The 144,179-nt window shown below is 37.6% G+C and overlaps 1 protein-coding gene and 1 long non-coding RNA gene across 7 annotated transcripts; both read right to left on the reverse strand.

Annotated features, from left to right (window-relative positions):
- Window positions 1-7,818: 7,818 nt before the first annotated feature.
- LOC119259605 (uncharacterized) lies at window positions 7,819-103,739 on the reverse strand. Of its 6 annotated transcripts, XR_008554340.1 has the most exons (5): window positions 103,689-103,739; window positions 102,445-102,488; window positions 101,665-101,750; window positions 13,518-13,625; window positions 7,819-7,874 (listed from the first exon to the last, which is right to left on the reverse strand). It is a non-coding gene; the product is annotated as an uncharacterized LOC119259605 (long non-coding RNA). The 6 variants fall into 6 exon arrangements; XR_008554343.1 differs by lacking the exon at window positions 13,518-13,625; XR_005128510.2 differs by lacking the exons at window positions 7,819-7,874; window positions 13,518-13,625 and adding an exon at window positions 62,032-63,763.
- Window positions 103,740-126,602: 22,863 nt separating this feature from the next.
- On the reverse strand, window positions 126,603-141,418 carry LOC119258496 (uncharacterized). Its single transcript, XM_037526799.1, has 6 exons — window positions 141,265-141,418; window positions 140,939-141,211; window positions 140,636-140,731; window positions 140,214-140,303; window positions 133,461-133,560; window positions 126,603-126,736 (listed from the first exon to the last, which is right to left on the reverse strand). The coding sequence occupies exons 1-6, from the start codon at window positions 141,416-141,418 to the stop codon at window positions 126,673-126,675; spliced, it is 777 nt and encodes a 258-aa protein (XP_037382696.1). The 3' UTR covers window positions 126,603-126,672.
- Window positions 141,419-144,179: the final 2,761 nt, after the last annotated feature.

Here is a 144,179-nt window from a genome sequence, read left to right on the forward strand (position 1 = left end):
TCCCTCCCTTCTAGTCCTCTTTTATGGCCAGTTTCTTCTTCGGGTAGTTTGCTGGAGTCACCCGTTTATCTTCCGTGTCCCAGTTCTCACTGGGACCTGCCGCTTTTCCTCCCTATTAACTTTTTTTAATGGGAGATCTTACTCGCAGTGTCTCCTCGCCGCCATGTTGCTCCGCCCCTCCCTACCCTGTTTTGACCCCTCTCCCACTCCTCCCCTGCTGTGTGCCTCAGATCTATAGTTTGCTTGCAAGTTGAATGTATTTTTCTGACCCTTTGTTCAGTTTCCCTATATTCCTCCTACAAGTGAAACCATCTGATATTTTTCTTTTTTGTTTTAACTTATTTCACTGTGCATCATCCTTCCAGCACTATGTTGCTGCAAATGGCATGAGATTATCTTTTTTGGTTGCTGAGTAATATTCCTTTTTGTATATATACATATCTTCTTGATCCTGCCATCTGGTTTTGGGCATTTATGGGTTTGGAGAAGAATATGGGTTTTCATATTTCAGCTATTGTAAATAGTGCTACAGTAAACATAGGAGCGCAGGTTAAATCAAATTCTTTAGACTGGCTCTCATATTTCCCCACACTCTGGTTCCTGCTGTAATCCAGGCCATTCCATGGCGTGCTACACTGTCCTGCCACTGTCACACTGGACTACTGTATATTTTTATTTCCTGCATTTGGAGATTTTAGTGCTTCATGTATGCTTTCCTTGTGTCCTTTATGTGCACCTTAAATATGGCTTCACCTCTGTGTGTTGATAACTTGCCCATTCTGGAAGATTTTGAAGATCATTTTCAGACCTAATCTGATTTCTTTCAGATGTCACTCCTTCTCAGCCAACTCCATTGCTCTTTGTTTATGCCACACTCTGATTCTCTCTCTCTGTATATACAGATATGCACACACAAATATACATATATATGCATTATGAAATATTATGGCAAATACTTAATATATCATTATCCATATACCTATATATTAATATATAATCATTTACAAAGAGGTATATTACAGAATGAACATTATAAAAATAATTTACATACTCCATAAATATACGTTAATCATATAAATGATCAAAAATTATATTTATATACTAATATATATACCATTATGCTACATATGTAAATATATATTGATATAAGTAATATATGTAAATATATGATATGATTTACTATATAATCATATATATGTACAGATATATGTATATATGAATATATTTTTTGGCTCTTTTTTTAAAGATTTATGCATATAAGAACTGGGGTACAGGCCAAAGGTGTGGGGGAGTGAGAGAATTCACCAGAGAAAGAGTGGGAACAGAAAAGGCAGGCAGACTGAAGTACACTGCTGAGGGAGCAGTGGGCAAGTCAGGAGAGGTCTGCTGTGCCATGTAGGCAGCTCCCTGGCAGGAGATTGAACTCATGCTGTGGTGGCTGTGGATAGTTTCATAGGCTGCATCTCAACCCCTTGCACCACCAGGTAGACCCTATTTTTGGGTCTTATATAACTTTTTTTTTTTCATTTTTTTTTAAAGATTTATTTATTTTTATACAAGAGCTCGGGTAAAGGCCAGAGGCACAGGAGGGTGAGAGGATTCACCAGAGACAGAGCTTGGAGCAGAACAGGCAGACAACAGAAATACACTGTTGAGGGGAGCAGTGGGCAAGACAGGAGAGGTCTGCGGTGCCATGTGGAATTCTCGCAGTTGGCCAGGATTGAACCCGCACTGCAGAGGCTGTGGACAGCTTCACAGCATGGTGCTCAACCCTCTGTGCCACCAGGGAGGGCTATTATGTAACTTTTTGATTACTAAACTGTAAATCTTTTAGACTAGACATTGTGCTTTATTGATCTTTGTCTCTTATGTTTAAGATAGATTTATTGAACTTAAAATAATTTAAATCTTTATATAAATAAAATTTTTAAATTTAAATTTTGAAATTTTAATAAAACCCTCAGTAACTTTTAGACCACTTTAATGCATTTAATAGGAGAAAACAAAAACCAGATCATTGTGACTGAAAAATACAGTATCATAAAAAGTTTGTTGTGAAATTTGCTAAATTTAAACAAAAAGTAATCTTTATGTATTTTAAATAACATTCATGGGATATGGAGCACTCCCCTACTAACTAGTATTTTGGATCTGTAAGGAGTTTTAGAATATTTTAGGTATTTTCAAAATTTCCTAGGATTCATGTTGCCTCTCCATTGTTGAAAGATGAGATAAAATACTTTTATCTAGAGAGCATATAAATGCCAGGCTGGGCATTTCTCTCCAGTTTTTTTTCTTAAGTTGTTCCCTTTTCTCAAGTTTTAGTAAAAAAGTAATTGTATTTGATCTAAGGAAAATGTTCTATGTAAGCTATATTTGGTACAATGCTGCTTTTTATCAGGAAAATTTCTAAAGAGAATTTACTCAAATAAATAAAATTTTATTACTGCAAGATTCATTTGTTATGGAAGAGTTTTGCAGATCAAGATTAATTAAAGGACAAGAGGAGTCGTTTAAGAACATGTAAATTGGAGAACGACTTTTATATTTTAAGGCTTTTATATTTATTTTATTTTTTTTTATTTATTTATTTATTTTTTAAATAGAGGCACGTTTTATTTATTTATTTGTTTGTTCGTTTGTTTATACATGCACTGGGTAGAGTCAGAAGTGCGGGAGGGTGAGAGAATTCACCAGAGCCAGAGCGGGGAGCAGAGCAGGCAGAAGGACCGAAGTACACTGCTGAGGGGAGCAGCGGGCGGCAGGAGAGGTCTGCGCGCCATGTGGGACCCTCCTCTGGTGGCCGGGGAGCAGCCGGGATCGAACCGGCGCCACAGAGGCTGCGGGCAGCTTCGCAACCCAGCGCTCAACCGCTGCGCCACCGGGAGCCCCAAGGCTTTTTATATTTTAAAATATTTTACATTTTAAGAGTTTTAATTATTGTTCAAATATGGGAACAGAAAATAATTGCAGTGATGATTCAGTTAGATATCTAAAATTCTGGATTTTTAAAAAAATCAGTGTTTATTTCAATTGGTGATAGATTTAAGGACTTTGACTTGAATATCATCCTGGATGTGTTTCTTCAGATTGTGTATTAGGAAATGACTTGAGACTGGGGATAAGGGACCAGGCTTGGCTCTTCCCTTAGTGGCTGTGTCACTAAGTCTAAATAAGTCTATTTCCCTCAACTGCATGTCTGAGTATCTACTTACTAATTCTGTTTTCTTCAGTATATACATGGAAATCATGTATATACATAATTCCTGATGTCCTTCTAACTTTATCAGTGAATAGATCATTCTTTTGTGTGCTCCCTAGAAGAACTTTCCAGGCTCCAAATGGGGGTTAACCCCCAACTATATGAACTCAGAAAGGCCAAGACTTTTACTGAGTCCAGTTTCGTGGCTAGTGATAGAAACCTGCCCCGGGATGGACACAGTTCTGCGTGGAAAGTCTTAACAAGCAGAGGTGTGAATGGTACCACCGCAGAGCGTAGACCCTGGCAGCTTGAAGCTAATCAGTGATCGAAGAGTCTTACTATCTGGAAATTAGGTGCAGAGGGTAGATATTAGTATGAGGCAACATTTCCCAAAGTCCTTGACATTGGGAATGTCTATGGTATGGTTTTTAAATTACTGAGATACATTGTTCTCCCCCACCCACACATAATTACTGATATGGGGTTTTGCTCATTTAAATTTAATTTTTTGCTACATTTTGGCCACCAGACCTGTAAGTGATGGGATTAGTATTTACCTACTACTAACCAGCTAGTTAGTAGCTCAAATTAGTAGAAGCTGATAAAACTGTCTGGGGCTCGTATACTTTTTGCTCTTTAGATACTTAACTTTGGAAATGGGCGTGGTGTGCGGTATACATAGGTGTGAGCTCTGCTGAACTTACATAATTTTGTAAACCAATGGGAAATCCATTAAGAATAATGAAATAAAATCTCTGGGCAATAGAGAAAGTTCAAAACAACTTTTCTTAAATCTAGCATTCTTGCTGCCACTCACAAATAAGCTTGTTTGCCTAATTTATCATCATAAAGATACACTAATATACAAATACTCGTAAATACAAATATCATTTTCTCTGACTAATAAACACAGTCACCTGCTTCTATAAACAGTTCTTCATTTTTCCTTCTGACCTTGGGCTGCCTCTCAGGCCATTTTATTCTTTCCATCCCTGTCTTTCAATTTTAGCTTCTCCTTAGGTGCTAATTAAAATGGCAGGTGTTAAATTGATCATTAGCACGTTTCAGCTCCAGCTCTGAGCACAGAATTCCCGCAAGCTGATTCTTTGTTCCCCCCAATATAATCCGTCTTTCTCTAGACACGCTCCCTGCTTCTTTTCCCTAGTTGTTCTTGCTGCTTGAAGAGAGCAGATAACCTAGCATGGCTGACCCAGCTGTTCCCCATATATTTCTTAGGCTCGTTCTCTCTGAGGAAATGCTACAACTAGATTTTTCTTTTCAGAATGAGCCAGCATCTTATTTAAATATTTCAAAAATAATGAAACAAATCTCTGTTAGACTCTATATACTCTTCTTTCAGATTTCATAGGATCTGAGTAGATAGTATACATATCGACACTTTTTTAAAAAAAGTTATTTTTTCATGGTAAAAACACATCCCTTTTAAGGGCCTAGTACAATATTTGTTAATTATTGGTACTATGCAGTACATCAGATCTCTAAAAACGTACTCATCTTGTATAACTAAAGGTTTATACTCAAGAGCAATCCTAATTTATTCCTCCCACACCACTCCTGGAACCAACATTCTACTTTCTGTTTATATAAATCTGATAGTTTTTGATATGTCATATAAGTGGAATCATGTGGCATTTGTCCAATTATGTCTGGTTTATCTTAGCATCATGCCCTCTGGTTCATCCAGGCTATTGCAAATGGCAAGTTTTCCTTCTCTTTTAAGACTGAATAACACTCCACTCCATGTGTACCATGTTTTAATTATCCATTCTACTGTTAAGGAGCGCTTGAGTTGTTTTCCCATCTTGGCTATTGTGAATCATGGTGCAGTGAACCTGGGAGTACAAATGCCTCTCTGAGATCCCAATTTCAGTTCTTTTGGGAGTTAGACAGTTAAGGTAGAGTCAGAGTTAGGACTTGTCTGGTTCCTGGAAGAGTTAGGTGAGTGAGAGCATGTTAAGTATATTCCACAGGATGGAGTCTTTGAGTGGTATTTCTGGACAAAGTAATTGTGATTATCTGCAGTAAGCGAGAACTTTAGGCAATCCTTTTGGAGAGGGAATCTCTGTATCAAAGCAGTTAGATTTGGGTAGCAAATTTCAGTGTTAATTAACAACTGTTTATTTTGCAAGCATTAATTGAGCATGTCTTCATGATGAGATAAAAGATAGGGGTCTTTTTCTTGAGTATTTTCTGTCTTTGAGCAAATGATGTGGGGAAATACCGCAGATGTGGAAAGAAGATACGGAGGAGACACAAAGAGAGAAATGGCATATTTGCAGTGATGCTGGACATGTGTGGAATGCTTGCTATTACATTGTGAAGTCAGTGTTCTTTTGTTCATACTTAGCAGAAGTGGAAATTGAGGTACAGGGAGTATATGAACCTTAATGAGTGCCGCACAGTTTACTAGAACTGTGATTAAACGAAGACTATTGTTCCCCAGGGCTGGGCTCTAGTGCCTGGTGGTGCCTCTGCAAGTCTTCATGATGAGATAGTCCAGTTTCCTAGATAATGTAGGAGACAGAGCAATCAGAAAGATAAAGCTGCAAAATAAAGACAAAAGAGAATTAGAGAACCTTCTTGGGTTTCAGTCTGTAAGCACTTCTATATGCATTAAATGGAGAGTTCCAGATGGGTGAGAAAGCACAGTAAGAAAACATAACCATGATGGAAAACTACATTTAATGGGACTTACATTGAATTTTAACCTAAAAGAAATGCAGACGCTTTCATGAATCTCAGTAGGAAAGAGCTTAGCTTTATTCATTTTGTGTCTTAGAAATAGACAGGGATGAACTTCAGGGAATAGAAATGACATCAGCTATATCAACTAGCAGATTCCTGAATTAAGATAATTTGGAGAGAGGAGGTTCTGAATTAAGTAGGGATAGTGGAGAGGAAGAAGTGAAGATGAAGAGAATGTGTTAAAGAATTAGACTTTATGGCTCAGACTATTAGTGATAAATGTAATCTGGAGTAGGTGATGATAGTCTAGGATGATTGAGTGGATGGTGGTGATATTGAGCCATTCATGCATTCAGTTATACAACAGATATTTATCAGGTGCACTCATGTGACAGACACTGTGAAAGTGTTGGGATACAACATTGAATAGCCCAGGTCTCATCTCTTTATTTGGGAGCTTACATCCTACAGAAGGGAATCAACAGAGAGTAAAGAAAACAACTCATCACTGATTACAGTGGCAAGTGCAACTGAGGAAATAAACAGGCTAATATGATAATAAAGTGGATACTCTTTTAGTTGGCATGAAGGGCGGGAGTGAAGAAAGCCTATTAGAGAGGGAATATTTGAACCTAAAACTGAGTGATGAGAAGAACGCAGCCGTGTCAAGAGTGAGTGGAAGAGGGATTGAGACAAACCAACAGTTAGAACAAATAACCTGAGATAGCACAGATGTCTTGGTCCAGAGATAGTGTTGAGCTGAAGGTGTTTAAATTGTAGAAGGGTTAGAGAAGTTGGGACGTGATAAAACTAGGGATATATACAGGGTCCAGATTATACTGTCTTGTAGCCAAAAGTAAGGAGTTTGGATTTCATTCCAGTGCCAATAAAAAAAGTCATGGATATTGTAATGATAGAATTTAAGGGGCTAGAGAGAGATGTCAGTTTTGGAGGAGAGATGAGATGCTCCCCCTGATAATGCTAAGTTTGATTAGTCAGATATTCAGAAAGAGATGCTTAACATAGAATGGGAATTGTGGGCCTGGGACCAGAGACAGTGGCCAGGCCCATGGTTTCAGACTTGGGAGTGACTGTAATACATGGCACCAGCACTGTGAATGAGAACCGGCCAGTAATGAGTCTGGAGGGACAAATGAATGGATAAACCAATTATGGTATTTTCATATAATGAAAACTACATAGCAATAAAGTAAATTGAACTATTGATTTCATAACAATATGCATGAATCTCAAAATGATTATGTGTTTGAGAAGTCACACACACAAGAAGAGTATTTATTATGTAATTCCAATAATAGAAATGCCAGCTAATCTATCATTTCAGAAAGAGTTCAGGGGTTAGTTAAGTATGAAGAGGACAAGGGGAAGGAAGGAAAGAGAAAAGGTCAGTACAGGGTATGAGAAAATGTTGGGGGGTATTGGATATGTTTGTTATTTGATTATGGTTCAGATTTCACAAGCCCGTACATATGTCAAAGCTTATCAAATTGTATACGTAAGTGCAGTTTGTATTATAATAATACAAAACTTCAATAACCTCATTTCTAAGGCATTCGAAATACAGAAAAAAACAGATGGCGCCAAAAAAATATGGTATGTAGACATATAACTAATATTTTCATAAAGAAAAAAATAGAGCAGAATGAACATTTATTTTGGAAAAAGAACTTCTGAATTATAAAACATGGAATGGTTTTAATCAAAAATTGTCACTATAAATAAAAATTAAACAGTATTGAGGGAAACATTTGCTGCAATATACAAAAGGGTGAATATAAAAGGATGTATTTATAATTTATTTTGTAAGATCTGGTTAACATGGATTTTTCTTCTTCTAGGTGTACAATTAATAGAATATGGATTTATATAATATATACCTGTGACAAATGTATGTACACATTTATAATCCTCTCATTCTCACAGTATCTTGCTGAGGCTCAAAAATCTAAGGCCAAACAAAAAATAAACGAACATTATACACCTAGTACATGGCTAAGCTGGCACGGAAAATCTTTGCTCTCCAGTGCCCCCCATAGAAAGGCACTGCCAAAGACAGGTCATTGCAATACAAATTCTTCTGGGAAAAAAAGATGATCATTTAGTGTTAGTATCCTCTCTTTGATCAGAGTAAAACTTTTTTTATTATTAAAGGAACACCTATTATATTCCTTTTATTATTAAGGAACACCTATTAATAATTTGAAATGGAAAGCTAGGAATGAATTGAATAGAATGTTCCATAAAAATGATCATTTAGTATTAGTATCCTCTCTTTGATCAGAGTAAAACTTTTTTTTACTGATTAAGGAACCCCTATTAATAATTTGAAATGGAAAGCTAGGAATGACTTGAATAGAATGTTCCATAACATGTTTGAACATGTTCCATGTTCTTTGTTCATGAAGAATCATGAAGAATCATGAACAAATATATAGATTAATAGGAAGACCAGAAAAATTGAAAAACAATTCAAAAATGGTAGTGATAGGACAACAAAATGTTTTTGTACATTTGACTATTCTAGAATTTATGAAAATAAGTGTTTAAATTGTAGATATTCTTCTGGAGGGTATCAGTACAGTTCGAAAGGATGGAAATATCAATTTTCTCCAAGTTAACCTAGTCCTCCAGTCTACTCAGATTTCTTTAGTCTGGCACAATCTTGTCATATCCAGTTCTACTTTATCTTTTGAAAAGAAATCTTGAAGAAAAAAATTTAAAACTGTAAGTTGGATGTATGATTTTTCATCCACTTCTTTCCTCCTTTCTTTCTGATATAAAATGGTTGTAGAATTTATGCCCTTTCTGAAAGTGATATTTTGCTGTGTTAAGCAAGAACTTATTTTATGACTTATTATAATAATAACATTATATATTATGGATAATAATTATAAGCAAGAATTTATTTTATTGGGCTGAGTATCATGGGAAATTTAAAGGCTCTGCCCTTGAAACAGTTACAAATTGTATTGAGGGGAAGTAGAATGTGTGTATGAAACATCCAGGGGAAAATTCATATACAAATAAAGCAATGCATAGCCTAGCTGCTACAATCCCCTGATGGGCCTTTTCCAATTATAAAATCTATTTCCTTATGCTGAATAGCACTTTTTTGTGTGAATCCATTTCTTTTAGGACATAAGAAAATCGAATCTTTCAAAATCTCTAGCTAAGCTTATGATTTTTACTCTTAAATGGTAATCTTGTTGCAGCTATAACAACAATGATGCTATCCAACATTTCAAAATAAATGATCTTTCTAGATCCATCTACCTTTTTAGTCTAGCCTTTCTTCTGCTGGAGATATCAAACCTGGTCTACTTTTTGCAAGTGAAATTGGAAACCTTTTGGGCCATATTACAGATACCCTCCAAACTCATTTATTTCAAAGTCCTACCTTCTGTTGCCCAAATGCCAAAGCCTACATTAGCACTTCTCTGCTCATATGAGATGAAAGTGATCACTTCTCTAAACATCAGTCATTTACTTACTTGTTCAAACAGTGTTTTATTAAATATGTCACACATATTAGAGATTAGCTGACATTATCAAGGCACTCTCCAATTGCTCAGAAAAGTAGAAATAAACAAAATTAGAAAGGGTCTTACATTGTTTGCTAAGGATTTAAGAGTTCTATCCTGTACAATATTTCACTAAGATTTTATTTTTTCATACAAACTATAGTGTCTTATATTGAAATAACTGCTTACTTTAGTCCTTGAATTTAAAACCCTTAAATAAGACAGAGACTATCTATTCATCATTATAGTCTCTAATTTACTTTCAAAGCAGGCCTAGGATTTATATTTTTTGAAATGGATTACTCGAGCATATATTGAAATATATTGAAACCAAACTCTCCTTTGAGAATCCCATTGCAGCTTAGGAGAGCTAGTGGGATCAACTAAGTAATGTAAGCAATTTAAACTTACGTATCCAAATGAATTTGTATGATTCTATGTGAATTTTGCTTTGTCAAACCAAGCAAGTCCAGGTAATATGATTGTTAAAGCTCTTTTAGCAATGGGAACTCACCCATGCCTCACATTTTAGGGTTTTCAACAATGATTAGTATTCTAAAATGAGCCTTTAATGTGATAGCATGCATTCACCTTAAAGTTATTATGAGTTTGCTTTTTATATTTCTTACCGAAGCATTTACAGAAAGGTCACACATTAAGTTTCATAATACTCTTTGCAAATGGGGAGGATATTTATGAATTCTTTTATAAAATACAATGTCAGTCTCACAGTAGCATTTGCTAGGGGAAGAATAGAAGGTTAATAATTTGCTTTGTGTTTGGAAAGGAAGGGGTAAAGAAGAGGCCATTGTAAGAAAGTGAAAATCACTGTCTTGCTATATCCCTGTGATACATGGTTTAAGTCTACAGAGTGAGTATAGAGAGATGATCTCCAGCCCTAATGGAAAGAAGAACACTGGAGAAGAAAATGACTGACAAGCATTTAGTGTTCCTGTCTGCACAGGAGAGATACTTAAGCTGGGTCCACCATTCCCAAATCACTTTGAATATCAGCTTGTTATGCTGGCTCATTGTTACAGAGGAATCCCTTAACTAAATACTTGTGCTTGGGAGCGGATAAAGATGAATTCTTCTGGTGAACCAATGATCCAGTCCAGCTATTAAACATCCTGGTCTGTGATTTTCTTGAGATATAGGAGTTTGGCTTCAGATTACTTCCTCTGGGTGTATCTGCATTATTCAAGATGAACTGTTCTTTAAAGGATGTAAAAATAAAAGCAGTCACAGGGATAATAATTCTACACCTTTTTTCTATAACCAATTACTGTGTTCAACATAAGTAAGTTCAAGTTTTAAATAAATGCTGCACCTGAAGCCAATTAGAAGAGAGACAACATTATTTTTGTGCTGTTTGATTCCAATTTTTAAAAACCACAAAGGGGTTATTTAAATGGCAATAAATACATTGCAAAGTTTTTTTTTTCCCTGAACTACAAAGCAAACTGTTGTTCTAAAAGTTAGACTAGCAAAACAATTGGGATGGTGGCAAAGTAGCTGGGAAAATAAGGGTTGTTAAGAGCAGAATATCTAAAACAATATTATGCCTTTATCTAATTAATATCTGCTTTTCTATTGCCAGTTAGGATTGACTAACACAAGAACATAATAATTCTATCAGTCAGACTTTCAAAATAAAGTTAAATTAATGGCAGGTGATCCATGATATTTATATACATCTGTGCATTTTTCAAATCCTGAACAAGTCAATAGTACGATGACATTAAATATTTTAAAAAGTAACATCAGTGTGGTGAGATATTAAAACAATGCTGTTCTTGAAAACTGAGAGTAAAAGTGGAGTTAATATCCTAGTATCTGTGTGAATTCGGATGAGATGATGAGGACATGCTTTGTGCTGAGCTTGAATAAACCGATCAAACCTTTGAAATGGACTATATTTGCCTGCCAGGAAATTGTGAGAAGTTCCAAACCTGGTAGTGAGTGAGCAGAGCCAGGCTCAGACCCTGGAGATCTATCACTAAGCAGGAGTAGTGCAAGGGTCTCAGATGACAAGGCAACTGAAGAAAAGCCAGTAGGAGTTTATGAGATGTGAAACAACTCACAACTCATGTGATGAGGCAAATATTGGTCTAGAGACCAGATCTTTCTTGCAGGACTGATGGATCATGTCCAATAGTAACTGTGCCCATTTGCTTAAAATATAGTTGCAAATTTGAGCAATGACTACTCTCATTAGTTTTCTGTTGTTGTCTTTTTTTTTTTAAATGTAAATCTCTGCTAACTTCTTTTTTTTAAAAAAAGATTTATCCATTTATACAAGAACTGGGGTATAGGTCAGAGGCATGGGAGGGTGAGAGAGTTCACCAGAGACAGAGCGAGGAACAGAACATGTAGACGGACCTGCTGTAGGGAGCAGCAGGTGAGGCAGGAGAGGCCTGCTACTCCATGTGGATTTCTCCCTGGCCAGCTGGGAATCGAACCCGCACTGCAGAGGCTGCCGACAGCCTCACAGCGCAGCGCTCAACCCACTGCGCCACTGGAGAGACCCCTGTTGTTGTCATCATTTTAAAGACATATTAAACAGTACTATGTCACTTACGGTAGGAGTTGTCCTATTAGATGCCATTTTAAAAAACTTTGCTTACCTAGTTAGGACACCAAGGTAAGGACTATGTCCAGGTCAGACTCAGTCAACAATTGTGACTCTTTCACTATACCTTCAGGGAGTTCTTTTTACCTTAGTTTCTATAAGGTATATATTTAAAAAAAAATTAAAGGAACACAATCTATATTATATAAGATATATTTGCTTATATTTACATATCATAATCCCCAAGAACTCTGAGCTTTTTTCAGATGATTTTATAATACCCAGAGGTGACTACAATGTGACTAGGTACCTCTGGCTGGAAAGCTGGCATAAGAGCCAGACCCTGGGAGGTCAGTGAGAGTCTGGGCATTTTATATTTCAGACTTCTATCTACCCAATGCTGATGGCGCAGTGATGAATAATTCCATCTCCAGGCCACTCCTATTTCTGATCCCTAAGGATACTTAAACAAATCATCATAATACTGCAAACAACTAGAGGTCCCACTATGTGCCTCCTGTGAGAATAGGTCCCCCTGGAAGTAGAGTGTTTCATTTTTTAACTCTGATGGTTGTAAACTTGGTTTTATCAACAAGAGGACCCACCCAAAAAATAAAACCTTCTTTGTGTTCCTATCAATCCCAGATGTGATTATTACAAAAGCTCTTTCCTTTAAGGTCACAGTAGCTGTCTGATTAGAGATACTGATTATATTTTCTACCTTGGGCAAGGTTTCGATGTTTCACAGTTTTATGTCTACTTTGTGCCTTTTCCCCATTCTGCTCCCTAAAAGGGTGCTCTTGCTGTGCTTAGAGCTACTAATGAGATATTGATAATGTAATTAATTAGGAAGCATATAAATTTAATTGCATTTTAACTAGTAATCAATGACAAAGCCCACTTGGTATATGTATCTTACTCTGAATATGTTTATATGTATATATCTATCTATATAAACATATTCAGAGTAAGATATATAGATAGATATATGCAGAGCTTTAGGCTAATAATAGAATTTTTTCTGTCCCTAAAATGTATCAAAATATACTTAAGATTGAAATAAAGTCATTTATTGAGTTTATTACTAGGTAACAGTATCTGCTTATCAAGCAATGTGCTCTGAAATCTTACTAGAGACTCAAGCATACTATCACAGGTTGACAATTGCAGACATGATATGGTTAAATTAGCAGCTCTAGAAAATGGAACATGGTATTTTTTATGCACAGTCTTCTTACATCCTTTCCTTTGCCAGATTCAACTTTTCCATTTTTTTTTTTTTTTTGGCAAAACTTATCTTGTTTTTCAGTGTTTTCTTTACTCAGGAGTGGCCATTGATAGAAATATAAATTGAACTATTTTCTCTGATCCCCCTTTTTTCCCCTTCATTCTTACTTTGAATCAACTCATCTGGCTTTCATGCTGCTTTTACTCTGGGGATTCACCCAAACTTTGTGTCCTCAAGCAGAGATCAATATCCAAGATACTCACTGACCATTTAAAAGTAATTCATGCTAAATCCCACTCATTCTGGGGTCCCAATTCCTGGCAACCTGTGGTTCTGTGGCCTGGAAAACATCTTCAAATAAGTCTCAAGAGCAAGCTGTCAATAAAAAAAGTAAACCAAATAGTGAGAAGTGTAAATGGAGGTAGAAATTCATTTATCTTGTCAATGCACATAACTTGCTACTTTTTTTTAATATCTCCTAGATTCCCTTGCTTCTCATCCTTAAAAAATTTATTTTCCTGTTTAATGAATCTTCATAAAAATAAATATTAGCATTTTAAAATTTAGAAAAAAACATCATTAGTGGCAGTAAAGCTCTTTCTAATTGTGTTTAACAGCCCCCCTTAGACCTTAGCTCCTGCCCTGTGCTGAATGAGGAGTGAAGGAGGTAGTTACAGGAATTATGTGGTCAAGGTGAAACCATTCTGCTCAGTTTCCTATCTTATGAATTTTCAGGCAGAGTTCATCAGACAATACCAGCTCAAGTACCATATATTCATATGTTTTGATGTGATGTGTATCCAAACAATGGAAAACAGAGCTGTGGAATGACATTATGATCTCTAAATCAAGGACTATCAGGCTGTCCTTGGGCATACTTTATATTATTACTTGCTTTCCTGCCAACAGTATTGTCATTTGAATATCTATTTAGTGGTTATAGTTTTCCAAAGAAATGTTCAGTATCAGAGCTACTTGAAATTGATTATGATGATTAACTCATGTTTCATCCAAAACACCATATTAGTTGAAATTTATATAGCAATAAACTATACAGTGGCATTTCCATGGAAATATTATTATAGATTTAAAACAATGATACTTCCTCACACTAAATAAACTAATTGGCGCTGGTAATACTTTAGAACTGTCACTGTTTGTCAGTGGCTGAATAGTTTAATCACAGTTCTGGAAATTTTATTAGTTTTTCTTTTGGCAATAAAATGTAGGTTTTTTTCATCCTATGTACTATATTAATGGCTTATCTCAAGAACATAATTGCTGGTTTAGGAAAACCAAGAAACATTAAGAATGTTGTAATGTCAATCAACAGAATGCTTCTTCCAGAGAGAGCGGTACAAGAGACAATAATCTAAGAAATAATGAGAATCAGGCTGCTGTTTCAGAGTTAGTTGTTAAGCTCCATTCTTAGGAATGTGATCATCCATTTCTAGAATAGACTAAAGCCTCTATAAATACATGACTGAAAATATTGGGTGTCCCAATTTTTAATCAGGATGATAAGGGAGACTATATTAGGGAAACAAATTGGATTGTGATGTCAACTTGTTAGGGGAAATCTAGTTGCTATCATGACAGAATTCAGGGAAAGGCTTTGTGAACAGAAAAGGGGTGAACAATGCAGGTATAAAGTGACCCTGGCTAAAGCGACAGCTGGTCCCTGCACATGATAGGACCTTTTTAAGAAGTTAATCATTCAGGCCTTCTTTAGCATATAGCTGTTAACATTCAAGGCATACCACTAAATCCTCTTCCTCTCATTCTACTTCTACTGTTATTTTTCATATAGTCTGGAAAAACTCTAAACTGCCAAGGCAAAATTTTTTTTTATTCAATTACTCATCCACTTATATATTCACACAGCCAAATCTTTCTGTAGCCTTTTCTGGATTGCAAGGGATGAGACTTTTCTGGATTCTTACATCTCCATTTACCAGAATCTCTCTTCCCAAGTTTTTGCTGTGGAATCTACTGATGAGACAAATTCTCATCAGATTTGAAAAGAGAGCGAAAGAGAAGGTGTTTTTCTTCAACAGAAGTTGCCAAGAGCCTTGAGCACAGAAGTTCATAGAAAGTTCCAAATGGGCTAGTAAGGATTATCCACTTTGATGCTGCAGGGATCGACATTGGTCACAATACTTCATTGACTGTTGCTCCATTACCTCTCCCAATGGTATGAAGGCTTCACATTTTTTTTTAAAGATTTATTTATTTATTTATACAAGCACTGGAAGCACAGGAGGGTGAGAGAATTCACCAGAGCCAGAGCGGGGAGCAGAGCAGGCAGAAGGACCGAGGTACACTGCTGAGGGGAGCAGCGGGCGGCAGGAGAGGTCTGCGCACCATGTGGGACCCTCCTCCTGTGGCTGGGGAGCAGCTGGGGATTGAACCGGTGCTGCAGAGGCTGCGGGCAGTTTCACAACCCAGCGCTCAACCGCTGCGCCACCGGGGAGGCCCAGGCTTCAGATTTTTATAGCATCACTCTTTCTTGCTGGCATTCTTAGAGCATCTTCCGTTTTCTCTCCCAAATTCTGAAATAAGTATGGTTGAAATTTTTTGGTCATGTATCATTTATTTTTATTATGAATGAAGAAATTGTATTAGTCTAGGTAAAAATTGCTTATAAGTAGGATGATATTTTCCCCTGATGTACTCTCACTTTAAGAATTGCTAGAAATACAAAGTTGTATGTCAAAGGGAAGCTGATAAAAGCCCCTTCTTTCCTCCCTCCCTCTCTTTGTGTCTTTCTTCACTCTTTACCTCATTTCTTTGTGACTTTTATAAACACCATTGATTCAAAATTTATCCACGAGACTAGGGCAAGTAAGGAAATATGGAACATAAAATAGTTTTATTTTACCTTGACCCACATGTGCATGCCTATTCCAAAAGTGAGAGAATTCCCTTGAGTATGCTATTTATATAATTCTCTGCAGAGACATTTTTAATATTCTAGGAAATAGCTTAACATACTTTCATAAGAGTTAAGAACTCTCATCAAGTATAAACTTGTTTTTATGATTTCAAGCTGTCAGATTTTTTTTTTCCCACCATGTTCCAGTGTATGTCTGTCCAGTGTGGGAGTTTTATCATTGTTTGTTGTCAAAGTTCAGTTTGTCTTTTTTCAGGGAATAATGGCAATATAATCAGGCATTGTTATTACGCAAGACTCATTTTGAACATTTAGAGATACATGGATAGGATTAATGGTGATCATTTAGGGAAAAAGGTTGAAATAGACACAATCAGAAGAGAATACGATAGAGTGTGCAGATGGGTGGAAATTCTACAGGAGAAAATGTCCCATTAGCAGCTATGAAACTGAAGTAATTTCTTTTTAAAACAGCTGCATGCTATTCTTTCTGGAATATGGTGCATGTTTGAAAGGACCTGTAGAGAAAAGCAGTTGAGGATATCTATCATTTTGTAAGTCTATAGTATGATGAAATGATTATTTGTAAAAAATAGATTTTGGATTTTTCTTTTGTTCAGAGAAGCCCTTAGCCTGCATTCTCTGCTTACGTGGTTCTTGTATTTCTTGATTCTCTCACTAAAATTGAAATAATCTCTGCCATCAAAGCCCTTTTCTCACCTGAGCATAAAAATTACACTATGAGTGTGACCTTGCTAAGGTGGTTGAGTAAATTATAATGAGAATGCAGTTTAGGACAAGTCTTGCTCATAAAAAAAATCCACTTTAACTTTTAAATTCTACACTCTTTGAAAATGCTCACTCAAATGTTAGGCTACTCAAAGTGTGTCCTGGGGTGAAGCAGACATTTCCCAGCTGTCTTTCCTATGTCTCCTCCATACCAATCATTTGCAATGTATGTGAATGGCACCATTCATTACGGGGGTCTCCATTATGGTTTCTCTTCAGATGCCTGAACTCAACACTGTCACTCTTGGGCTTCGTGTCCAGATGGCCTATACTCCAGTTAATGCAACTGTTGCTCTGTGTTTTAAACAACCATGTTTGTAATTTCCAATGTTGATCAGTCTAAGGAGGAAAATTGTAACTGATAGGAGCTTGTGTATCACATTTTGCTTTGCATTATACATTTTAATGATTTGCATCATGGTGCATTTCTTGGCTGAGTGCAGAGAATTTTTGAAAAAGTACATTCCCAGTGCTGTGGGCATCATTTAAAACATGAAGTGATTGTCCTACAATTTGATTTCAGAAGGGCTCATCTCATTTCTGTTAGGTTTGTTGACCGATGTGGGTTTGCATAGCCAGTAGTAAATCTAAAGTAAAAAAAACAATTTTTCCAAGCAAATCCTCAATGATAAAACTAATCTAGAAAAAATAGTGTGTTGAGGGATCTTAGTTGCTTTCATTGATGAAAAATCATTATTATCTGGAGTCCTGGATTGTTCTTTCTCAGGCTGAGAATGGCCAGGTGGAGGTCTAAGGTGTGAAAATGTCCTACTGGGAGTGGGCATGACCAATTAATTCTTCAAAATAACATGTGTGCAAGGTGCAAATAGTCAAGCTTTTTGTTTTGCATTTCTTTGGACTGCTGATCAATTTTTATTTTGGTTAAAATGGGCTAGTTATGGATAATTCTCTGTTACAGAAATACAACAGCTATCTGTATTGTAGCAGTCCCACTGAATCTAGTTAAGGTTCAGAAGAATCAGTCCTATACTTTCATTTTTTTCTGTAGCAGATTTTATATCTCGATGATTTTTTCAGGATTGCCATGGTTTTGAATCATCTAATCTGCTGTAGTTCCCTTTGATTTTTCAGTATCAGTGCAGAAAAGATCAATTTCCCCTCTTTGAGGGCTCATGTTCCCTGGAGGTCACCTTCAAATACCTTCAGCTTTCACTTTAATTGTAGCCTTTTTGCCTTCATTGCTGGATTGTTTTTTACCTTTGTGACTATTTATCATCTCTCAAATTATTGCAGAATTTGTGCCTAGCTTTTCATATTGTCTGTTTTCCAAGAGGAGTATGTCTATATTCTCAGTGGGAAGTACAATGCAGTAGCTTGTTTTCAACAGAATTCAGATTTAAAATAATGAGCAAATACAAGTGTTGCAGCCTTATACTCAAGTTGTAGACACCTTCGGGGAGGTGATTTCATCCCTTTAATGAAACAGGTTTGGATGCATTATGAACTTAGTATTATGTTGGTGCTGAGCAGCTAAGCTGTCTGAAGCACTAACTCTGCTATCAAGAGTAATGGTGAAGGGAGAGGGCCAAGTGAGCAGAACTGCATGGAATTTACTGTTCTGCAGTGTGACCTGAGTGTCCTACTCTTTCCTTTTTCAAGGGGGTGGGCGGTGGTGGTGGAGACAGTAACACTATAACTAAATCATGTTGACAACATGAATGTCTGTAGTCACCTAGATGGATAATCACTTTAATAACTAATTTTTCTCTGTTATGTTTTATAGATTATGCATAATTTTTTTCATTTAATAAATTCATTCTCTCTTTTTAATTAAACTAACATAAATTAAGGAACTTTACCCAATCTAAGGCTCAGTGACCCATATATAATCTATTTGCTTTTAGTGACTGAGGAATGTGGAAACCTCGCTTTTAAAAATGACATTCTGTTTATAAAGTTCATCTGCTCAAACAAGTGTTTTTCAAATCTCTAATGACTAGTGGGAAGCGGCAAGAAATGTTAATTGCAAATGTCATTGAAGAAAAGATGAGATGGGTGAGAAATGTAAAGTATCAAGAAAATGAGAATCAAATGGCATTTATTGCTTATGATGTAAGGATGATTGAAGTCACTTCCTTTTTTAAAAATAGTAGTAACAATGAAGCAATGTCTACATTAGATCCTTTTCTGATAATAGGTTTGATAGGTAGTTAAAAACGAATGAAAAAATAGGTGAAAATCTAAGTAGAACTTTATTTAAAGACAGTTTTGCCAATATCGACTCCTATTTCATACACACACACACACATATGTGTGTGTGTGTGTGTGTATATATATATATATATATATATATAAAATTGAAGACTTAGATGGCATCCATTTTTGAGTGAAAAAAATGGCTTATGTGTCTAATGTGATCCCATTTAAATGAAACTCTGGAAATTACATGTGTGCACAGTTTTTAAAATTATATTCTTACATGTGATGAAAATACACATATCATATTAGTATATAAAGAGATATGTAGAGAGTGACTCTCCAAAATATAAGTGAATATTTTGTGTGTTGGGATTTGAAAACTTTTACTTCCTGTTATGGTTTTGTTTTCCTGGAATTTTAAAAAATTCATCTGAAAAATGCAACACTAGGCACCACACACTGTATTATTCTTTTCATAAATTAAAGCAAATGTCGAGTTACTTTTCCATTCATTAATATATATCATTTTTAATAACTGAAATTTCAACATAGTTATATATAGATGAAAAGATTGAGCAATAAAAAAATTCAACTCAAAGAGATTCAGTATAGTCTAGGGACACTTGGCAAATATTTGAGAGATGTAAATTTGTTGTATTTATTAGTCCAATCCCATATTTTACTGAGCCCCTAAGAAATCAGACTAAGTCCTGTAGCATCATGATAAGCTCCTTCACCAAGAATAATTAACCTATTTGTTTAGGATGGGGATTTCTTCTCTGGCTAAAATATATTTCTATGTGATTGCAGGTACATTGTTGTTTATTTTTAGTTTTGCACATTCATTGGGAATGGGAGGTAGATGTCCTTCATAAATTTTATGAAGCAATTTGTAGGGTTTATTTAAATGATACAAAGACCAGGAGAAAGTTTGATTTGCGTTGTTACAACAGGGCAGATATCAAAATTTAAAAAAAAAAAAACAACAACAACACAAGAAACATATCTGAATGTGAATTGTGCTCTGGAATTATTTCCCCAGGGAAGACATTTAGCCCTTGGTGCTGACTATATGCAAAGCAGATGCTTTCTTTATGAAGCAAACCCTCTGAGAAATCCCTTAAAATAAAATGTTTGGAATTGCATTCTTTGGCAAAGTCTGTCAGTCAGTCTGTCTCTCTATCATCTATCATCAGGTAACTAAGTAATATGACATTTTTAAGGAATTAAAATGTGTATCTAGAAATCACATATAAAATTCAAGTTTTTTTTTTTAAGTTCTGGAATTGCCTTAACTGTTTTGGGCTTATATGTTTCTTTTATTAAATGTTAGTGCATGAATGTGAAAATAAAAACACAGGATGCTAAATTGTGAAAAGAATTTGAGCTCAGAGTCTAGGAATTCAGCTATTTAGTATGTGTTCTACTCTGAATATTTTTCACAAAACTTTTCCTATAGTGAATAGCTTTCAATCCTCTAAAGCCATCAATCATTGAGGCTCATGAGGGAGGACCAAGGTTTTGATTCGAGAAAGTCCTGGTCCTCTAAGGACCTTAATGTTTAATTTGATTATTATTTTAAAATAAATTACATTGTTTATGTATAAAATAAACATACATGCAGATTATATGGATGATAGTAATGCTCTAGGAGCTCATAAATATGCACATACAAACATAGGCGTAGTTTATCTATAGAGACCTAGTGGACTGATAAAACAGTTTCTTGGAAGTGAAATAATTTAAGCTCATTTCCAGGTTCTAGTACTATATAGAAATGCACCCTTTTCTCCTACTGAGTGGCAATCATATGTATAAAGTTTAGTCTGAGTAATCAGGACTCATAAGATTTTAATCAGGAAAAATTTCTTTTTCCCCCATCGACCATTAAAACTCACTAAGGGAGACACCCTCTCCACTTGTTTAAAATTTTGGAGTGATGGCAAACTTCTGGGGCCCCTTGAAACATCAGAGTCCTCTGGTCACTTCAGTTGTCAAAAAAAGGGGGAGGGAAATAAAGACTAATTCAATTTAGTAATTAAAATATATAGTCCAGAGCCTCCCCGGTGGCACAGCGGGTTGTGCACTGCGCTGTGAAGCTGTCCGCAGCCTCTGCATCATGGGTTCCATTCCCAGCTGGCCAGGGAGATTCCCACATGGCAAGACAGACCTCTCCTGTTGTGCCCGCTGCTCCCCTCAGCAGTGTCTTCGGTCTATCTGCCTGTTCTGCTCCCCACCTTCTCTGGTGAATTCTCACCCCCCACACCTCTGACTTGTACCCCAGTTCTTGTATAAATAAATAAACCTTAAAAAAATAAAAAATAATATATATAGTCCAGAGTGAGAATTCAAACTCTGAACTTTATTGCAAGTTCAAGTTTTCCCCCACCCTGGGCTAGGGCTCACTCCTGGTTGAACTCTGCTAGCAGGTCTTCTTGGACCTGATAAACTTCTCCACTAAACCCTGCCCCAGTCATTGCCTTCCACCTCTGTCCAGCCATTGGTGTCCTCTGACTCCTTCATGGTTGAAGCCTGACTAAGATGAATTTTACTTAACTGAAACCCAAGAATCTGGCAATGTGTGTCTTTGGCCATGGCTGATGTTGAAACTGAAACTTGTCCTTGGTGGGATCCTTCCTATGTTTCTCATGGGTGTTTCTGATGACAGCACACTTGATATGGGGGGGTGCCCTTGCTTTGGCTCACACTGGCAGACCCTTATTCTTCAGGCTGTCTCTCACTTGCTGAGGTCTGCTTGCCCTGCATAGAAAGCCCTCCTGGAGATTTATTTCCTTTTTCTTTGCTTTGCTTTTCATTTCTTTTATATCTTTTTTACATCATTTTTCATTTTTGCACAATGTTTGCATTTTCATCTTGGTTACAGTCCCCATACAATTCCCACCCCCCTTGTTTTGATCCTACTCCCTTCTCCCCACCCCTATAGTGTGTCTCTGGTTTATAGTTGCTTGTTGATCTTGATTTTTACTTTATTATAATTAGTCTTTTTCCTGGTCTCTTATTTAATTTCCTAAATCCTGCTATGAGTGAGATCATCCGGTGTTTTTCTTTTTCTTTCTGGCTTATTTTACTGAGCATGATCCCTTCTGTGGTGGTTTGAGGGAGGTGTACATTGGTAATAACCCATGAAGGGATAAACCCTCTGCTCCCAAAATACAAACAACATTGTCAACCAACATTACCTTAATTCAATTGAAAAAAAAAAAAGAGATCATCCCTTTTTCCCTATTCTCCCCTTTTCATTTTTATTTTTCATTCAAGTGACATTGGTGTACAACATATGACTCAGAGGCATAGGATCATACCTCAGATGCATGTCAGCACACTCCACCCTTCACCCTCATCTTTTTTATAGCTTAATAGCAGTCTATTGTGTATATACCACATTTTCTTAATCTACTCCTCTGTCATTGGGCACTTAGATTGATTCCATAGCTTGCCTACAGTAACTTGTGCTGCTATGAACATAGTAATGCTTATATCCCTTTGATTTATGATTTTGTATTCTTTGGTCAGGCATCTAACAGTGGAATTGCTGGGTTATACAGTGCATCTATTTTTAATAATTTGAGGCACTTACATGCAGTTTTTCCACAGGGGCCAGTCTGCATTCCCACCAGCAGTTGTAGAAGGTTTTTTTCATTTACATTCTCACCAACATTTATTGTTGTGCCAGTTATTGTCTGAAGATTCATCTAAAACTGTCAGAAAGCTCTGTATTTTAATGTCTGTTATAAATATATTTAATGTATTTGTATACATATGTGTATGTGTTAGTACATGCAGGCATTTGTGTGTTCTCTATTACACACACACACACACACACACAGAGGTGTGTTTGTGTTCTCTATAACACAGGCATTTGTGGAGGTTTTCTCAATATAATCCCTGGTATTTCCTACAGTGGCTCTCAGCCTCCCCAGGTAATAGACACCAAAGCAGATAAACACATTGAAAAGTGAAGCGTTACTCTGAGGCTCTGTCAGCCACTTGAAGGACAAAGAAGATTAGCTAGGATGGAGTGGAAGATATGATCTATCAAGTACCATAAACTCAGTGATGGGTGAGTATAGGCATCTTCCAGTTAACAGATGGCAATTAGAACTCCATCTTACAAATAACAGACCATACCTAGAGCTACTAAGAAAACGTGTGCAAAATCTCTTTTATGTCATTATATTGATCCAACAGTTAGGGCCTCTGTTTCTTGTATATCCTTGTACCCACTTGAAGGGCATCTGTACTCTCAAATGGCTCCCTCACCAGAGCTTTCCATAAAAGAGTCTGACTCTAAGAAAAGAGCTGAAACAGACAGCTGTATATGTTAATCAGGAATAATATTGTTCTCTAAAATACAGACTGTTTTTAGTGAAACTGTACTGTAGGGATAGCTTAGTTCATCTCCACAGAAAAATGTTTTGTTTTTCTTCAAAATCCAGTAAAAAGGGAATCTGAATTGTGCATCTTGTGGCTGTGCAGATGAATATCAGCAAATTCCAAGACATTTAGTCATGAAAAATCAGTACAATTGTAGGGAAAATGCTTCTAAGCTGAGATCTACTCAGAAACTGAGCACAATTCAGGGTCAAATAATTCTCTTGAATAAACAAAACAGTGATTTTAAAAAAAGAAAGAAATTTCAGTTTCTATGTGTCAAAGAAAGTGGTCAATTTGTTAGCTCTGTTACTAAAAACATTGCTGTCCATGAGTTTAAAATAAAGATATTTTTCATGTGTTGAGTGCTTCAAAAAACATTGTATTGATTATAAATGCCACTGTTCCTTAAATTGCTTATACATATACATCTGTTGACTAATGTTAACACTTTAATGTTGGGTATGAATCAATCTTTAAGGATTTCATGCTATAGTACACCTTTTTTTTAAAAAAATATGCATACAAGAACTGGGGTACAGGCCAGAGGTGTAGGGGGTGAAAGGATTCACCCGACACAGAGTAGGGAACAACAGGCAGACGGACTAAAAGCACTACTGAGGGGGGCAGTGAGCAAGTCAGGAGAGGTCTGCTGTGCCTTGTAGGTTGCTCGCTGGCCGGCCGGGGGATCGAACTCATGCTTCAGAGGCTGCGGACAGCTTCATAGGTTGCGTCTTAACCCCTTATGCCACCAGGGAGGCCCTATAGTATACTTTTTATTGAGAAGGCTATTAATGGTTCATATGGCAATGATACAGCACATTTCCAGGCTGTTTTCTTATTGTCTTTAGGTTTAAGAGAAAACTTACGGTGTCATCCTAACTAAACTAGTTTGATTATCTGGGGACTTGCTTGGGAACTAACAGGATTTTTCCATGCTATGGTTGACTGCAAATTAAAAAGCACTTCTGTTTATATATCCTAAAAGGATCTCTTAACAAGAATTCTGAGAGAACAGTTTTGTAAACTTGAAATATAGGAAAATTTAATAAAAGTATGAAATCTGAGAAAGATGGAGTTTAGAGAACTCCAAACAGGCTGGTTTTTCCCATTAACTTCTAAATATCCTCATGCTTTCTTTGGAATGTCATGAATCTGCATTTAAACATTAGTATACATAATCTGAAACTAAAATTTATCAAATTTCAATCCAAAGCTCAAAATATGTTATAGCATATGAAATTTCTTTTCTTTGTAAAGTAGAAACTATAGTATGATCTCCTATAGCATTTTGTCATCTGTTCAGGCTGACATTTTAGTGTCCTTGGCAAGATTCTTAAGGTAACACTCACTAAAGTGGGATCCTCCAGTACAGATGATGGTATCACTGTTTGCTAAAGAGACAAGCTTGGTTAAAATTCAGCACAGCTTTTCATTTAAGCAGCACTACAGAAATCCACTTCACCCTGTAGTGGAGTGAAATGCTACTAAAACAATATGGCCAGGTCAGCGCCTTCACTCACCTCGTCCAAACTGATAATTTAATACAAACTGGTAACTTTTGTTAACTGATACCAAAAGAAAATTCAGGAAAAAAAAAAAAAAAAGATGCTGAGATTCTTTCAAACTACCCTCATACTTATTATTCAGTCACTCCCAAGGACTTAAACCAAGTTTTTTTTTTTTTTCTATTAACTTTTAAAAAAGTTTTATTATCCTCCCTTTCAGTTTTGTATCATCTACTACAGAGCCAAATGTTTATAAAACCATTCTCTGCTGATACTTCTACTTCTGAAAATTTTCTTATCTGCATTTTGAGTATCATCTGAATATTCTTGTTCATTTAAAGAATCATTCAGCATTCTTTCTGTGGTTCTTTTCTCTCCCAGGTCTATTTATTTTTTCATGTTGATCTTGTTATCTTCAAAATAGCTACAGCTATCTTTATTTTGTGGATATTCAAATATTTTCATCTTAATGACCCCTTCTGAATACTGGCCCTATTTATCCAACTTGTGCTAGACATCTCCATTTGGATGTCTCACAGGTGCCTCATCAGAACGAGTGTTAAGACAAACACTGTACTCACTCTTACTGTGCATGAACATTCTCCTTTAAAAGGGAACCAGGGCCTCCCTGGTGGTGCAAGGGGTTAATAAGCACAACACAGTGAGGCTATCCAAAGTTACTGCAACATGAGTTTGATCACTGGCCAGCTAGGGAGCTACCCACCTAGCGCAGCAGACCTCTCCTGACTCACCCGCTGCTCCCTCAGCAGTGTATTTCAGTCAGTCTACCTGTTCTGTTCCCCACTCTGTCTCGGATGAATCCTCTCACCCCCCCCCCATACCTCTGGCCTATACCCAAGTTCTTGTATGTGTAAATTAATGAACCTTAAGAAAAAAAAGAGTAAACAGGAACAAACCCTCTATTAGTCTGGGTGCCATCATCAATATGACTAAGGAGGAGACTTACTAAAATTCAGACTTACTGAATTTTAAGTGTTTTTATCAATATTTCCTCTTTTCCATCATTGACATCTGCACTACCAATATCTATTGGGAATTTTTCACAAGCACAATAATCATTCCTCCAGCATACTGGCTTCCAGATCTTTAACTCTTTCCTCCAAAAATCTGAGATATCCATTCTGAGATATCCACTACCATGATCAACATAGACTTTAAAATCATAACAAATAACTCTTATCTGTTTTTTTTTCTTTCCTGTTCCAACTCCAATTTCTTAAAATCTTTAGAACCTTTCCACAAACTACTGTTTTCATCCCACTTTCATTGTTTCTCATTCATCATCTCAATTTAGTTCCCTATTTATTACTTTAAGTCTCATAGTCATCTATTGACTTGACACCTTACATAAACCTCCAACTGCTTCCCTTCCTCTTGCTATGGATTGGCAGACACAACCCAATGAAATATGGCCTCTCAACTACTGTGTACCTGAATCTGAGAAAGTGATATGGTGCAGGAAAGAAAAAAAAATCACACAACTGCTTTGATAGATCCTTAAATCCATGACAGCTAACCTCAAGCAGCCCCACAGGATAATCTAAAAATTCTCCTACATTTCCCCTTGCTATTCACTTCCCACTCTTGGAGATCAGTAGCTCATGCCTTTTCCCTCCCTCTAATTCCCATCACATTCTCTTCATTATAATTCATTACTGATGCCTTTATTTTTCATTTCACAAAGAAAAATTATATCCCTAGACAAAAATATCTACACTCTCTCTATAGACAGACACCTGCATATATAACTGAACACTCTTTTTCTTTCTTCTCTGCCCATTTCATTTCTCACCCAACTGTCTTCCAACTAATTGATGTTGAGATAGCTCAATTCTGGCATTTCACTGCTTCAGTGATATCACCTAGTCCTGGAGGTTTAAATACTGTCTACATGTTGATCAATCACAAATAGATATGTTTAGCCCAATCTCTCTCCTTGATTCCAGATTCAAGTATTCCTCACTCTACATGCCATTTCCATTTAGATATTGTGGAGGTTGTTCTGTTGTTCATAAGTACTCTCCCACATTTGCCACATGGTATGATTTCATTTTTCTTGAACTCTCCACCCCCCCCATGTAGTTGGCCATATGCTTGTTTTTTCCAATGAAGCAAGCAGGAAGTGTGTTAAGTCAATTACACGAGAAACCTTAAAGAATCAGAGCATAGTAGCCATATTCCCTCTGCTGCTCTATTTAGGGAAATATGTTACATCTTCCATCAGATTGACTCTCTGAGTAAAGGAGCAGAGACTGCTATTAATTCTTGCTAAATTTGAAACAAGAGTAAGAAATAAATCTGTTTAATTAGGCCAGTAATATTTTGGGGTTGTTATTACTGCATTTTAACCAGGGATAGTAGTGTCCACTGGATTTACTGGGGAATTGGTAGTGTCCATTGGATTTACTGGGGAATTGAAGGAGAGGTATTATGGATAATCCCTCAGGATTGGACCTGAGAAATGGTGAGGAATATTATTTGCTGAGAACAGGAAGTACATTAAGGAGGAGACTGGAGAAAGGGATTCTTAGTGGGAGTGGCTATGGGATATCATTCTTATTTTTTGATGTTTAATTTGAGTTATCCACTCAACATAAGAGTGGAGATCTCATTTTGGGGATGGATATGGGAATCTTGAACTCAGGAAAGAGACAGAAATTCTGGAATCAACAGAAGTCAAATGATTGGGGCACTCAAGGCAGTGGGCACTTTGGCTTCATTATCACCTAGAAGCCTTAAAATGTTCCTTGTTTAGATGAAAATAAAGAATTGGGGAAACAAGGGTGCTTGACCTAGTGTTTTAATTGAGCAGAGTAATGATCAGCTTTCATATATTCAAAAATACAAAAGGCTCTAATCTTAGCCCCACTCTGTAGTGGCCCTGTCGTTGATGTGATAGACAAGTACTAAATTTAAAGTCTTTGTTAGATAAAAAATATATACATAGAAAGGAATAATTGGGAAGATGGACTAATGATCTTAATCATTAAACATAGCATATAGTAATGTATTTTCACTTGATCCTAGATAAGCCTAAGCAGTAATAGGATTATGTCATCTAGATCTTAAATCTCATCTTTATCTGACTTTAAAATACCAAGTCTGTGATTGTAGTTATGTTAAAATAATTCACTCAATTAATTTTAAGTGTGTGTAGAGGGGGAAGCCTGATGGATAGTTTTTGATTTGCTAACAGGAGCTATAAAGTAGGAATGATGGAGGTTGGCATCCACATTTACCATCATAAAGCTGCTGCTTGCAAATTGGAAAGAGAAATAAAAGCAAGCCAGCATGAGCAAAGCTAACCCATACTTTCAGTATTGCCAAAAGCCTAAAGCCTAGAAAATCCTCAGGAAGAAAGAAATGTACCAAGAACTAAATATCTGAAGCTGGATTCTATGAAAGGGACTGAATGCCTTAGAAGATTTATTTAAAATACCTAAAAATTGGGGCCTCCCCTGGTGGCGCAGGCAGTTGAGCGTTGCGCTTTGAAGCTGTCCACAGCCTCTGCAGTGCCGGGTTTGATCCCAGCTGGCTGGTGAGGGTCCCACATGGTGCGTCAGACCTCTCCTGTCGCACCCGCTATTCCCCTCAGCAGTGTATTTCATCAGTCTACCTGTTCTATTCCCCGCTCTGTCTCTGGTGAATCCTGTCACTCTCCCATGCATCTGGCCTGTACCCCGGTTCTTGTATAAATAAACAAACAAATAAATAAATCTTTAAAAAAACCCTAAAAATTGGAAATAAAACATTGTTATAAAATACTGAGCTTAACTGTGGAAGGTGTCTGTTTGTCTCAGACAAACTCTAAATTCTGGACATATTTCATTATCAACAAGTTCATTCTAGCCAAAGTTGTTCATAAAAAAGCAGGGAAATTTAAATACCTAATGTAATTATTTTCTGTTCTCTAATATATGCACAGTCTTTCTCTAAGGCAAGATCTGGAAAGAGGGAACTTTTCCATAATTTGTTTATTTTTTACCAGCATGTTCAGAGAATGGAAGGAGATAATCCACATGGTTTGCACAGCACCATGCCTATTACATAGTAAGCACTCAGCCATGTGCTGGTTGTTAGTCACAGATTTGCTCTCTAGGATATATAATTAAGTAGACAGAAAACTGAATCCACCTCTAATGTAAAGCAAAATGAATAAAAGTCAAATGCCTGTAAACAATGAGGTAGGAATTCAGCTAAGCATGCAATCCCCTGTATAGCGGCACATGGGGCAGAGGAAAGCGTTAGTTCCTCTCTGTCCACCCATTGTAGTTGGGAAAGGGTGGAGATCTGATTTAGCCATTGAATCCAGTCACTTCTGAAGATAGAAGTATGCCATTTCCAGCAACCAAAATAGAGCTGCAGGACTATTTGGAGGAAAGAAAGTGATTCACCTGTGATTGGTTCTGAGAAAGTTTTAGAGAAATTAGTTAATTGGCATCATAGCTGTGTTTACTGAAATCATGCATTGGTTTCTTAAGAAAGGAAACAGGATTTTGCTTAATGCTTTGTGAAAGGTATTCCCTTGGGACACCAATTACAGTGATCCTTTATGGATTCCTCTTTTGGAAATGCTTTCACATTCCTTTGGACTAACCTATCTTGTTGAACATCATATCTTTAATCTTTAAGAGATTGATTTTTTTCCTTAACTGAAGTTTACCTGAATTGGTATCAATTTGATATTTTTTGGTTAGAAACTAAGTAGATCTCTAATTAAATGTGATAGTAAAAAACTGTACATTGTGAAGTCAGTATGCTCATTTGGATTGAGTATATTTTAGTATGTTAATTAATCTACCTATTACCATTGCTTTATCATATTTTTATATGTCTGTGATAAGAGTTTGATAGATGTGACCTGATTATTGGATAACAAACATATCTAGAATGATGAATCTTATAATTACTATAGGAAACTACATTATGATTCAGGATTTTTTTTTTCAAAACTACGCACACAAAAGATCTTCTTACATCAAAGAGACCAAATTTTGTCTCCACGATTTTAAACAACCATCTACCTTCTTCAGCTACCATCTTATTTTTTCTGTTTTAGCCAGCCTCTACTGGCTCCTTGAAAACTTTATCCCTGACAGCTCCCACAACATACCAACACATCTGTCTCTGAACTAATTTTGACATATTGATGCAATACAACATGTATCAGGCTTGATTTAAAGTTTAAGATTTCAATACAAGGAGAGATGCAATGCCGCAATTCCATTTAATTCTTTCAAGTACCAACAAATCTATTACCATATTTTAAAACCACAGAAGGTTAAAATTAAAACAAATTGAGTAAACTATAAAGACAAGCAAGAATGCTTTTGTGTAGATCAAGTTGATGAATGTTTCTTTCAATTATTTTGATCTAGCTTAGTGAGCCTAAGACATAGTGCATAAGAATCAATATACACCATGGGCGATTGAAAGGTAATTTGAAGTAGATTTTGTTTTGGCACCTGCTCTGACTTTAGAGCCAGTGTCTCCGCCCTCAGCCTCCAACCCCTTCTAAATATACAGAAGATTGACTTCCATCTTGATATTGATATTGATATGTCTCTATATTGATATGCCTCCTGGATCATTTCCCCAAAAGCTCAGCTTACATTGTTTTTGGCAGATATAGAGCTGATATTCTTGTGCTGATAATAACCCTGCCTTATTTCCTGCTGGTTCTAATTTCCCTATTAGTTACCTGCTAGGTGTCTCCCTAAACTTGAGACCTTGGCTGATTCTCCTTTCAAGGAGAGCCCTGCTTATTTATCTCACTGACAGGTTTCTCAGTCTTCCCCAAGCATTGATCCCATCCCCAGGTACTTCTCAATTGACTCCTGACAAGGGAATCCTCCTTCAATTCTTTGCCAAAGTCTACCTTTCTCGAGATTTTCTGAACACTAGCTTGTCTACCCTTTCAGTTACTGTTATTGTCAACAGACTACCACTAGTCTTGTTTTCTGAGCTTTGATAGCCCTACTGCATATTTTTTACCCAAGAATTCAATTTCCTCCCTCTTTCTGTCAGCATTTTATCCTTCAGAAAGAAAAAAAAAACAAACATGTGTTGTCCAGCCCACGGATAAAACATAACTGAGTTCCAGATAATGAAAGCTTTTTGAAAGATGTCAGTTAAAAAGATAATGGTTTGAGTGCCAATCCTGACTTCAGATTTCAGCTTTACCACTGATTAGATTTCTGATTGGGTCAGTCTAACTTCTCTCTACCTCAGTGTCCTCATCTATCAAAGGATTATTGTGATGATAAGATATGATCATGTGTGAAAGGTGCCTGGCAGTGAGTAGGGCTGCATGGTTTTATTTTCCACTGTCAGTAAATCTTATCTCCTCGTCCCCACTTCAAGGTATGAAAAAAATGGAGGAAGTGATGTCACTCCTTTGTTGGGATCAGAATCCCTTCATGAATAAGGATTTTTGATTTGAAATACAATATAAACTATTTTAGATCCCAGCATGATTTCCTGTTCGGTAACTCAGTAGTCATTTGTAATTTTTAGCAGTTTTTTCTGCAACTTTAGGCCCATTCAATGTTCTGGGTGTGAAACATAAGAACAGAATTGTAGTAACCATGGATAAGAAAAGGTGGGCTTAAGCAGATACAGTTAATTTGGTAGGGGAAGCTGATGAATTGGGCTTTAAAAACGTGTGTGTGTAGTTCATTTACAAATTATCATTTTAATTTTCATTGACATCTTTTCTTCCTTTTAGAAGATTCTGATACTTTGTGTTCCAGCACTCAGTAACTTATGTTTTGCCTTACAAGTTAAGCATACAAGAGATGGTATAGGTTTATATATTAGATAATAAACTACATGTAAGGAGAAAGGTTAAAAAAAATCCATTCATCATTAAGACTTCTTTTTTAAATTGCAAATTAAATTATGTGTTTATCCTTGTGAAGTCAGTAGCAAATGTTGCAAGAAGATACATAAGTAGACACATAGTAAGTTGCCTTTAGTAATAGAATCACAGTAGAGCTGCAATCAAAGCAAATGCTTATCAATAGGGGCTATGTGCGGAGCTGCTGCTGATGAGATTTTCCTTCCCCAAAATCTCTCCACTGAAATGTTATCACTTTTTTTGGTTAATAAACTAATCTTAGAACATGTAAGTATTCTCGGAAGGGTTATGACAGTAAGGATGCTAATAGACCTTAATAAAAGCAGAATCATAGAAATAGTTGTATGTATGCTGCATAGTTGGAAGGATTCTTTCACAGCATTTTATTCATTTCTTTACCAATTGCTGAATCCCTTTTTCTCTCTTCTAACCAGTGACTGTCCAGGCAAAATATTCCCAGTAAGTTCTGTCCTCAGCGAGTAGACAACTCTGCTGGTAGTCTTTTTCTTTTTTCTAGCTTATTGAGATATAACTAACATATAACTGTGCAGGTTTAAGGTAATGCAAGGTAATGAATTGATACACATGCAAAATAATTATAGAAATAGCTTGCATTTTTTATTGAACTTGTAAGGGATGAGTAGATTTGTCATTAGTCAGAAACCTGTGTGTGTGTGGGGGGTCATTTGATCATGCTATTTCCTTTAGTTCTCACATCAAATGATTTGGCAAATGCTCTCAACCCAGTAGCTATCTCTTATGGAGGGAAGATGCCTTCCTTGGAGGGACAGTGAGGGAGTGCAAAGGCCTGGGGGGTTGTAATTGAAGAGTTTGGTGATCAGTCACAGTTCTGTCTCTTTCTGGAGTGCAAACTTGAGCATTGGTGGTAAATTTCTAGAGTTTCAAGTAATTCTTCTAGAAAAACAGATAAAATGCTTACCTCACAAAGTTATTGAAGTTGGTTGAAATTATTTATATAATCGCCTGGTGAATGCCTGGCAAAGACCCAAAACTTAAATGCTGTTTCTTTCTCTCTACTTATCCTTATTTTCATTCATGTAACTTCTACTAATTAGCTTGAACCTTGCCTTCTAGATCCACAAATAGTATTCTCTCCCCTTTCTCCTTCCTTTTTTCTTTATTTTTCCATACTTCCTGTATTTAAAAAGATTACAAATCTCTTTATTTGATATATTTCACCTCTGAGAACCTACGCCATAGTAATACGAATATAGAAGAAATGCATTTCTTTATTTTGAAGCCAAAAATCAAGTAAGACTTGACATAAGGGTCATATAGATTGGAAAGAACCTTAGCATCTTTCTGCTTTATAGATTGTGGAACTGACGACATGAAGGATTGTACATGTTATGGAAAAGCTGATGTTATCAACCAGGATTCTAACTTCTTATCCATGGTCTTTCCCCCACACTGCACTTTCTCTGAAGCTGTGTAATGTCGGGGATCAAATGGGATTCAGCCAAGCATGTGAAGCCCTAGAACAGCCAGCCTCAGTGTGAATTCCTTTCTTAAACTAGTGACCCCTTATTGCCCCCTGCCTCAGTTTCCTTATCTGCTAAAAAAAGGAATAGTAATATTCATAAACTCATAGGGATGTTGAGGTGGTTAATGAGCCAATACATAGGCTTTGCTATAAATGTCATTAATTACCAGAAAGTCTTTGGTATTTTGAGTCATGCTTTGACTCCAGCGTACCTTTCCTGCTTTCTCCTCTCCTTCCCTCCCCCATCATCCCATGATTTTCCATGTTGATCTTGCCCTTTTCAGAAAAACCCAGCCTTTTTATTTCCACATATTATTCTCTCTGCCTTTTTTCTTCATTGTAACTATATTAGTTTTGGGACAAAATATATCTGTTATTTCAAAGTCTTCCTCTAACCCTTGTGTGCTCACCCTTTAAGCTGCATGCTCTGTTCTGTGTGCACTTTGTAAATGCTCCATCTAGCACCTTCCTTATCAGATCAGGATTAGAATGTTGTGTTTCTGCTTTTCCATTTGACTGTGCTATCTTTGAAGGCAGATATATGGTTCAGTCAACTTGTGGTATTAATGGCTTCTTTTAATAATCTCTTAAACATACTTATTTTAAAATAATAAATGTAAGACTGCCTAGGCCAGCCATTCTAAACTGAAAATATTCATTCTCTCTCTCTCTCTCTCTCACACACACACACACACATACACACACATAAGCGCACACACACACACACACACACACACACACACACACTGCCCTATTCTTTTTTTTTAAAGATTTATTTATTTATGCATATAAGAGGCTGGGGCACAGGCCAGAGGTGCAGGGGGTGAGAGGACTCACCTGAGACAGAGTGGGGAGCAGAACAGGCAGATTGACCAAACTCCACTGCTAAGGGGAGCAGTGGGAGAGTCAGGAGAGGTCTGCTATGCCATGTGGGCTGCTCCCTGGCTGGCCAGGAATCGAACTCGTGCTGCAGTGGCTGCGGTTAGCTTTATAGGTTGCGTCCCAACCCCTGTGCCACCAGGGAGGCCCACACTGCCCTATTCTTACTTGAATTTTCTACTCAGTCGTGAACAGCTTAACATACTACATATTTTATTTATTGATCTTATTTATTCCAATAATACATGTAAGATAATTAGAACTCTGTGTAACAAACACGGAGACCAAGTACATACTGTCCATTGTTGATATGAGTCATTAATATTATTGGTGAACTTCTCGTCTGATTGTGATTACATTATTTGTATTTACTCTCACTATTATTTCTCAAGCTGTTACTGTTCTAAGTGATAAAAGAGAGCATATCTTTTTGTGCCTTATTAAATTCTGTTCCATAGAAGCACAATGGCTTTGTCTTGTTTGTAATTTTTTTTAAAAAACAAATAGATTTCTTACTTTCAAGTAGATGATTTAGACGAATGCTGAGCTAAGAATCAGAAGACCCAGATTTAACCAGCTGTGTGACCTGGGGTGAATGCCATCTATCTTTAAAATAAGTGGTTGAGAAAATCAAAGGCAGCTCATGGTTCCCATGGCAGCACTGCCCGCTGTTCCTCTGCTTGTGCCCTAGAGTCCTTGCCACACTCATGCAGAGCATCAAGTTCTGACCATCAGAGTTAGCATGCCAGGTGTGACCTACCTTTCCTCCTTGGGGGGACCCTCATGCATACCTGTTAGGTCATTCCCTGTGCTACAATTGAAGTACAAAGAATGACACCCTTGGCCCCACTGGATCTGTAGGCTTCTATTCACAATTTCTCATCTATTCTCCCAAGATTATTCTTTCTCTACAGTTGCCTGAATAGAATTTTCTAGGCAGTTGCTGCTGAGTAAGGGTAAAGGTCACCTCTGTCTCTACCTCAGGGATATTGCTCCTTAGAGGAAAACAAAGTTCTCTCCTCTTGTTTTTATAAATTCAGAGGTCTGTCAGTCCCCTCAGGGGCCAGAGTATGGTCAAGACAGTTTTCTTGTGGAAAAGAAATGTTTGTATTCCTTCCTTCTCTATGAAGTTGGGGAAGATACTGGTTTCTTTCATGAAGCCTAGGTGATGAAGGTGTTGTGAAGATTAATGAGCTAACAAGTATGAAGTGCCATCCTCTGCCAAAAAGGTGATTAAAAAACCCAACTCACCCAAACCTCTTTATTTTATATAAACCTTTTCTGACCCACTCACTAGAGCTCAGTGGCAGCACTGAGATTCTTGAATGCCTGTATGAACAGCCTGCAATTTACCAGACATTTAAAATTTTTTAAAAATATTTTTGTTAATTTAAATTTTTTTTATATTTATTTTCTTATATCATTTGGGCAGTATTTGATTTCCCCCCTCAGTGTAGTCCCCCCCAATAGTTCTGCCACTACCAGGGCACCCATCATCCATCACCTTTGTGCTCTTCCCACCCCTATGTTGACCCTTCTCCCTCCCTCTACACTATTGTAAGCCTCAGATCTACTGTCAGCTTGCAAGTTTTATCTTTTTCTTGATCCTTCATTTGATTTTGCTATGTTCCTCGTATAAGTGAAGCCATCCATATATATATATATATATATATATATATATATATATCTTTCCTTCTGACTTATGTCACTTAGCATTATCCCTTCCAGCTCCATCCATGTTGTTGCAATGGCATGAGTTTATCTTTTTTGATTGCTGAGTAGTATTCCATTATATATATACAATTATATATATACAATTATATTCTATATATATATATCATATCTTGATCAACTCATTTGTTTGGGGGCATTTAGGCTGTTTCCATATCTTGGCTATTATAAATAGTGCTATAATAAGCACAGAAGTGCAGATTTCCTTTCAGATTTGTGTATTTGTATCCCTTGGGCAGATTCCTAGGAGTGGAATCACTGGTCGTATGGTAGATTGAGCTACCAGTGGTTTTATTTTCATATCTAGGAATATGGAAGAGTGAGATTTATTTTGAGTTCCTGTTTTTAACTTTAAATTTGTGCTTCCTGATGAGATTTCCTACTGTTTAGTGAAATGGTAACAGAAAATGTAGATTCAGAAAGTCCCAGAATGGTCACCCTGTAAGTAGCTTGTTGCTACTACCAACAACAAAACAATAAAGAAACATTATAATTATGTCTTTTTCCATTGAAAAAGAACTATATTTACCCATTATTCTAGAAAAATATAGTGAGGAAAGCTTTTCTTTAATAAATTTTGTGTATCTTGGTGAAATCTCCCATCCAGTCTTAAGCTAACACTGCTGAATTCAATACCTCCTCACTTTCTCTCAAATTTCCTGGGCACATCTGTTACATAATGTATTGTGATTACATATGACTGCTAACATTGTTTACAGAAAGCTTTTTACCTCTCTTGGAATGGCTGCCTTACTATGTGAGGAATTAGGTATAGTCTGTAAATGTTACAGGGGCACTGACTCATTAGTGTGATCACAAAGTACTGGGGGTTGCCACTTGATTCTCTAATGGGAAAACTTTCCGGAGGAATTTCTGGCCCAACAAAGAATCCAACCTAAGAAACTTTCTCTCCTGTACTCCATGATTCACCTGAGTCACATGTAGCTCCTGGGACTCCTGCCCAATATAAAAAATTTCATACAGAATCATTGTACTGTCAAAAGACCTGTGATACCTCAAGATGATTCAATTATTACTAGAAGAAAAGTTCTTAGTAGGAATTATGTTATCTATTTATCAGCTATCTATCTATCTATTTATCTATCTGTCTATCCATCCAATTTACAAGTAAACGCACCTGCCTTTATACATATATATTAGTTATTCATTATATATAATAATTACATCATAGTCATATGAATGCATATATATTTGTCTATAGATAGCTAAGTAAACATATTGGTAGGTAGATATGTTGATCTTACTTTGGGGTAAACTAAAACATTTCCCTAAAATAATAATCTGATCAAAGATGTTGATAAACTATACCCATTATAGAAAGGGAAATGTAGCATGATAAATTCAATTCATGTATGAATGTTTATTTTGCATATGTTATTTCTGTATAATATGGATATTTAAACATTAGAACAGTTAAGAATGAGTAGACATATCTGATTACTTCCAAAAAAAGGAAGAGAAAAAACACACATACACACCTGACCGTGTAGAGGACAATATGGCTGCAACTAGAGAAGAACAAAGTTCTCTGAGTTTGTAGGTGGGGGACACCAGTTGCTTTAGTTGGAAAAGGAAAAGGAAAGATTCCCTAGAAGAGACATCATTGATTTGGCCCTTGGACAGCAGGTGAAATTTGATGTTGGAAATGCAAGGAAAGTCACTCTAGGCTGAGTGAAGAGCAAGGGTCAAGGTTTGGACACAATAAAGCTTCATGTCTTGCAGATATTGGAAAATTGTTTAGATGGAAAAGAAGGAGCATGCAAAGAGGCAGATAAGGTAGAAGTAGTATTTTTTTAAACTGCCTTGGGATTTCTTACTTTTAAAATGAGCATAAAAATAATTTTATGTCTTCATGAGATTGTAAGGTTTGAATTGTGAATATCGTGGCATCAAACACATAAAAAACATTTGGTCACTGATAGCAGATGCCGCCACCTTGTCAACTTTTGTCAATGTGCCATAGCACTTGAAAGTATATTCTGTGTTTATATGGAATTGTGGTCAATTTAAGTCAATTAGATCAATCTTGCTATATTTTTCAAACCTTCTACATGCTTTCATAGTTAATCATTTGTGGTCTCAAGCAGAAGTAGGCAAATTATTGGCAGTGGGCAAACCCAATTACAGCCTGTTTTTATAAATAAAGTTATTTTGGGAACACAACTGCACCTTTTTATTTATTAGAATGTCTCTGGCTTAGTTGCATATTTTCAGTAGAAACTGTATAACTTTCAAAGCTTAAAATCATTTATCATCTGGTCCTTTATAGAAAAAAAATCTGCAGAGCCCTGATCTAGAAAGAAGCAAAATAAAGTTTCTTGTTACTATTTTTTATGAATTTCTTCTTGTATTCACAGCAATTTTTATATGACTATATTTCATCAATAGATATATCTACCTTGTAACATATTAGTGAAATTTTGGGAAAAAAAAGTAAAATGCCTGATGCATTATATGTGCTCAATAAAAGGCCATTCCTATTGTCATTTTTATTAATAAAGGAAAATGAATGGAAAAGGACAAAACTGAGAGCAGGCAATGGTAGAACACAATTTATGGCATATGGCAAATAATCAATAAATTTTGGTCTCTATTTTTTTTAAGTATCAAGAAAACTAGATTTGAGTCTTTCCTATGATACTAAATTATATTATGAAATTAAACCAGATGACTTGTTCAAGATCACAGAATCATCCATTTTCTGAAATATGGCCCAGGAAATTTAAAGAGTTAGCTGTGACCTTGAGCAAGTTATCTCGTTTAATGGGCCTCAGTTCAGACATCTATAAATGGAAATAGCAGTGTTCATAATCCCTTCAGTCTCTTACAACTTTATATTGTATTTTCATGACTCTTGGTGGATTACTTCTATTTTTAGACTCTAAGTTTGCCTTCGTCCAGGTGCTCTGAATGTTCCTTGTCATATTTTTATGTGCTGTCAGTTATCGGGCATGACAGGAATGCCAACTGATTCTAACATTAATCTAAGAGGGCATCATTAGGAAAAGAAAGTCAAGGTATGCTTATCAAGATTGAGGAGTATTTTTTTGTTGTTGTTGCCAGTTGTAGTCTGGCCATGTCATTGTGTGTCTTTTGTAATAAGTAAAACAAAAATATGGCATTATTTGTATTCATGTCCCAAGTAGTATTTTGGCAAACTGGATTTATTTGGATATTTGTTTGGAACACAAATCAAATGTCATTGGAACCACCATACCTATACATTGGAATACATCTTACTTGATGACTTCCAATAGAGTGAAAGGCTCATTAAAATGAGGAACACTGTTGATACTAAAATAAAATAAGAAATAAAGAAAAACCTCATGACCTCATGCATGACTATGGGTTATTTTATAATAATTGTATAGCAGTTATAGGCTCTAAATCTAGGTCTGGAATACTAAATTGCAAACTTGTTATTGGATATCATGATATTGGTTTTCTGAAATATGATCCTAGAAAAGTTCAAACACTTAAGTACTAACACAGCCATGATTGTTTAAAACATTCATATCACTGAAATTGGAGATGAGAGCGAACCATAGCAATGAAGGTAAAATATTAACATGTGGTGGAAAGGTATTTTTTGAGTATGTAATGTGGACTAGAAATTTGATTAAGTGGTAACTTCCCTGTAGGCAATCATAACCAAGGTTATTATGGAAAAGGTAGTAACTATAAAGGTATATTCTCAAGAAGTCTGTCTTGTATCCTGAAATTCATGTTAGTTCGAGTAACTAATAATGTAAAACTATCACCCTGAAAGCTCTGACTTTGGAATCCAACAAAAGTAAGTTCTAATGGAAATCATTTGAAAAAAAATTTGATAGTGAATTCTGTATATCTTAAAAAGCAATGGTTTTTGTGAATTATTTTAGTACAAAGACACCATCATACGCAACCACAGAAATCAGTTCAGAAAAATCAGAGCCACAGACAAGAAGTTATATCTCAAAAAGTGATAGTTTCTTTTTTTAAACTATATATAGCAACTATATGATATTGAACTTGGGTGGAAACCTCTTATAAATTGTGTGCATGTGGTATTGTACAAACCCTTCCACCTGTCAGCTAAGTGACTTTAGAGAAGTCATTTCATTTCCCTGATCCACCAGGTGAGGTTGTTTTGAGGTTTATAGTTGAAAATCCATGGGAAATCATAAAACTCTATACAGATGTAAAATAATTGCATAGTCACACTTTGAAAAGAGTGGTATCAAGAATTAGTTAAGCAATTAATTAAAGAAGAGGAAAAATCTTTTTAAAACAATATTTAAATCCAATGCAATGTTTTAATATGTGATCACTGACAGTTCTTATCACTGTTTTCTTAACTATAGTTAACTTTCAACTATCAGCATGGATTGCATAGCAATTTATCAACACAGTCTTACCAGAAGCATTATACTAGAATATACTTTGATTACTTATCAGTGGGGTTTTAATTAAATGCAATGTGTAATGCTGGACCAATCTGTTTTAGATTTTCTCTCTATACATCACTAAACCCAGAAAAGGATATTAAATACATATTTCAGTTTTTATCCCTATTTTAACATCCTAGAGATTAGAAGAAAAAGCACAGCATCTGGAAAATTATTTAATAATCTTGTCTTGAATAGTTCCTATTTGTTAGACATTGTGCCCTGGTTCTCAAGTTGATGTACATCAGAACCAGCCAGAGGACTCGTTAAAGTTCAAATTGCTGGATCTCACTCTGCATTTCTGATTCAGGAGGTCTGACTCAGATACGGGTCAATAATGTGCATTTCTAACCAGTTCCAGGTGATACTGAGGCTAAAGGTCTAGAGAACACATTGAAAATCACAATTTAGATAAAGGGACACAGCATTAGACCTGAATGTGGAGTTAGGATGCGGTAATAATTTGCTCAGAATGTTGCAGTAAGTCAATAATTTCCACAAGATTCAGTTTGCTTATCAGGTTAGGAGTGATTTCTGCTCCAGCTGGAGCACATTATACCTACAGAGCTGTGTCTCTTGGCCAGTGCAGGGTGGACACAGACGGCGCTTTCCTGGCTCACTCATCCCTGGCTGACACCTGCCTGCTGAATGAGACACTCTCCATTCCTTATGTCCATGCTCCAGGCAGGCGCATCCTGCATGACATGCCCAGAAGCAAATTTTTCTCTTCAATAATTGCATTTCTCTGTTGCTATCCATTATATGGTGATTTTTCAGAGTGACATTATTTCCTGTTTCCACTTGCTTGAGGACGCACCTCTCTGTTACCCTAATATATTTCTTTGAATTTACTCTTTAAAAATACATATGTGCATATATATGTGTGTGTATATATATATATATATATATATATCAATCACATTGTTTGCAAGAAAAGGCTAACTCCTTTTACTTATTGGTTGGTTAAGAGAATAAAAGGAGATAAGCTATATTTGAATGCTAATAAACTGCTATATAATGGCAGATACATGTTATGTGGTAGAACAAAATCAAATTGCTTGGCTTATGTCAAAGAGCTAATCTGGATCCTTAAGAGAAAGGAAGAAAAAGAAAGGGGAAAAAAGAAACCTGTAGCCCCAGGGCTGTAGCTTAGAAGGGTGCAGAAGGTGAATGGAGGTCACACACTAGGGAAGGGCTCCATTTGGATGGACATGATGCATGGCCCCTGAAAACACAAGACTGGAAAGTGTATGTTTGATTCTGTATAGATGTCCCTGCATAATTATCCCACAAAAGTATTATCTCAGTAAATCTTTTTGGTTTAAATACTTCTTATTAATGATAAATACGATTCTGATAAACATATTCCATTTGTTACAATGAGCGTTTCTCTGGTTACATTGTCAATGTGTTAAAATATTAAATGTTAAGTTTATCAATGTTAAAAATTCAAATGTGCACATGTATTATTATTACTTGGCTAACTGGTGTTGGTTAACTGGTGTTGGTTATTACTTTTGTTAACTGGTGTTAACTTTTTTCTTTTGTCTCTTACATTCTAATCCCCGTATTGCCAAGTGAAATTTCTGCTGAAATCAAGGGAAATAGAACCGAGACAAATGAAAAATGGTCTCAGGGAAATGAAAGACTGATAAGTAAAGCTGTCTCTCCATAGCTCAATAACCACTCCCTGGAGGAAGTCATCCCTTCTCCTCTCAGTTTTAATATCATAGGATTGGATTAGAAAAATTGTGTCTTGCTTGGGAAAATACAAAATTAAGAAGCTACATGAAAGTGACAAATCCCGATGATTTTGAATTATGAGGACACCACTGGGGCACATTTATGTCTCTTTTTCTCTCATCCTGTTGGGGAGCTAAGAACTAGGGCTGGCTGTGCTTTATGATTGAGGCATATTTTTATTTCTAAAGGACTAAGGGACCAGGATGAACTCTGAAAATTTTGGTCTAATAACTAAGGGAAAGAAGTATGATTTGACTCTAATGAGACTTGCCCAAGTCTTAGCCAGCCTACTTCTTTCTTAAAGTGAAAAGCTAAAAAGGATTCAGGAGAAAACACTGATGCATTGTGCCGGAGGGATGTCTATGTTGTATCTTTCAGGAATAATAAAAATGTTAAATTTACAGATGCAATTTTATAATTCCTGGGATTTTTTTTCAAAGGAATCCAGGTAAGAGGGATAAATGTGTGCTATGTGTGTGTATATAAAATAAGAAGCACAGTTTGCCATATATTCTTTTTTTTAAAGATCTGTTTATTTATGCATACAAGAACTGGGGTACAGGCCAGAGGTGTGGGGGATAAGAGAATTCACCAGAGACAGAGCGGGGAATAGAACAGGCAGGTTGACTGAAATACACTGCTGAGGGGAGCAATGGGCATGACAGGAGTGGTCTGCTGAGCCATGTGGGCTTCTCCCTGGTCAGGGATCGAACTTGTGCTGCAGTGGCTGAGGGTAGCTTCATAGGTCGCGTCTTAAGCCCTTGTGCCACTAGGGAGGCCCCACCATATATTCTTTATTGTGGGAACTGGGGAAAAAGTTCATTTTACTATTCTCTATTTTTAAATTCTGTGCTTAAATTTCAGTAATAGGTTTAAAATGAAAAGAAATCATTGTGTAATTTGATGATTTATGGATCCAATGGAAAAAAAAATCCAACAATTAATATGAAATAAATTTCATCCAAGTAAGTTTTAAAAGCATTTCTTTTAGGAAAATTTCAAAATAATATACAAATTCAGTATTCATTCAGATTGTGTTGTCATTTTAAGATGCCACAACCACTTTTCTCTATTACAGGAATAACTAGCAATGTGTATTTGACACTAAATTCAGTCACTATAACCATTATTTTATGTCATTATGAAATATGAAATGTGAAATGAAATATGAAAATAATGAAAATAATATCAAATATGAAAATAATATCTAAAAATATAGCTGTCATTAGATGTTTCTAAAATTTTATTATTTGACAAAATATGTATCTATATTTCTATCAAAATTTTAAATCCTGAACTATTTGAAAATAAAAATAAAACAACCATAGAAGATTTTCAATATAAATGATTATGAACTGACTGCTTATTGCAGCTGCAAACGTGTGAAAAAATCACAGTAAAACAAATAATTTGAAAATTGGGCATTTCATATCAATTACCTAATGGGATCTTTTAATACAATTCCTTAAGACCAACCCTTCATTTTCTTTTGCCTTTGTAATCACTGTCTTTGTGTATGGTAAAGTAAAATGAACCTGGAAAACATAAAAATTTCAGTTTAAGGTAGGTCTAATTTCAAATGAAATTGTGGAATAATTTGGATGTTTCTTCTGTTGCTTTAAATGTGTGCAGATTGACAAAAATCAGTTAGATGATTTAATTGGATGCAGGAGTGCATCTGGGAAAGCCTGTAATATATTTTTATATTTTGCATAATAGCCATATAATCCTCCTCCAGTGAAAACCTCATGACTCTTTAGGACTTATTTTAAGACTTGTCCTACATATTAGTATTATCTGTACCATACACACATACCACACTCTTACTGACCACAAGATTCAGGAAATAGGAATCAGAAGGAACATAATCTGATCCTGCTTATGTATCTGACCTCTTTCTGTTCTATTTTAAAGTACAAAATTCTCCTAGCTTTACGACCTTTCATTTGCAATTCTCAATCTCTCGTTCCACTCGTTATTACCAGGTTTTAGTGCATTCTTGCCCTCTGAAAGGTCTTTTTGTACCATTGAATCTAAAGTAGTCACCTTCTCCCTTTCTTTCCCCAGTGAATGATCCTGCACCTCTTTCTCCATTGCATTTATCACTAGTTGAAATAGCTTTTGTTCAATTATTTTTTTTTTAATTTTCTGTCTCCCTTCACTAGGATGTAAACTCCATGAGGACAAGACTTTGTAATTTTTGTCACAGTGTTTTGAACACTGCTTGCACATGGTTGGTGCTGATAAAAAATTGCTGAATGAATAAATGACGGACTAACTTTGTGAATGAATGGATTTTATGTAGTACTTTTTTCCCTTTTCCCTTTAAACTATGGAGTCAAATTTTTACATGAAACTAGTCATTGATTTTTTTAAAGGACCACATTTTGACTAGAATGAATACCTAAATAAGGTTGTAGATGAAATAATTAATGAGAGGACAAGATTATGCTATTATCACAGTTGAACAATTGACTATACCAGCAAAAGTTTAAGTACTTGGTAATACAGACAGAACTTTGAATTTCATTTGGCAGTTTTAGATTTTAAATTATTGAGCATATTGTTCTTCGCTTGCCCCCAGAGATCAGTTCAGCAAGGGCTGGAAGTAGAACCTATTACAGCAAACATAGATAAGAGATATTCTTAGACTTAACAATGGATTACATGTTAGGAATGGGGGGAAAAAATGGCACCCAGCTCAAACACAGTGGATTCAAAAGGTCAGATTGTTTTTATGGTAGTCTCTTTCATGGTACAAATACTAGATACTTCTCCAAAGAAGAGATACAGAAGGCCTGTAGGTCCATGAAAAAAAGTGCTCAACATCACTTGTTATAAGGGAAATGTAAAATCACAATGAGGCATCACTCATCTCTGTGAGAACGGACTATATCAAAAAGACTGGAGACAATATACGTTGGCAGGGATGTGGAGAAAAAGGAATACTCATCCTCAGTCAGTGGGAATGTAATTTGCTACATTATCTGTGAAAATATTATGGAAATCCCACAAAAAAGTTAACATGGAAATATTATCTAACCCAGCAATACCACTTCTAAGCATTTACCAAATCATATGAAAAAACTAGTACAAATAGATGTATGCACTCCTATATTCCTAGAAGAATTATAATAGCCAAGTCATGGAATGCCCTACTACAGAAAACTGGGTAAAGAAATTGTGGCATATTACTCAGCAACTCAAAAAGATGAAATAGTACCTTTTGGATAAAATAAATGGATCTTAAAGTGATTATGCTAAGTGAAATAAGTCAGAAAGCAAAAGACAATTAACAGATGGCCACATTCATTTTCTGAATATAAATAACTGAAGAAAATAAACTGGCAAACACAATAAAAATAATTCTCAAATTCTGTGAAAAATATGCTGGTTACAAGAGGGTTTGGAGGTGGGGAGGGAGGGGTCAGCAGAGTAAAAGTGATAGGATTTTGGTCCTGGAGCTTTGGTGGGAAGTGAGTGAAATGTGTTCATATGGAGGTAGAACATTGTACTCCCAAAATATAGCTGTTTAAATGATTGACAAATCAATTTAATTTGAGGGAAAAAAAAAAAACAAAAACAAAAGTAAGCTAGCAAGCTCTCTAGTGTCTCCTATAATAAGGACACTGGTCCTATTGAATAATGGCACTATCCTTGTGACCTCATTTAGCCTAATTCCATAGAGGCCCATCTCCAAATGCCATCACATTGGAGGTTAAGGCTTCAGCATATGAATATTGGATGATACAACATTCAGCCAAAAACAAATATAGAATAATATTGGTAGTATTGGAATATACTCATAAACATTTTGTTTAGAATGTTTGGAATACTTATTAACTTGCAATTTTCTGTTTTATACTATGTTTAGCAGATTATGTGTTAGTATTATTCTTGCTTCATATTTTTTATTGTTTATGTTTCTAACTGTTTGGTAGAATATAATATTATTCTTCATATATTTTATCATTTATGTTCTAACTGGCTTCTAAATGTTTGGTGAAACCATATGGCCCTGGTACTATTTTTTCTGAAGTTGTTCCTTTACAAATATATTTCTTCTATGAAAATTTATCTGTTAATCCACCCAGCCTTATCAGGGTGAATTTGGATAAGCAGAATCTTAAAATTATTCATTTCTTGATATAAAGATCTGCCTGAATTTCCAATAGCCAGGTTACTAGAGGTTGATCTATATTTTAATTCAGAAAAATAGAGACTAAATTCAGGCTAATTTTACAAAAACGTAGAAATATAACTCTTATATTCAGGTTAAATATAACTCATATGTGTCATAATAGGTTTTCACTGGAATAACTGTTTCTACTCATTTGCATGTTACTTATCTTTTTTAAAAAAGAAGAATATGCCTTTACTATTATCCATGCAGGAGATTCACAATAGGTTCCTCAAGGTCAGGAACATGTCTTCTCCACATTTTGTACTCTGCTATAATATATATTGCAGTGTAACACTCACAGTAGGTATTCAACAAATATATATTATTATGAAAAGCAATATGGACCCTTAGATGTTTGACATTTCCTAATAATCTTCTACCAGCATGTTATAATGCAGCACCCCATACTGAGATCAAAAATTGATTTAAGGAAACATATCTTTGTGTACAAGTTTAATGGAATAGCAGCTATACGGTTTTTCTATATTCTGCAAATAACTCTAAATAATGTATTTAGAAAGTAGCAATTGTCAAGAAGTATGAATAAGAAATGATAATATGACATTTGAAAGAGTGAAGGTTTTACACCATTAACCACAAACAGAGAAATATGTGAGAATAAAAAGAATTTGTCAAAGGAAATATTCATGAACTAGTTGGAGTTCAAGGACAAGTACATTTAACATCTAAAAGAAGTTGGCTATGTTTTGTATCCTTGTCAAAGACTGACTTTCACCTACTGAGGGAAAGTAAATGAGCAGCAGTTTGGCTATTTCCAGAGTAGGATTCCAGGAATCCATTAAACCTTTCAAATTATCATTATTGGCATGATAAGGCATTTTTAAGGGAGGTAATAATTTCTTCAGGGTGGGTTTTGTTAGTGGATTTTCACACCCTCTATTCGCATCATTACTGAACATGAAAACAGGGTAGAGGCATCACCGTTAGAGGATAAGGGAACGCCAGCACAGCAGTTTCATAAGTCACTGATCTGCTGTAAGCGCTGAGCAGCCTATCAGTGGGAAAGTGACCTTGAGATAAACTTCACTTTACCTGTCATGTTTCATTCATTATAGGCTCCTTATAGCAGAAGGCATAAAATGGAGATCCTGTCACCAAAAACAGCATAAATAATTTCACATAGTATCACCTCAGAGCAAAAATGTTCACTTGAAAATAATGAAGCATTGATTTCAACAGAAAGGAGGAATTTAATCAGACTGTTTAAGTTTGGTTGGCCTATTTTCATGGCTTTCTTACCTTCTATATTTAAATAGTAACCAGCCAGTAGAATATTATATGCCATAACATTGCAACATTTTTGACATATTTTAATGCACAAGAAGTTGAAATTTGCAAACTGATTCAGAAGAACTAAGTCTAACTGTAGCAAAAGTAGGAAATTACGTTGAGTGAGATTTCAAAGTGTTTCTCCCAACATATTAGATCCCTTGAATTACTGTTCCCTTTGGGTCAAGGAAAGCAAAGCTTTGTGCATCAGCATTAGCTGTCGTGCTCACACACACACACACACACACACACACACACAGAGCTGTAGATCATAGATGCGTGTTTGAGAGTAGTGAGGAAATGTGAACATGTGTCACAGCTTAGACATACACACAAAAATACTTCTATAACTTTTATTTTACATGGGCAGCATAAATATGAGCATGATCAATTAAGAAATTCATAATTCAATAGGTATTTCAAGAATACTTATTTACTTATGCACTGAAGGATACTCTAAAGAAAAAATTATTAAACTTTTGTTTTATATGAAATATTTCATGTTTGAGGCAATATCTTTGGGATTTGTTACTTAGATCTCTTTTTTATATTAATAATTATCAGCTGTCTTTTGCATTTGTTGGCTCAGCCTGAGGCTAATCACAACCTGATAGTAGCAATGGATTATTAGGCTGTTTGTAATGCACTGATTTTATTAAACTGAAATGTTCCATTGGGTCTAATTATTTTAGGATCCAAACATGATAGATACTATTTAGATGATTTAGTTTTTTTTCTATCCTGGACACCTACATACTTAATAGTAATTGAATAGATTGAAATGACTCTGTGCTTACTTTTTTTTGAACGACCACTTTATCTGCTCAAATATACAAATTTGTTAGAAGCTGCTACTCTTATGAGCAAGTAGCGTAAACATTTCAGGTGAGAAAACCTGAGTATTCTAGCAGCAAAATATTTGCAACTCATTATAACTGAAAAATTGAGCTCACCTTCCTACCCTTCCCCCACCCCAAATAGAATATCATTTACTTCCTTTTTCCACTCATGAGTTCACCATTTACTTGGTCTCTCAAGCTGGAAATTTTGTTGGTATTCTTGATAGCTTTTCTTCCCCAAACTCTATTCTCATCAATATCTGTCAATCCCACCCAAATATCTAAACCCATTTTTCTCCTCAATTTTAAAGTCACATTCAACTTAGCTTTCTTTTTTTTTAAAGATTTATTTTCATTTATTTATACATATAAGAACTGGGGTACAGGTCAGAGGTGTGAGGGTTGAGAGGATTCAACAGAGACGGGGGTGGGGTGAGGGCCAGAACAGGCAGAACTAATGAAATACACTACTGAGGGGAGCAGCAGGTGAGACAGGAGAGGTCTGCTGCACCATGTGGGTTAGCTCCATGGCTGGGGATTGAACTCATGCTGCAGTGGCTGGTGACAGCTTGATAGTGATGAGACTTTAACCCTTGCGCCACCAGGGAGGCCCCTTACCTTAGCTTTCATTTGTGATCCCTGAACTTTTATTAGTGATGCTGTGAAAGAAAATCTTCAGGCAAGGGTGGGATGATGCCATTAGCATAGAAATATCAACACTGCTATTATAAATTAAAATGAAATGTTTACTAAAAATGTGACACAAAATCAATCATTTCACACCAATGGGTGTTGGCAGAATAGGTGAGAAATAAGGCACTCTAAAATATTCTGTACTCTATTTCCAGTTATTGAAAACGATTTTAATCATGTCAGTCTCTTTCATATAAACTGTACAAATTCTACATTACATGTAGAATAAGGTCTAAACTTCTTGACAAATCAAACAAAATTCTTTTTTACATTGCATGTTATCTATTACCTACCTACCTACCCTCTGTGAAATGTAAACAAAATGATATATTGTATATATACATATAAATATGTACATACTCACACGTATATATATACCCACACCAACATACATGTGCATATACACACATATATTGTAGATCTCTCTCTCTTTTTCACCCTTTTTCCATGCACTGCAATTGATATTATTGACTGTGAACTAATAATTATCAGAGATCAATGTGGAATTGACTGTCATCCATTTTAGCTAAATCAGCATATCCCCGAGAGAGGTCAAAGTTGTAGCACATCTATTATGAATCTGTCTCAGTTGCAGTGAGGAAAAAAGTCTATTCACAATATAACTTATGAAACCTTTTACTTTCTAATCTCAGTCTACAATAGTCCTTTAAATCCTTATTTTACTCGATAGCTTTTATATTTCACTATTTTTTATAAAATAAGAAAAAAATTTGGAGGCATCAATGCCAAAATAATGAAGTCTAGTTAAAAACTAGGGCAGAGAGGGATGCAAGAGATAGTATAAAACTATTATTGCAATCCAAGACATCCTGGTTCTAGGCCAAATTTGCTAGTCTACCTTAGTTTCTTCCTGAACTCTCTTTCCTGCCAAGAGCTTTTTCCCAATTCCAACAAAAATATTTATTTTAATAGTGCAATATGTTAAAAATGTTAAACATAAATCATAACTGAAGTTAATTCATCACTTCAAATTAAAGATCACTTATTTAGCATTTATTGTTTACACAGCATGGTTCTAGATGCTAACAAATATATTCAATAACCACACACAGAGCAGTTGTCAGGATACATACATACATATGTCTGTATGGAACAGGCAGCATCTTTGCCTTCTTGATTTCAGTGAATGGTACCCTTACCCACACAGGGAGCCATATTATAGCATTTTTCCTACTTTCCCCCTCAAAAGTAGTCACTAACTCTGTTGAACTTTATTTTCTACTATTCATCCTCACTGTTCCTTAACAGTTTCTGTCTACCTACCTACCTACATCTATTCATCCATAAATAGATTTTTCTTTACTCCTTCATTCTCCATATTCAACCTATTGTTATTTCTCATTGACTCTATATCCAAAATGTAAATCTTAAATATATTTCACCAGAATGGCAATTGCTAACTGTCAGAACGTCAGAGTAAGTTTTCAAAAATGTATGTTGAAAATCATGTGTACCTCCAGCTTAAATCATTTACACCTCCAGGCACCATGACCTGTAAGAATCACATGGTCTTACCTCTTCCACTGCTTCTCCATATAGTAGCTCACATATAGTAGTAGTCAAACACTTGCTTTCTTTCCACAGTCTTGTATTCTAGTGGAGGATCTAGAAATAGGCATCTTAGTAAATAAATAACTAACTTGTAATACATTTTGATGAATGCCATGAAAGAAACAAATTTAATACTAAACCATAAGAAGATGAGGGAATATCATTTTTAAATAGGGTAGGCATATATGCTGATGAGGAATGCTCTAAAAAATAAAAGGACCTTCTCAGATAGCAACATAAAAGCTGCTGTAACTTTTAATCCATTGGTCTGATCAATGATGTGGTGTTTGAAGGGAGAAAAATTTGACATTTGGGATCAAGATCACCAATAAGTTCAGGATGCCGAAGAGTTTTATGAACAATGAACAAAATCTTGAGAGGTATGTTATTTGCAACAGTACTTCTCCAAAGTTCTGCAAAACAATTGCTATAAAACAATTCTGGAGAGCATTCTGAAAGTGGAGCTGTGTCATCTATGTCTTCTTTTTCAAAATAAATCTTTTTAAAGATTGATTTATTTGGGCCTCCCTGGTGGCACAAGGGGTTAAGCACCCCACTGTGAGGCAGTCCGCAGCCTCTGCAGCATGAGTTTGATCCCCAGCCGGCCAGGGAGCAACCCACATGGCGAAGCAGACCTCTCCTGCCTCACCTGCTGCTCCCCTCAGCAGTGTATTTCCGTCAGTCTGTCTGTTCTATTCCCCACTCTGACTCTGGTGAATCCTCTCACCCCCCGCAGCTGTGGCCTGTACCCCAGCTCTTGTATGCATAAATAAATAAATCTTAAAAAAATAAATATTTATGCATACAAGAGCTGGGGTACAGGCCACAGCTGCGGAGGGTGAGAGGATTCACCGGAGACAGACTAAACTCAGGCAGACAGACAGAACTCATGCTGCAAAGGCTGCAGATAGCTTCACAGTGCTCTGTTTAACCCCTTCTGCCACCAAGGAGGCCCTCATCTATGACTTCTTATTGCTCCTGGAGAACACACATACTCAGTGTGTGCTTATTATTGAAGGCTTCGGGGTCCTTGCTGTGCCAGATGACAGGGTTTTAATTTGTGGTCTGCAACATCGCCCCCAAACAAGAAGTTAGCTTGTCCTTGAAAGCCTTGAAGGCTGGCATTGACTTAGCCTTTCATGGATGAAAGAACTTCCATGCATACATTTCTAGAACAAGGAGTTTCTACCCATACTGCTCTGGCAAATAGTTTTCCTCCACAGTCAACTTATTTGGAGTTTCCAGAAAATTTCAACTTCCTTTACATCAGCACCTGCAGAACTCACAACACGTTTACACTTTCTGTAATGAATTATTTAAACTATCCAGATCTAGTGGTCAATTCAACATTGCAGTTGCATCCAGCTTTTTCTTTCAACATCACAAGAAAAACTTTTTACTTGGATCATGTAATCATGGTGTTGAGAGGGATTTGCTTCTGTGCCTGGTCTTCATTCAGGTCATTAGAAATTTCTCCATATCTGATAGAGGTTCTTCTCGAAGTTTTATGAGTTTGATTGCTATCAGTGAAGCAGATCCTTTAACAATTTGGTCACTTTGTTCCTTCAGCTGTGGTGGAATGCACCATGCCCACTGGTGAGCAATTGCCACCTCTAATTTTTCACTTTCAATTGTCTTCAATGGCTTTTAATTTTGTCTTCAGGGCAACTGCTTGGCTGGCCTCTTACTGGCAGCCCTAACAGTGGACTTTATATGCTTAGGGGCCTTCATGAACAAAACAGCGTGAGATTAAATCAGCACAAGGGAAAAACGATGCTGTCAAGAGGTAGTAAACTCAAGATATATGAGGCAGCTGCCACCATAAAATGCTACAACATTCTGGCCTCTATGAGGTTGATAGGAAATAGCAATATGGAGACCACCATCATATATGCATCCATCATTCAAACATTTTTGTTGGAAAAAAATTGGCATTCAAATTAGTGATTGAAGTAAAACATTCTTTACTTTGCTTGCAAGGATTCTTTTGGAGGATGATAGTTTTAAGGGCATCACAAAAAACTAGATGCCCTAGTAATTTCTAATTTCTGCTAATTTCCAGTTTTAGATTAAAGGAATTAGGATAAGGAACCAGTGCTTTTAGACTATATCTGCTAGGCAGATATAGAAGATTTTGATTTGCACTGGAATGAGAAGCATGACCATTCCTTATTTTTGAATCTCCACACTGTAACATATACTAAATATTTCAAAATTATTTTAAGTGGGCAAATAAATGAACAGTCATGTCAATGAAATGTTATTCCAGCCACCTCACCTCTCTTTCCACACTGTTCCCCAGCCCTGTTGCTTTTCCTTTCTTCTTAAGTCCAAATTCATCATTGAGATTCAAGCTAGTCTCAAAATCTCAATGCATTAATTTTTATCTTGCTTTGGCTTGAATGATATTATGTAGGTTGCTTTATCCACAGACCGTTATGTAATGCATGAGATCATTCATAATAAGTGAGGCAAGCTCATGCCAATTGCTTGAGTGCTAATGATGACTACACTTGGATTTCCACTGTCTTTGAAACTAAATTTAAAGGATTTTTCATCTCAAGATTTCTAGTTAATGCCAAACTGATCACTGAATTCTACATTACGGAAGAATATCTCCTAGGCTATTACTTCTGAGTTAATAAGTGATGATTGTGAGATAAAGAAGGAGAAACCAATATTTACTAGTGTATGATTAAAATTATGTTTGATATTTTATACAGAACAAATATTTAAATATTCTTTCTGGAATTTTTTCAGTAAATAGCATGTTAACATTTAGAATTGTTCAGAATATTTGTGTATGCTTCTTCACTCATTCATTAACACTCAATTCCATTAAAATAGCATTTAATTTTTTTATTATAGAAACTTTTTCATTTAATGGAATTCTGGCCAAAAAAAGGTGTTTCTCTACCCTAATACCTTCTGTGACTGATACCTGGAAATCACTAATAAAGATTTATTAAGTAATTTTAATCTTATAAATTCAAACAAAACAATGTTTTTCTGTCAAGATGGGTTGAGTGAATTATTCAGAATAAATATTTTACATCAACTGCTTCACTTTAGGTAACTTTAATATTTAAATATTTTAAGTGCGTAAATAGGTATGTAATATTCAGTATCTGCTTTGATAAATTATTTTCTTTGTTTAAGAAAATTAAGATTCCATCAGAGAAAGATTATCTATGTAGACTTCAGTTAAAATATACCATATTTGAGACTTAAAAACTCTTGAGGATTTTTTAATGTGATTTGACAATGTAAATATGTGAGATATATGTAGTCAAATTAATTTTTTAAAGATTTATTTATGCATACAAGAACTGGGGTACAAGTCAGAGGTGTGGGGGTGTGAGAGGTTTCACCAGAGGCAGAGTGGGGAACAGAACAGGCAGACTGACCAAAATACACTGCTGAGGGGAGCAGCAGGCGAGACAGGAGAAGTCTGTTGAGCCAGGTGGGTAGCTCCGTGGCTGGCCAGGGATTGAATTCATGCTGCAGAGGCTGGGGAGAGCTTCATAGTGCTGTGCTTAACCCTTTGTGCCACCAGGGAGACCCTATATAGTCAAATTAAACCACTTAAAAGGGAAGGCAAACTCACAGGCTGCCCCTCACACAGGTAGAGCTTTAGTAGTTTCTGAGTGTATACAGGAGCGAGGTGTGCTCTATTGAGAGTGACCTACTGTGCATGATTTTTGCGATGATGGGTATAATTATCTTCATTAGATAGAATTATTTTCCATTATAAAAATATTTTGCTTATGAGTAGTTTGAACAAATCAGGGAAAAATTAATTTAAAAAAAGTTTATTGGTTGCATCACCATTCTGGAATAAGCATTTTTTTTTTTAAAGATTTATTTATTTGTTTGTTTGTTTATACAAGCACTGGGTACAGTCAGAAGCGCGGGAGGGTGAGAGAATTCACCAGAGTCAGAGCAGGGAGCAGAGCAGGCAGAAGGACCGAAGTACATTGCTGAGGGGAGCAGCGGGCGGCAGGAGAGGTCTGCGCGCCATGTGGGACCCTCACCCGGTGGCCGGGGAGCAGCCGGGGATCCAACCGGCGCCGCAGAGGCCGCGGGCAGCTTCGCAACCCAGCGCTCAACTGCTGCACCACTGGGGAGGCCCATGGAATAAGCATTTTTAACAATTTGTTGCCTTTCTTTTTAACCTTTCTAGGTATCTTTTTTTTTTTTTTATCTAGCTGTGTTTGTATATAAGTTTATGGCAATTGAAGGGGAACCCCATAAAATTTGGGAAGCAAAGACAGGTGAAAGAAGAAAACATCCAGTATTTTGTAAAGAGATGTAGTTTCTTAAAATTTTAATGTGTCTTTTAATTTTCTTTTCTTCCCTGTACATATTGACATCATCTTCTATATTCTGATTGTGAAGTATATTTATCATAGGGATATTTTTGATGGAGGAATATATATATTGGGACTTGCTGAGAGAGAATATTTCTGTGATTGGATTGGTTTATTAGTTTTTATCAATCAATTAAAACAAGGGACCAAATTATTCAACATAAGATTTAAAATATGAAAAATATTACCCAAGTTCCTTGAAAAGTAGAGTGATAATCCTCTGCATGGTTCTGATGTTGTGATAAAAAATTCTCTTAGTGTCCCAATTATTTTAAGGGAAGTTATATTGAGTAGAGCTTAAGATTGAATTCGGGCCTTGACCCCGGAAAGCTGAATGACTTTGGACAAGTTAAGTGCTCTTTCTAATCTTTGTGTCCTTGGTGATAAAATGGGATGGATGACTTAATATATGTGAACTGCTTAGATCTGTGCTAATCACTTTATAAGTGCTAATACAAGTTAGCCAAAACCAGTAAATTTGGAAAAGAATACCTTTTTATTTATTTTTAAAAATGTTGCATGCGGCAGTAGATATTTTGTGAAATGTGCAGTAAAGGCAAATCTTTTGTTGGGTGCTAGTAAGGGAGTAAAAACAGAAAGGAAACTGCAGGAGAATTATGTATACTTGGGTGGTGGGTATGGTGTGGTAACATATAGCTGAAGAAATGTGAACCTATCCCCCTGAATCATGTGGTGTTACCTCCATAAAGTGTTACCCCCCATAAAGAATAATAGTTTTTTTTTAAAGATTTATTTATTTATACAAGAACCGGGGTACAGGCCAGATGCACGGGAGGGTGAGAGGATTCACCAGAGACAGAGTGGGGACAGAACAGGCAGACTGACGAAATACACTGCTGAGGGGAGCAGCGGGTGAGACAGGAGAGGTCTACCTCACCATGTGAGATACTTGCTGGCCGGCCGGGATCGAACCTGTGCTGCAGAGGCTGTGGACAGCTTCACATTGCAGCACTCAACCGCCTGCACCTCCAGGGAGGCCCCAGTTTTGTTTTTAAAAGAAACAGCTGAACCAAGTTTTAATACTGACTGCAAATGATACAAGCTTTGACTTAGGCTACAATTAATTCATCTAAGCTTGATGCAGCTTAAATATAGCAAGGAAAGACTTTCATGTAAAGGTCAAAATTTGAGGTTAAAGTCAAGCAGGATACCTACAAGTTATAGTAATCTTGGGGAAAATGTTTAATGTCCCTATGGTTCAGTGTACTCACTGTAGGTTAGGTGAGATAATAGTTATTTTGTCAAAGGTAATTGTAAAGATTAGATAAGTCACATCAGGTACTAGCCACAAAACAAGTTCCCAATGTATGGTAGCTGCTATTATTCTTAATAGTACTACTACTACTACTCTTACTACTACTACTAAAATCTTCTGTGTCCTTGAGTTCTTAAATTTCTCTTAAGTTATCTGGAGTGGGTATTAAATCTTTGGTTTCAAACAAAAGTTTATCATGATTTTTTCATGTACCTGAGAATTCATATTGTTGCTTTTAGTAATGGAAGATGATTTGAATTTACAAGTATTTCTTCTATCCCAAAACATTTCTGAAAAGATTAAAGTTTTATCTCTACTTTCTTCTTTATGATAAAGGAGAAATCTGAGCTTTTTTTTTTTTAAATGAAATTATTTCCAGGAGCTTGTAGAATTTTTTTTCCTAAATTTTTTTTTTCCTATTTTTTAATTTTTTGTCCAGGTAAGATATCCCTTTTTTTACCTACATGCCCTGGAACATTATGGGCCTGTTTTAGATCTTGCTGTATTTTTCTAAATTAGAATCTTCTTTGATAATATCTTTTAAAACTGGTTCTATTCCAGATGATCATGTTCCTAACTCTTCTCAACCCTCCTCAAAATTATGCTCTTTCCAAGATTCTTCCCTTTGTCTGACTTCTTAGTTTGCTTTTGGACATAGCTTTTTAATTCTTCTGATTTTTTTTTGTTTATTTTTCTTTGATTTGAATGCAAATTTAAATTTTAAATTGCAGTATTAGTCTTTTTAAAACTCTTTGTCTTACTCTTTTCCCTTTAAATACCATATTTTCATTTTTAGCTTGTTATTTCCATATAACCTCCTATTAATGTTGCCTTGAAGTCATGTCATACTGTCTTCTAATGTAGATGTCAAACTCTTTACAACTTTTTTCTTCCAAGTAATGTAGTTATTAATTTGAACTTCTTTTCTAAACAATACAGTTATGGTGACTGCAATTCTAAAAGATTTGGATTTTATTTTTCATTTTCACTACAAGAAAAACTTTTACAGGCTTTTTTTTTAATTTTCTCTGTATTTCCAGCTCATTAATTAGTAGATTTCTATCTAGATTTGGCATTGCCAATAGACATAAACTCTAGGTTGTTTGGGCCTCAATTTCTGCTTATTTAAAAGCATGTCACATTGAACTATAACATGAAGTGTTGTGTATGGCTTCCAGTTTTATTTGTGCTTGTGCTGTGCCCCTACAATGGTGACCTGCTAGATCTACAGGAGAGCTTCTCCAACCCTTCTGGTCTGATTCTCTGTTACTATGATAATGTGGTATGCACGAAAAAGTTGAATCTAAAATTGTTTTTCCTTTTTGTTTCTCCTTTCAGTTATTTTACTTGACTTTTCAGAAGTATATCTACTAGATTTATTATCTTAATGCACATTTAAAGGGTAATACTAATAGTCGATATAGATGAGCGATTCCAAAATGCAGAATTTAAAAAATAGCACTAATAGAGCTAATATGGCTGACGAGAGTTTCGATTAGCATGGGTCTTGAGTGAAAGAAGAATATAGGAGCTATCTTTTTACATTTACTTAGACACTGCATTATGTTTCTGCAGTGTTGAAGGGATTATTCACCTTTAAACATGTCAAATCAATAAACCAATATTGTGGGTAAAAACTCCTTACATTTTCTGATGACACAGTATATGAAAGTCCTCTACCTAATAGTGACATTTGTTAGTTTGTGGCTGTGTATACTTGTGTGTGTGTGTGTGTGTATTTCTGTTGATGTTATTGCCACTTTTTCCTTTTCTTCTTATTCTCCACTTAAATCCCATATTTTCATTACAGCTTGCTGCATGTCTATTTTCAATAAAAATTGGATAAGGCTATGTTGGGAATTGATCATCAGATATCACTTAAAACCAGAGACACAGTTCATTTTAAGCATGGTGTGATCTGAGGCTCTAGAGAAAGCCCTGCTCTCCATAAACATTGCTTGCCAGATGTTCATGAATGGAAGGTCTTCACATAAACCCTCCTTTATTTTTCCTTTCATTCAGTTGGATTTGACAGATACAGTTGTGCACGTCATGCAGTTTTGGACTACCTGCCATGAATTCTTCCTATCTCAGGAAGCATATTTTCTATTTTCAAGGCAGTTAGCAATGCCTTGTTTCAATGGCAGCCACATAAGCTAGAGGGCCACATTGGATAGCAGGGAGGGAGAACAGAAGTGCTTGCAAGAAAGTGCTTGACAAGCTCAGAGCAGTTGGACTTTTATTTCAATAATTTAATCAGTGAGTTGGGTTCTGTAATAACCAGGTAAGAGGGAAGAACAGAGATTAAAATGCAAAATGCTTACAGTTGTTACAAGTATAGATTTAAATGGAAAATTGTTGAAAGTTAGAGGTCAAGAGTCCTGGTTATTATGTGATGAGGACTCCTCATTTTAGAGATTGAAAACCAAGTTTCTCAGGTCATGTGAGAGTTTAGGGACAGAATTGAGAACAAAATCTAGAATCCAGATTGCGCTTATTTTATAATTCTGAAAGCATCCCAATATTTATATTTAATCTCATGAAGTACTAAAGTAGACATGAGTGTTTTCTGATATATTATTGTAGAGAAGTTAGAATTTTAATATTCTGGTTGTATTTTCATTACAGCAATCTGCCTCAAATCAGAGATGAAATGTTAGGGCTTAGAGTAAATCTCAGGCTCCCCAGGAATCAAGATGTCAGTATTAAAATGCTCTTCTCCTTCCACTCATGCTTAATCATCTAAAACAGGTTGAATTTAAGGATGAGAGGAATATAAATTAAAATTTCTCTTAATATAGCTACTAGAAAGATGACTAGGAAGTATTAGGGATCAGTTTTGAGACTCATCTTCTTCACCCTCCTTCTAAAATTTAATTAGTCATCATATGTTCTGAACTGATGTCATAAAACTCAAGAGTTTGGACCCACTTGATTCTGGTTTGTGAAAAGAGTCTCTGGAGCTAAGCAATGTCGGAAGCAGATGCATTTTACATGAAGCTCTCTCTTACCTTCAGAAACAAGTCTCACAAAATAGAAACAGAATTCATAAAATGTGCTGAATAATGGTGAATATGTATAAAACTATCACCTGCCAAGGGAAACTTTGTAATTAAATTAGTAGAAGTAACTGAATTTATGGAGCTAAAATTTAAGCAATTTCTATATGCACAGCCTGCCAGCCTCAGCACACTGCTTGGGCATTTTGCCTGCTGGTCTTCGACCTAGGATGGCAGCACAGAAACTACCTCATCATTCAATTTGAAAAATCCGATTGACCTATCCATTTTAGGTAGGATGACTCCTGCCTTAGAATTAACTATGGATCTTCCTTCAAAATGAGTTTTGACTGGGGTAGTAACCCTTTAGCTCACATTTTTCATACCATATTTAAATTTTTTTGGATGAAAGGATTCAGAATATATGCATGACTACATGTTTAAAAGGCTAAACTTTTCCACAAGCCTGTGATACTTAGGTTTCTAAGGGGGAAAAAAAAGCATACATTAGAGATTTACCCTTCAGTGATATTTCCCCAAAGCTTTATATATTGTAACTGATCAGATTCTTTGGTGTGAATTGATAGATGCTTGGCTCCACCTCGGCTAGCCAGTGTCATCTGTAATAGCCACCATTATGTGCAATCTCACTGTCACTGGCAGTATACATATTTGTGGAGTGGCATGGGGGCTAATCCATTGCCAGCATGGGTTGCAGCATTACTGACCTTCTAGAAATCAACATGCCCTTTACCTGACTTGAGATAATGTCAAGTGGAGATATGAGCTGATGAGGTTAATAGCTTACAGGACACAACCCATTTTCTTTCTCCCCTTCCCTCTCCTCCTCTTCTCTCTCCTCCTCTCCCCTCCCCTCCCCTCCTCTCCCCAAGGCACTGATCTCAGGAGCACATATTAATAATCCTTCTCCATGTTAGCCACCATCTTTGAAGTCTACTGTTGCAGCAGTCCAACTGGCAGCAATACCTCTCCTTCATTATTGGGTCATATGTTGCTCATCTAAGCTTCCCCTTCACCACCCAAATCGCTGATTGCTGAAAGCCTTGTATCCTTTTTTGGTAACAGGTCTCTTTATTTCCACGGTCTAGAGAACAGGACAATTCTATTTGGTTAAAAACTGCTACTAAACATAGAGCTTCCATATGATCCAGCAATTCCACTCCTAGGTATTTACCCAAAGGACACAGAAACATTAATTCCAAAGGGCACCTGCACCCCTATGTTTATAGCAGCACTGTTTACAATAGCTAAGCTTTGGAAACAACCCAAATGCCCAAAAATAGATGACTGGATCAAGAAGATGTGGACATATACACCATGGAATATTACTCAGCATTCAAAAAAGATAAACACATGCAATTTGCAGCAACATGGATGGTGCTGGAAGGGATCATGCTCAGTGAAATAAGCCAGAAAGAAAAGAAAAATATGGATGGTCTCACTCATAGCAGGAATTTAGAAAACCTAAATAAGAGACCAGGAAAAAGACTAATCAATACAAAGTAAAAATCAAAATCAACAAGCAACTATAAACCAGAGACACACTAAGGGGGGGGGGAGGGAGAGGCAAGGAAAGGAATGACTAGAGTCAAAATAAGGGGGGAGATGCAATTGCATGGGGAATATAACCAAAATGAAAATGCATACATTGTGCAAAGATGAAAAAAGATGTAAGAATTATATAAAATGAAATATTTAAATTAAAAAAAAACTGCTGAGTTACAGAGTAACAAAAGGATCAATCAAGCCAAAATGAGGCCAGCTTCTTGAGCACATCCATTCGGACTCAGGACCACTCTTCTAGAATGGTGTTCCTTCTGACTATCAATAATGAAATTGCTCTGATTGTGCTGGGGGAGTATTTCTCTGCCATGGCATCTGATGGCCTCTTTCTCATATGCAGCATAAACCTTAGGAAAATAGCTCGTCTCTGCTTTGCAGATTCATTAAGTGCATCGACTATCCAAGAAAATTGTACTTGTTATTTATTCCTTCCTTGGATGAATGTATTTTTAAAAATTCAATATTTGTAAACAATTTGATTTCACTGAAAGTTGTTTGACAGATTATTTAATAGGACATTGAATGTTGGGGAGAGATGGCATAATTTCAGTTGCTTGATGTTTTCACTGTCCTTATGAAGTCTCTTTATTCATAAAACAGCATAATTTTAAGCACATTATATTTTATCTCTAAAAAGCACATCATTAAATAGAAAACCTTGCAGTTGAACTATTTTTAGTTCAAAAAGAAGAGCTGAAAAAGACAGTGATAGACATCTTTGACTAAAATTTTCCTACACTACTCACCCTTAAATGAAATGGATGTAAACAGGAACTGCAAAAGGATGGCCTCTAACCAGGAGGGATATTTTTTTCATTGAGATTCTCTGGGGATCGCCTCAAAGTTGATTTAACTCAATGATATTTAAATATGAGAAGGAAAAAACAATCTAAACTTCGAGAATCACTCCGGAAAACATCTGATAAATATTTCTACATATTTTTTATTTAACGTTTTAATTTTTGTACCATGAAAGAAAACAAAACCATTATCAATTATCTAAAACAGTAGTTTGTTTTTTTTTTTAATACTGAAGCTACTTCCCCTCCACCCACCAAACCACTGATTGCTGCAAGCCTTCTATGCTATTTTGATATCAGGTTTATTTATTTTAGTGGTCCAGAGAATAGGACAGTTGTACCTGGTTAGGAATTGCTAAGTTACAGAGTAACAAAAGGATCAAGCAAGCAGAAATGACATCAGGCTTCATGGGCTAATATATTATTTTGTTGCATGGATATTTTTATAGAAAGTGTGTTCTCCTGCATCACATTCCTGGACTTCAGGAGTTTTGAAGATTTGTTATGAAACCAATGCGTAAAGAAAACATGTGAACATAGACTGGAAAGAATAATGGAAACTAGCATGTATTGACCATGTGTATCTGGCACAGTGCTAGATACCTTATCTCACACTCCATAGAACCTAGGAGAAGCTTGAGTTATTGAGCACACTTTACAGAGAACTTAGAAACTTAGTCAACATCACACTGTTAAGAAAAGGAGTGATGATTCAAAGCAAATTTTTGCTGACACACTCATTCCCAGTAATGAGTGTTTAGCAATGAAACAATTGTTGATTTTGACATGCAATTTCTTCAACTATAAGCTGGAGAACTAGATACCCTTGCTTTGCAAGCTGCTCTGTATCCATTGTTCTGGCCTTATTTGACTGAGGCTATTTTTCAGATGTAAGAACATGTTCATTTGTGCTTCAAAGCTTAAGTTGCAAGTATGTTCTCAGCTATAGTTGTCAGGGTAAATCACTGAACTTTTTCAACAGGAGAAAGTAAAGATGTTTTAATATGGATAACAGTAATGAAGAGATTAAGTGGCAAATGGGTAAAATAAAGTGTCAGTCAAGTAACAGAAAAATCTTCCACTTGGGGGCATTATACTCATCAAGTATGAATCTGTATTGTATGACCCCTCAAAAGTAGGAAGGGGGACAAAACAATGAATACATGCATATAAGACTTGTGCTTATAAGCATATGGAAAATACATGGTAGCTTATCACTCTTTTCCTTTTACAAGTTTCTTCCTAATGCTTCAAAAAACTGTAATGATAAACTGTTATTTGAGGAAATTATCAAATTTTACCTAACCATTCTTCTCAAATTATGCAGCTCATCTCCTGAAATGCTTTATTGTAGCAGGTACTTTTAGTGTCTCACCTCTTTCCCCATAGGCCTGACCAACTTTCTCTGACCCACCTAATTCTGCTGTGCTCTCAAAGAGAACAGGCCAGAAATACAAAGGAACAAACATTCCTCTGGGAATAGCCCTCAACTAATGACTGATGGCAGCTGGTGTCTAACTCCCCCAGTTCGCTCTCCCATCGAGTTGGGTAACACTGAGAGGCATCTTTTCCACATGCTCCTGGAGCTGCTTAGTCTGATTAGCTTTATAACCACACTTGTGCTGGCTGAGTAGAACACAATTTTACTGAAACATAATCATTCGTTACTGTATGAGTCTAGCATTATCTAATTCCAGGCAGTTCACTTACAATCACTCATATGATTGGAAAGAGCGCAGGTCTGGCTGAGTGTGTTAATTATGTACCTCCACAAGGATGCAGCACATGTAAGACCTGCTCTCCAGGTGCTGAAAGGGAGAAGATCCAAACATCTTTGAGTGAGAGTTACAGTATTTGTGGAAACTCCTGAAAATTACACAGTCATTCAATATTGAGCAAGTGTTTGCCTGCCTCCTGTGTGTCCGACGCTTTGCCTGGAGCTGGGGCCAGAGTTGTTTTGGTTCTCATGAAGCTTCCAGCCTAGAATAAGTCAAAAGGTTTAGTTATAAAATGTGTTAAGTTCTAAGAAGAAAAAAAGTGCCATGAGAAGTTTACTTATAGCCTGACATTACCTTAGCAGGAAAATCTATCTCTGAATTAAGTCAGATTAGGGAGAACTGTATGTCGACTGCAATATACTGTCGTTGGGTGAAGTGATTTTTACCCATCTCTGTGTTGTCATGAGCTTATTGGAAGGCATGTTATATAGAAGCAGTACAACCACACATCACTGTGTTTATTTGAAGGATGGTATGAAGGGTATTTGTTAAATAAATCTCATAGTATTCAATATGGATGCAGTGATTTCTCTCCTCGTCTCATTGTGAGGCAATTTGTGCTTGTCCAGATCAACTGCTTTGCTTTTAACTCATGAACACTGTGATTCAATGTTTTCCAGTTCTGTTACCTGCTAGGAAGCATAAGACACATTTCAGTGGCTGGTCTGTCTCCTGGGAGTTTATAGGGTTTCACTGCCTATCTGTTTTGTGGCTATGACTCTGGCTATTCACTTTATTTGTCCGCTATTATTTCCCTTTGTTATGTTTCTCTTACTTTTTAATAAAAATTGTCTTTCTAGATTGCCTGACACAAACCTTTCCAGAATAAAACTATGTATAAATAATCTAAAGTATAAAATGATTGGAATTCACAATGCAAAATTTACCCCGATTTCATAAATTTAAACTGCCATTAGTTGGATTGTTTATTTGTTTCACTTGTCAGTCTATGTCTATCTTAGGCAGTGACTATGAAATGTGTACCTAAAGTTATAAACATATTGTGGCAACATTTGAATAGCTTTGAATTTATTTCAAGTCCAAAATCACCTTTACATATATGGATCATAAGGGATGAAACCAAATGGTTACATCTTCATATTTTTTACACTGAATAAATTAATTTCTTATGTCCTTTGCATGCCAATCCCCTATTCATAAAATATCAGGGGGAGTAGTTTTTCAAACTCAAGGAGAATGCTCTGAGTTTAATATTTATAGGTACAAAGAAAATAAAAATCATCCAGCAATTGACAGGCTAAGCAGAAGAACCCAGGTTCTCAAAGTTGCAGGGTTTTAGATCTTACCAAAATTGATGGAGACCTCAGTCTTTTATAGTCCGTAAGTAAAGTCCTGAGATTTAATGGGCTTGTGAATTGGGGATTTACACAATTACAAAGCCACTTTTGTGGAAACATGGCCACTCACATCTGTCTATGGACCATTATGTCTACATTCTGTCAACAGACCATTATGACTATAACAATTTTTTGAGTAAACCAGCCTTTGTAATATCACCTGAGATGATCTACCTGCATGGTTCAAACTAGTCAGATTTGTGGCAAGTTAGTCTTTTTTTAAGCTCTGTTTTTATTTAGTCTTAAAAAAAGAACAAATGACAGAAATAGTTGACCTATGTGTTACTCCAGAAGTATAATAGGCAGAGAGTTATTCTTTGAAAATATAAGAAATCTATAGACAATAAAATGGCTTCGGGCACTTTACTTTTCTTAAATATTTTATTTCATTTGCTGTCTCTTATGTACATGATATTCAAATAAATATAACCCAGAATTATTTACAACAATCTTCTTCATCATTCCTGCACTTTTCCTACAAGAGACTTATTTTTAACAAGACTCATGAAGAGACATGAGTGATATTAAATCCTTTAAAATCCATTCTGGCTGTGGGCTGTATGACATTGGGCTTCCTCATTTATCTGAAGATATAAGACAAAATCATCCTATATTTAAAAATAATTCCAACAGTAAGAATGTCTACAACCCATCATATGCAATAACAATTCAAACTGATTGGTAGTAAAATCAGAATGATAATTGATGTTAAATTAGTCACTGAAGCAAGCTGGCTGGAGCAATAGACTGTGACTGTATAACTTGTTGACTGTGAAAGCATTTAAGTTAGAAAATGGAGTTCCTGGGAATTAAGTTTTTTGGTGGGCTGTTGTGGTAACAGGCAAGTCTGGCCTTAGATTATGTGTTCTGAAATGACGAGGGGTTTTATTCTCCAAGGCTGTCATTCTAGTATTTTCCACAGGCACATAATTGAATTTCCAAAAGCCTAGCCCTGGAACAGCCAAGCCCAACATCCTCTCTTGGCTTCCATTCTCTGCCTTTTTTTCTACTGAATAAAGCCCACTGAGAATGGCTAGATTGTAGTTTATTATGTTGTCCTGATTATGAATCAGTGCAATTTACAAATGTTTTGCATTTGAAACCTGGAGTTGTTTTAGGCTTATTTGCTGACATATGTGAATTGCTAGAAAGGGCCGGGATCAAATGACATCCACCATCTGTGGAGGGTATTATGTCTACAGCTAAGAACTGGAAACAGGTTTGCAAAGTGAATTGAACCTACTCAAGTCCAAAAGCAAAAGTGAACATTTATTCCTGCAAAATATGTCCCAAATCTTTAAGTTTAGAATTATATATACTCTTAAATTGAAATGATTTATTAATTTATTAATATATACCTATGCTAATGTCAAATTTAAATAATGAGCAATATTTAAGAACAAAGTTTGGATTTCAGGGCCGTTTTTTGGATAAGAGAAATTGTGAAACAAGAAAAAGTAAGAGTTATTAAGTTCTTATTAAGAGAAGTTATTAGAAATGTGAAATGAGCAGCAATGTTACCATAATATTTTTAAGACTCTTAAATCTTGTCCCCTTTTATTATCATATATAAAATTTTAAGTTCAGATCTCATATTTCCATTAAAACCTGTTTTTCAACATGATTCTCTCTTATATTCCTTGTTGTCATGTAAGTTACAGTCCATAACTATACCAAGAATTAATCTTGTTTTCAGTTTTAGAAATGAGAGTGAAGCCTTTGTGGGTATTTTTTTTTTTTTTGGTAGAGATCAGGAGGCAGAGAAGGGTAAGATTATTTCAAATCACATCATAGTAGACATAATATAGTCCCTATATGTAACCATTCTTATTTATTTTGAAATGGACTTTAAATTTATTTTTTGTATGGGTGGAATGTAGGACATTCATAAAAATTACAACCAGTTTTAAAATCATTAAGTTCAATTTGTTATCTACTAATCTTAGTGTTGAAGTAACTTAGCTTTCATTTATTTAGCAAATATTAAGTAAACATCTATCATATTCCAGGTGCTGCTACCAAACTTAGGTCTAAAACAACATCCTTATTATAGTCCTTCCTACATCCTCATGGGGAAGACAGAAAATAAACTAACAAATCTACATGTCAGGTAGTAAATGCCACAAAGAAAAATGAGCCAGGGTAAAGGGATTGAAGAAGATTTTGATGGTATGCTAGGTGATCAGGAAAGGACTCAGGAAATTAGATTTGACCAGCATTTGAATTATGGAACAATTCATGCAAATAACTTGGGAAGAACAGACAACCAGTGCAAAGGCCCTGAGGCAGGAGTGCACTAAGTGTATCTGCAGAATAATAAAGGTACAGTGTTGTTCTTTAGCATGCAGAGGGGGATGGCAAGAAAGTACATCACATATTTGTACTTGGGCCTCAAGGGCCAAAGTCAGGACTTTCGGATTTTTTATTGTAGAAAAAATACCTAACAAAATGTACCATCTTAACAGAGAGCATAATTTACAGTTTAAATTGTACACCTGTATAGTTTAATAGTCAAGTATATTTACATTGTTATGAAAGAAATCTTTTTCATCCTGCAAATCTGAAACTCGATACCCATTAAACCACCCCCTATGAATTTGACTTATTTAGATACCTCATAGAAGTACAGTCAGATAGTATTTGTCTTTTCATGGTTACTTATTTCACTTAGTCTAATATCCTCAAGGTCCTTCTATGTGGTAGCATACAACAGAAATTCTTTCCTTTTTTAAGGTTGAATTATTATGTTTTATGTTAATAACACATTTTATCTATTCATAACATCTATACATATAAAATCTTAGGAATTTTTTGACTCCTCTTTTTGCTGCTTTTGTCATCTATATTTTTGCAGGCATTTTAAAAGCATTTTACATTGTAAACAATACCTTCTGGCTATTTCTCTTTTCTACAGAAAGCTGTTTTTATCCTCTCTTCTAAAACAACTTCTCTCTCATCTCACCTTAACTTCTGTCACTGTTGTTGCCATACTCTTCCCCATACTGTGCTTCGTTACTGGTGCTCATGGTGGTTAAGACAAATCATTATTTATGTAACCATTTCTTTTGTACCTGTCTTATACTATTAGTATTAGCATCTAGCACAAAATAGACCTTTGAACAGGCATATGTGTGTGATGTTTATTGAATGAGCACTGAGAATCTGTGTCTTTTGCTTCTATGGTTCACTCGCCTTTATAACTAGCTCTGAGTAATGGAAAAAACTTTCCTCATAAAGCCTCAATAATGGAAGACAAGAAAAAGTCTTTTTAGGGCAATGGCAATATCATTTGGACTACCAACTAATATGTAAATAAGGAACACAGAACAGAATATCATCACTTCATAAAGTGATATAAAGATGTATCTGCAAGTGGCATATCACGATGCTCATGCATTAAATAACATCAGTGCTGATAGTGCCATGATACAGATGAATATACTTATAGCAGTTGGAAAAATGCATTTTATTTATTATTATTATTTTTACATTTTCAAAGGACAGGTTTATTAGGAAAAGGAGAAAGACGAAGAGGCACCTGAATAGTCAGAGAGGGGCAGGAGAGCTGCCGGAAAAAAAAAAAAAAACTTTAAAACAGAATTAGAAAGAGCTCATGAATGAGATATATGTAAACATGTATTTATGTTTTGATACTTAGATTTTGGAGGAAGGGAATTCTAGGTAGAGGAACAGTCAAAGCAAAGACAGAAAAACAAGAGATTAAAGACAGACATGTAGGCTGGATTTCTAATGAAATAGTTTGACATAATATCTGGGTATTTTAAGTATTCTGTTGGGGAGAAATGGAATATGTGTGAGGGAAGAAGGTTAATACTGCTTGGTAGGCCAGGGAGGGTGTTCATGTCTGACTGTGTGAGGATAAGGAAGTGTGAGGACAAGGAAGGATTCTGGAAGGGCTTAGATACCATCCAGGTATCTTTAGGAAGGAAGGTCTGGTAACAGTCAAAGATTCGAGGGAGAAAATACCTGCTGACTGTGACCCAGGCAAGTGGTTAGTCAATATCCCCAGTAGTCGGTGGCAGATATAAAAAAGGTGGCAAGTTACTGTGAGGATGAACTGGGAAGAGTAGATAGGTGGGAAATATATTTCATAGATATAGTTAGCCACACTGGGTAGTTAGATCACCATGAGGAATTAAAGAGACTGGGGGAGGGGGGAAAGATGGTGAAGATTCTAGAGTCTGGAGAGCGTGGCAGAAACATCATTTTTTGGAAAGCACAGAAGAACTGGTTTGTAAGCCAGAGGTGTGGGGAGTGAGAGGATTCACCAGAGACAGAGTGGGCAGAGTAGGCAGAACTACTGAAATACACTGCTGAGGGGAGCAGCGGGTGAGACAGAAAAGGTCTGCTGCATCATATGTGGGTTAGCTCCCTGGCCGGGGATCAAACTGAGACTGTAGTGGTCATAGTGCTGAGACTTAACCCCCAGGCCCCCAGGGAGGCTCCCAGAAACACATCATTAAAAAGAAGGAGGAACAAGTTGAGGAAGAATTATGATGGATTTGATTTTGAACTTAGAACTTATGGGGCTCCATCAGTCATGGAAAACAAGTTAAAAACTGGGAAACCATGAACGTTTTAGAGGGATGTGACTAACTGCTGTTCGGGTCAGGGTAGGGCTTGGTATATTCAGTAGTGGTTGCAGAAAATGTAAAATAATGAAATTGTCCCAACACATCTGCTAAGGATCAAGCAACGAGGCTAAGCTCGTCTATGCAATTTGCAAAAGCATATCCTTTACAGCAGTTTCATGAGGCAGTCATTGTTAGCTTAATTTTCTTGAATAACAAGCATATGTATTCAATAACTTTCCATAAAGTACATAGCTTATAGGTGGCCAAACAAGGTTGAGGAGCTGGTTTGTCTGACTTCAGAGACTGCTTGATTTGTGGCAAATTTCCTGCTTTTCCCTTTACAGGATGTATTTCTATTCTTATGCTTTATGTAATACAATTTTTGAAATTATGTATATGATGCTGAGAAACAACTTGGGATATGCATACTTCTAAACACCTACGACTAATGAAATTACATTGATCTCTAGGATATCAAAACCAGAGGGCAAAGTGCTACCCAAAGTAATTTCAACTACTTTTGCCAATTTAGTGGTAATTAGGTCCAGGGAAGCTCGGGAGTCTTGTGTTCCAACTGTAACTAGAAAATTATGTTTTCCCTGCCATGCTTCCAATTATATTTCGAAGATTTTGTTTTCATTACTATCTCAGGAAGGAGGCTATGTAACAAAGGTTACATAGCCCCATTATTCTAACCAGAATAAATCTGATTTTATTTAAAGAAAACAAAATAACAACTTTCCCAGATACCTTAGCTCAGAATTATTTCCCTTTGTTTCTGGTCATGAAAATGATAGTTGCTAAGAGATCTAGAGAAGCAAAAGCAAAGTGAGACAGAGGAGACTGAAATAATGTGTCCCTGGCTAGTTAGCATAGCTTGCAGTTACTTCTGTTTTCTTCTTCCTTTTTATTGAATTGGTGATGATTTTGTAAACTTCTGAGTGAATATAAATACCCCATTGTGCTACTGACCTATATATATCCCCTGGATATTTCAAACTGAATCATGACATTCAAACCATATTAAATTTTAAATGCTTACAATATTAGCAGGAACATTTTATCTTTAAAAAGCTGCCACTTGGAAAAAGTACTTTGGTGTTAGTATTGGAAATCTCCTATGGAAATGTCTATCAAAGACAGTGAGGGAGCTAGTCAAAATCTGATGCTACTTTGGAGATTCGTACCTACTGGGTGTAATAATTACTGAGTTACAAACATCTAGTAAGCAAGGTTTAATAATATAATGGATGTTCATTATTCTGCATGTTTGGGGAAAATGTAAAAGACTTTTTGAATGCGTATTCTCATAAGGTTTCACGTACAAGACTAATTAATAGGGAGCTCCAGGGGTCTTGAATGTTAATCACTGCCATGGCATTATTCAGTTTGAATATTTTAGATATATGCACACAAGTGATTAGGTCTAATAAATAGTTTTCTTAGTTTCAAAGCATTGATAAATCAAGCATTTTACCCAAGATACCAACAAGTCAAACTGCAAACCAAGACAAGAGTTATTTCTTTTTTTTTTTAATTAGAGGCAGATGTGAGAAACATTTTTATGCCCTTTAAAACTAAAAGTAGTAATTTAGGATTTGCAACCCAAATTGCACAATCTGGCAATGCTTACTTAAATCTTTTAGTTGTTATTATTTAATATTTTTATTTTCTTGATATAAAAGAACTGAATGAGGAAAAGATGTCTGTGGATACAAATGAATGTATCCAGAAAACTTTTATTAATGGTTGCCAGAAAACTTTTATTATAACAATGAGGCAGGACATAACTCCAGGTAGCTCGTTTTGAAGGGGAAGATGAGGAAAAAACAAAAAAAGCTTATCCTTTCCAAAAGTAAGATTAAAAATACTTTACAAAGATAAAAACAATATGTATGATATTTGATTTTTTTACTATTCTCCTCTCAAAATACTGCTTGATAGATGCTTTTTAAAAACTGTTGAGCTACTTTTAAGTATTTAATCTATATGGTAGAATCAGTCACTTTTTTTTGTCATTGTAGTTTGATTCACCTATAAAAATAAGTTATGAATTAGCATTAGCATCTATCTTGAAAGACAGAAAGAATTCTGATTGTTATTATTAAAGATCATTTTTATTCATAGTCAATGTCTACATTTTTAAACATTAGTATTTTTAAATCTCTTTCTACATGGCATGCCATCCACTTTTCGGCCTCATATTTTCTTCTAAAGATGGATATTTTCATTAGATTCCCATGTAGGACTTCAGAATTAACACCAAATTATATTTTCAGAAAAAAGAAATTTTAAGACTCAGAGTAAAAAAGTCCTTCTTAATAAAAAGTAATATCATCACAGTTTAATCACTTTCTCCACACCACTGTCCTATGTATCCACAGTAGTATTTCTTTAAGGATTTAAGATTTCTATACATTTATTTACTCTGATCTTTATCAATGGTTTTAGGAATTGGTACAGCTGGAACATGACCTGTAAAAGACAGTAAAAATACATTTAACCCATATTTCCCCTGGACATTTAGCTACTTTAGTCCTATCAATAGGATCAACAGGTTGGGCAGCTGACAGGAGATCAATTATAACAATATATCCCTGTCCCCTTCCTACTGGTGCCACCACAGATGCTTAGTCTAAGACAGCAGCCAAGGATAACATTGTGTTTGGCATCACTTAGCAGGTGCTATACCAGTTGCTATAAAATATACTGAAATGTCATGAAGGCAAGCAGCAGTATTTAGAAAGCCCTGGGTACAATTAGATTGTAAGTTCTTATAGACCAGAGCTATATAATCACCATTGGCTTCTATAGTTCCTAATTCCTGGAACATAGGTACACAACACGTATTAGTGAATGAGAGAATGATTTATGGAAGGGCCTTATATCTACCCCTTCCCTACATACATCTTATTAGCAGACCTAATTAAAATTTGAACCATCTTGGGTTTCTGTCTTCATTGCAATGGCCCATCTGGACTCATCAATCTCACCCTCTTCACCAAACAACTCCAGTCACACAGCATATGTTTAGTAATTTATCACTTTTTAAAAAATAAAACTCTGTTAGGGAGTAATTGCAATCCAGAAAATCTCATTAGTATAGTACAGCAAGTCCAATCCTCCCACTTAACTTTCCAACACTGCAAAAGAACAAATGCAGGCCTAACTTCAAAAAATGATAGTTTTTATATGATCTGACTATAATAATGCACTTTGTTATGACATGACTTTGGAATAATTATTTGCAGATTCATGCAAATTGTTCAGCATATTATGGAATCATTCAGAATAAGACTTAACTTTTCAGAAAGACTCCCGGAGACCTACAAACAGCCCCAGGCCAGCTGGTAAGCTTGTGTGGAAAAAAGTGGCGCGCTTGAAAAACAAATGCAGATCGCGGCTGCCCAGGTCCCCACACCTGCAACCTAGGCTTGCGGGGAGATGCACGGGGGCCCTCACTGAGGTGAATGTCCCTCACTGAGTAATCAGAAACCAGGCGCCCGGACATGGGAGCGGGGTGCAAAAGGTGCCATTTCTGCGGACACTGAACTGGGCTACAGCCCACGTCCTGGATCTGAGGGCTTTGGAACTGAGACCTGGGGCACGAAATTTGGGGTGTGGGTTCCCCACGACGGTGGGGCACAGGGCAGGCACAGCACCCCAAAGCCGTTGAGGCTTTCCCCACCACTCCCACTCTGTTTCCCGTCCCACGGGGTGAAAAAAACAGCTCCCCAAGGACACTAGGAGAGATCTCTGGCGCCACCTAGCGACCAGAAAAAAAAATCACCAACACCCCATAGAACAGGGACCTTTCTTCAGTGAAGACTGCTTGAAACCAGCAGAAGGCTCCCAGAGGAGCCAGTGGTGAGCTAGGAAGTTCGCCCATGCCAGGCCCTTTCTGACCAGCAGTCCGAGCCCAGAGGGGGAGCGGGCACTCACGGCCGGGGCAGACCAGGCGCGCAGAAGAGTGTGCCTGAGACCGGGCATGCAGGATGTGTGTCCCGCATTGCCATTTTAGACAGGGACATTTCTTCAGTAAAGACTGACTGAAACCAGCAGAAGGCTCCCAGAGGAACCAGAGGTGAGCTGGGAAGTTCGCCCACGCCAGGCCCCTTCTGGCCTGCAGTCCCAGCCCAGAAGGGGAGCGGGAACCCACCGCCGGGGCAGACCGGGTGCGCAGGGAGTGTGTCCAGCATCGCCATTTTAGAACAGGGACATTTTTCCAGTAAAGACTGCCTGAAACCAGCAGAAGGCTCCCGGAGGAGCCAGAGGTGAACTGGGAAGTTTGCCCATGCCAGGCCCCTTCAGGCCTGCAGTCCGAGCCCAGAGGAGGAGCGGGAACCCACCGCTGGGGCAGACCGGGTGCGCAGGGGAGTGTTTCCCCGCATTGGCATTTTAGAACAGGGACCTTTCTTCAGTAAAGACTGCTTGAAATCGACAGATGGCCCCTGGAGGAGCCAGAGGGGAGCAGAGAAGTTCACCTAAGATGCGGGCCAGTCCCAGCAACACAGTGTCCCAATGCATACGACAAATTAGAAAACAGATAGTAGGGAGTAGAAGAACCACACACAACCTAGCAACTCCTCAGGAAAAAAGCACACCACAAAAAGAAAACCACCCCCCAAATTGCAACGACAGTAACTTGGAAAAACTTCTGAGACTTCCAGAAAGAGAATTTAAAATTGCCATGATTAAAAAACTGACAGAAGTCATAAAGGAAAACAATGATAAGGGAAAAAATAATCAATGATCAGAAGAATGAAATTGAGTCCCTAAAGAGGGAAGTAAAAGAAATGCAGGAGATCAAAGAATTAATGGAGACACTAAAGAAATCTGGGAAAAGCAATGAAAGCAGAATAGATGAAATGGAAGAACAAATAAGTACTCTTGAAGACACAGAAATAAAAAGAACCAGAACAGAAAAGGAAAGAGAAATAAGAAGGGAAAAGACCGAAGAAAGACTTTGTGAACTATCTGACTCCATGAGGAAAGGAATAAGAGTTATAGAAATACCAGAAGGAGAGGAGAGAGATGTAGGAACAGAGAAAATATTCAAGGAGATAATTGAAGAGTACTTCCCAAATGTGAAGAAGGAGCTGAAAATTCATATACAAGAAGCAAGAAGAACACCAAACTTCCACGACGAAAGGAAAAATACAGCAAGACACATAATAGTAAAGCTCCCAAAAATCCAGGACAAGGAAAAAATAATGAAGCTGACAAAGGGAAGAAACAGATAACATTCAAAGGAAAACCAATCAGGCTGACATCAGACTTCTCCGAAGAAACACTACAGGCAAGGAGAGAGTGGAGGGACATAGTCAACAGACTCCAAGAAAACAGATGCCAACCAAGAATACTCTATCCTGCAAAGCTCTCCTTCCTCTATAAAGAAAGAATAAGGACCTTCCCAGACAAACAGGAACTCTGGAATTTCATTACGACAAAACCCCCACTCCAAAAAATACTACAAGGAGTCCTAAAGCCAGAACCTCAGAGGGACGAATAACAATGAAAGAAAGCCAAAAAAAAAATTATTAAAAGAATAAATAAATAAAATCAAAGGAAAGACAAACACAATGGCAAATACAGATGCTAACATATCAATATTAACTCTAAATGTAAATGGACTAAACTCTTCAATAAAAAGACACAGAGTCGCAGGCTGGATTAAGAAACAAAACCCAACCTTTTGCTGTCTCCAGAAAACACATTTAGCTACAAAAGATAAAAATAGACTCAAAGTTAAAGGATGGAAAACAATCCTACAAGCAAATGGGCCAAAAAAGAAAGCAGGAACAGCTATACTTATATCAGATAAAACAGATTAAGACTCAAAAAGATAAAAAGAGACCCCAGCGGTCACTACATTATGATCAAGGGGACAATACTTCAAGAAGAAATAACACTCATTAACATATATTCACCAAACGAAGGAGCACCAAAATATATCAGACAACTATTGTCATCTCTGAACACAGACATTGGAGAAAACACATACGTGGTGGGAGACTTCAACACACCACTATCAACAATGGATAGATCAATGAGACAAAAAATAAGTAAAGACACTAAAGCTCTAAATAAGGACCTAGAGTTCTTGAGCTTAACAGACATCTATAGAACACTTAACCCCCCAAAAAAATGGAGTACACATTTTTCTCAAGGGCACACGGATCATTCTCCAGGATCGATCACATACTGGGGCACAAGACAAACATCAACAGATATGCCAGGATTGAAATCATACCAACCATCTTTTCTGACCGTGAAGGCATCAAACTAGAAAAAATCCATAAAAAGAAGACAAGGAACTCTCCTACCTCATGGAGATTGAAAACCACAGTACTGGAAGACCACTGGACTAATGAGGAGATCAAAGAAGAAATTAAAAAATTCTTTGAATTGAATGACAATGATGACACCAATTTCCTAAATGTATGGGATGCAGCAAAAGCAGTAATAAGAGGAAAATATATAGCAATAGAAGTTCACATCAAGAAACAAGAAAGAACACAAAGAAACAACCTAATCTCAAAACTCAAAGATCTAAAAAAAGAACAACAAAAAAACCCCAAAACCAGTAGAAGAAAATCAATAATAAAAACCAAAGCAGAAATAAATGAAATCGAAACTAAAAAAAACAATCCAAAAGATCAATGAAACAAAGACCTGGTTCTTTGAAAAAATCAATAAAATAGACAAACCCCTGGCCAAGCTCACAAAGGAAAAAAGGGAGAAACCATAAATAAGCAGGATCATAAATGAAAGAGGAGAAATCACAACGGACACAGCAGAAATCAAAATAATAATCAGTTACTACTATGAACAGTTATATGGAAACAAGTTCAACGATCTAGAGGAGATGGACAAATTCCTACAACTCTACAATCACCCAAAGCTAGATAAAGAAGAAATAGAACACCTAAACAGACCAATTACAAGCAGCAAAAATGAAATGGTAATCAAAAACCTCCCCAAAAACAAAAACCAAGGACCTGATGAATTTACAAAGGAATTCTACCAAACATTCAGAGATGAATTAGTGCCTATCCTTCACAAACTCTTCCAAAAATTTGAGAAGGAAGGGACAATACCAAACACGTTCTATGAAGCCAGCATTATACTAATACCAAAACCGAACAAGGACAACACAAAAAAGGAAAACTATAGGCCAATCTCCCTAATGAACACTGATGTAAAAATCCTCAATAAAATTTTAGCCATCAGAATCCAACAATGAATCCGTAAGATAATTCACCACGACCAAGTGGGTTCATGCCAGGGACACAAGGATGGTTCAACATCCGAGAATCAATCAACGTTATCCAACACATCAACAAAAAGAGAAATATAAAAACCATAAGATAATATCAATCGATGCTGAGAAAGCTTTCGACAAAGTGCAACACCCATTCATGATAAAAGCCCTTGAATCTCTTGGGATACAAGGAACATACCTCAACATCATAAAGGCCATCTATGACAAGCCAACAACCAGTATCATTCTCAATAGTAAAAAGTTGAAAGCATTTCCATTAAGATCTGGAACAAGACAAGGATGTCCACTCTCACCACTACTTTTCAATATAATACTGGAAGTCCTAGCAAGAGCAATAAGACAAGAGAAAGACATCCAAGGAATCCAAATAGGAAAAGAAGAAGTCAAACTATCACTATTTGCAGATGATATGATAATATACATAGAGAACCCCAAAAACTCCACAGAAAAACTAATTCTACTCATTAATCAGCTCAGTAAAGTGGCAGGATACAAAATCAACATGCAAAAGTCAGTAGCCTTCCTATACACAAACAATAAATCTGAAGAAGAAGAAGAAATTAAAAAAAACATCCCTTTTATTATCAAAACAAAAAAAAAAATCAAACAAAAGAGGTAAAGGACCTATATAAAGAAAACTATAAAACACTGTTAAAAGAACTAGAAGAAGACACAAAGAAATGGAAAGACATCCCCTGCTCATGGGTTGGAAGAATAAACATTATTAAAATGGCCATCCTATCAAAAGCAATATACAGATTCAATGCTATTCCAATCAAAATCTCAATGGCATTCTTCAAAGAAATAGAACAATTATTGATGAAATTCATATGGAATCACCAAAAACCCCGAATAGCCAAAGCTCTACTGAAAAAAAAAGAAGGAAATGGAGGCATCACACTCCCAGACTTCAAACTATACTACAAAGCCATAATCATCAAAACTGCATGGTATTGGAACAAGAACAGACATACAGACCAATGGAATCGAATAGAAAATCCAGAAATAAACCCACAGATTTATGGTCAACTAATCTTTGACAAAGGAGCAAAGACTATGCATTGGAGCAAAGAAAGTTTGTTCAATAAATGGTGCTGGGAAAACTGGGTCGCTACATGCAAAAGAATGAAGCTTGACCACTACCTCACACCATACACAAAAATCAACTCAAAATGGATTAAAGAACTAGACATAAGACCTGAAACCATAAAATACATAGAAGGAAATATAGGCGAAACACTACGGGATTTGCACATCAAAGACATCTTTACAGACACATCACCCAAAGCAGTGATAGTGAAGAGAAAGATAAACAGCTGGGACTACATCAAATTAAAGAGCTTCTGCACAGCAAAAGAGACAATAACAAAAACAAAGAGAAACCCCACCAACTGGGAGAACATTTTTGCACCCAACACTAATGATAAAGGACTGATCACAAAAATCTGCAAAGAGCTGATGAGACTCAGCAACAACAAAGAAAATAACCCAGTCAAAAAATGGGCAGAAGAGCTAAAAAGAAACTTCTCTGAAGAGGAAATGCAAATGGCCAACAGACATATGAAAAAATGTTCAACATCACTTGTCATCAGGGAAATGCAAATCAAAACTACCATGAGATACCATCTCACACCAGTGAGAATGGCACATATTAAAAAAACTAGCAACAACAAATGTTGGCGAGGATGTGGAGAAAAAGGAACTCTTGTGCACTGTTGGTGGGAGTGCAAACTGGTCCAACCACTATGGAGAGCTGTGTGGAGATTTCTGGACCTACTAAACATAGAGCTTCCATATGATCCAGCAATTCCACTCCTAGGTATTTACCCAAAGGACACAGAAACATCAATTCCAAAGAGCACCTGCACCCCTATGTTTATAGCAGCACTGTTTACAATAGCTAAGCTTTGGAAACAACCCAAATGCCCAAAAATAGATGACTGGATCAAGAAGATGTGGTACATATATACCATGGAATATTACTCAGCATTCAAAAAAGATAAACACATGCAATTTGCAGCAACATGGATGGCACTGGAAGGGATCATGCTCAGCGAAATAAGCCAAAAAGAAAAAGAAAAATACCGGATGGTCTCACTCATAGCAGGAATCTAGAAAACTTAAAGAAGGGACCAGGAAAATGAATATAAGAAAGTGAAAATCAAAATCAACAAAAACTATGAACCAGAGACACTTTTTGGGGTGGGGGGAGGGAGGGGAAGGATTGGGGTCAGAATGGGGCGTTTGCAATTGTATGGGGGAATATAAAAATAAAAAAAAAAAGAAATAAAAAAAAAAAAATTTCAAAGTCATTCTTCAAAGAAATAGAACAATTATTGATGAAATTCACATGGAATCACCAAAAACCTCAAATAGCCAAAGCTCTCCTGAAAAAAAAAAGAAGGGAATGGAGGCATCACATGCCCAGACTTCAAACTATACTACAAAGCTATAATCATCAAAACTGCATGGTATTGGAACAAGAACAGACACACAGACCAATGGAATCGAATAGAAAATCCAGAAATAAACCCACAGATTTATGGTCAACTAATCTTTGACAAAGGAGCAAAGACTATGCATTGGAGCAAAGAAAGTTTGTTCAATAAATGGTGCTGGGAAAACTGGGTCGCTACTTGCAAAAGAATGAAGCTTGACCACTACCTCACACCATAAACACAAATTAACTCAAAGTGGATTAAAGAACTACACATAAGACCTGAAACCATAAAATACATAGAAGGAAATATAGGCGAAACACTATGTGATATGTACATCAAAGACATCTTTACAGACACATCACCCAAAGCAGTGATAGTGAAGGCAAAGATAAACAGCTGGGACTACATCAAATTAAAGAGCTTCTGCAGAGCAAAAGAGACAATAACCAAAACAAAGAGAAACCCCACCAACTGGGAGAACATTTTTGCACACAACACTAATGATAAAGGACTGATCACAAAAATCTACAAAGAGCTGATGAGACTCAAAAACAAAGAAAACAATCCAGTCAAAAAATGGGCAGAAGAGCTAAAAAGAAACTTCTCTGAAGAGGAAATGCAAATGGCCAACAGACATATGAAAAAATGTTCAACATCACTTATAATCAGGGTAATGCAAATCAAAACTACCATGAGATACCATCTTACACTAGTGAGAATGGCACATATTAAAACAACGAGCAACAACAAATGTTGGCGAGGATGTGCAGAAAAAGGAACTCTCCTGCACTAATGGTGGGAGTGCAAACTGGTCCAACCACTATGGAGAGCTGTGTGGAGATTTCTGGACCTACTAAACATAGAGCTTCCATATGATCCAGCAATTCCACTCCTAGGTATTTACCCAAAGGACACAGAAACATCAATTCCAAAGAGCACCTGCACCCCTATGATTATAGCAGCACTGTTTACAATAGCTAAGCTTTGGAAACAACCCAAATACCCAAAAATAGATGACTGGATCAAGAAGATGTGGTACATAGACACCATGGAATATTACTCAGCATTCAAAAAAGACAAACACATGCAATTTGCAGTAACATGGATGGCGCTGGAAGGGATCATGCTCAGCGAAATAAGCCAGAAAGAAAAAGAAAAATACCGGATGGTCTCACTCATAGCAGGAATCTAGAAAACTTAAATAAGGCACCAGGAAAATGAATAACTATAAGAAAGTGAAAATCAAAATCAACAAAAAACTATGAACCAGAGACACCCTATGGGGGAGTAGGGGGCAGGGAGGGGAGGGATTGGGTCAAAATAAGGGGTTTGCAATTGTATGGGGAATATAAAAATAATATTTATTTTAAAAAAAAGACTAAACTTTTCAGTGCTGTTTCCAAAGGTTAAAAAAAAAAATTATGAATACCAAGAGAATGGTTTTTTTTTTTTTTTTTTTTTTTTTTTTTTTTTAAAGAGCAGGTTTATTAGGAAAGGGGACAGAAGACAGAAGAATAAAGGATACTTGCATAGACACAAGCGGGCAGGAAGAGCTGCTAAGTGTGGTTTTAAACAGTCATAGCAACAATAAATCAACTATATCAACTGTCTGACTATTTAACTATTTCATGGAACCATGATCTTCATACCTGTTTGAAAAGAACATTTTAGGGTAAAAATCATAAATATTGAATGACTTAATATCTTTAACTTTTACTTAAAAACACTTGATGTTGCAGAATCATTTCTTTCCTGTTTAACACGTGGCATGGAATCTCTCTAGATTTAATTTCCAGGGTTAGTGTGAAATGGAATAAGCATGGAGTTGTCACTTAAAGGGAAAAAAAATGAGCACAGAGAAATATGAAGGAAAACAGAATCTAAATGAATCTAGGAAAAGAAGGTTCTATGTATTCATTTGCATGATATTATATGAATGCCTACTATGCACATGTATATGCAATGGGAAGGGAAAGGGAAAGAAAATATGACCCACTGAGAAGTGAGAGCTAAAGAGGGATTTATGAAAAATATAAAATCCCAAGTAAAAACTTAGGGATATAGAAATTAAAATGAAATTTACCTTTGGCAATGAGGTCTGATTGACCACAATCAATAGCATCTCTTCCCTATCCAGGTTATAAAGTAACATTTCTCTTTAATTACTAATAGAGGTAAGATTGAAGGATGTGGTTTTGGAACTGTTGAGTGAGTTTGCTAATCCTGAGGACCAGAGTTCTTTAAATGTGACCAAAGTCAAGTTAGTGGAACACTAGGAAGCTTGCCTGGAAGAATTGCTTCCTCCTAAGTGGCAGGAAATACCCAGTGCAGCCATCTTGCTCCCTAGAGGAATAAGGGTAGAACAGATTAGAACTTATCCAGATGTTTCCTAACAGAAACATTTCTCCAAGTAACTCAAGAGAAGCAGAGTGAATACAGAGATGGAGAGAGGCAAAGGGGGTTTCAAAATTCCTCCTGTAGGAAACCAGACAGAGGAAAAAAGGTTCTTTTAACATCAGACTTGTAGTCCTAATGACTTAGGAGAGAAGTGATCCCTGAAATATAACAAGAAGGTGTCAGTTAGCACATGTTGAGCAATTAAATGTCTGATCTGATCGTATTGGTGATAGAATGAGAAGTGATCAGGTCAGAGTTCTTAGGAATTTTATAATGAGCCAAGATTGAATGTTATGTAAATGGGAAAGAAGCATTTACAAGAATTTTTAGGACTAAATAGTTGGAAAAAAGTTTGTCACTGACTACAAAGAAGAAAACACAGTTTTTGTAATCATATCTAAAAAGAAATTTATAATGATAATGCTAGTAATACAGTTTAAAAAATTTAAAATTGTGGCCTGATTGTGGACAGTTATCACCCAAACATAAACAAACACACACCCAAATGCCTACACGAACACATGTACACACACACATAGTGATGTGACCTAGGGGGCAGGAGAATGCCACTGTACTCTAGAGTGTTACTGAATTATAGAACAGATTATCCATGCTGGTTATTCTCACAGTAACAGAGGAGCCTTAGCTGCACTGCTCTCATCTCCATGCATTTTCATTTTTTACTAAGAGTTTGAGCTCTATTTTTCTACTTCAAAATATTTATTGTTGTTATTTGAGAAAGGACATTAAAGAAAACTTGTCTTTGCAAAAATTGATATTTAACTCACCTAACTATACCCCTGCAAGGTCATCTTTGTTATACTTTTGACATAGTTCTGAAAATTCTGGAAACATGCTAAGCTTCACATATCTCATTGACTGCTTGAAATAGTATTTACATGGTTGATTCCATAATTTAATGAAAAGAAAGCAATAGCATGCACTTAGCTACAAGGTTCTGGAAATGCATGTAGTTGTCCCCGAGAGCACTATTTTCTGCCTTTCTACACATGCTGCATATATTTCTATTTCCACAATTTTAAAAGATATATATTCCTTATGCAATGTGTAATACTTAATCAATTCCTTATTGTTTCATTATCTGAGATATTATGAACTTTGCTTTGTTACTTAGATCTGTGATAATTTTTCACTCAAGATATATTTCTTTTAACAGTATATCTGTATCAGAGAGCATGTGTATTTTTAAGCATTTGATACATATTGTTATATTGTTCCCTAGGTATAGTTTAATTTTTAGGGTGTAACTTTCATTTTACATGCATGCTAACATTAACTAGTAATGCTAGTTTTCTTCTTTGTCAATCTAATTATTATTTGTATTTTAATAAAATTTTATTTGGTTACTTGTAAGGTTAGACATTTTACTAGCTAACTGCATTTCCTCTTGTTATTTATTTTATTAACCAATCTCTAAGAGCTCTGTATAGTCATGATATCAACCATTAACATTAATGATATAGTGCAAATACTTCTCCAAGTTCTTTTCTAATTTTTAAATTTTCTTTTACTTTTTATTTACCCCCAGCTTTAATTGAGATAGAATTGACATACAATATGTAAGTTTAAGGTGTACAATTTGTTGATTTGCTACATTTACATATTGCATAGCAATTATCACCATAGCCTTAGCCACATCTCCATTCCCCCACAAACCCATGTTATCCTTTGTCTCATCTTTATTTACAGTGTTTCTTCCTATCTACATAAACAATATGTTAATCTTTCCCCCATATATGTTTCTACCAATTTGAAAACTTATTTATTTTCCATCTTTACAATATTGAGTCACGTAAATTTTCTTACATTTCTTTTTTCATTTAGGTGTGCAATAGATTGCAATTTATTTTGATGCAGACATGTTAGGAGTGTATCTGTTCTTCAGAAGAGCTACCCATCCCATGATAATATGGAGGCGAAAAATGACCTGATTATCAGAGAACTTCTCAATACTATAGACTATTTGAAAAACTTAGAAAAAGTCTACCATTGAATCTATGATATTTTCTTTTTCTTAAAGATTGATTTATTTATATAAGAACTGGGGTATAGGCCAGATGTGTAGGAGGGTGAGAGGATTCACCAAAGACAGAGTGGGGAACAGAACAAGCAGACTGATGAAATACACTGCTGAGGGGAGCAGTGGGTGAGACAGGAGAGGTCTGCTGCGCCATGTGAGTATCTCCATGGCCGGCCGGGATCGTACCCGCACTGCAGAGGCTGCGGACAGCTTCACAGAGCTGCGCTCAACCACCTGCGCCACCAGGGAGGCCCAAATCTATGATATTTTCTACAAATTATTTCTTAGAATTTTGTCACAGCGTTTCTTAAGTGAAATGACTACAAATTTATTGGTTGGTTGATATAGAAGAACAAATGAATCATTAATTACTTCTAAGCTTTCTGTAATTTAATCAGTTCCTTTTTAAGTTCCTATCTGTGTTTAAGAAAATTGCACAATTTCTTCTTCTGATGATAATTTCAGTGAATTGTTTCAAGTTGTATCAATAGTTGTGATTTTTAAAAAAGATTTATTTATGCATACAAGAACTGGGGTACATGCCAGAGGTGCAGAGGGTGAGAGGATTCACCAGAGACAGAATGGGGAGCAGAATAGGCAGATTGACTAAAACTCACTGCTGAGGGGAGCAGTGGATGAGACAGGAGAGGTCTGCTGTGCCATGTGGGTTGCTCCCTGGAAGGGAATAGAACTTGTGCTGTGGTGGCTGCAGATAGCTTCATAATGCTGAGGCTTAACCCCTTGTGCCACCAAGGAGGCCCCCAATAATTGTGATTTTTCTGCAAAGTTGCAGCTCAAAATATCAGTTGTTCACATGATCCCTCTCTATCACTCTTTGTTGTAAATTGATGCAATTTAAAGTCCTTTACTAAGGCTAGTTCCAATTTTCTTTAGTATATATACATATACTTTCAAAAGAAAGTGAGCCATGCCTCTCTCCATAGAGGTCTGAGGCAAAGATAACATTTCCAAGCCTCATGAACTCTCATACTCTACTTAGCTTTCAAAGTAGCCTTGAGCTGATCTTCTCTTATCAGGCTTGTGTGTTCCTCAGGGTGCTCTTCTGTAATCAGATTGGTGTGCTGGCTGCACTACAGAGACTGGCCTGGGGAACTCCTAATAGAATTGCCCAATAGAGACTCAGCTCTAATTCTTACCATGCCATTCATTAGCTTTCAATTCTAGCTAAAGCCCCTTAATCTCACCGTATTTCAAGTATTGCATCTGCAGCAAGTGATAATACTGCTGATGTAGACTACCAGGAAGTTGTTAGGATTAACTAATTAATGGTCACAAAAAGCCTTTTAAATAGAAAGTGCCAAATGTCTTCCCTGGTAGAGAGCAAAATCATTTTGCTTGTTTTTGTTATCTGCCCTTTGTTTCTGTGCTGTCTTCTATTATCTGTTCTCAGAGGGCTTAGGGCCTTCTACTTTTTAATTCAATTCCTTTCAGAATGCTTTTAAATACAACCAAAACTACTTTAGTTTCCAATTATGAGTAAGGGATACTTCTTTTATAGCTCAGTGCCCAGTGCTTCTGATTTACCTCCACTCAAATGCTTAAATGTCCAAAGAGAATATGTACGCATATCCCACAAAAAATTTCAAGAGATCCGAATTTAAATTGTCATAAACTTCAGTTAGCTAAAAAAACATTTTCTTGACAATTCCTCTTTCATGGTACAAAGCATATATTTGATTAAAAAAATAGGTAAACAAATTCAAGGTGTCACATTCTCAACCTTCTAGAGAGATGTATTCATAAACTAGAAGATCATCTAATTCATCTTCCAAATCAAGGCACTGTTTTATAACATGTTATAAAACCTTTCAAAAGTTCTTTGGGAAACTCAAGAAAGCATGAACTATTTATGGTAGGTGAGACCAGACAATGCTTCAAAAAATTTCTTTTTGGAGCAAAATTGCATTATAATATGTAAATTTCAGGTGTGAATTATTGTAAACCAAGTCTGTATCTGCTACATTAAGTTCATACTGAAAGTTCATTTCTATCTTTCATCACAGAATTGACCCCTTCTACCCAATTTACATACTCCCCAAACCCTTCTCTTCTGGTTACCTCTACCTTGGTTTATTGTTGTTTCATTTAGTTTGTTTTGGCTCTTTAGATACCACCTATGAGTGAAATCTTGTAGTATTTGTGTTTCTCTATTTTATTTATTTCTCTATCTGATTTATAACCTTCTGGGTTGTTGCAGCAAACAACAGCTTTCATCTTTTATAACTGAGTAGTATTCTACTATGTATCTACGCCAATCTTCTTTATCTGCTTGGCTATTGTAAAAATGCTGTAATGAACATAGGAGTGCATGTCTCTCTTTCAGTTAGGGGTTTTTTTAATTCTTCAAATATCCAGAAGTGGAATAATTGGAATATATTAGGATTTTAATTTTTAATTTTCTTTATAGGAATTGCCATACTGGTACAGATTATGCTCTGAAAATGCAGAAAGAATTAGTGTTTGAGGCATTTTGAGTGTAGAATTCATGTTAAAACTATGTCTGCTCCTTGAGGCAACTCTTCATCAAGGGCACCAAAGCAACACTTCACATCTCCTGTATGTCTTTGGAGCTCCACCTTGGCCAATCAGAAGCAAACTGATTGTCCCCCAATAGAGTCTATAGAACTGTAGCCAGGGATATGAACTTGTTTTACTCCTTCTCTTTGTTTTGAGCACATATACACTGAAACATCAACATTTATTTTTCTGTTTCCTATCAAAATCTCCAAAGAAAGGAAATATCTTTAATCAGCCCCTAATAAAGTGAAAATATTTGCTAATGATAATGCTTCATTTGCCGTCATTAAAATAACCACTAGATAGATTTGAATGCTTTTAATTTTAACCTCAGTGGTTGTTTTGAAGAACTAAACCATTAATTCTGTTGTCAAATGGGCAGATGAGTAAATGGAGTTATTATGTTACAGGGTGGGGGGGGGCACACCAGAATCCCCAAACCTGCCTGCTCGAAATAGGTTTTGCCATCCGTTGCATCAGCACAAAACAGGCCCCCATTTATGCCTTTTTAAAGATTCATATAATAATATGTATTTCACTTATACAAATCATACAGAAAAGACAATATAGTTTCTAAATCAAGCACCCAAAGTTACCTGTGCCCTCATGGGTAAAAGTCCACCCAAACAGGTTGGCCCAAAGCAAGTCCCAAAAGCCTGCCACAAGTCTGAAGTACCTTCCGGGGGGACCCATAGAAAAGGATCAAAAACAGCCAGAGAAGTCTGGGAGGAAAAGAGCAAAATCAAGACAAAAGCTGCCATTGTTATCCTCCCCACGGGCCTCTCACCCACATCTGTTTCAACCAGTCCACGACCAAAAGGCAAGTGCAGTTTCTTCACGCGTCTCTCCGCTCCATGTGCTTCCTCCAGGTCTCCTTCTGGCTCTCCACCCTGTTTCCTTCCTTCCTCAGTCTTCTCTGCAGCTTGTTCTCCTCCCTGCTCAGCTCCACCCTCCATTGGGTGGGGCGGGGTACTTGGCACCTCCCCTTTTCCTGGGCACCACCCTGTTATAATTATGAATGTTCTCATTTGTTTTTACTCTTTGTTAACACATATAACCTCCAAATTCCATATTTTTTGCTTTATTCCAATGACAAGGCAGTCATACTCAAACAACTAGTAGCCAGTTTTTAGAATGGGAAAAGTAGAGTTAAAAAGGTTATTTTGACTTTTTGATATGACATTCTCAGTATATTTGAATATAAACAATAGCACTAAGAATAAAGAGAGAGAGAATGTGTGTTGCATCTATGTATCTGTAAGAAGAGGTAGTTCTTATATGGTTTAGCAGAGTGATTTTTCCAGTTGTATATTTTTAAAAAGAAATTATGTATGTGAATAAATTGTTCATCATTAACCTCAGAGTTAACCTTTTCAAATATGTGTGAATGGCATACATTCCCTTGTTCTGTTGTGTAAGTCTCAATTCAGCATTTTGAGAGCATTTCTGCTGCTATCTCTCTCCCTAATCCTCAAATCTCATTCATGATCCAAGAGGGTCAGACAAAAAAACGAAACTATATGGAATACTTGGGGAAACTCCTTCCTTCCTTCATTGCTTTTTCTTTTTGTCATCTTAGGATAGTTTCAACTATAATTTATACCATCCTTAGATTAAATTAAAAAGCCCTAGCCAGTCCTCAGACAGGTTCCCTCAGAGCCATATTACCATTCCATACAGCTTTCTTTTTCTTTTCCAGATCATTTTACTGACACCCAAGTATACCAGTAGAAATTTACATTAGTAAAGAGTCCATCATTAGATTTACCTTTACAAATCATGAAGTTTGCATTACTGTTTTGAAATGGCACCCAGGAATGTTGAGTGTAAGCTGAAAAGTGGCACTTTTGTGAGCAAATTATTAAACTGTGCACTATATGCATTAGGGAACCCTATATGGCAATGATCTCAGAAGCATTAAAAATATGCATGAATTATGATCCAGAATTATCTCTCTCAGAATTCATGCCAATAAAAGAAGCCCATGCACAACTGTTTTTGAGTAATGGTGTTTGCTATTCATAGGGTTGGAATATGAGAAATAACTTCTCTAACAGTGAATTAGTAAATGAACCACTGGAATATTATGTAGTGTTAAAATCATATTTTCATAGGAAAAACATATTTTATATGTGTTTAAAGATTTTTTAAAATATGCCTAGCAAATTATACTAAATGGGGAAAGGTTTTAAAAGTGTGAATCATATGTGATTGTAATTCTGGAATTACATGTAATATATGAAAATAATTGAATACAGCAAAATATTGAGTGTCCACAGGAAAAGGCTCCAGAGTATGGAAATGGTGAGGCATGTAGACATGCAAAATCTTTAACCCTGACTGAGACTGCCCTTTGTTTTGTAAATGATCGCCATGTCAGATGTCATTATGCCTTTTTTTAAAGATTTATTTATTTATGCATACAAGAGCTGGGGTGCAGGCAGAGTTGTTGGGGTGAGAGAGTTCACCAGAGTCAGAGCGGGGAGCAGAATAGGCAGATTTACTGCTGAGGGGAGCAGTGGGTGAGCCAGGAAAGGTCTGTTATCACATGTGGGACACCCCCTGGCCAAGGATTGAACCCGTGCCACAGTGGCTGCAGATCACATCACAGTGTTGTGTTTAACCCCTGGTGCCACTGGAGGCCCCCATTATGCCTTTTTAAAGATTCATATAATAATATGTATTTCACTTCATTCTCAAATTTAAATAGGATAAATTATTTGACAGTACTTTGCAAATTGATTTATTATCCCCATGAAACAGTGAAATTCAAAAATCCTAAACAAATAGCCATCCATCAGGATTTATTCACTATCTTGGTGCTGGGCACTGCTCTGAGCATCATGAAAAAAAATGGAGCAAATATATGGCTGTGTTGGTGTGTGATTTAAAAAAGTGTTTAAATGTAAATAAAATTAAGAGAACACTGAAAATAATGAGGTGGACCCAGACCTAAATATAGTACATGTTTCTGCTTTAAATCTGTGCTGAATTAACCTTGAAATACAATTTATCTTCTCTTGACTTGTTATTTAAAAGTGTTGATCTCCTTAGAGAGAGAAGTACATTGTGAGTGAACCTGGGAAGTTTCTGTGGAGAGATATTTCCAGCAATTGAAACCCAGCTGATTTCTGTATCTGTCCAAAGTCATGGTCATTGTTTATGTTTCATCATAATCCAATTATGTATACACCTTAAAGGCTTACAGATAATAAAGATCTCAAAGATTTTAGTTACTTTAATTTTTTTCCCTATAATGGAAGATTCTGTTCAAAAAAGGAATAGATTATATTCTTGGTGAAATCCTTTTAAGCTCCTTTAAACCTCCTCTTGTTCCTTTTTTACATCTGCCACAGGCTTCCTGAACTAGATTAGGTTATTATTGAGAGCACTTTCACTTGCCCTTTATGAAGACACCATTTGTATTATCATTTAGTCTATTGCCCTGCAGTTAGTTCAATGTTCCAGTGAACATAAAGGCCAAAGTTAGTGCAGTAAATACATTTCAAGGAGAACAATAAAGTAAATTTTTCATTTCTCAATTTGTGGGATGTTAGACAGCTTGTGAATATAGTTGATCATGCACACTCTATTTTACTTAAATTTTATTTTAATAATTATTAAAAGATTCAGTTGTGGTAATGGTAGAAGGATATTATAGTTATCCAACAGGAGAAAACCTCAGTAATCAGTTAAAATGGGGTCATCAATAGAAGGATATTATGGGTATGTGCTTTTGCAATTATAAATTTTTTTTACATGCAGAGAAGATATCAGAAGATATAGAGTCCAGTTTTTGTTCTCTGAAAAGTTCAAAACATCTTAAAATCCACTTCCTTTATTTTTACAATATTGAAAATAATGTCAATGGGATAAGGTAATTTTGAGATCAACTAGGATATCATCTAGGAAGTTAGTACTTTGTGTAGTATAAAGTACCACATAAATTTGCCATTTCCAGGTAATTTAGTTCTGACTAAATGACAAAATTAAAAAAATGTAAAACATCACAACATTAATGATAAAGGACTGATCATAAAAATCTACAAAGAGCTAAAAAGACTCAACAAAAGCAAAGTAAATAACCTAGTCAAAAAAGGCAGTCAAAAGAGGAAATGTAAATGGCCAACAGGCATATGAAAAAATGTTCAGCATCACTTGTAATCAGGGAAATGCAAATCAAAACTACAATGGGATACCATCTTATACCAGTGAGAATGGCACATATTAAAAAAAAAAAAACTAGCTACAACAAATGTTGGTAAGGATGTGAAGAAAAAGGAACTCTCCTGCACTGCTGGTAGGAGTGCAAACTGGTCCAACCACTATGGAAAGCTGTGTGGAGATTCCTCAACCTGCTAAAGATGGAGCTTCCATATGATCTGGCAATTCCATTCCTAGGTATTTACCAAAAGGACACAGAAACATTAATTCCAAAGTGCTGCTATGTTTACAGCAGCACTATTTATAATAGCTAAGCTTTGGAAACAACCCAAATGCCCAAAAATAGATGACTTGATCAAGAAGATGTGGTACATATACACAATGGAATATTACTCAGCAATAAAAAGATAAACTCGTGCAATTTTGCAGCAACATGGATGGAGCTGGAAGGGATCATGCGCAGCAAAATAAGCCAAAAGAAAAGGAAAAATACCAGGTGGCCTCACTCACCTCAGGAATTTAGAAGACTTAAATAAGGGACCAGGAAAATGATTAATTATTCTAAAGTAAAAATCAAAATCAATAAGCAACTATAAACCAGAGACACAATACGGGGGTGGGGGTGGGAGGGGAGGAGGGATTAGGGCCAAAATAAGGGGGGGATTGTATGGGGACTATAACCAAGATGAAAATGCATACATTGTGCAAAAATGAAAAATGATGTAAAAAATATGTAAAAGTAAAAATATGTAAAACATGTTAACTAAAAAGGATAATTAAAATTTGTTCTTCACTCAATCATGTTTTGTATTTGAAATTTTAAAAGCAGACCATTAATTTCACAAAATAATGAGTTTATTTGGTTTTGAAGACAATCATTTTAGATTTCATAATTTTAGAAATTGAGATTTTTCTCTTAGCTTGAGAGATTACATTATGCCAATTGGCTCATCATTAATTTATTCATCAAATAAACATTCAGTGAACAACTAATATACTTAGACACTGTGATATCTATAGAAGTAAAATAAAAATTAAGATCTTTTTGAATTTGGGCCTCCCCTGTGGCACAGTGGTTGAGTGCTGGGTTGTGAAGTTGCCTGCAGCCTCTACATGGCCGGTTCGATCCCTGGCCGCCAGGTGAGGGTCCCATATGGCGCACAGACTTCTCCTGCTGTGCCCACCGTTCCCCTCAGCAGTGTATTTCATTAGTCTGCCTGTTCCGTTCCCCACTCTGGTGAATTCTCTCACCCTCCCGCGCTTCTGATTGTACCCAGTGCTTGTATAAATAAATCAATCTTTTTTTTTTTAAAAAGATCTTTTTGATTTTAAAAATCAAAGGAAATCTCAGTAACAATAGTAATATATCATAGTATGAATTGTACACAAAATGTTTGAACTAGCAGTTATGATTCACAGTACTAGGTATTATTTTATTTTATTTTTAAAAAGATTTTTATTTTTTTATTTTTTATTTTTTTTTTTTTATAAATTTTATTGTTATATTCCCCATACAATTGCAGCCCCCCATTCTGACCCCAATCCCTCCCCTCCCGCCCCCGCCCCCTAAAAGTGTCTCTGGTTCATAGTTTTTTGTTGATTTTGATTTTCACTTTCTTATAGTTTTTCATTTTCCTGGTCCATTATTTAAGTTTTCTAGATTCCTGCTATGAGTGAGACCATCCGGTATTTTTCTTTTTCTTTTTGGCTTATTTGGCTGATCATGATCCCTTCCAGCGCCATCCATGTTGCAGCAAATTGCATGTGTTTATCTTTTTTGAATGCTGAGTAATATTCCATGGTATATATGTACCACATCTTCTTGATCCAGTCATCTATTTTTGGGCATTTGGGTTGTTTCCAAAGCTTAGCTATTGTAAACAGTGCTGCTATAAATATAGGGGTGCAGGTGTTCTTTGGAATTGATGTTTCTGTGTCCTTTGGGTAAATACCTAGGAGTGGAATTGCTGGGTCATATGGAAGCTCTATGTTTAGTAGGTCCAGAAATCTCCACACAGCTTTCCACAGTGGTTGGACCAGTTTGCACTCCCACCAACAGTGCAGAAGAGTTCCTTTTTCTCCACACCCTCGCCAACATTTGTTGTTGCTAGTTTTTTTAATATGTGCCATTCTCACTGGTGTAAGATGGTATCTCATGGTAGTTTTGATTTGCATTTCCCTGATGACAAGTGATGTTGAACATTTTTTCATATGCCTGTTGGCCATTTGCATTTCCTCTTCAGAGAAGTTTCTTTTAAGCTCTTCTGCCCATTTTTTGACTGGATTATTTTCTTTGTTGTTGTTGAGTCTCATCAGCTCTTTGCAGATTTTTGTGATCAGTCCTTTATCATTAGTGTTGGGTGCAAAAATGTTCTCCCAGTTGGTGGGGTTTCTCTTTGTTTTTGTTATTGTCTCTTTTGCTGTGCAAAAGCTCTTTAATTTGATATAGTCCCAGCTGTTTATCTTTGCCTTCACTATCACTGCTTTGGGTGATGTGTCTGTAAAGATGTCTTTGATGTGCAAATCACGTAGTGTTTCGCCTATATTTCCTTCTATATATTTTATGGTTTCAGGTCTTATGTCTAGTTCTTTAATCCATTTTGAGTTGATTTTTGTGTATGGTGTGAGGTGGTGGTCAAGCTTCATTCTTTTGCATGTAGCGACCCAGTTTTCCCAGCACCATTTATTGAACAAACTTTCTTTGCTCCAATGCATAGTCTTTGCTCCTTTGTCAAAGATTAGTTGACCATAAATCTGTGGGTTTATTTCTGGATTTTCTATTCGATTCCATTGGTCTGTATGTCTGTTCTTGTTCCAATACCATGCAGTTTTGATGATTATGGCTTTGTAGTATAGTTTGAAGTCTGGGAGTCTGATGCCTCCATTCCCTTCTTTTTTTTTCAGGAGAGCTTTGGCTATTCGGGGTTTTTTGTGATTCCATATGAATTTCATCAATAATTTTTCTATTTCTTTGAAGAATGACATTGAAATTTTGATTGGAATAGCATTGAATCTGTATATTGCTTTTGGAAGGATGGCCATTTTAATAATGTTTATTCTTCCAATCCATGAGCAGGGGATGTCTCTCCATTTCTTTGTGTCTTCTTCTATTTCTTTTAACAGTGTTTTATAGTTTTCTTTGTATAGGTCCTTTACCTCTTTTGTTAGATTTATTCCCAAATATTTGATTTTTTTTGTTTCAATAACAAAAGGGATGGTCTTTTCGATTTCTTCTTCTTCAGATTTATTGTTTGTGTATAGGAAGGCTACTGACTTTTGCGTGTTGATTTTGTATCCTGCCACTTTACTGAACTGATTGATGAGTTGAATTAGCTTTTCTGTGGAGTTTTTGGGGTTCTCTATGTATAATATCATATCGTCTGCAAATAGTGATAGTTTGACTTCTTCTTTCCTATTTGGATTCCTTGGATGTCTTTCTCTTGTCTTATTGCCCTGGCTAGGACTTCCAGTATTATATTGAAAAGCAATGGTGAGAGTGGACATCCTTGTCTTGTTCCAGATCTTAATGGAATTGCTTTCAGCTTTTCACCATTGAGAATGATACTGGCTGTTGGCTTGTCATAGATGGCCTTTATGATGTTGAGGTATGTTCCTTGTATCCCAAGAACTTCAAGGGCTTTTATCATGAATGGGTGTTGCACTTTGTCGAAAGCTTTCTCAGCATCTATTGATATTATCATATGGTTTTTATATTTCTTTTTGTTGATGTGTTGGATAACGTTGATTGATTTTCGGATGTTAAACCATCCTTGTGCCCCTGGAATGAATCCAACTTGGTCGTGGTGAATTATCTTATGGATACATTGTTGGATTCTGATAGCTAAAATTTTATTGAGGATTTTTGCATCAGTGTTCATTAGGGAGATTGGCCTGTAGTTTTCCTTTTTTGTGTTGTCCTTGTTCGGTTTTGGTATTAGTGTAATGTTGGCTTCATAGAACGTGTTTGGTATTGTCCCTTCCTTCTCAATTTTTTGGAAGAGTTTGTGAAGGATAGGCACTAATTCGTCTCTGAATGTTTGGTAGAATTCATTTGTAAATCCATCAGGTCCTGGGCTTTTGTTTTTGGGGAGGTTTTTGATTACCATTTCAATTTCGCTAATTGTAATTGGTCTGTTTAGGTGTTCTATTTCTTCTTTATCTAGCTTTGGGTGATTGTAGAGTTGTAGGAATTTGTCCATCTCCTCTAGATTGTTAAACTTGTTTCCATATAACTGTTCATAGTAGTTACTGATTATTCTTTTGATTTCTGCTGTGTCCGTTGTGATTTCTCCTCTTTCATTGATGATCCTGTTTATTTGTGCTTTCTCCCTTTTTTCCTTTGTGAGCCTGGCTAGGGGTTTGTCTATTTTATTGATTTTTTCAAAGAACCAGCTCTTGGTTTCATTGATCTTTTGGATTGTTTTTTTAGTTTCAATTTCATTTATTTCTGCTTTGGTTTTTATTATTTCTTTTCTTCTACTGGTTTTGGGGTTTTCTTGTTGTTCTTTTTCTAGATCTTTGAGCTTCGAGATTAGGTTGTTTCTTTGCGTTCTTTCTTGTTTCTTGATGTGAGCTTCTATTGCTATATATTTTCCTCTTATTACTGCTTTTGCTGCATCCCATACATTTAGGATATTGGTGTCCTCCTTGTCGTTCAATTCAAAAAATTTTTTAATTTCTTCTTTGATCTCCTCATTAGTCCAATGGTCTTCCAGTAGTGTGGTTTTAATCTCCATGAGGTAGGAAAGTTCCTTGCCTTCTTTTTATGGTTTATTTCTAGTTTGATGCCTTCATGGTCAGAAAAGATGGTTGATATGATTTCAATCTTGGTGTATCTGTTGATGTTTGTCTTGTGCCCCAGTATGTGATCGATCCTGGAGAATGATCCGTGTGCGCTTGAGAAAAATGTGTACTCCGTTTTTTTGGGGTTTAGTGTTCTATAGATGTCTGTTAAGCCCAATTGCTCTAGGTCTTTATTTAGAGCTTTGGTTTCTTTACTTATTTTTTGTCTTGTTGATCTATCCATTGTTGATAGTGGTGTGTTGAAGTCTCCCACTACGTATGTGTTTTCTCTGATGTCTGTTTTCAGAGAGGACAACAGTTGTCTGATATATTTTGGTGCTCCTTCGTTTGGTGAGTATATGTTAATGAGTGTTATTTCTTCTTGATGTATTGTCCCCTTGATCATAATGTAGTGACCATTGGGGTCTCTTTTTATCTTTTTGAGTTTGAAATCTGTTTTATCTGATATAAGTATAGCTGTTCCTGCTTTCTTTTTTGGTCCATTTGCTTGTAGGATTGTTTTCCATCCTTTAACTTTGAGCCTATTTTTATCTTTTGTAGCTAAATGTGTTTCCTGGAGACAGCAAAAGGTTGGATTTTGTTTCTTAATCCAGGCTGCAACTCTGTGTCTTTTTATTGAAGAGTTTAGTCCATTTACATTTAGAGTTAATATTGATATGTTAACATCTGTATTTGCCATTGTGTTTGTCTTTCCTTTGATTTTATTTATTTATTCTTTTAATAACTTTTTTTTTTTTTTTGGCCTTCTTTCATTGTTATTCGTCGCTCTGAGGTTCTGGCTTTAGAACTCCTTGTAGTATTTTTTGGAGTGGGGGTTTAGTTGCAATGAAATTCCGGAGTTTCTGTTTGTCTGGGAAGGTCCATATTCTTTCTTCAAAGAGGAAGGAGAGCTTTGCGGGATAGAGTATTCTTGGTTGGCATCTGTTTTCTTGGAGTCTGTTGACTATGTCCCTCCACTCTCTCCTTGCCCGTAGTGTTTCTTCGGAGAAGTCTGATGTCAGCCTGATTGGTTTTCCTTTGAATGTTATCTGTTTCTTCCCTCTTGCCAGCTTCATTATTTTTTCCTTGTCCTGGATTCTTGGGAGCTTTACTATTATGTGTCTTGCTGTATTTTTCCTTTCGTCGTGGAAGTTTGGTGTTCTTCTTGCTTCTTGTATATCAATTTTCAGCTCCTTCTTCACATTTGGGAAGTTCTCTTCAATTATCTCTTTGAATATTTTCTCTGTTCCTACATCTCTCTCCTCTCCTTCTGGTATTCCTATAACTCTTATATTTCCTTTCCTCATGGAGTCCGATAGTTCCCGAAGTCTTTCTTCGTTCTTTTTCCTTCGTACTTCTCTTTCCTTCTCTGTTTTGGTTCTTTTTATTTCTGTGTCTTCAAGATTACTTATTCGTTCTTCCATTTCATCTATTCTGCTTTCATTGCTTTTCCCAGAATTCTTTAGTTCTTCCATTAATTCTTTGATCTCCTGCATTTCTTTTACTTCCCTCTTTAGGGACTCAATTTCTTTCTTCTGACCATTGTTTTCCCTCTCTAGGGACTCAATTGCATTCTTCTGATCGTTGATTATTTTTCCCTTATCATTGTTTTCCTTTATGACTTCTGTCAGTTTTTTAATCACGGCAATTTTAAATTCTCTTTCTGGAAGGCTCAGAAATTCTTCCAAGTTATTGTCGTTGCAATCTGGGGGCTGGCTTTCTTTTTGTGGTGTGCTTTTTCTCTGGAGAGTTGCTAGGTTGCGTGTGGTTCTTCTCCTCCCTACTGTCTGTTTTCTAATTTGCCGTATGCGTTGGGACACTGTGTTGTTGGGACTTGCCGGCATCTTGGGTGGGCTTCTCTGTTCCCCTCTGGTTCTTCCAGGAGTCATCTGTCAGTTTCAAGCAGCCTTTACTGGAGAAAGGTCCCTGTTCTAAAATGCCGATGTGGGGACACACTCCCCTGTGCGCCTGGTCTGCCCCGGAGGTGGGTTCCTGCTCCCCTCTGGGCTTGGACTGCAGGCCAGAGGGGGTCTGGCGTGGGCGAACTTCCCCCGCTCACCTCTGGCTCCTGAGGAAGCCTTCTGCAGGTAGTCTTTACTGAAGAAATGTCCCTGTTCTAAAATGGTGATGTGGGACACACTCCCTGCGCTTCTGGTCTCAGGCACACTATTCTGCGCGCCTGGTCTGCCCCGGCTGTGGGTGCTCGCTCTCCCTGTGGGCTCAGACTACTTGTTCAGAAGGGGCCCGGTGTGGGCTAACTCCCCAGCTGGCCACTAGCTCCTTCAGTAGCCTGTGCTGGGGTCAAGTCGCTAGGTGGCACCAGAGATCTCTCCTAGAGCCCTTGGGGAGCTGATTTTCCACCCCGTGGGACAGGGAGCAGAGCGGGGATGGTAGGGTACACCTCAACGGCTTTGGGGTGCTGTGTCTGCCTTGTGCCCCACCGTCGTGGGGAACCCACGCCCCTAATTTCGTGCCCCGGGTCTCAGTTCCAAAGCCCTCAGTTCCAGGACGCGGGCTGTAGCCCAGATCAGTGGCGCGGGAATGGCGCCTTTTGAATCCCGCTCCCCTGCCTGGGCGCCTTGTTCCTGCTCACTCAGGGAGGGCCTCCGCCCGGGTCTCAGTTCCAAAGCCCTCAGTTCCAGGATGCGGGCTATAGCCCAGATCAGTGGCGCGGGAATGGCGCCTTTTGAATCCCGCTCCCCTGCCTGGGCACCTTGTTCCTGCTCACTCAGGGAGGGCCTCCGCCGTCTCCCCGCAAGCCTAGGTCGCAGGCGCAGGGCCCTGGGCAGCTGCAATCCGAGCGCCGCTTTCGCGCAAGCTTACCGGGCGGCCGGGGCTGTGTGCTGGTGCTGGGCTCCTCCTGGGGGGCGGGGCTCTCTTTAATGGCGCCTGGAGCTCACCTCCGCAGCGGATCCTGCAGGGTTCGCCTCAGCTCCCGTTCACGGGGTGTGGTGGCTGAAATAGTTCCTTTCCACTCACAGTCCCACTTGCTGCATCCGTTTTTCTTGTTGGGTGTTTTGGTTTGTTGTTTCCCTCGTCTCTGCCGGTGGGAGAGTGCCGCCTCTGTGGGCGGGGGAGGGGAGCAGGGTTCTGCGCTTCCCTCCCTTCTCGTCCTCTTTTATGGCAACTTTCTTCTTCGGGCAGTTTGCTGGAGTCACCCGTTTATCTTCCGTGTCTCAGTTCTCACTGGGACCTGCCGCTTTTCCTCCCTATTCACTTTTTTTAATGGGAGATCTTACTCGCAGCGTCTCCTCGCCGCCATGTTGCTCCGCCCATCTTCAAAAAGATTTTTATTTTATTTATACTAGAACCGGGGTACAGGCCAGATGTCAGAGAGCGTGAGAGGATTCACTGGAGACAGAGCGGGAGCAGAACAGGCAGACTGATGAAATATGCTCCTGAGGGGAGCAGCAGGCGAGACAGGAGAGGTCTGTCCCACTATGTGGGACCCTCGCCGGCCAGCCCAGATCGAACTGGTGCTGCAGAGGCTGCGGACAGCTTCACAGCCCTGCGTTCAACTGCCTGTGCCACCAGGGGAGGCCCTAGGTATTATTTTAAAAGTACAGTGAGTGTATAAAGGCAAAAAGAATATCTTTTATGTGAGATCATAGGATACATCATGGAACTTTCCTTTAAACTGAGTGTTATGAGCTGATTGGTCCCTCCAAGTTCATATGTTGAAGTGTTAACCCCATGAGTTCAGAATGTGACTTTCTTTGGAGATAGATTCTTCTTAGAAGTAAGCAGTTAAAATGGGGTTGCCAGGGTGGATGCTAATTCCAAATGTTCAGTGTCCTTATTCAAAGGGAAATATGGACATAGACAGGCACAGAGTGAGAGCACCTTATGAAGATGAGAACAGAAATCTGATGAGGTTTCCACAAGTGAGGACCCAGAGAGATTGCCAGAAACTGCCAGAAGCCACGGGAGAGGCATGGAAGAGATTCTCTTTCACAGCCCCCAAATGGAGCCAACCCTGTGGGCACTTTTCTCTTGGGCATCTTGTTTCCAGGAAAGTGAGACAATGCATTTCTGATGTTTCGGCCACTCCGCTAGTGGGACTTTGTTCCAGCAGCCCCAGCAAATGAGCACACTGGGTCTTAAAACAGTAAGATTCATTCGTAAGACAAAGAATGGAAGCAAGGGGTGAATATGAAAAATGAGGTAAGAGTCTGTGCAGAGAGAGGATGGTGTGAGGTGCAGAGCCCAGTGGTTAAAACTGCAAGCAGTTGAGTCTGGCAGAACTGGATGTGAGGGGATCCCAGCAGGAGAAAACCTCAGAAACTTGGCCATGAGTCACCCTGTAAAAGCACAGGGCATTGCCTTAGGCCTTATATTTTATCCTAAAAGCAACTGAAACCACTGAAGGTTTTTAAACAGAAGAACATAGGATAAAATGCATGCTTTAGAAAGACCACTTGTTTTTTTAATTCTGTAAAGGATCCTTTGAAGGGATGAAACCAGAGATCCAGGGGTCAGCCAGGAATTTGCTGTGATAGTAACGTGCTATGATAGTAACATGCCTATCACATCAACAAGGGCCACAGAGTGAGATAAAGGGGTAGATTCAGGTGGTGTTTAGGGGTGATTTAATTTAGTGACCAACTGGTTAACTGAGCGATACAAGAGAGGATTATGATTTTTAACAGTAGGAATGGAGAAGATACGGAAATGAGAATACATCCAAAATAACCTGAAACATGTTCTTTCTCCCAGGGTAGCAAAGGACAACATACATGATCTCAACAAAGTTACACCCTTGGCTACTTGATCTGGTGTCTCTGGGTCTATTTGGGATGGTATTTTATTGTATTGTGATTCTGGAAGCACTTGGTGAGCACAGTTAACTATTCAAGCATTACTAGTTATGTATCAGAATTCCACAAACCAGTATATGTTCATTATATTTTATTGTACTTATCACAAACTGATATATACTCACTTTCATGGAAAACAACTGTCACTGCATAAAAGACAATAAACTATATTGTAATTTTAATGTGAAAGGTAAAATTCCTCTGGTAGCTAAATTGAAAAAGTTTTGCATCCATTAATGCTTGTTTTCATAAATAAAGGAACAGGGAATGTAAATCTTCCAGTCCCATGAATAGAAAACAACTTAATCATTCAATTTATTTTTTTCTTAAATTTCAAAAATGACATTTAATATTAATAAGAAAAAAAGGGGCCATGGGGCTGTTTTACAAGGAAATTAAGTACTTTCCCATTGCAGAAAATTACAAGGTACCCTAAGGTACTTCTGGATGTTTTTCTTTCTTTTTGCTACTAGGTATAGCTTGACAAAGTGACTGTCTTCTTTCTCCATTAAAATCAATCAGCCCCTACAGTTTGCCTTTCCACTATCATATCATTTGTCCAAACTGATTATTTCACAGAGGATGGCAAACTGTAGGATGAATTCTTCCCTATCTCTCTATCTTTTCTCCTATAAAATTTGCTTCTTTAAAGCACTTCACACTGCTTCCCTAAGCTCTGGCCCACCTCTCACCTTAAGTAGTTTGCAGTCCAATGGGAGATACAGATGTGTAAACCCAGTGTAACATAAGACACTGTGTATTTACCAGGTAAAAATGGATGTAAGACAAGTGTTATCAAAAGGAATGTTTGGAAATTGTGGTAGAATTTGACTAGGCATATGAGGGAAGCTTGTGTAAGAGATGTCCTAAATGTTCACCTAGTTAAATAATTGGAGTAGAGCAAAGGCATCCTGGTCTGAGAAAGCAGTGTGAAGAGCATGGAAGTAAGGAAACCTTCTCAGCTGATTCAAACCATCAGATCATGGAAACTCAAGAGATCCAGAACTGAGTTGATCATTTGCTTATCAACTTTCCAATGTATTTCTTCCTCTCTTCTTTTAATAATGTTCATGGGAAGTCTAGAAAACTGCATCCTGTCTGAATGTAGCTCTCACATCTATCTTGCTTCTCATTCAGGTGTCGATTAAATCTTGTAGTTGATCACCTTCCTGCGAAGAGTCTCCCTGAGACCATTTATTCTCCTTTCTCTAGTCCTGGTCTATGTTCTAGTCCTGGTGTTACTGTTCATAAAAAAGTAATGTATGGAAACCTAAAACAGCTTATTTAATCTTTCATTTTTTCAATATTTTTTTCTTACTAAACCACATACATTTTTGGAAAGCAGATGGTATCATGTCATTTTATTCATCAATGTCTTTGTTAGTTAACTGATATATTTATTTAACAATTGTTTAATTATATACTGTTTGCCAGGCACTGTGTATTAATTTTCTACTGAATAAAATCCAGACACATGAACTAGCCTATGCCATTTACCTCAGGCCCTCAACTATGCTCTGATTCTATTCTTCGCCTCCTCCTGGACTTTGTTCCCTTGCTCTTCTCTCCCTTTCCAATTTGTGAGGGTTTCTACTTATAAATACTTATAAATACATAAATATGTCTTCTTGCTCAAAAACCTTCTATAAACACACACAGGTTTTCAAAGTCTTATCATTACCTACCTTTGTGAAAATTTGTCTTCTTGTCTATATTTTCTCCATATAAGATCTAAGATTTTCAAACTTCTTGGTCCAGTGTAAGGTTTCAGCTGTAATGTGATATGATCATATTTTCATTTTTATTTTTTTAAAGATTTATTTATTTTTGCATACAAGAACCAGGGTACAGGCAAGATATGTGGGAGGGTAAGAAGATTTACCAGAGACAGAGTGGGGAACAGAACAGGCAGACAGACTGAAATACACTGCTGAGGGGAGCAGCGGGTGAGATAGGTCTGCTGTGCTAGGTGGGTATCTCCCGGGCCGGCTGGGATCGAACCCGCACTGTAGAACCTGCGGACCGCTTCACACGCTGCACTTAACCACCTGTGCCACCAGGGAGGCCCTCATTTTTATTTGTTTTAAGATTTATTTTATTTATGCATGCAAGAGCAGGGTGTAGGCCAGAGGTACAGGGGTAGTGCGAGGATTCACCAGAGACAGAGTGGTGAGCAGAACAGGTGGATTGAAATACAGTGGAATACACTGAAATGCACTGCTAAGGGGAGCAGCAGGCTAGACAGGAGAGGTAAGCTGCACCATGTGGGTTAGCTCCCTGGTCGGGGATGGAACTTGTGCTGCAGTGGCTGCGGATAGCTACATAGTGCTGAGACTTAATTTGTGCCACCAGAGAGGCCCACATTTTCAATATTTAAAATATTAGCTTTACTATGAGGAATAGAGTGAATAGATGAAAAAGGGATGCAGAGTGTGTTTAGATAGCTACTGCTGTTTGCAAGTTACCTCTTCAGGGAAGATGATGATGATGGCGTGGGTCTGGGTGGTAGCTGTGAAGATAAAGAGAGTGGACGGATTAAAGAGTTTCGCATAAGATGTAATCTAATGAAATCAGTAACTGACTAGATTATAAAAAGGGAAAGGAACAGTTACAGATGACCTCCAATAGTCTGGCTTGAGTAATTCATTGGAAAGTAATTTCAATCTCTACGTAATAAAACCTTAGTGAATAAGCAATAAAGGGGCATGGGAGACATTTCAAGGGGGATGTGGAATAATGTAATATGTATATGTGACTATCAGACTTGTGATTGATTGCAGAAATGATCACAAATGATAGTTCCCCATTCAAGGCCTTTGGTGGTACCCACCCTAAAGACTTTAAGCTGGCACTGATTTGGTCAATGGGACATTAGCAAGTATGATAGCAATAGAGGTTTAAAAATACATATTTACATGGCCCTCTTGCTACACTTAGGAAATTTGTGATTGATCACCATATGATGAAGTCCAAGCTAGACTACCAGTCTAGTACCCCAGTGCCCTGGCCTAGTATGTCATATATGAAACTAAAGCAGTCCTCAGTTACTCACCCCATCAACCCTCCTCCTAAGACAGACACAAGCACAGCAGAATTAACTGAACTGACTCAGATCAAACAACCAGTAGGCTAATAGGACCCTAAACTAAAAAAAATGAGTAATTTTAAGCCAATATATGTTGTGCTGTGTCGTCTTGTCATTCAGCAGAAGCAAATTGATACAATCTGCCGTAGATATAATAACAACTAGTCTAGGAGCTCATGCTATGTTATCATGGTGTGAAGTACTTTACATAGATAAACCAAAAAACTTAAGTAAAACTTTTACAGAAATAGATTAGTGAAGTTAAAATGTAAAAATGAAAAGTTATTTGACTTATCATGTTTAAAGGTGGTAACATTTAAAGAAGAGTTAAATATTTGCTCAAAGCTGCACAGTTATTACATGGTAGAACTGGAAGACACCTGAGGTTTATTATATACTCTAAAACTGCTGGTTGATGCTAAAATATTAGTAGTTTTCACATCATTTTAGACCTTTGGCTATTTATATTAATTTTCCCCAGTCTCTGTCAAGGTATATTTTCTATCTTGATCTTTAAAATACCAATTCTATACTTTACTCACGCTTCATGGGCAACAGGAAAAAATTTATAGCCTTCAGAAAAAATTATAGGTGTGAAATATTCCATAAATAGCAGTAATTTACCATATCATTGAACTTTTTTCCCCCGAAATATTGTATTCATAGAGTTTTAGAGTTACCATATCAACAGATTCTTCTGGTAAGAATTATGTCATAACTGTCTTTTAAGTTTTCTTAAAGAAAAATAAGCAAAGCCCATACTTATGAAATGAAGGCAGTAATGGTTGTGCATTGCTATGTCTTCAGTACATAATTATGCTCGTAATTCTTGGATATCTATTACTCCTATTAGCCGCATTATTTATCTAAGTTCTACATGGATGCAGTAACTAAAGTGTGTTGTAAGTTAGGATAACTAAAAGAAGGACTAACACATAGATTATCAAGATCTATGTGTCATCTAAGGCACCACTTGAAATCTAATAACAAGGTGTATTAGCTTCCCATTGCTGCTGGAACAAATTGTCAAAATGTAAGGACACAAATTTTTTGTCGTATGGTTATTGAAGTCAGAACTCCAAAATGGTTCCATTGGTGTCTAGGTCAACTTAGGCTGCCATAATAAAATACTATTGACTTTGTGGTTTAAACAACAGAAGTTCATTTTTTCACAAAGCTGGAGGATAAAGGTCTGGCCAATTTGACTTCTGTGAGCACTCGTTTCTTGACATGCAGTTGGCACCATTCTGTATCCTCACATGAAAGAGGGTTCTGGGATATGACCTGCCCTCCGACTCCACCCTTAGGGCCACATTTAACTTTTATTATCCCTCCCCTACAGACCCTATCTCCAAACAGTCACAAACAAAAATGTGTGTGTATGGTTGGCGTGGTGGGGGGCAAACATCTACTCTATTACACAAGTTTAAAATCAAGATATCAGTAAGACTTTATTCTTTCTGTGACTCTGGAGAATTTTCCTTTCTAGCTTCTAGATGCTGCCCACATCCAGTGGCTCATAGCTCCTTCCTTCTTCAAAGCCAGCATATTAGTTTCTTAGGGCTGCCAAAACAAAGCACTGCAAAATGGGTGGCTCAAAATGACTGTAATATATTGTCTTATAATTCTGGAGACTAGAAGTCTGAAACTAAGATATTGGCAGACTTGAATCCTTCTGGGGACAGTGAGAGAAGATCAGTTCATTTGTCTCTCCTGGATTCTAATGGTTTGTTGGTTACACCCTCACATGGTGTTGCTGAGTATCTTCACATCGTTTTCTTTCTGTGTATGACTCTGTTCCCAAATTTTCTCTTTTCATAGACGCCAGTCATATTGGATGTGACTCATTTTAATTTGATTACCTTTAAAAACCCTATTTCCAAATAGGGTCATCTTCTGAGATACTGGGGGTTAGATACTGGGGGGAAGGGAGATACATAACACAACCCATTGCAGAGAGAAATTGCCAGAAAAGCCCCTCTCACATTGTACCAACATCATTCCTTTTTTTTTTTTTTTAAGATTTATTTATTTATTTATACAAGCACTGGATACAGTCAGAAGCACGGGAGGGTAAGAGAATTCACCAGAGCCAGAGCGGGGAACAGAACAGGCAGACTGATGAAATACACTGCTGAGGGGAGCAGCAGGCACGGTAGGAGAGGTCTGTGCGCCATCTGGGACCCTCACCGGCAGCCAGGGATTGAACCAGTGCTGCAGAGGCTGTGGGCAGCTTCGCAGCCCAGTACTCAACCGCTGTGCCACCAGGGGAGGCCCACCAACATCATTCTTACCTCCTCTTTTGTCTATGTCTTCTACTCCTAAGAGCCCTTCTGATTACATTGGGCTGATACAGAAAATCCAAGGACAGTCTTATTATTTTAAGATTAGCTGATTACCAACTTTAATTCTATTCACTACATAGATTCCCCTTTTCCATGTAACATAACATATGCACAGGCTTTAGGATGTGGACACATTCGGAGGGCCAGTATTCTGCCTGCCACAGGAATAAATGGTACCTGTTAAAATTCTCAGAGCCCTGGATGTATCTTGAAAAAAATTTTAAAAGTCTACTTATGTGTAGAGATATGCAGGTGATTGGACACTGCAGAAAGCATGCTCTCTAAACTACGTCCCAGGTAAAATGTTTTGAGTTTTTAATAATTAGAACATTTGGTACCAGAGTTAAAATGTTGTGAATAGAGGAGTAGTTGAGCACTTCTGCCAGCATTCTTACACAGAGCTCCTTCAATCCTGCACACAGCATCAACTTCTCATGTAAACAATGTTCACCAGATATTAAGATTAGAGTTAGAGTTATTCTGCTCTTTTGTACATAAATTTGTGTGAAGATGATAAAAATTCAATTTCAAGGGATATGCTTTGGTTATAGGATACAGCTCTAGAGAATCATACGCTGAAAATCTACTAAAGTCTCTACCCCATTCCTGAAAAAACAGGGGGGTATGGGGGGGAGACAGAGGGAGAGAGGGGAGAGAGAGAGAGAGAGAGAGAGAGAGAGAGAGAGAGAGAGAAGGAGAAGGAGCAAGAGAATAGGGCCCATTATAATATACTCTAAACCTATTTCTTTTCCTGAATTGGGTGAATATTTAGAATTCTGCTTTGGTTTTTCTCCATATTCAAGTCTATTCTCATCCTCACTGACTATTTAGATTTTCCTATAATTCATACAGTTAATATTTATTTGTCATAATTTTACTGAGACTTCTTCCATTCAACATGTAAATTTATTTAGGAAAGCATATATTACAATTCTCTGGACTCAGAGACTGAACTGAATACCCTATTTGATGCACCTGTCAGAGAAGAAGAATTGTTTTTAAAACAGTCTGAATTCTTGCCAAAATCTTCCCCACAATCATAGTCAGTTGCCACGGAGATTGGAGTTTTCTTTGGAATTGTAAAACAGAGGGAAAGAATAAAGCCGAGGGACAGAAAGAGAACATGTAATAGAAATAGTATAAAGATGCAAGAATGGGAAAATGGTGGGAATGAAAGATAACTAAGAAACCTCAGAAAAATTAAGTGTAAAAAATTAAGAGGGATTATTTATAAAACAAGAAAAGATAAAGAAGCCTGAGGCACTAGAGATACTCTCTGGACAGAGGACTACAGAAAGACTAAGTAATTACAGAGAGGGAATTTTAGGTAGTAAAACCAAGGTGAAGCAGAGAGGAATGAAAACATGAGCAAGGAAAAGGGGGGGGGGGGAAGCATAACTTAGAGGCTCAAGTGTTTATTATTCCATGAGTATATTTTTCTTTCAAAATGACAGGAAGAAAAAAGAGAATGTATGATTAGTCTTTCATAAAAAGTGAAACAATGATGGCAGCCAGAGGGCCAGAAGTTTCTAGGGCCACTGGAAGGATGCACCTGCATTCTGGCTTCGAACATGGGCTGGTGTTTATCCTTGATGCAGGATGCAGGGATGACAAATCACCGGGTGTTTTGCAACAGCTCCAGATTCATTAATCACCCAAACACTCTGCACACAGGGATTTTATAAATGGTTCTCCAGGCATAGTAATCATGGACTGTGGGATCAAGAAAGTGGGATTTGGGCCTGCTGTGTCTTTTGTGGCAATTTTCTTCTGTGCAGTTGTCCTATGTCTGATGCGTTGTCTCCTGTCCAGACACTGCCTATGCATCTGTCACAAGATTGTGAGGTTGTTCAATCCTTAAGTAACTTGCAAAGATTTACTACATCCTTTCCAGAGAATTCTGGGAGAACTTTTTAATATTTTGACCCTGTACATAGATTTAATGAAGGGTGCATTTAGGCAATAGGCCAGGGAAAAAATAGAAATTAAATTGAAAACTAAGCTCTGAATGGGGGACTATCCCACCAAATACCCCAGGATCTTCCTTCCAAATGCAGTGTTCCTCCTTTATTCTGACTCCAGAAAGATGCACTCAGTTTGTGTGAATTTAAAATTGAGTAGGAATTCGCATCACAGAATCTCCTTTTTACCTTAGGTAGGTTGTGGCATGCATGCATGCATGTGTGTGTGTGTTCAAGATACTACAAAGTACAGGGTAGTTTTTGAGCTTTTATTTTACTTAGACATTTAAGAGGGAGTCTGCATGTGTGTTTCCAAGGTTCTAGCCTTTTCAAATAAATATCTTCTTTTTTGAAATATATGTAAGAAGGACTTGCTGCTCCAGATACCAAGATTGGTATAAAATGAACTGAATGTGAGAACTTGCTTCTCCAAGGACTCCAGCATCATCTATCAGGAAACCCTTTCAGCACGGAGGGACGATAAATATGAATGGTGAACAATGAACAAAATCCAACTGAAGGATCAAGTTGCATGTTCATATTACACAAATATTGTCATTTTGGTTGCTGTTGTTTTTAGTGGCATTTGGTTTGATGGTTAGGTATCTTGAGGAGCAACAGGAAATTGTGAAAGACAAGGTACACAAAATAACTTCAAGCAATCTGAATTTTGTTTTACCGCTAAGCACCATTCCTAGCACTGTGAATCAAAGCATATCTGGATCTGACCCATCATAAAAACGAAGTCCGAAGCCCACAGCTGGGAATCTCTGCAGAAATCATTCTTTCATGGTTGCATCATGGGGAAGAAAGTGCTGAGAAAGCAAAGATGGTGAGAGAGGGAGTGGAGAGAAGAGACTTAAATGAGTGCAATTAAACCCAGATTGTCATATTGCATTTTCTATAGTAATGAGTTTGGAGAAAAGAAATAATAAAAACTTCCATTACCTGCCTGGCTTAAGCCCAGTTACTTAACATAATTATGTGTAATGCACTTCTTATTAGATTACTAACTAACTGCTTTTCACATCTACCTCGAGAAGTGATTTCCTCTCCCTTTTATAAAGGAATGTCTTACCCTTTACAAAAGCAGCATTACGAACAGACCCTTCTTCATGGAGATCAATATTAAAACTGAAACTGTAGAAGGGCTCCAAGTGTTACTCTAATTTATTATACATTTTTTGTTTTGTTATTAATTGGAAGCTGAAACTGGGGACATAGTTTGGGATCTGGAGTTCAGAATATTTTCAAAGACCTTGAAACATTTCACACAATTTTGAGAGTGAGCATAATTTTCTTTAGTGTTATTTTTAAAAATTAATAGACATCATTGTATTCAGTCATTTTAGTTTTATTGAGCAGAAAGTACAGAGAGTTTTATATACCTTCCTCCCCCAGTTTCTCCTATTCTTAATATTCTGCATTCATGTGATACATTCGTTAGAATCAAGAGCCAGTATCATACATTATTAGTATTCACTAACTCCATAGTCTGCAGTAGGGTTTACTCTTCGTGTTGTTACTTTTATTACAAAAATACAGAGCAAGAGTGGATCCTCATATTCCCAGACCTTCTGGTTGGGTGTTCTGGGACTTCAGTAGTACTTTACTCTGTGCTCAAGAGAGAGTGACTCAAACCTCATTCTGAATTAGACTAAGTCAGTAGAGTATGTAAAAATATACATTTGGGGTTTATCAAGGCTTTTTAAATCAGACTCTTGCAGAGGTGTTTAATTATCTGTTATCAGCCCACAAATGAGTCTGGTACAGTCAGACTTGCCCTGCTTCAGGCCACCGCAGATCAGATGCAATGAATTTTAGCATTGCTAGAACCCTAAAGAGGACTTACTAATAATTTTTGAGAGCATTGCAATTTTTATGATTTAAAACTTTCGCGGAGTGATGAACCTCAAAAAAAAAAATCCCAACAATCTAACCTAGTGATCATAAATGGAATTCATGGTCAAATAAACTTCAGCCAAGTCAGTAATTTATTTCGTTTTCCCTTATGTGGGGACTGACAAACAGGAGTTGTGGAGCAGGCTGTATGATGCAAGATGCTGCTGAAGAGCAAGATCCTGGCCTTTTTATTGATAGAAGAATCATACAGCATCTGTTTTGAGAGGAAGGAGGACAATGAGAAAAGGGAGGGGTGAAACTAAAAAATGTGCTGTCATCTATAGTATCAGGGGTGGTGAGACTGCCCTCTAGGCACTTCTCATCTGCTTGATGACTTGGTATTGTAATTGAGATCAAGCCCTTGGTCCCTGGGATGTTCCCCATCATACCTCATGATGTATAAGTAGGGAGTATGCTTATGTATGTGTCATCAGCAATCTCCCCCCAACCCCCAGCATTCTCAGTCATAGCTCATGATGCACAGCCTTCCCAGAGTGTTATCAAGCTTTTGGCTCTTGGTTGATTTGAGAGGCACCTTGTAAGGTTTGGCTCCAATGACTGATTGACCAAGCAGTTCTGACCTTGAATAGGAATGCAGAACTGCAGGTAACAAAAAATGGTGGCCAAGCAGGATGCTTTGAATTAGCAGGCCCACATGTATTAAGTACCTACACAATAGGGCACTCATTCTAGAAGAAGTGTGACCCACTTCTCCAGGGAAAGAATCATCTTGATTGTCCTATCTCTTCTTGTGTTCAGTAGCAACAGAAAGTTTGATAGGTGGACTTTATTGTTTCTATACAGAAACACCTATATAGAAACATTATCTAATAAAATGATCTCAGCTTTTACCAAGGGGTACTAAAACCAAATTACTTCACACAATTACTTCTGCACTGTCGGCTAAATCTCCGAAAGCACTTTATTGACCCCAGATAAAAGTTCTCCCACTGGAGTTGAATACTAGTATATCTAGCATTCTCTGTTCTAATAGACCAGTATTCTTTCCAACTATATGTAATGACTGCTACGGTCACAACTGCCAAGATGAATTCTGATCCAAGCTTCATGCTTAACTACAGTAATTGTTCTTAGGCTGGATATTCTATAGAACAAAATCGTTGTTATTTACATAGCTATTTCCTTTCTTTGCCCTCATTCCCCAACTTTTATTATCCTGTCTACATTCTTTTCACTTTTCTATATTCTTTCATTTTAAGGTCAAAGTCACCTCAAATAATACAGGAAGTATATAAGCATAAATAAATCAACCAGCCAACCAATTTCTTACCCAACAGTTACAGCAATAATGCTAGGTAATAATCCTCTCCAAACGTAATGTCCTGTAACATAAACTTTCATCTGTTAGAGCAAAAATTGTATCTGGCAAAGTTAAACAGGCAAAGAAGACTGTCATGGGGAGAAAATAGGGGAATTCAGTCTGAACTTCAACTGAAACAAAGGATTACAGAATTTGGGGGGGGGAGAGAAGACCTGGGGTCTAGGCCAAAGGTGCAGAGGGTGAGAGGATTCACCAGAGACAGAGTGGGGAGCAGAACAGGTGGTTTGACTGAAATACACTGCTGAGGGGAGCAGCGGGCGAGACAGGAGAGGTCTGCTGTGCCATAAGTGGGTTAGCTCCCTGGCTGGGGATCAAACTCAGGCCATTGTGGTGATGCCATGGTGGGGACTGTAGTGAGACTTAACCCCCTAGGACACCAGGGAGGCTAACGTCACAGAATTTCTAAGGCTGGAGCAGGTTGGGATTCTACACCCTCTGTGTTTGCTATTTGGCCTTGCTCAAAAGGTCCATGCTGAGAGGTCATTTTGTAATTTGAAGCAAGGTGACCACCAAAGTTAGGCTCCTCCCCTCCACTAAACTGGTAGAGGCTCTATCCTCCTTGAAGATTATCTTTCAAAGAGATGTATATTTCATAAACTAAAATTGGCAAGAGATTTTTGAAAAGATTTGTTCAAAGGAGCAGAGAAGGGATTCACAATGACACATTTTCTAACAAAAATGCTTTAAGGTAAGGAAGGTCAGAGCTCTATGAATAAAGCTGGGTTCACTTGGCTGGCTCTGTTTCAAGCTGCCACTTAGTTAAACTTGGCTGCAGGTGTGGCTTGTAGGTTGTTCCAGATGGGGTATGTTTTTTCAGAGTACATCTCAAAAGTGCATACCATGCCAATGCATAGAAATCCACTGATTTCCCAGCTTCCGCTAGTACCCTTTGACCAAAGCCAAATCTAACATCAAAGGGCTAGGGAAGTACATTCTGCCTCCAGAGAGAGAGGGAGGGTATGAATATTTGCTAAACAATAATCCAGACTCTCAGAGCAACCCACCAACTGGCCAACAAATTTAATCATTCACTGGAGAAGGCAGATTCTAATCAAATAATTTTTGAGAAACCTCTCAGGAATTTTACAATATTGCTTACATGGCCCAATTTCTTTCCCATTCTCACTCTCATCCCAAGGTGCAGACTTTAAAAAAGGGCACAAAAATACAATCAGGAGAATATTAGGGAAGAAAAGTAAATGGAGTGGAGAATCGTCAATGTTTTAAAACTCTTTGAAGCACTTTTTCAGATTCATGTGAGCGTAGTAGAAAAAGATCACTCAAAAATAACTTAATGATCATGAATATGAACTTTAGCAAGCCAGTTTAGGCACAAGAAAAAGTAGCACCCTGATGAGAGAAAACTTGGATCATCACCACGTGGTGAGAAATATAAATAGAAAACAGAAAATAACATAATAGTAGACCAGAGTGGACGTTCTATGCTGATTATCCATGAAAGGTAGGACAAAGCTTTCATTAAGCTCAGTTTTTAAAAGAGCAGGTATAAAAGTTAAAAAACAACTAAGGGGAATAGGAATAACTATAAATGAGTGGTTCTTACACTTTAGCTCAGAAATTCCTTCTATCCCTAAAATCTATTAAAAACTCCAAAGAGCTTTTTTTGTGTGCATTATAGCACTGATATTTAATATATGAAACATGTACTGTCTAAAAAATCTTAAATGTTTACTTATTTAGAAATAAACATAAAAATTATATAGGAAACTAAATATTTTCTATAAGAAACTATATATATATAGTTTAAGAAACTAAAATATTTTGTTTCTTATATATAAGAAATAATATATTTTTATTATTAATATTTTTTTTAAATAATAAATTTTATTTTTATATTCCCCCATACAATTGCAAACGCCCCATTCTGACCCCAATCCTTCCCCTCCCGCCCCCCACCCCCCAAAAAGTGTCTCTGGTTCATAGTTTTTTGTTGATTTTGATTTTCACTTTCTTATATTCATTTTCCTGGTCCCTTATTTAAGTTTTCTAGATTCCTGCTATGAGTGAGACCATCCAGTATTTTTCTTTTTCTTTTTGGCTTATTTCGCTGAGCATGATCCCTTCCAGCACCATCCATGTTGCTGCAAATTGCATGTGTTTATCTTTTTTGAATGCTGAGTAATATCCCATGGTATATATGTACCACATCTTCTTGATCCAGTCATCTATTTTTGGGCATTTGGGTTGTTTCCAAAGCTTAGCTATTGTAAACAGTGCTGCTATAAACATAGGGGTGCAGGTGCTCTTTGGAATTGATGTTTCTGTGTCCTTTGGGTAAATACCTAGGAGTGGAATTGCTGGATCATATGGAAGCTCTATGTTTAGTAGGTCCAGAAATCTCCACACAGCTCTCCATAGTGGTTGGACCAGTTTGCACTCCCACCAACAGTGCAGAAGAGTTCCTTTTTCTCCACACCCTCGCCAACATTTGTTGTTGCTAGTTTTTTTAATATGTGCCATTCTTACTGGTGTGAGATGGTATCTCATGGTAGTTTTGATTTGCATTTCCCTGATGACAAGTGATGTTGAACATTTTTTCATATGTCTGTTGGCCATTTGCATTTCCTCTTCAGAGAAGTTTCTTTTTAGCTCTTCTGCCCATTTTTTGACTGGATTATTTTCTTTGTTGTTGCTGAGTCTCATCAGCTCTTTGCAGATTTTTGTGATCAGTCCTTTATCATTAGTGTTCGGTGCAAAAATGTTCTCCCCCAGTTGGTGGGGTTTCTCTTTGTTTTTGTTATTGTCTCTTTTGCTGTGCAGAAGCTCTTTAATTTGATGTAGTCCCAGCTGTTTATCTTTGCCTTCACTATCACTGCGTTGGGTGATGTGTCTGTAAAGATGTCTTTGATGTGCAAATCCCATAGTGTTTCGCCTATATTTCCTTCTATGTATTTTATGGTTTCATGAAGCCAATATTACACTAATACCAAAACCGAATAAGGACAACACAAAAAAGGAAAACTATAGGCCAATCTCCCTAATGAACACTGATGCAAAAATCCTCAATAAAATTTTAGCTATCAGAATCCAACAATGTATCCATAAGATAATTCACCACGACCAAGTTGGATTCATTCCAGGGGCACAAGGATGGTTTAACATCCGAAAATCAATCAACGTTATCCAACACATCAACAAAAAAAATATAAAAACCATATGATAATATCAATAGATGCTGAGAAAGCTTTCGACAAAGTGCAACACCCATTCATGATAAAAGCCCTTGAAATTCTTGGGATACAAGGAACATACCTCAACATCATAAAGGCCATCTATGACAAGCCAACAGCCAGTATCATTCTCAATGGTGAAAAGCTGAAAGCAATTCCATTAAGATCTGGAACAAGACAAGGATGTCCACTCTCACCACTGCTTTTCAATATAATACTGGAAGTCCTAGCCAGAGCAATAAGACAAGAGAAAGACATCCAAGGAATCCAAATAGGAAAAGAAGAAGTCAAACTATCACTCTTTGCAGATGATATGATAATATACATAGAGAACCCCAAAATCTCCACAGAAAAACTAATTCAACTCATCAATCAATTCAGTAAAGTGGCAGGATACAAAATCAACACGCAAAAGTCAGTAGCCTTCCTATACACAAACAATAAATCTGAAGAAGAAGAAATCAAAAAAACCATCCCTTTTATTATTGAAACAAAAAAAATCAAATATTGGGAATAAATCTAACAAAAGAGGTAAAGGACCTATACAAAGAAAACTATAAAACACTGTTAAAAGAAATAGAAGAAGACACAAAGAAATGGAAAGACATCCCCTGCTCATGGATTGGAAGAATAAACATTATTAAAATGGCCATCCTACCAAAAGCAATATACAGATTCAATGCTATTCCAATCAAAATCTCAATGGCATTCTTCAAAGAAATAGAACAATTATTGATGAAATTCATATGGAATCACCAAAAACCCCGAATAGCCAAAGCTCTACTGAAAAAAAAAGAAGGAAATGGAGGCATCACACTCCCAGACTTCAAACTCTACTACAAAGCCATAATCATCAAAACTGCATGGTATTGGAACAAGAACAGACATACAGACCAATGGAATCGAATAGAAAATCCAGAAATAAACCCACAGATTTATGGTCAACTAATCTTTGACAAAGGAGCAAAGACTATGCATTGGAGCAAAGAAAGTTTGTTCAATAAATGGTGCTGGGAAAACTGGGTCGCTACATGCAAAAGAATGAAGCTTGACCACTACCTCACACCATACACAAAAATCAACTCAAAATGGATTAAAGAACTAGACATAAGACCTGAAACCATAAAATAATATATTTTTATGAAAGATAAGTAATATATTTTTACGAAAGATAACTTACATGTAACAAAGCAATTAAAGTTAATCAGGAAGGGAACAATATGTTACAATTTTAAAATCTATGTCTTAGTCTGGCTTAATAGATGATTGTTGTATTCTCAATTTATATCTGCATGCGGTTTCTTGCTATATATTGTTTTGAAGAATTTTAGAAAATTGAGCCTCACACAAATATCTTGAGGTAAGGGGAAGAGTATTTTAATAGTGCTTTTTTTTTTTAAGATAATTATGGTTGTGTTTTCCTGATACTACCAAAAAACTTGACAAGTGGTAATCTTAAAGGTTAATTGCATTGTAGAATCTGAAATAATATCAGTGAACTTTACATACTCAATTACATTAAATTTAGTCACTCTTGTAGTTTGAATGGATTTTTTATCCTTAGATACTTTTGTGATGTTATACATTGGTCATTCTGAAAAGTGTGAAATATTAATCATATTTGTTAATGTAACCGTCAATCTCACTAGAAGTCTCCAATACTAGCAAACTTTCAAGTTCATGACAAGATGAAAGTTTTCAAATTCTAATTTTATTTTTACCCAAAACCACCAAATTTATTATTGGTAATAAATTTCTGAGTTGTTTTCTTCAAATAACATGCTCACTTTTTCATTTGGGATAATGTATTAGAATGGCCCAAGTCAATAGCCTTAGTTTATGAAGTCCTCTTCAAAATAAAAATGGTGTTTGTAAAAATAGTGTTTGTAAAAATACAAGTTCAACTTGTATTCTCAATCTCTGTCTGCATGTGGTTTCTTGCAATATATAGTTTTGAAGAATTTGAGAAAAGTTAACTCACAGGAATACTTTAATATTCTATCCATATGTGGTTATTTCCACATTCTCAATTCTTATTTATTATGAATGTTCTCTCATCCTTCTGAGAAATCCTGGCAAATCTTTACTCACCCTATTGTATTTCTCTAAATAGACACAACTTTAATTTATTCCATAGTTTTACCAGTTTTTATGCCTGATGACTGACAAATTTCTACTGACTGCTTTTATTTTCCTTCCATTCTTTGCCTACTTTTAATACTTTTCTAAGCTAAGTCTTTTTTCCAGTTATTTTTATTTCAACAATTGATTGATTGAATTTCATTCTTTATGGTGAATTACTATACATATTTAAGACCAAGGATTTTTCTTTGTTTTTGAACACTTAACTTTTAATGGCTTTCAAATCTTTTCATATGGAACACCTTTATTATGTTATTTTCTTTTTAATTTTTTTTATAAATTTTATTTTTGTATTCCCCATACAATTGCAACCCCCTTATTTTGACCCCAATCCCTCCCCTCCCTGCCCCCCACCTCCCATAGAGTATCTCTGGTTCATAGTTTTTTGTTGATTTTGATTTTCACTTTCATATAGTTATTCATTTTCCTGGTCCCTTATTTAAGTTTTCTAGATTCCTGCTATGAGTGAGACCATCTGGTATTTTTCTTTTTCTTTCTGACTTATTTCGCTGAACATGATCCCTTCCAGCGCCATCCATGTTGCTGCAAATTGCATGTGTTTATCTTTTTTGAATGTTGAGTAATATTCCATGGTGTATATGTACCACATCTTCTTGATCCAGTCATCTATTTTTGGGCATTTGGGTTGTTTCCAAAGCTTAGCTATTGTAAACAGTGCTGCTATAAACATAGGGGTGCAGGTGCTCTTTGGAATTGATGTTTCTGTGTTATGATGTTATTTTCTATCTATTCTCTATTTTCACATTGGTTTTTTTGAAGTTTTTTTCTCCTTTATGATCACAGATATTGGAACTTAACAATGTTTGCTTTGTTGCTAAATATCTCATCAATTTTTATAAATATTCCATATATAATTGAGATTTTTTTGGTTTTAGATATAGAGTTAAATACATAATTATCAGAATATATATCTATTTAGGTCTCTTATATCCATTAATTACTTTTATTTCAATTTTTATGGATTGAGAGGTGAATTAGATTTTATTTAAAACTGGTATTTTTTATTACTGAATTCCTATTATTGGAACTGAATATGTTTTTATGTTAATGTTAATTGGGAAAAAGTTTTGTAATTACTTAATATTCTTTCTAGACTGTTCCCTTTAACATAAAATAACATTCTTTGTGAATGTTGTCTGATGTTAAGATCTCAATTCTTATTTTATTTGGGCTTATAATTGCCTGTTTTTCAAATTTTTTGTTCTTTTGTTTACTTTTTTATTTTCAACTTTTCGAATGCCTTTTGGTTTAGAGACTGGAAATCTGCTATAAACAGAAAAAAATTAATTTTGGATTGTTATTTAAAGGAGGGACGCTTTAGTCCATTTATACTAATTGATGGGATACATTTGGTTTCAGAATGCCCTCATATATTACATTTTCTGTTATTTTTTTATTTAAGATTTATTTATGCATATAAGAGGTGCGGTGCAGGCCAGAGGTATGGGGGCTGAGAGGATTCACCAGAGACAGAGTGGGAAGCAGAACAGGCGGGCTGACTGAAAAACACTGCTAAGGGGAGCAGCGGGCAAGAGAGGAGAGGTCTGCTGCGCAGTGTGGGTCAGCTCCCTGGCTAGGGATCGGACTAGTGCTGCAGTGGCTAGCGAAAGCTAGATAACATTGAGACTTTAACCTTTGTGCCATCAGGGAGGCCCTAATTTTGCTGTTTTCTTATTAAATGTTAATATAATCAAAAATGGAGATTAAGAGAGACAGAAAGAACCTCTATCTAGTAAAAGGAAAGACTCTAGTGCCAAATGAAGAATGACTTCATGTATTTAAAGGTCTGCACTATAAAAGACGGATTACACTTCTGTAAGTCAGAGGTTAGACTTGGGGTTAGGGGAAGAATCTATAGAAAGACATGAAAGAAGGATTTTTTTTTTATTTTTCAGTCTTTGGATTTGAATTTCTAATTTTAAAGTTAACATCAAAGGCAAAAAAATAAATTTAAATATCCCAAATCACACAAATTCTTGTGAAGTTGGTATTTATATGATTTGTCTTTTTAGATGACTAATATAAACTTTAAAAGCTGTATTAATAAACCCGTGCTAGGTATGTTATATGGAGAGAAGAAGTTCAATGACTGGATGGGAGGTTGAGCCAGCTTATGTCAGGCTCCTTAGCAAACCTTATATTTGAGGACTCTTTTTAACATTTTGTGGCCTGTGTGCTGGATTGCTAAATATTACTATATACGTTTTAAGAGAAGTTACCAATGAACACAGAGATACAATCTTTAACAACTTTGGTTATTAAAATATTTTATTCTAACTATATATACAATACATGCACACTTTTCCATGTTTCCATGTGTTCAGTCCATAGTTACAACAACTCATGAAATTGCCAGAGGGAATTGCCAGAGGGACTAGATAAATAAAGCTTTGGCAGTTTTTTGGTTTTTTTTTTCCTTAAAGATTTATTTATTTATTTATACAAGCACTGGGTACAGTCAGAAGTGCGGGAGAATGAGAGAATTCACCAGAGCCAGAGCAGGGAGCGGAGCAGGCAGAAGGACCGAAGTACATTGCTGAGGGGAGCAGCGGGCAGCAGGAGAGGTCTGCGCGCCATGTGGGACCCTCCTCCAGTGGCCGGGGAGCAGGTGGGGTTCGAACAGGCGTTGCAGAGGCTGCGCGCAGCTTCACAGCCCAGCGCGCAACCTCTGCGCCTGGGGAGGCCTGCTTTGGCAGTTTTTAGAAGTCATTTCTATAGACTATCTCTGAGAAGTCATATTTTCATATCTTCCGGAGAAGCCTCTTTACCTAAGATGAATCTTATAGCATCACCAATTTCTGTTTCAAAGGGGTTTCAAAGTTTGTAATTTAAGCAAATAGATTCAAGCCTCTTGTAAGATTTTTATCTTAGAAGCTTTTCTCTACTGGCAGGTCCTCAACACAATTCCTCATACTGCCACACCCCTGTCTTCTTAGCCTATTAACTCAATGTCTAACTTGCCATTGTCACTGTTACATGTATGAGACTGCAGTGAAATTATTTTAAGTCTATTTTTATAGTAGTCTTTAATAGTCTCTATTTTTCACTTAAATATCTTTCTAAATGATAGCTTTTACATACATTTGAGTGAATAAAGTTAACCCTGAGCACATGCCTTTATTTACTTCCTTCAGTCCTACAAAATGATTCAGAGATGTAGCATTCACATACAGCCAAATTCTGCTCTAGAAACAAAGTTGAACTAAAAAATGTATCACCTCATTACTAGCTCCATGATCCCTGAGAGAGGATGGATTTGGTGTCAGTCTTTTCATTGACTTATTCCATAGTAGCCATTCATTTTGAAGAATTATTTAAAACTCAATTGTACAAACCAAAAAGAATTTCTGGGATGACAGAAGCTATTTGTTTTTATGCTCTCTTTCCATTGACCCTGCTTTCTCTGCAGTTGTTAAATCCCTTTCCCTATAACTAATTCATTTTGCAACCTGATAGGTATTACTCTTCTCAGGCACTGCAAGTAGGCTTAGTAATTTCAAGCAGTGTACCTGTACAGATCGGAGCCAAGAATTTCAAGGAATCTATACTTCACTTGTTACCGGGAGGAAATTTCCTAGTGACAGATTTGAGTTTAAAATTGTATACATGGCATGTTAAGTGCTTCTACTTAGCAATAATTTACCTAAATATAGATTATGATGTTGATAAAAGGGTAACATTCCACACAATTATAATCAGAATGGTAAATGTGTAAGAATACCCGCCTAGCAAGGAAGCAAAAGAACTTTTAGAGAAGTTAATGAAAGTAGTTTTGCAGCCTCAGAAGATAGGAAATTTAAGGCATTTCTTGAGTCAGTCCTTATGTCAACTTTATTCTTATTCCCCTACTTACTTACTAGCCATAGGTTGCCTCTGACCTTAAGGTATTGTCCAGGAATTAGAATAGATAGAGTGTCAAAAGCCTACATTGTAATTTTAATTCTTCGTTGAGATCTTGACCAAATCATCTAGACTTTGCATGTCTCCTTAATTTTCAACTGAAATGTAGGGGGACTTCATCTTACATAAAAGGGTCCTTCCCATTCGATTGAACTATTTTAAGATGCAAGTCCTATAGACTGAGTTGAACAAACTTGGGTAAACTATAAGGGTAAACAACATTCATTGTATAAAGAAGAAACTGAGGAAATATGAAAATCAAATGATCTGTATAGACTTAGAAAGGAGTTTCGGAAATTGTTAGCTGGCAAACTGGGATATGAAAGGGGGTACCCTGGTTTGTTTCCTCACCTGTGTGCTTAGGAACTGAGGACAAGCCCTGCTAAATTGAGTACCTCACTTCATGGATAGAACCAGAGCAAAAATGGGCAGACTTTAGCCTTTAGATTAATGTAGCTCCACCATATATATTTGTAAATAGAGTTTTATCAGAACACAGTCACATCCATATGTTTACATGTTGTCTGTGCCTGTTTGTGCCTTAACAATAGCAAAATTGGTTAGTTGCAACAAAGCCTGGATAATCTGCAACATCTCTTTTATAGAAAGAGGTTGCTACCTCCCGGCCTGAGATAGTAAGTAACTTAAAATAATAGAAGTAAAATTTTATTAGTAAAACCCTAATACAACTATTGTAATTCAAATTTAATTTTGTAAAGGTCACAATATTGTGAAAGAATTTTGCTGCAGTTAAACAGGTTTCTTTTTCATCATTTATATGTCCAAACTTTAGCCTTTTTTTTTCTTATCTATGTATATAACCATGGAAACCTAATGTTAAAAAGTACATTACACTAACTGACCTCTGAAAGACCTTATTTCCCACACAATTGATTCTTTTCATTCATCTTTTATAAAGAAATTTATTCTCCTCTGTGGTTTCAGTGAATTGGTTGATGCAACAGGATTCCCAGCAAGATTTTCATGGTGAATTGCATCACATTAAGTTTCTTACTGTCTTTTGTGCAAGTATATCTTATTTCACAATAAAGAAAGCGGAATAAAAAATAAACACAAACATTGGCATAGCAAAGGCACTAAGACACAGAAATGAGACATTTTCTTGCTTGGAAATCCATAAAGTGTGATAGAAACTACAAACCACCATAAAATTATGAATCTTTTCAGGTATAGGGAGCATGGTGAAGAAGGCCAACTTTTGTACCCACAATTTTCTTTCTTGATTAAATGACTTAGTGGCACTTAGGAAGGGCAATGGACAATCTCTTAACGACAAACAGAACTTGAGAGAAGGTGTCCCTGGATGTTGGCCAATATGTCGGGGTCAAATCACGTGCTTGTGTTTTCTCTAGCTCTGTGCTCATTATACAATGTGTAGCTCATGCATAATAAAATGCTGGAAGCCAAGAAAGCAAGGGTAAACATGTGGGGAAAAGTATTCATAGAACAAAAAAGCATAGCCCTCTACTTAAGTTTCAGGAAAAAATAAATAGCCCCCCAAATTATTTGGAAACATTCCATAGTAAAGAGAGAACACTCTGAAATTGTTCTTTGAATTAATGCACGCTTATTCTTTGACTTTGATTTTTTTTTTTTTTTAGCTAAAATTGGTTTACAACACTGTATGATTTAGGAGAACAGGTTTACACAGCCTCAGATGTCTCTCCCCACACCACAGCCCCCAGAGATCTTTACCATAGAAAATCGGGCTTCCTTTCCCCCTGTCTTCCCTCTCCACCCAACCTAGCTTTTATCTCTTTTCCAAGCTTGATTTCTATATTGCTGTTCCTCTCCAAATGTTTTTTACTTAATCTTATATTCATGGTTTTATATGATGCTTTAAATCCTTTTTCCTGATTAAGAACGTCAATGAGTACTGAACTCAGACAAGCACTAATCAAATACTGTGTGTGTTATTTGTACGAGAATTTGTTTTCCACTCTGAGATGGTTTTTCTCCTTATGATCTCGATGAATATCTGTTCATCCTTCAAGGCTCCCTGCCTGTGTCCTCTTCTCTCATGCAGAAAGTGGAGCTGCTCACTTATTGCAACACTGTGCCTGCTTCTGTGGATTCACTCATCACACTTCATCTTTCTGGTTGCATCTGACTCTGCTCACAGATTATCAGCCCCTTTCAAGCAATGTCTGCACTTTATCATTTTCCTGTGCCCGTTCTCTACTCTCTATGCCCAGCCTGTAACCCAGTATCAGGAAAAAAGTATGTATTAACCATGAATCCATCTTCACATCATTGCTTTACTGATTAAGCAACGGTGTGAAGACAGAACAGTGAACATGGCTTATTTCGGGAATGGTGAGAGGACCTGTTTGAAGGACTTAAGGACCAGGTGATGAGTAAAGATTAGTAGGAACTATGGTTAAATATGAAGTTGTGTGGGAGTAGAAAAGGCAGACTTGGATTGTGGGGAAGTTTAATTTGTATTGAGTACATCGTATTTAATTAGCATATCATGCTGCTGTGAGTCACTTTAAAACATCGAGAATGACAATGGAAAGTTGATTATTTTGGCAACAGAATAAATAATAAATTAGGGCAATGTAAACCAGTGTCAGGGAGATTATATGAGACAGTAGAAATCCAGCATGGGAGGAAAAGCTGAGATTACAAAGCTTATAACCTTAGCAGGAGCAAATTTTTTACATAGAAAATGTTCTGTGGTATGAATTATGAGTTTTTTAGATAATATATAGTAGGGGGCTAATGATTTTCACTTTCCTAATTAGAAGTAAAAATCTTACCATACAAATATTGAAAATTAAAAAAATTAAAATTGAAAGTACAACTTGTGTTGGTCTTTACAGTCATAAATAAGTAAAGAAACTAATTCCCATGTAATGGGTTACTTGACGAGTGATATCAGCCATTGAAATTTTCTTGTAATAGTTCAATGTGGAGGGTAATTCACACTCATTTTTTTAATGTTGATTATTTGTAAAGCTGCAGTTGATAGACTTTGCAAGTGATTACAACACAATTATTAATGTATTCATAACATTGTCACCCAGGAAAGAGTTTGTGTTATTTAGGTAGTCCTGACATGGCAAAATATCACAGACTGGGTGGTTTAAAGAGCAGAAATTTTTTTCCCACAGGCTAGACATTCTGCTATCAGGTTTGGTTTCCCCTGAGAACTCTCCCTGGGCTTGTAGACAGCCGCCTTCTTTGTCATCACATGGCTTTTCCTCTGCGAACTCACCCCCAGTATTGCTTGCTTTCTTATAATACCAGTGCTATCGGTTTTCAGTCCCACCCTAAGTGCCTCCTTTTAACTTAGCCCCCTCTTTAAAGACTTTCTCTACAAATGAGGTTACATTCTTAATACTGAGGATTGGAATTTCAACATCTGAACTTGGGGGAATCACAATTCACTTTTTAATAGGATTCATGCAGATTTCTTTCAATATAGGGGTCTATGCTATACTTCTTTGATGATTGCTTCTTTGATGATATCTAGTAAATGCTTTATTTGATGTAATTATAAATTTTATACATTTTGAAAAGTAAATTCAGAATTCCAAAGAAATGAAGAAATGTTTATTTCACTCAAATTTTCTTTTCCCTACTTGACTTAATTTTAGACTGTTAATTTTATACATTTAACCTTTAAATTGATGCATATTTCATCCTTTTTCTGTAACTATAAAAATATAAATGGCCCCATATTATTTAATTTTAGATTATCAAAATTTTAACTTTATAAAAGCATTATGAGAAAAAAGCTTTATAAAAGACATACTATCCATTTTGATATGTGAACTTGTATGATGTCTTAATTTTTCTGCTTCTCAGGTTTCTATCCTATGAGGTAGAATAAGAAATATTTATCACATAAGGTTGTTATGGAAAGTAAGATATAGTATGTGGATGTATACACAGAAGGTTTGGGTTCTTTCTCACTTTATGCCCTAACCTACTTTTATGGAACCTAAGCATAACAACAGGGGTTTTTCTCACATTATTATCCACTGACTCAAAAATCTGTTTAATTTCTATAAGCAAATAATGAACTAGCAGAAGAGAAATCAGGAAAGCAACCCCATTTACAAGCACATTGAAAAGAATGACATACGGGCCTCCCTGGTGGTGCAGGGGATTAAGACACAATTTATGAAGCTATCTGCAGCCACTGCAGCACAAGTTCAATCCCTGGCCAAGGAGCTACCCACATGGCGCAGCAGACCTCTCCTAACTCACCCACTGCTCCCCTCAGCAGTGTATTTCAGTCAATCTGCCTGTTCTGTTCCCCGTTCTGTCTCTGGTGGATCCTCTCACCCCTCCCTCCCCCCGCTCCTCTGGCAATAAAACCCACAGGTGCAAGGAATAGCTGCTGTACAGGGCCCCCTATGGTTATAGACTACGTCAGATGCCACCACTGGGGCTCCTAAGACCTGACACCGCTCTGGATAAGGGATGTATGAGCAGGCACCCAGGATTGAGGGTGCATCACTAGAGAGCTGCAGAGTAAGGACTACTGGTTTCAGTATGAGACTTTTAATACAGAATAATTGTAGCTTGAACTGAGTCAGTGCACCTGGACTTCTCTGCAAGAGGTTACCACTTGAAGTCTAAGCTGAGCTATCCAGAACACTGGCCAGGCCTTACGAAGAAATGCTTAAACTACTAGAACTCAAGCACTACCAAGAGCAGGAGTGGACACCCCAGGATACGACTCTGTTCTGAGGAGGAAAAGAGAACAACTCCTGGTGTGTGATCCCACATCAGCTGCAATGTGGAGAGAAGGGAACACCTACCCACTGTTGGTAGAATCATAAATTGGTGTAGTCTTTATGGAAAGCAATGCTGAGAGCAAGCATTTCCAGATAGTTACCTGAAAAATATGAAAACACTAATTTGAAGAATATGCATCTCCACATTCATTTCAGTACCATATACAGCAACCAAAAACTGAAATCAAGCTAAGTGCCAGCAATTGATGAATGGCTTACAAGTGGGGCCATATATGCACAGCGGAGTTCCATTTTGTATTAAAAAAAAAAAAAAAAACATGAAATCTTGTAATTTGCAGAAACATGGCTAGACCTAGGGGGAATTATGTTTTGTGAAATAAGCCACATAGAGAAAGACAGATATTTTTTGATTTCACTCATATGTGGTATAAGGAGGAAACAGATGCACTAAGCAAAACAAAAATGTACCTTTGGACTCTAAGACTAATTAATGGCTATCTGAAGAGAAGCCGGAAGAAGGATGGAAAAATTGGGACAAAGGGATAATAGTATGAGAGACAGATTTGGACTCTTAGCAGTGTAGTGTATATATATGTTGATTCTCAACAATGAACAACTGAAACTTATGTAACTTTATAATGCAATGTTACTTCACACACACACACACACACACAAATAAAAATCTGGTAACTCAGAATCCCCACAGAGCATCAGTTATTGTGCTATATTACAATTCCTTATCCCTTTTTACATTTGTATGACTGTTTTTATAAAATGAAATGTCCTAGATTCCTATGCAGCTTTTTCAATTTTTATGTATATTTTTAATTTTTCTTGTATTGCTTCCTGCACATCAGCTTACCAGCTGTCACTTTTTATTGAAATCAGTGAAACATCTTCTGTCAGTCTCCCACACTTCAAATGTTGTTTCAAATATACTGTCAGCTGGAAAGTCGGGTGATCAAGCCTAGTGGAATTTGGAGAGATGTAGGGGAGCGGTAATCTGAAAGTCACAAGTCCAGACTCAACTATGCTGGATAATTTATGTAACTTTTTCATTTGATCCTTAGAACAACCCAAGTTGGAGAGAGATGCTATGACTACTTTAATTTTGTAGATGAGGTAACTGAGACTTCAGGAAGTCCTTTACTCAAGAACAAGTATGTAGTGGGGGGCCTCCCTGGTGGCACAAGGGGTTAAGACACAGCCTATGAAGCTATCCACAGCCACAGCAGCATGATTTCGATCCCTGGCCAGGGACGAAGCCCACATGGAGCAGCAGACCTCTCCTGTCTCACCCACTGCTCCCCTCAGCAGTGTATTTCAATCAGTCTGCCTGTTCTGTTCCCCACTCTGTTTCTGGTGAATCCTCTCACTCTCCCCCGCCACCCCCCCACATCTGACCTATTCCCCCGTTCTTGTATGCATAAATAAATCTTTTTTTTAAAAAAAAAAAAGAACAAGTATGTAGGAAGCAACAGAGTCAGCATCTGAAATCGGAACTTCCCTCTCCAGGTTCACACACTTACATCATGTGCCCAAAGAAACACTGTGCGCGTGCTGCTGTTAAGTCACTCATCTCACTGCACCTTCTGTTTACATCTGGCTCTGCTTATAGATCATCAGCCTCTTTTGAGCAATGGCTGCACTTTTTTTCATATTTCTATGCCCAGTATCTAATCTCTATGTGCAACTTTTAGCCCAATACCAAGAAAAAAGTAGATATTAACCATTGTGTATAGATGAGACTGATGAATCAGTGATTATGACCATTATGGAAAAAACTCCACAATCTTTGAAGTGTTTCTGAGAATAGTGACTGTACTGGTAAACTTCCATTGTAATCCCTCTAAGTAACCAAGATCATACTATGTACTCTAAAAGAGTTGGGAAGGAGAAATAATAGTGCCTACTAGGGAGACAGTGATCCTTGATGTGATACCATCAAGGAGGTAACTGTTCTGAGGAGAGTAAACATAACATGGGTTTGAGTAGCTGGATAATTTTAAAACCTGGAATGGTCTTTACAACATGCATCAGTTTCTTCATTCTGGATAGGGTGGTGGTGGGATCAATTAAGAATGATGTGAAGACAGAACAATGGACATGGCTTTTTCAGGCAAGGGTGAGAAGACCTGTTTGAAAGACAAGAATGAGTGATAATTAAAGATAAGTAGAAACTATGATTAAACATGAAGTTGTGTGGGGAGATAGAAAGTGGGAGTTGGATTATGGAAAAGTCTTCCGATTTGGTCTTGGACATGGTATCTTTATTCCTTTAATGAATTACTAACAACCCCAAGCTTCTTGCTCCATATTGATCTAAGTTTGAGTCCACCGTATAGCACTTTTCTCAAAGTTCCTAAGTAATTTTATGATATTTAATTAAACACCATAGCACACTGTTTCCTTCCAATTTACATATTATAAAAATTGATCATGGGATAAAATGATTGCTCAAGCAAATCTTGTTGAATTATTATTTTCATGTGGCTAATGCTTTTTGAATGATTGCTACATGCCAATCTTCATGGTATTGTTCTTTGCGAACTTCACCATCACCCTGTGAGGGGAATGCTATTATGTCACCTATTGTGTAGGTGAGAAATTGAGGTTGAACTGAGTAGTTAAGTAACTTGCCAGTCAGTCGGAACCAGTAGAGCTGAATTCAAATCGAGACAGCTGAATCCAGCAGGAGAGAGAAGTAGCGATGTGACTCTAACTCTGACTTTGAACAGATAGAGATTTTCAAAGATGCACACCTGGAACTTATAGACTGTTACAGTGCAATGTTATTTCAATAGAAAAAAATTAAAAAATGCAGAAGAAAATTTCAACAGTATTGGAAAGATTCAGTAACAGTTTAGATTCATTGAGCAGAAAATATATCACCTTGATGGACTTCAGAATCAAGAAGCCACAAGCAATGATACAGAACTATGGGCTGAACTAGAGGATAGGTAATGGAACCTACATATTCATTTTAATTTCATTTGAATTAGGTTACTATGTAACCTAAATGTATAATTTTCTGTTAACCCCAGAATTATCTGTAAGTCCTAATTTTTTTTGTTATGATTTCCCTATAGGGAAAGTTTCCTGGGAGTCAATCTATTTTTTGCTCTCTGTGGTTGCTTTTCCCACTAATTCTATCTTTTGTTTTGGTGACAGGCTTTCCTACCATCTCCATAGCTAACCCAGTCTGCCTTTTTCCCCTTTGCTCTCAAAATCATCACATTTTTGACACCTGATGCACTCAACCCTTCTCCTTTCTGTCTACTTCCTGAAGAACTCAAGTTTTCAAGTGAAACTGAACAACCCAGTTATAAATATCCTTAATGTTTTTTGATTATAGTCGTCCCTCATTAACCTAAATAAACCTTGCTATCTGGAACTTCCATAATTTCAGTTTATAACCACAGCTTGCTATCTTTCTAACTTCATTAATGCCCTATCCCAACTACATTGGCGTATCTGCTGAGGAAGGAAAGGACAGGAAGAAATAACCAACAGACTTAGAGAATGTCTGAAGCAATTACCAGAGATGTTCATGGGGTAGGGAAGGGAGATGTACAGAAAATTACAAGATCCATTGAGGATCTTGCCCATCCATTACCTTCTTGCCAGCTGCACCCCTGGCACCAGGAAGGAGGTTATGGGACACACAATTGGGTCAAGGATTGTAAGGGAAGGGAGACAATTTACCAGTGTGGTAAAATATCCCCTGGGGTCATTTTATCAGATGGCATTTTTATCATATGGCATAATATATCCTTTCTTGAATGTGTTTAAAAAAAGGAAACATTAGGGCCTCCCTGGTGGCACAAGGGATTAAGACACAATCTATGAAGCTATATCCCCAGCCAGGGAGCTAACCCACATGGCGTAGCAGACCTCTCCTGACTTGCACTGCTCCCCTCAGCGGTATATTTCAGTCAATCTGCCTGTTCTGTTCCCCACTCTGTCTCTGGTGAATCCTCTCACCTCCCTACAGCTCTGGCCTGTGCCCCAGTTGTTGTATGCATAAATAAATCTTCAAAAAAAGAAACATTCCCCTTCCTACCAGATGAAATTAGGGGAATTGTTGATGTGATTTTCATGCTTGCATCTTAATTCAGAGAAAGTTTACATATAAATGGAATTTATAATTATTATAATACCTGTTTCCAGATTTTTTTTTTTAAGATTTATTTATTTTATTTATACAAGCACTGGGTAGAGTCAGAAGTGCGGGAGAGTGAGAGAATTCACCAGAGCCAGAGTGGGGAACAGAACAGGCAGACCAACGAAATACACTGCTGAGGGGAGGTCTGTCACGCCATTTGGGACCCTGGCCAGTGAGCGAACCAGTGCTGCAGAGGCTGCAGGCAGCTTCGCAGCCCTGCGTTCAACCGCTGCGCCACCAGGGGAGGCCCAAGTTTCCAGATTTCTTAATAAAGTTCAGAAATTTTGCAAGGAGCACTGGGGTAAGGTAATTATGAGAAGCATTGTGACTACTTCAGTCTACCCACCAAGCAATCAGTGGAATAGTATTTTTATTTTCCTCTTCACTGTACTCATTTTCCTGACACTAAAATAAACTTTGAAAATGATGGCCTCTGCCATTCACCCACCAAAAGACTGTACCTCAAACCATCCATGAGACTTTTTGCTAAAATAAGCAAATTTTGTTTGAAATTTTCTGCTAAAATGTAAAAAAAGATCCCCACAAAAGGTTAAAACTATAGTGAGGGACATCTTGGTAGCTAAAATTAGATTTGTTCTCATTAACAAAGGCCAGGGCACACAACGAGGAAATATGAAGTCACCTTTGTTGAAAACATTCTAACCTTTCATCATTGCTGAATTCCTACAGAGTAACAGGCAGAATGTGTCTTGCTTTCAATGCTTTCCCATCTTCTATGTTAATTTAATGGTTGGTAAGACCATTAAAAACAGCTATCTAAATGAGGTTCTCCTTTCAAATCTATCCTTTTAATGAATTTTTAAAATATAAAATATGATCCTAGGTAATATGTTATGTCAGTGTTGTTTTTTCCTGTCATAGCCAGAAATAAAAGTCATAGCCTGTCATAGCCAGAAATAAAAGCTTCTCCAAGTCATTCCCTCTTGAAAAACTGAAACCTGAGTAGATTAACTTCAATGCTTTCTCACCTGCCCCCAGTTTTGCAAGCTGCAGGAAAACTAAAATTTAGCATTAAGCCGCTTGTGCATAGAAAAGGATCATTTTTACTTAGTGAGGCCTGAAGAAACTCAGTTGCTGAACTTGCCTCATTTTCTTCATGTCTTCAAAACAGAGAAACATGAATAAAAATGACAGAAAGTGCATCATTTGAAAACAAAGTTGGTGGAATTAGTACAGCAGCCGTTAATGAATGAAAAGCTTTCCAATTTTATTCTTAAACATCATGGTCTTCTCTGCCAGTTTTATTGAGGCCTCTAAATTGTAAGTATTTACTGTGTACAGGAATACTTGAGATTTAGTCTCTTAGGAAATATCAAGCAAGTCCAGTCACCACATCATACATTAGGTCTCCAAACCTTATTCATCTGATAATGAAAGTCTGTAGTATCTTTGACCACTATCTTTCCATCTACCCCAGGGGGGTAGTGTTTGGTGGGAAACAATCACCATATTACAGTGAGAAGAAAAAGAAAACATACTAGCAGCATGTCTCTGCGGGAGTCAATATCTCCAGAGAAGCAGTCAATCTGCAGCTCTGCTAGAAGGAAAGCCCCTGAGTGGTATTTATTTCACCAAGGAAGCCTTCTAAAGATGGGGCAATTTGGTGTGTGATCCTCTCCCAAGTAATCAAAATACTCCATGAGGCTGTGAATTATCCAAAGTGGGGTGGCTAATCAAACATCCATTCCATTTTCAAGTCCTAAATTTGGAATTTTAATATGGCTTCACCACCTGAATTGCTTTAGCAGTGTTCTTTTTGAGAACCTGTAACTATAACTGCTACCATAGTCTCTTTTCAGTAATAAAAGCTTTGGTTTGATAGGTCCTATGGTAATAATAGTAATTAACTTAATTTTAGTTTTATTTCAATTATTATATAGATTGTGAGATGGGAAACATTTTGCAAAATGAATTAGCTGTTTTTTAAAATACTGGACTTGTTCCCCTGACTCCTTCTGTTCTGTAAAGTAACAAAGATAACAAGGGAGGGAAGTACTTCACACTTCAGTAAAACTGGAGACATGGGTACATAATATGCAGAAGACTGCCAGGTGTAGTGAATGTCAAATAGAGATGAGGGAAAATAACAGAGAAAGCATGCCCGTAGCTAGAATATCAAACAATGGGGCAGAACACAGTTCTTTAAAGTAGGCTTTATGGATTAAGTCAAGTGCCCAGAGTTAATGTGAACAATAATGGCAAAAGTTGACATCATGGATGTCTTGAGAAAGCTGCAACATAACTAATACCTGCTCTCCTTCCCTAAAAAGCAGTATGAATTTAATGTTGAACTAATAAGCATACAATCTTTGTTTTGATTTTTAAAGATCATTTATACATACAAGAACTGGGGTGTAAGCCAGAGGTGCGGGGGGTGAGAGGCTTCACCAGAGACAGAGCAGGGAGCAGAGCAGGAGGATCTACTGACATACACTGCTGAGGGGAGCAGCAGGCAAGACAGGAGAGGTCTGCTGCGCCATGTGGGTAGCTCCCTGGCCAGGGATCGAACTCATGCTGCAGTGGCTGGCGCATAGCTTGATAGCGCTCTTCAACTCCTGCACCACCAGGGAGGTTCTATTTTGATTTTTCTATTTTCTTACATCCTTGTTAATTTTTGGAAGCATTTGATTTCTCCCCTCAGGTGTCTTCCCCATAGTTCTTCCACCACCATAGCCCCCATAATCCAGGGCCACAGTCCCTTGTGCTCTCCCCTCCCATTCTGACCCCATACCTTCCCTCTTTCATCTCTACAATCTTTTCTTCCCCCGCCCTGCCCTCCACATACTGGGCTGTGACAGACACCCAGCAGAAATGAAATAGGCCCCTCACCCCAAATTTGATTTGTGTGTTGAGACTGAAGATAGCTTTCCACACACACCAAGACAGATGGAAAGGTTTGCTACTCAAATAATGAAGGTTTCTGCATAAAGCGGGTCTCAGGCACATCCACAATGACCCAATAGAGAAGAACAGGAGCCATGCTTGAAGTTTACATTGTGACTAGGGATGGGGCGAAGGGAGGTTTTCTACAAATGGGCAGGTTTGAATGATTTGGGACTTCAGATGTACCCAAAGGGAATACTTAGGCTTCCTTATGGCATGCCCAGAGTGGGGCAGATGCAGAATTGGTAGAGACTGGCAAGTTGTCAGCAAACACCAACAAATCGAGTAACATGCTACATGCTTCTAAAATGCCGATATAAAGATGTAAAAAGCACATAGAACTATTCCATAGTAAAGAAGATTAAAGAGCCCTGATGACTAAAATCAGCGGCTGATCTTCCATTGGAACCTGGATCAGGAAAAAATGCTTTCTAATACATTGCTGGGACAATTGGTGGGTTTTGACTATACATGATATGACATAGCCAAGGTAACATCCCTGAACTTGAGAATTACATGTGGTTATCTCAGAGAGTGTTTTTGTTCCTTGTAGGTCTGTAAAGTATGTATAGGCAAGGATAATATTTACTGAACCTGCAATTGGTTCAGTAAATATAAATATATTTACATATACATAGATGTCAAGCGTTTCTATAACTGTAGTAGAGAGAGAAACTGAGACTGTATCAAATGTTCACAAGGTGATTTAGTTACCCTGTACCTGTTACTTTGCCTTGGTTCCCTTGTAAGTTAAACTCAGAAAATTTCTGTAGCTTCGATTTCTTTTTCGAAATAAAAAGATAATCTTTCCAAAATAAAGATAATATAAAGATATGAATCTTTTAATTGGACACAAAGGTGCAGGAATCATGAACTGGCAAGTAGACGTTCTATGGGCCCTTTGTGCTGCTATACAAATAGGGAAAGACCCACGGGACACTAGCTTTGCAGGATGCAACTGCCTTTGCAGGGTGGGAGAGAGAGACTGTGCAAAGCTGTTACTTTTTGTTGAGTGTGAAGAAGACAAAAACAACTTACATGCTCACACTTGCCATGGGTCATAGCAGAGGTCTTGTCTGGTGATTACTGTGTAGCTACGGATATTTTTTGTGTTTCCAGAGTTTAAATGCTAGTTCACCTATGGAAAGTTAAACATGGGGTTCAAATCTGACTTTGGCTCAACTTCTATCACCTATTTGCTTTATAGCATGCTGTATGTGACAGCACCTTGCAGCTGGAATCTGCGCAACCTGAAGACAGCTGTCCTGAAAGGATCATACTAGGTGTGGCTTCGCTTTGGGAGGAGTGTGTTGGAGTGCAGCGGAGATTATGAAAATGGCTACAACACCAACACGGCTGCTGGAACGGTGATGAACCTGCATAGTTTGGGATGGTTGCACTACAAGGAGGAGGAGGGGTAGGGGAGAGGGAGGAGGGGTAGGGGAGAGGGAGGAGGGGTGGGGGAGGGGGAGGGAGGAGGGGGAAGGGCAGAGGGTGGGCAGGGAAGGAGAGAGAATCCTACAATCTCTCCTTCTACACCACCATCCTCCTGTGCTACCTAAAGGCAACAGCCAATTACAGAAGGGAAAGTCAGACTTCCCTCACATGTGATTCCCTCTTAGCATTTCCCTAAAACTTGGCCTTGAAGTGGGTCAGGAAAGGGCTTTCTACTGCCAGTACAGGCAGGATGGCCTACAGGGTGACTTTTCTTTCCAACTGCATCATCACCCACTCCCTCTGGTCATAGGGAGAATGACACAGAAAATATATCACTAATTTTTTTAACTTACCATTGGTTTCCATGCTTGCCAGTGCTTGGGGAGTATAGGACACCCCCCGAAATGTAGTCACCATGGCGCTCGCACCACTGAAGTCTCGGTATCACTGCATCTGAGAAAGGCAGGGAAAATGAAAGACAGCATGATAATTGTTTGCTCTTCCTCATTATGAAGAACCAAGACACCAAAAGATTTTAAGTTATTAATCAAGAATAGTGCCATGAGTATGAAGGTAAAAATTGATAAATATCAAGAAAACCACAAAAAAAGTAATATAAGATACAATTTGATAATGGAAGGAGGGAGAAGAGAAGACAATTAAAATGTACTATTTGGGTCAATGTTCACTGTTATAGAAATGGAAGTTTTAATACATAACATTACATATGTACAATAATATCTAAAGTATGATAACAACAAACATTTCAAATTATAAGCAGAAGCATAACAGGAAACCACACCATGTATTAAAGCATGAAAAACAAAATGAGCAATAAAAAAAGAAAATTTAGGGGCTCCCTTGTGGTACAAGGGCTTCAGTCTCAGCACTATGAAGCTATCCACAGCCACTGCAGCACGACTAGTTTGACCCCCAGTCAGGGAGCTACCCACATGGTGAGGCAGACCTCTCCTGATTCGACGGTGCTCCCCTCAGCAGTGTATTTCAGTCAGTCTGCCTATTCTGTTCCCCACTCTGTCTCTGGTGAATCCTCCCACCAGCGTACACCTCTGGCCTGCACCCTGGCTCTTATATGCATAAATAAATCTTAAAAAAAAAAAACGAAAATATAACATATGAGGGCATTCTGAAACCAAATGTATCCCATCAATTAGTATACATGGGCTAAAGCTTCCCTCCTTTAAATAACAATCCAAAATTAATTTTTTATGTTTATAGTGGATCTCCAGTCTCCAAACCAAAAGGCATTCAGAAAAGTTGAAAGTAAGTAAACAAAGGAACAAAATTTTTTAAAACAGGCAATTATAAGCCCAAACAAAATAATAATTAAGATCCTAACATCAGACAATAATCACAAAGAATGCTATTTTATGTCAAAGGGAACAGTCTAGAGAGAATGTTAAGTAATTACAAAACTTTTCCCAATTAACATTAACATAAAAAAATATTCAGGAGCCTCCCTGGTGGTGCAAAGGGTTGAGACCAGCCTATGAAGCTATGCACAGCCACTGCAGCACGAGTTCGATCCCTGGCCAGGTAGTTACTCACATGGTGCAGCAGACCTCTCCTGTCTTGCCCGCTGCTCCCCTCAGCAATGTATTTCAGTCTGCCTGTTCTGTTCCCCACTGTCTCTGGTGACTCCTCTCACCCTCCCACACCTCTGGCCTGTACCCCAGTTCTTGTATCCATAAATAAATCTTTAAAAAAACATATTAAGTTCCAGTAATAGGAATGCAGTAAAAAAAATATCAGTTATAATAAAATGTAAATCACCTCTCTCAATCTGTAAAAACTGAAATGAATAAAAGTAATTAATGGATTTAGAGACCTAAATAGATGCAAATATTTTCTGATAATTAGGTATTTAACTCTATATGCTAAAAGCAAAAAAAATCTCAATATGGAATATTTTTAAAAATTGATGAGGTATTTAGCACAAAGCAAACATCATTAAGTTCCAATACACTGGGATCACAAAGCAGACAAAAAAACTTCAGAAAATCCAATGTGAAAATTGAGAAAATAACACAATAAAGGTGTTCCATATGAAAAGATTTGAAAGCCATTAAAATTTATGTTCAAAAACATAGAAAAATCCTTGGTCTTAAATATATACATTAATTCACCAGAAAGAATGAAATTCAATTAATTGTTGAAATAAAGAAATTGGAAAAAAGAAAAGTATTAAAAAGTAGGCTAAGAAGAATGGAAGGAAAATTTATAAAAGTCAGTAGAAGTGTGTCATTCATCAGGCATAAAAATTGGTAAAACTATGGAATAAATTAAGGTTGTGTCTATTTAGAGAAATACAATAAGGAGAGTAAAGATTTGCCAAAATTTCTCAGAGGATGAGAGAACATTCATACTAAATAAGAAATGAGAATGTGGAAATAACCACATAGGGACTGAACATGAAAGTATTCCTATGAGTTAACTTTGTTCAATTCTACACAAGTAAACCTTAAAATATATATAAGACTGATAATTTTCTAAGAAATTGTTAACTTTCTTGCCAAAGAAGATATGGAAAAGCTGAATGAACAGTAGGTGAGATTTAGAGGACAGCTAGTGTCTCTTCAAAAAGGACAAACTATACAAACTGTTCTTTTTTAATGATATTTAAAATGCTTTGGAACATCTAATAAGCAGAAAAGCTTTCCAATTATTTCGTGATATGAGCTTGAAAGTGAAAGTAAAACCTTAGGTAGTCCCCCAGTGAAAAATTCTAGATAAATCTCAATTATAAACAGTCAGAATTTAGCAACAAATATCAACTCAATGAAGGACAGCAAAGTAATGAAAGACATTACATCAACTAGATGTGTTTTATGAAAGTGAAAGGTTATTTTAATACTAGGAAATTTATTGATAGGATCAAATTATTTATGACTAGCAAAATACCTTCATAAAGCAGGATTACTTCGCTACATACTCAACACATGGTATCTTGATCTTTCTCTCAATCTCTTTCTCCTGCACTGACCCCCCTAGGGACACTGGAAACCTCTCAAAGGACTTACACATGAGGCCCAAGAAGATGTAGAACAGAAAGAAATAAACAATGACAAGCGATTTGCTTGCATGTGACTTCAACTCAAATGATACAGGATAAATCAGGGTCATGTCATATTCATCACAGATAATAAATTGAAATCCATCCATACTTTAAGTGATAGGGTTTGTATAAAGAAACACTTAGGTGTTCGATGGAACACCAACATCATTTGGGGAAAAAGTATGGATAAATACAAAAGGTTACCAATTACTGGCAGAGCTCACTTTCTTATAATACAGATTGAAGGAAATGATGCCACATGAAATTGTTTTACACATCTGTCAAAAGCAAACTAAAATGATTATATCCTATTTCACGCTGTTTTAAACAGTGAGGTTATTTTTTTTTAATACTAGACTCATAATCTCATTGTGACTGCTTGATACCAAGAGCCACTATAATGTAATGGAAGAAAAATAAATAAGTTATCAAAAAAGGAATTTTCATTCACGTTAAAAAATAAATTGGACAAGGATGAGAAGAATAAGACACTAAAATATTATAGATACTAGTTTCATAGATATATACTATCAGTATATAAAAAGTCTTAGCATCATTTATTTTATTACAAAAGTGTCTTGTCTAATGAATACATAAAGCATGTTAACTCGATAATCAGTTTAATGATGTAATATAATTGAATACATTGTTAGATTATGTAACTAGGTATACATTTAGCAGTAACATATATAAAAGTTTCCTCTTCAAAATTTTGTATCCCCAGCTCTGCCATGTGACCTTGAGAAAAACACTTGGTCTCTGAGTCTTGGTTTCCCATCATTAAAATAATATAATCAAATAGGGCCTCCCATGGTGGCACAGGCTGTTGAGCACAGCGCTATGAAGCTGTCCGCAGCCTCTGCAGCGCCAGTTGGATTCTGGCCTGCCGGGGAGGGTCCCACATGGCACGACAGACCTCTCCTGCCTCCCCCGCTGCTCCCCTCAGCAGTGTATTTCCTCAGTCTGCCTGTTCTGTTCCCTGGTCTGTCTCTGGTGAATCCTCTCACTTTCCTGCGCATTTGGCCTGTACCCGGCTCTTGTATAAATAATCTTAAAAAAAAAAAAATTCAAATCCCAACTGCTCTACTTGCACAGTGCTCATGGCAGGCTTTTTTTTTTTTTTGAGAGGAACAAGTGGCCCTCAGTTGATACAAGACATTTTTAATGTATACTTGCAGCAAAGGAACCTGGATTCTAAGTAAATACTAGCATTACAGGGCACGTATTTTCTGACTACCCTAGGCTATGTTTAGTCATAGGTTGAGCTGAATTGAAACCTGAGAGTCTGGAAATGCTATCAATATATTCAATATAGATTAACCACTCAGTAGAATGCAGGGTTGGAAGGGGCGAAAAGTAGATTTTGAGTAGAAGGGATATCAGCATATTCATCTATGCAATCCTTCCAGCTCTCTCTCTCTCACACACACTATCCCCTTGACTGAATCATTATTCCTTTATACCAATGCTGTATATTAACATAATGAATCATTCAAGAGCACACCGACTAAAGTGGGTCAAATTCATTTGGAAAGAAAGACCATGTACTTAAACTTAGGAAATACACCTTTGCAATGTCAGGTTCATCGCCTCACTTAAACAACATGGATCGACTTCTCCAACCATCCTTGATTTCATTCTTTTCATCACGGGTGAGCCTGGAAACCCCTAGTACTTCCCTCTCCAGACTCGCCCCCTGCGGGCTTTTCAATGTGCCGCAATTGCAGTGTAGTCAACTGGGAGCAGTAGGCGTCCAGTAAGGAGCAGTGGAGCAGCTGACTCTACTGACATTGCCTCTGACTCTCCTCCTCCTTGCCTGGCAGGCGGGACACAGACGCCCAACAGGACCGCAGACGCACAGGGAGCTTGGCGTGAACACCGCCCACGGGGCTAACGGGACAGGAAGGCCAGAGACACCTGTTCTGTGCAGCAGCCTCAGCAGCATCCCCGCCGGGGCAGCTGCGTCCTGTTCTGAAGGACTGAAAGCCCGTCTCTGTTCAAGCTCCCCCGTGACCCCCATGCTGTCACTTAAAGTGTCTCCCTGACTGACAGGCTTGTTCACCACTGTGCAGCAGAGAATAAACTTCGCAGAGAGCCCGGGGACACGGGGGAAACCTCGACTTTATTCCCCTGACACTGTTTATTGTTCATGCTCGCCCCAAGATCTGGTTAAAGGAAGAGAAATCACGAGGAACAAAGTGTCTCTCCTGCATCAACTTATTGTAAGAAAGCCGGCTCTCCCGGCTCTCCCGGCTCTCCCGGCTCTCCCGGCTCTCCCGGCTCTCCCGGCTCTCCCGGCTCTCCCGGCTCTCCCGGCTCTCCCGGCTCTCCCGGCTCTCCCGGCTCTCCCGGCTCTCCCGGCTCTCCCGGCTCTCCCGGCTCTCCCGGCTCTCCCGGCTCTCCCGGCTCTCCCGGCTCTCCGGCTCTCCCGGCTCTCCCGGCTCTCCCGGCTCTCCCGGCTCTCCCGGCTCTCCCGGCTCTCCCGGCTCTCCCGGCTCTCCCGGCTCTCCCGGCTCTCCCGGCTCTCCCGGCTCTCCCGGCTCTCCCGGCTCTCCCGGCTCTCCCGGCTCTCCCGGCTCTCCCGGCTCTCCCGGCTCTCCCGGCTCTCCCGGCTCTCCCGCTCTCTCCCGGCTCTCCCGGCTCTCCCGGCTCTCCCGGCTCTCCCGGCTCTCCCGGCTCTCCCGGCTCTCCGGCTCTCCCGGCTCTCCCGGCTCTCCCGGCTCTCCCGGCTCTCCCGGCTCTCCCGGCTCTCCCGGCTCTCCCGGCTCTCCCGGCTCTCCCGGCTCTCCCGGCTCTCCCGGCTCTCCCGGCTCTCCCGGCTCTCCCGGCTCTCCCGGCTCTCCCGGCTCTCCCGGCTCTCCCGGCTCTCCCGGCTCTCCCGGCTCTCCCGGCTCTCCCGGCTCTCCCGGCTCTCCCGGCTCTCCCGGCTCTCCCGGCTCTCCCGGCTCTCCCGGCTCTCCCGGCTCTCCCGGCTCTCCCGGCTCTCCCGGCTCTCCCGGCTCTCCCGGCTCTCCCGGCTCTCCCGGCTCTCCCGCTCTCCCGGCTCTCCCGGCTCTCCCGGCTCTCCCGGCTCTCCCGGCTCTCCCGGCTCTCCCGGCTCTCCCGGCTCTCCCGGCTCTCCCGGCTCTCCCGGCTCTCCCGGCTCTCCCGGCTCTCCGGCTCTCCCGGCTCTCCCGGCTCTCCCGGCTCTCCGGCTCTCCCGGCTCTCCCGGCTCTCCCGGCTCTCCCGGCTCTCCGGCTCTCCCGGCTCTCCCGGCTCTCCCGGCTCTCCGGCTCTCCCGGCTCTCCCGGCTCTCCCGGCTCTCCCGGCTCTCCCGGCTCTCCCGGCTCTCCCGGCTCTCCCGGCTCTCCGGCTCTCCCGGCTCTCCCGGCTCTCCCGGCTCTCCCGGCTCTCCCGGCTCTCCCGGCTCTCCCGGCTCTCCCGGCTCTCCCGGCTCTCCCGGCTCTCCCGGCTCTCCCGGCTCTCCCGGCTCTCCCGGCTCTCCCGGCTCTCCCGGCTCTCCCGGCTCTCCCGGCTCTAGGAAAGGCTACTGGCTATTGGCTGGTGCAGCTGGTGACCCATCAAGCTTGTTGCCTAAGGACCTGCTCAAACAAGGAGGGCGAAACCGCTCCCTTCACACATGGCGCCTGTGGTCACAGGCCAAGCTCCATCAGGCTCCTGGCCTTCGCTGGCTGTGGTCTCACCCACATCCTCACCCCCAGGATGCACCCACTGAGATTGGCAACACTGTTCTCTTTTGGGGCTAATCGCCCAAAGCCCAGAGGTACTCCCACTGCCATGCCCACTCTCAGCCTTCTTCGCCACCAGTGTGACAAGCAGACCCCTGCACTAAGGCCCACCCTTCGCACCTGCACATGGGTCGAGGACCCATGGGTACCAACAACCACAAATGGCCTTTCTGGTGCCCCCTTTGGCTGTGGTCTCCATAAGCCATGTTCCCCACAGCCCCAAAGGACGGATTCCTCAGCACCTCCCCCTTATCAAAAAAGTGAACAAGGCATCGCCAACAGTTGATTTTAAGAGGCTCACCTGCCTTCTGTAACATCCATCGGCTGCTTAACATCCACTCAGGACTTTCCGGCCTCGGCATCAGCTTTTTGTTGCATCTTCTCTTCCTGGCTGTAGAGAACATCCCACAGGCTCCATTAGGCAATCAAGGACCACCAGCCGTCCCTGATTCTCATCTCCTTGGGTTTGCAAATGAGCCCTTCCATCCCCAGGTTCCCATAATTACATCAATCTGCCAGCTTTCCCCACCTTCTGGCAGGATTGTTAGCCCAAGTCTGAGTTTGTCTTCACGTCAGCACTGGAGTGGGGGGGGGGTCTGAATGATGAACTGTGGTCTCTCATCCCCAAATCATCCCACCCATCTCAGGGGTCATGGGCTTTCCTCGCAGGCTGTCTCCTCCTCTCCTTGAGGTTTTGTCCCATATCTCCCAGACTTTTCCCACCTCCTGTGCTCCTGATGCATCTCCAGCTCTTCTCGAAGATCCTGACTCTGGTCACCTGTGCTGCCATGGCGCCTCCAGCTTTGTCCATTTGCAGAGCTGTGAGGGAACACAACCCCAGCCCTGTCTGAGCACGCACAGTATCAGTCCAATGCCTCCCCACCATGTGCAGATTCCTTTCCCACTGCACAGGGGATTCATCCACCTCTGGGGAGAGGCTCACAGAGAGGAGGCCCGCCACAGAGCATTACATGCTCACAGTCTGCCACCTCTCAGTCCCTCCATGGGCTTCAGAGGACTCCATACCTGTCTGCATCAAATCATCCTGCAGATCTAACCCACTCCTAGTACAGGCAGGCAGCAGGGCAGAGCCGGTGAAGGAGGGTCTTGGCGCCCTCAGTGGGTTCTTCAGGCTTTTAATCTTTCTACACCGTTTGTAGAGGTAACCAGGTGCAGGGCAGGCAGGGGGACTTGGGGGATAGGCGGCTGGCAGGCCTCTTAGTCTTCTCAGCGAATGTTGGGGCTCTCTGGGGCTCTCCACGGCGCTCTGCTGCAAGGTCCTCAGCTGCTCGCGAACCTCTCTGACGCCACCCTTATATGCGCAGTCTCTAGGCCCAGGCGTGCCCACTTACGCATGCCCACACCACACTCCAGGTGTCCACCATTGGGCATGCGTACTCCAGCCCATGCGCCCAAGCGCCTCCTACATTCAAGGCAGCAGATGATAGCCACAAAGGCCAGTGGCACAAAAGCTTGCGCATCCCTGTTTACCCTGTAGTCATACATTCCTCAAAGCTTATTATATCACATGAGATGACTCTATACCAATTATTTTCTTTTTCATGATGCTTGAGGAGTTCCAGAGAAATGTATCACAGAAAAGCTTTATGAAATGGCTCCGACATATGCCAATTACCTAATTTTCAAAATGAAAAGCATGTGGAAACTTGTGTAACAGAGTAACAAAATCAACGATTTCTCTAGCATTATTTATATATCAGGGATGTCCCCAAGTGATTTTACACATAACATCTAATTTAATGTTTCTACTACAAGTATTCCTAGATGGTAACATTATTCTATTTTGTAGAATAATGATTTGAGAAATAATAATTTGAGAAATCTGAGGTTTACAGGGTTGCATAACTCACTTCAGGTGAGACGCATAATGATGCAAAATGCTTATTCGAGTTCGGATCTTTGATTCCAATGTCCGTCTCTTCAAACAACAATATTCTGCTGCCCACTGAAAATACCACTTTTTAATGAATGTAGCAGATATCAGCTCTACTTCTTTTTCTCCCTGCTGCATCAAAAATCCAACCAAACACAGCTTTAACTCTCATCACATAGTTATTACTATGAGAAAGCATGTCATTAGCAAGCTCTTTTACTCCAGAGTCATATAAAAGTGTTTCCAAAAATCTGGGATGAGACAATTTTCTGCCCAGATTCCCAGTACACTTTTGTGCTGTGGCATGAAGTTCATGCCCAAGAGCATTGCTGATTTTAGGTTTTTTTTTAAAGATTTATTTACGCATACAAGAATGGGGTTACAGGCCAGAGATATGTGTGGGGTGTGTGTGTGTAAGAGGATTCACCAGAGACAGAGTGGGGAACAGAACAGGCAGACTGACTGAACACATTGCTGAGGGGAGCAGTGGGCAAGTCAGGAGAGGTCTGCTGTGCCATGTGGGTTGCTCCCTGCCCGGGCATCGACCTCATGCTGCAGTGGCTGTGGTTAGCTTCATAGGTTGTGTCTTAACCCCTTGCATCACCAGGTAGGCCCTGATTTTAGCTTTGAGCACAGATTATGAAAGTGAAGGTATTGTTACAACTGATAGAGAAAGATGAATCATAATCTGCATACCTCTTAAAAGTGATTTAAGATGACGTCAAATAAAAAAGAACAGGCATAACAAAAATCCAAGGAGATATGATTAAAAACCAAAGCAATTTTCAAAATAAAATTAATAAGATAGGTTCCACCCACCAAAAGAGAAATATGAATGAGAAAAATTGTTCCAGAAAAGGATTAAAAAGAGAAATTGCTGCAAGTGTGAGTACAGTTTAATTCAGGCATTTCTGGAAGCCCAGCTGAATCAGGAAAAAAGATGAATTCAGGAGCTCCTCTCGAACTTGACCATACATGTGCATCAGCTGGAGATCTTGTTAAACTGCAGAATCCAATTCAGTATGACTAAGTTGGGGCAAAAACTGAAAGTTTAGCAAGTTCCTGAATGATATAGTCTACACTTTAAGTAGGAAAAAAGCTATACTGATAGTCCAATAACCGAAACCTAACATCAAAACAAAGGTTTTTTTTTTTTTTCTCTGCATGTTAAGGACTGTTCACCCCAAATTTGCACACTGCTGTCTTTGCCCAAGGATCTAAGTTTCATTGTAGATGTCATTAATTAAGATTAGGTTATTAGAGTGGGCCCTAATCCAAAATGACTGGTGTTCCTATTAAAAGGGGAAATTTGGAAACAACATAACCACACAAGAACAGGATGTGAAAATGAAGGCAAAGATAGAAGCAAGGCTTCCCCAATCCCAGGAACGGCAATGAAGGCAGTAAGCCATCAGAAGGTAAGGAACTGCATAGAACAGCTTTTGCCCTACAGCCTCAGAAGGAACCATCCCTCTTGACATCTTCATCTTGGACTTCTAACATCCAGAAATATGAGATAATAAGTTTCTCTTGTTTAAGCCACCAAGTTGTGGTATCTGTTACAGCAGCCATAGCAAACTAATATAGAAAAATGCCTGCATAGAGGGAATATTGCACCACGGGTCATCCTCGGGTCCCTTAATTCTGAGTGTTTGTTCCCTCCTCTCCAGACACAGCTTTCTTTCACCATCATTAGCATGCTTTCACTTTGGTGAGCTACTGTCTGCAATATCCAGTCAGTTGGGCACCAAGTAAAATCAATGAATGGTATTCTGTTCTTTCCAATTTGAATAGATGTACTGTTGTGATTTTCTGGGTCTCAAGAGGAAAATGAGGCTAAAAAAGAAAAGGATTTCTCTTCTCACAGTTGCTTTCTTTCCAAGACTTCAAACTGATAAAGAGCTCCAAACTTTTCCACTTTCTAGATATGTATATGGTTATCTGTTTTTAAAACTTTAAGAGGTTTTTTATCTTATTTCTTGAATTTTTTTTCTCCTCATCTGATCAAAAGAGCAGTCTAGAGAATTAATGCATCTGTGGTTGTCACTGACATTTTAATCCTTTACTAGTTTCTTTGTCATTCTGTCCAAGTTATCTGGTATGATGTCAGGTAATGATACGTGGAGCTGACTCTCTGACTATCATCAGGAATACTGTAATATATAGCTACTATATGTGAATGCAATATATCACTAATGTAATTTACTGTAATATATAGCAAGTTTATATTACTATGATATATAGCTACTATAGATTACTGTAATATAAGCTAGTATATATTACTGTGACATAGCTAGTGTGTATTGCTGTAACATGCACCTAGTATATATTGCTGTAATATGTAGCTAGTGTATATTACTATAATATATAGCT

This window comes from Talpa occidentalis, unplaced genomic scaffold (genome assembly GCF_014898055.3).
Source record: "Talpa occidentalis isolate TD23 unplaced genomic scaffold, MPIMG_talOcc4v2.1 talOcc4.5, whole genome shotgun sequence".
Taxonomy (NCBI): domain Eukaryota; kingdom Metazoa; phylum Chordata; class Mammalia; order Eulipotyphla; family Talpidae; genus Talpa; species Talpa occidentalis.

What these genes read in the sequence shown, in the direction of transcription:
- LOC119258496 (XM_037526799.1), bottom strand. Translation starts at nt 141,418, where the DNA reads ATGTATGACTACAGGGTAAACAGGGATGCGCAAGCTTTTGTGCCACTG. An exon ending in GGATGATTTGATGCAGACAG is followed by an intron (nt 140,732 to 140,938) that starts GTATGGAGTCCT and finishes GTTCCCTCACAG; the next exon opens with CTCTGCAAATGGACAAAGCT. An exon ending in GGCAAGCATGGAAACCAATG is followed by an intron (nt 126,737 to 133,460) that starts GTAAGTTAAAAA and finishes TCTTTCAAACAG; the next exon opens with GTCTTCTCACCCTTGCCTGA.